This window comes from Cryptomeria japonica, chromosome 6, assembly GCF_030272615.1.
Source record: "Cryptomeria japonica chromosome 6, Sugi_1.0, whole genome shotgun sequence".
Lineage (NCBI taxonomy): Eukaryota > Viridiplantae > Streptophyta > Pinopsida > Cupressales > Cupressaceae > Cryptomeria > Cryptomeria japonica.
Window position 1 is genome coordinate 217,516,757 of NC_081410.1, and position 144,179 is coordinate 217,660,935.

At 36.6% G+C, this 144,179-nt stretch overlaps 1 protein-coding gene across 1 annotated transcript; it reads left to right on the forward strand.

Annotated features, from left to right (window-relative positions):
* Positions 1-18,197: 18,197 nt before the first annotated feature.
* LOC131071424 (WD repeat-containing protein PCN) lies at positions 18,198-82,843 on the forward strand. Its single transcript, XM_058007248.2, has 11 exons — positions 18,198-18,857; positions 21,763-21,906; positions 36,285-36,564; positions 36,682-36,745; positions 50,440-50,553; positions 51,046-51,208; positions 80,105-80,270; positions 80,399-81,102; positions 81,356-81,534; positions 81,806-82,066; positions 82,178-82,843. Exons 1-11 carry the CDS (start codon positions 18,699-18,701, stop codon positions 82,497-82,499), a joined length of 2,556 nt encoding a protein of 851 aa, XP_057863231.2. The 5' UTR covers positions 18,198-18,698; the 3' UTR covers positions 82,500-82,843.
* Positions 82,844-144,179: the final 61,336 nt, after the last annotated feature.

Below are 144,179 nucleotides of genomic sequence, written 5' to 3' on the forward strand. Positions count from 1 at the left end.
GGTAGTCTTAAAAAATCCCAAGTGAGCTTCCCACCCATTCTTCAAGTTATCCAAATTTGTGATAAATGCATTGAATACAGTAGCATGAATTTCTAACTCTCTCAGATATGATGGTACAGGTCGGGCTATTTCCTTCATACAGTCTGCATTATTGCTCATCATAGTGTCTATCTGGATGACAATCAAGTTTCGGAGTTCACCCACTTTCCTCAAAACTTTCTCCTTATCTGCTTGAAGGCCGAAGATCTGATCATTCAAGGCTATAATATGTCCTTCAATGCTTCTTGTTAGAGTTACATTTGGATCAAAAGATTGAGAAATACGTGCAAGCTCGTCTTGGCAGTCATTTATTTGTTTATCAATATCAATAGTTAATTTAGGCAAAATTAAACAAGATTTATACAATTTACCGGCTTCTGACAATGTGTCAGAAATGGTCTGCAGTCTCTTTTTCAATGTTACCCTTTCATCTTCGATCATTTTTAGGAATGTCTGCTTTCTGACTTCCTTAAATTTGTCCAAAACTTTATGGGTAGCCGTTTTCTCCAAAGAATCAAAATTGTTATTTACACTGTTAATCAACTCTAATAATTTACTGGAGGGGTTGTTATTTGAATCTAACTGTACATTGGAAGCCACCTTCTGCAAAACATCTATGGACATCAAAATTAGTTTTTTATCTTCAATCTCTAATTTCACTAGATCTTGGCTAGCTTGAGCTTGGACAATAGCAGTAAGCAGAAGCTTCTCTGCAGGAGACAACTCTCCGAGATCAACTGAGCCATCAAGATTGATCTGAGGTGGAATCCCTGTAGCCAGAGGAGTGGTAATTGTTGGATCAGCTATACCTTTACCTTTTCCCACCTTAGCTTCTCCTAGCTCAACAACCTTCTTCTCACCCTTGTCCCCAATATAAGTCTGTTGAATTATAGGGTTTGCAATGCTATCAGTCACCAGAGGATTGTCACCGGTCTCAACATCAATTGTGATATTCCCTTGGTCTTTCGGTTGATCTTTAGACTGAGTCTCAACCTTCTAACTTCCAGAATCACCTTGTTTGTCTTCCAGCTGGGATGATTTAAATGCATCTTTATACAGAGGATCATTTTGAATGATATTTTTCCATATTTCCTTTGTCTCTTTCCTTACCTCTTCAACATTGCCAATCATTAATCTATTGATTTTGTTCTTACTTCTGAATTCCTTTTTATTAGCTTCTTCAATCAATCTGATTAACTTCATCATGAGTAATACATGTACATCTATTTACAAGCTCTCTCTCCTTCATTTCTTTGTCCATTTTACTTGCATTCATTCTTCTAGCATCTACTATACTATACAAGTCCTTTCGAATGGACTTTTCTAATTTAATTAATGTCTTTCTAAAATTATGTAGGTATAATATTGCTGCTTCCTCAACTTTCCTTTGATCACCATCATCAAAATTCTCAAAATTTGCTTCAAGATTCTTTAAATTTCCATCCACTAATATTTCATCAATCAACTGGTCTAATGATAGTGGAGGAATGATTGTATACTTACCTCGTATATTCCCATATTCAAGGTCTTTGTCGAGTTGACTTTTGACCTGTTTGCTTCTTTGGGGTCTTCAGGAGGGAGCAGGATCTAACTTAGTCTTTTTGCTTTGCTATGCTCCATCTGATTGAGGCTTTCTCACCATTTTGACAAATTCTCCCTTTTTCTTTGCTCTTCCTGCCTCTTCCTCAGATTCAGTTTCTGAGGCCACCAGAGATACTGCAACATAGTTTCTCTTGATTTTTTCTTTCTGCTTCAACACACCTCTTTCGAATGGGCTAGGTTTTGCAATGTGCGACCAGAGTAGGAGCAAACTTAGTTGCCTTAGGTTTTTCCTTGGAGGGAACTAGATCAACCTTGGCCTCCTTTTAAGCATATTTTTCTCTTGCTTTCTATTATCACTGTTTTAAAATTGGGTTCTTCTTTTCCCATAATTGGCTATGGTACCTTGAATTTTTTCCGAATAAGGTGTAATCCCAAGTGCTTCAGCTTTGTTCTAAACCTTGGGGGTTTAAGGGTTTTTGATTTTTTAGATCTTATCTTTCTTTGTTAAACCCTCTGGTTTCTAATCTTCCGTTACTTTATTCACTTAAGTTATGGGTCGCGGGGTCGTAGGAAGTGTCCCCCCTTGTTTTTGGGCCTAGGCGGCTATGTTGATTATTTGAAAATTTTACGCTTTGTATGCGTTCCTTCTAAAGTGTCGAGCCCAGTAAATGCCGATCAATTTAAGAGACGATCCGACGGTCGGCGCTATTTCGCAAGGGTAAGATGTTCACCCTTTAGGCCCGCGAAATAGCGAGAATGAACGAGGGCCGTCCATGTGTCATGACGGAGGAAGTAAAGGGTGTAGCTGTCAGAGGTGGTTGGAGCCCCGTGGCTTTCTTCTGGCATATTAAAAGGTAGCACGTGGCACAAGTCACCATAGTCAGCGGGTCAGGATTAAAGGTTCAAAGTGGGCCCCAGAGATGAGTCGGGACGCAGGTGGAGATGACCTGGCAGGTACAGCTGTTAACAATTTATTGAGACCCCGTGGCTCCTTCTAGCAAATGACAGAGTGACAAGTCAGCTCCGAAAGTGACAAGGCACCAGGTGTCCATGACGGGTCAACGGGCCCACATCTCTTGAGAGCCTTCTCAGAGGATTAAATGCCGATCAACTTAAAAGATGATCCAACGGCCCGCGCTATTTCGCAAGGGTAAAGTGCTCACCCTTTAAGCCCACGAAATAGCGAGAGTTAACGAGAGCCGTCCACGTGTCATGATGATGACGTGGGAGATAGACCTGTTGAGATGAAAGTGGGGCCCCTCGTGGTTTCTTTTGGGCGAATGAGAAAATGACAAGTTAGCGCCGCAGGTGACTGGATGCCAGGTGTTAGTAACGTGTCCGCGGGCCCACCGTTCCTAAATGCTTTTTCAAAGGATTAAATGCTGATTAACTGCAGGGATGATCCGACGGTCCGCGCTATTTCGCAAGGGTAAAATGCTCACCCTTTAAGCCCGTGAAATAGCGAGAGTTAACGAGAGCCGTCCACGTGTCATGATGATGACATGGTCAAAAAGTGAGCCCGTCACAGTATACAAAAAGACACGCGGTCAGTATCAAGTGGAATGCGAAGGGATTTCTAAGGCCAATGGTTGGGCGTCGCGTGGTATTATGTAGCCAATAGAAAAGCGGGACCCAGACTAAAGACAAAGCCGTCAGTAACGAAAGGTAACAGTGAAACACTTGCAGGAATGTTATGACCCGTTGGAGCGAAAAATACGAATTCTCGTATGAATTCGATTTTGAAGGGACGACCGAAGCATGCAGAATCAATGTTATAGTTAAGGCCCTGAGTACAAGTATTTGATTTCCTAACAACCTAGTAAAGATATCTTTTAAAATATTTTGTAGAAGAGTAGCGCAGAGTTATCTTTTTCAAATACAGAGCAGGCGGTTCAGTTGTAGAGCAAAATTCCTTCAAACAAGCATCGGGTTCTTTCATGTTTTGTAGCAATTCTTGTGTGGTGTTTTAAATAAGAATCATTCTCATGTTGCAGGATTGTTTAAGAGTGTATTCATTTTCTTGCATTTTCAAATGCCTCCTAAAAGGGAATTTTCTGACAAGGTTGATTATTTAGAAAGAAGTGTATGTGATGATTTTTTAGAACAGTTGACGTTGTCAACTAACCAGGCATCAAAGGCCAAAGAGTTAGTGCCCAGGGCTCCCCGTCTGAAGATAGGAGAAGGATTGTATGACAAAGGTAATTGGTTGAGAGACCCACAGGTTGGACTGTCCGGGTTGGGGCTGTTTAGAGTCGGATTTGGAATGAGGAATTCTCCTACTCCTCAAAACAGTATCTGGGAACTAGATGTTGGGAAATTAGTAGTCCCAGGGGTATTCATGGATACAGACTTGCTAACCCAAATGGCATTGAACTATGATTCAGTCACAAGATGCATCCGGGATGTAAATGGGAAAACCCTTGTGGAAATCAATGCAGAAGAATTAAGAACAGCATTTGGGCTCAATGAGTTCACAAACTTCTTGGAACCCATAAATTTCACACAATTAGCCCAAGTGTACAGTGCACAGAGGAGTCATCTTAGGAATGGGCCTCTTAAAGAACTTTTTCTGAAAATAGGAGGGTTAGCAGTTGTAGGGCCCAACACACAAGAGCCCTTTTCATTGAGTATGTTTACCTTGAGAGCTAAAGGAATGTATTGGGCACTTTGCCAAGTTCTAGGAGAGGATGCTGAAGCAAATATGCCAAATCATTACTTGCTAATGATTGTTCAGATTTTGAATCCTTCTCTTGCTATCACATTCGATTATGCTTCTTACATTGCCGATGCTATCCATGGAGGGTTGACAGGAATAAAAAATGGAAAGGTGGATAGACCTTTCGGATGGTATTCACTCTTAATGCACCTTTTTCTCTTCAAAGGTGGTGATTATTTCGCCAGTGGACTGGACCTGGTTAAAGAGAAGGAAGGAGAGAAAATGCCAGTACAATTATGGAGTACTGCGTTGTCATGGGACAGAGAGGATGCTAGTTTCCTAAAGTTTGATAAATATTTTGTATCTAAAATAAGGACTCTCCTTTGCTCTGATAACCCAAGAGTCCCCAAGGTTCTTCTGGAATTCCTAAGGCCAAAAGAATTCGCAGAGAACATCAAAATTGTTCATAACTGGGGCGACATGTACTTATATCCAGTCTCCACGGTTTTCAGAGTTTTTGGTTTCAGGGGTACTCCATTTTTGTTACCTTACCAGGTCCCTCTCAAAGTGGGAATAGCTGAGATCCTTAGACAAATTGGTGGCCTACAAGAGGCAGAGTTAACAGGCAAAGGTAAAGGGACCATTTTCCCTGCAGCTACCATAGCCCACAAATTCGTAATTACAAAGGGAGGCTGGAATTGCTTTGAGGATTTCCTCAAACCCTACCATTTATCCACTGCAGTGTCCAGATGTGCTGATCCAAAGGAATTCTTCAATGGTGTGTTCAGGAAGAAGGTAGCATGCAGAGGTAGGCCTCATCAATTCCAATTTCCTGAAGACCTCATCAGAAATGAATTTGATTTAGATGAGCAGGAATTGAGGAAAGAAAAGTGGGTGGCTTACAAGAAAGCCTTGGATTTTGTGCATCAATTTGATGCTAGCTATGACCCATTGTCTAGCTTCTTCCCATTGGAAGAAAAAATAAATTTTTTGATTGTTTGCTTTGAAGTTGTGATGCAAACACTGAAGGAGAAGAGGGAAGCTGTGATTAAAAGTGACCCTGAAAAGGCTAAAGTGATCCTGAGCAGGTCAGCTTCCACCAAAGCAATTCCTCCTGGTGATTACACACTGCGAAAGAAATCAGGTTATAGTGTGCTGGTGCCTACAACAGGGGAGCCCTCTTCATCCAAAGGAAAGAGGAAAGTACAAGATGTCATTGACATCCAAGACAGCCCAAAGAAGCAAAGGGTGGGGAAGGAAGTGCAATCAGATACACCCTTATATTCTCCATCCCAACCCCCTATCCACATAGGAGATGAACAAGCAACAGCTGCACACCTCTTGCAGTTGGGTAGCTTGGGGGAGATTGCATACACTTATGATGAAGTGGAAGAAGGGAAGCCAGAAGAGCCCATTGAAGCTGAAATGGACATTACCTCAATTGAACTTAAAGGCCAGGAGTGGGATCCTGAGATAAAAAAGGCAAGTAGTGCCTTTTTAGCTGATGACAACTTTGTCACATCTGAAGCATTCATGCAATTCATTTGGAAGCAGCATATAGATAGATATAATGCTAGATGTGAGACAAAAAAGGTAGACCAGCCCAACAAAGATCCAGCCTCAGTGGAGGAAGAAATAAAATAGGAGATGATGGAAGAATTCAAAACCATCACTCCTGAACAAGGAAGAGATCTAGTAGCACAAGCTGGAGTGCTCATCTTGCCAGAATGGAATATTGTTGATGCTCTGGTGCTGGATGCGGTAAGAAAAGAAACTAAACCCATGGAAGGGGTTACATTCAGTAAGGACAATGTTGCACTAGTTATGTGGTCCCTTAAGAGAAATGAAGGCAAAAAGGGCAAAGACACTCCAGGGTCAAGTCACCTTGGTGGATTGATGGTAAAAAGAGTGCAGAGTACAGGGGTAGTAGAGGCTACTAGCACTGTGCTAGAAACTGCAAAATTCAGTGTTGCAGTGGCTGAGAAGGAAGCCAAAGAAAAGGAGGCCCTCCAAATTAAGTTGGAAACAGTTTTGAAGGCCTATAACAGTGCCAAGGAGGAGGTAAGAGGTAAAGATAGCATCATTGCCAAATTGCAGAGCCAGCTGATGGGACAACACCAACAAGGTGAGTCTTCAACATTGATGATTTCCTCTTCTCCTGCAAGACCTCCGCCTACTAGCCCCATTATTGAATTTCCACCATCTCCTGCACCTTCCAGCTCCCAAATGATTGAGATTACTCCCCAAGAACTAGAGAACCTGAAGCAAGCTCAGGCCTTTTATGCGGGGAAATATGAGGAGAAAATAAAGGCCACAATCTCCAGTTTTGCAGATACGATAAATGCCTCCTTGCTTTACAACAATGTGGGAAAAGTCATGGAGATATGGAATGAACTGAGGAGAGATAAGGCCATTTTGACACCCATTTTTGACAGATGGAGGCCTAGGGAGCAAGATCTAGAGTTCATGTGTGTATCCTGTGATGAAGCAAGGGCCAATCCCATTATCAAATCTACCTCTGATGTCACTAAAGTTTTAATGCAATTGGCAGCAGATGTAGATAATGCAGATAGGAAGGTCAATCTATGCAAGAAGGAATACACTGATCAGGTTTATGAGTTGCTCCCAGGAAATTTTGCCAATCCAGATCAGCTAAAAGATAAGCAAATATGGCTCAGAGAAATAGAAGTCAAATTGTCAGCAAGGGTTAAGGGAATCATTGATCTTGATGATACCTCTTTCTTTGTTATAACAATACAGGAAATAGAAAAAATTAAATCACATTATAGTTTTCTTAATTCAGAAGTCAACAAACTGAGAAATTCCTGGAAAAGGTTGACTAAAATTAAAAATGATGTGATTAACTTTTCATGGCCGATAGAAGAGACATATAATGAGTGGGGAGTTAAATATTCCACCCATGATCCGGAGCAGTTAGAGAGCGCCCCTGAAAAGCCAGAAGAGGTTGCAACCGAACAACCTGTTGAACAGACTGCAGAGGCTGAAAAGAGTGCATAACTGTTTTTACGTAAAAATTGTAACCTCTTCAATTTTTGAAATAATTGTAACAAACTCTCCTCGAGAAGTCCGAAGCTTTGTGCATCCATGTTGTTATAAATGGATACCAGGACTAGAGAGAAAGAGATCACAAAATTTTGTAAGAAAACTCTGCAGAAATTTATCTGAGCTTTTCCAAAGTTTAAATGGAGAATCAGAACTTCTTGTAACATCTCTTCAAATGAATATTAATATACAGGCCATCGGTTTTGAGTAAAGCTTTGTGTTGTCTTCAAGTTTGTTCACAAATTTATTTACTGTCTTTATTTTGAATAATCCAGGGTTGTTTAGTTTAAATGGAATTGCAAAGCAATCTCAGTATAAGTGTTTGTTAGCTTTTCTCTTTAGGAGGGAAATTAAATACGCGGGATCACTCATACCAGTAAATTCTTTGGAAGGGACTTTGAATTTTGAGGACCATAGCTTAGTCTAGAATGATTGAATTCTTGTATGTGTCAGGCATATATAAGGATTAATGGAAACCAAACCGACGGGAAGCATAAAGATATATTGTTTCAGGAGTTTTATTTGAGTTTAGGTGACTCAGTAACCTTGGATAAAGCACTGGTATTAATCAAAGTTGTTTATTGCATGCTTTGTTGATCAAAATGCTGAAGTTAAGTATCGTTCCATTCTTTGTTTTCAGTTGATTTCAAGGTGAACAAATCGACTGGTTTGTTGTGGGTTTATTGTTTAAAAGTGTGAAGTTAGTTCACAAAGGTATACCCACCTGGGCTCCAAGGAAGCCCGAAGTGTAGAAGGTTTAATTAAACCTCGTCATATGTTGTCTCTGAAATTTCCTTATCTTTGATGTCTCCTTTGCACCCAGTTTGAATCATATTACTCTAAGGACATCGAAGGGAATCAGATTTTGAAGACAACACTTTCTTCACCTCCTCTTTGGTGAAACCCATTTGAGTAGCTACTTCTTCTGCCATCTTTGTTACTTTTCTCTTTCAGGCAGGAGCATTAAACTAAATATGCAAACTAAGATTCTTTTCCTTGAATGTGCCAAATCTCCCTTCCTTGGGATCTACCGGTTGACTCATAAGATGTTGTGCATACACCTCAAGTGTACTAGAGTTAACTTCATACCCCATGGACATGATCCATACTATCCGGGGCTTCACTGCTTCCATCAGACACTGATCTTTATCGACCACAAAGCAAATGGTTTGCTCATACTTCTCGACTACCTCCTTCAGAATCCTTTCCCTATTTTTCATGGTTGCTTGAAAGGTTTTAAAATATTACTAGAGGGAAGATATCCTCATGGTTGCATCACCAACTCTCCATAGAACTTCCTTGATTTTCATGGCCACTGGTCTATCATAGGCCCATTGGACCTTACCATTGATACCAGGTATCTCATGCATGAAGTACAGTGCCAAGCAAATAAGGAGTGTACATGCTTAAAAGTTTTCTTTTTATCTTGCTTTATTTTCTTCAGATTGCTCAATAATTCATTCGTAAATGTAGTGCACAAATCATACCTCTTTTCTTCTTTGAGCATCTGGTAGGAAGAGTAGATAGCGGTATCGGAGATAGAGTTGTACCAACTGGACTGGAAGACCTTGTATCCGACTACCATTGAAGCAAACTTCATGTCATTCTTCAAAATATCATTCACAGTCATGACTCCATTGTCAAACTTGGATCCAGTGGTAGCAATGACGGTGTTATTTGATACCTTTCTCAGACTGGGCACATCATCGGTTTCAACTAAACTAATTACAACATGGATTGCTTGCTTGGTAATTTTGTGGGGCCTATCAAGTCAAATAAATTCATCGTGTACGCGACTAAGGATGTAGCGAATCCATTTTGCCTCATCAAATAGTGGAAAATGCACAAATTGCGAGAAACCCTTATCCTGCAACACCTTATATTCGGGTTTGAGATTTCCCAAACCGTCGGCCAAATGCTTGTTGTATAGGTCCAACATGTTAGCATTCCCAAGCTCCTCAAGGTCGCAGTGAATGTAGGCCCTGATATCTTCATCGTGCAACATGTTGTAGGGCACGAATGATAATGCACCTTTCAGATCATCCTCGACTGACTTAAATGGATGTTTCTTGAAGACTGGATGAGCCCTATCCTTGATTTCAACCACCCGAGGAGTGGCAATACTAGAAACTGAAGCCATCTTAAATCTAGGGTTTGCGAAAAACTAAAAAATCTGAAAAGATAGATACCCTGATTCACAACTGGGCGCTAAAATTCACTTAGAAGTTGTTGTTGAGATCGCCAAGTTGCTTTGCTATTGCCTCTACTCTTACTCGCTTGATTGCATTGTGACAAATGAAGTTTTGAAATGCATTTTTATCCTTTGAAAAACCTATTTTTTCACTATAATAAATGCAACAATCGGTTATCAATGTGATCTTCATGAAATTTCATACCGGAGCACAAGATCCTTCAGAAACTTTTGGATTATCATCAACACATATGATTCAACCCTTTTGCAACCTTCCAGAACCAATTACAGACCACTGAAGAGGGGTTCTTAGAATCTGCATGAAAAGATCCCCCTGAGACATAAAGCCCTAGTTACCGGTTGAAGAACTCGCACCGGATTCGAGTGCATACCCATTGTCAGCTCTGCATTCATCCTTTATCGCCCACATCTTCTCATGCTTCTCTTTTATTTCTTCTAGTTTCACTTTACCTTTCTCATATGATTTGTCCTTGTCTACCGGAGCACTGTTCTTGTTTCTGTAGTACTTTGCAATGTGACTAGTTTTGTCGCATGACCGACAAACAACATTATTCTTCATAGGCCCAAAGTTCATCCGATTATGTCTTGTCCTGCACCGTTTAGAAATATGTTCAAACATTCCACAAGCATAGCATCTTTTGTTCTGAAAGTTAATCATTACTACTCTACACACATTTGACTTGTGTCCAAAGTTATTGCATATAAAACACTGACCGGTAAAGGTAGGAACATTATTCATGTTGTTCATCATATTGTTATTGTTCATCATTCCATTATTCATCCTACTTCTACATTGACTCACCATATGACAAAACTTGTTGCAAGTAAAACACCTACCATTGAATTTATGAGCATTAGGTTGTCTTACCGGAGGATTCTTACTGTTGTTCTGGTTAGGTTTTTCATTGCCTTGTCCAGATCCAGAGGATTCACCTTTCTCAAATCCTAGACCTCTCATATCCTTTCCATGTCTCTAACTTTCTAGCATCTCATCAAGCCTTGCTGAACTAGCTTTGAATTTGTCATTGTATTCATTGGCAGTAGCAAGTTCATCCCTCAAGGTAGCAACCTATCTTTCAACTTCTTGACCATTATTCCTTGATTGTGTCAACTCAAGCTTCAACTGATCATTCTCATAGGTAAGCCTAAAGCATTCATCAACTCTTTCCTTTAGTGTTTGTGCCAGATTCTCTTCATTCTTCTTTCGGTCCTCAATCTCCTTAGTTAATCTCATCACAATGGATTGCATCTCATTTTTCAAAGCAAAATTCTCTCTCTCAAGCTTGTTAACCTCATTAGCTTTATCCTAGTATTCAATGATTTGATCTTCTTTCTCCTTCAAATTGTCCATTAATTCCTTCCTCTTTTCTCTGCAAATACTTGCTTGATCCTTCAGCTCACTAATGAATTCATCACCGACATTCAGATTCTTCTTCAAGGTATAAACCTCACTTCTAGCTGCATCAAGATACTCAAGTGCCACATTGAGTTGTCTCTGAAAACCGGAATCCATTAAATCAATCTCCTAGATGTTCCTCAAGTGGTTAAGCTTCCTCAGAGGAACTAGGCTTTGATACCAATTGTTTGAATCAAAGATCACTGAGAGGGGAGGGGGTGAATTAGTGATCTACCAGAAGTTAAAACCACAAACTTATTCTTTATCCACCAATTAATAATGCATAACAGAAAAGAAGATAAACATGCAACAAAGAATACACAAATCCAGAATAAGATATTTTTTACAAGGAAACCCAGAAAAGGAAAAACCACGGTGGGGTTGGAACCCACAATATTCGTATACTATGGCCACGAGTACATAAATATTACGTAGATGGGGAATGCACTAGCATTAGGCACATTGCTTAGAGCTCACTGCTCAAATATAGTTGTTCGAAAGGCTTCAACCTTCAGGGAAGTCTCATTGACTTACAATATGATTACAATGAGAAAGTACAACAAAATGAAATCTTAATTAACATCTGACTATGCAAAAATAAGTTACAATTAAGTGTTGAATCTCTAACTATCTCTGCTTTGTTGAATACTCTGTTTTTGTCTAGGTCAGCTACCGATTGGTCTGAAAGAAAAATGCACACGTGAAATTGCACTCAATCGAACCAAAACATATCACCATACTCTAACACACCGTAAATGAATCACCAAATCGATCTTATATATCCGGTCTTACCACAAAAGCAATCTCCTTCAAGTCGAATTTAATAAGTGTAACGTGTAGATCAAGTCAGCTTTGATCTCGAACATAACATAGCACCAGATCAAAAGATTATAATCACACGATTACTAAAGGTCTTCCCAATCACCGAGATCACAAAAACAATCACCAAAAACACTGCAATCATCGGAAATCATTCTGGATCAAAGCATTACCGAAATACCCTATTTTACCCGTTAACTGTCTACCGATTACCACCAACTTTCGGATAAGATGAATCACGACTATCAGATCGAATCACCACGAAGAGTTGCCATCAACGACAACCCTAGACCAATATGCAACTACCGGATGTCACCTGAAATCACTTGACAAGTGTCAATTGCCAACAATCATGTTCAACTTATTCATCAAATCTATCATGTAATAAAATAACATCAATGGCTATTATGTTGCACCTCACCATGTGATATTATTAGCTTACTTATTGGGGGCTCGTTGTCATTTGTGGTGGTACAATTTTATGTGCAATCATGCTTTGGGAGCAACATAATAGCCTTATTTTATATCTTCTCTTGTCTCTACATTGGGGGGGAAGAATTCTTTTCTAACATTTATCCTTTCTCAGATAAAACCCTTCGTTGAAGATGTGTTTTCTATAAGGACCTCTTCATGATTGAGGAAGTTTATATTCTTGTTGAGGATCCCCTCCCTCTTATTGGAAAAAATATTCCTAACGAGGATCTTATCCTTACTTTATAAATACGAATCCTAGATCAAGACCTTTTCCTTAGTGTTGAAAGTTTATGATTATTCACTAGATATTCTCGCGCTCTCTCTCTCTCTCTCTCTCTCTATATATATATATATATATATATATATATATATATATATATATACATATACATATACACATATATATGTATACGTATATGTATATGTATATGTATATGTATACATACATATATATATGTATGTATACATATACATATACATATACATATACGTATACATATATATGTGTATATGTATATGTATATATATATACATATGTATATGTATATACATATGTATATATATATGTATGTATATGTATATGTATATGTATATGTATATACATATACATATGTATATACATATACATACATATGTATATACATATGTATATATATATGTATGTATATGTATATACATATGTATATGTATATACATATACATATACATATACATATACATATACATATACATATACATATATACATATATACATATGTATATACATATATGTATATGTATATATGTATATGTATATGTATATGTATATGTATATGTATATACATATACATATACATATACATATACATATACATATACATATATACATATACATATATGTATATACATATGTATATATGTATATATGTATATGTATATGTATATGTATATGTATATGTATATACATATATACATGTATATGTGTATATGTATATATATACATATATATGTATATATATACACATATACATGTATATATAGTATATGTATATATATACATATATATGTATATATATATACATATATATGTATATATATACATATACACATATACATGTATATGTGTATATATATACATATATATGTATATATATACATATACACATATACATGTATATACATGTATATGTATATATACATATATATATATACATGTATATACATATATATACATGTATATACATAAATATATATGTATATATATATATGTGTATGTATATATATACATATATATACATATATACATATATATACATATATACATATATATACATATATACATATATACATATATATATATGTATATATATCTTTTCTTGTGTTGAGATGCATGTTTCACAACTTGAGGGGCTTTCTTACATAAGGGGGTCCTCCATGTGAGTACACATATGTCTCGTGGTTAGGACTTGTTCTTTATTTGAAATTGTATGTCTTTTATGAACAATCTCTCCTTGGTGAATATTCTCAATCCCTCACTAAGAATCTAATTTTTTTAAGCAACGGGGAAGGTGTTGGCAACAACGATGAGAGAAAACTAAGAGGGGGGTGAATCAGTTATCACCAGATCTATAAACTTATCACAAAAATAGATTTGATAAACTGCAGTAATAGAAAAGATAAGCAAATTGATAATATAACACACAACACCAATATTTTGACTTGGAAAACTTGGTTAAGGGAAAACACCACGATGGGAACCTACCCACAATAAGATGATACTCTATAGTAGTATGTGAAAATATTACAATGAGGAATGCAAATGCATTCACGCACACTTCTTAGAGCTTACTGCTCAAAAGATAATGACCAGGAAAGCTACGACCCTCTGGGAAGTCTCAATGACTTGCAACAAGATTTAGACTACAATCCGATAGGAATGAACTGGAATAATAACATCTCCAAATGCTTGATGACAGTTCTGGTTAAGTACAATTGTCTACTCTGCAACACCAATCTCTCCTTAATGCACTACATCAAAAAATGAATCCTTGTTTGTACATACGCCACTCTCTGATAATGCAGACACAACCTTGATACCCAAATTACATGACAATATCACCTATTTATACAATTCGTCAACCTTGACAACAAGGTTGGCTAAACCCGTAACTCATAATTACAAAGTTACATCACACAATACAAAGATCGACCACCAGACCAATATAATGATTTACATGACATAACATGGACCTGATTCAAGTTTCTAATCATGCAACACCACCAAAAATCATGTCGAGATCAACCACAACATGCTACACCAACAAGAAAACCGCATAACACGAAGAACATTATCGGTTCAACAAAATCACCAAAAACTCACACAACAATCAATGCAAATCATCAAGACAAATATGACACGATTAGGAAACACCATCAAGCATGTTAGAATCATTAGTATCAACTGCACCAACACCACTTATCAAATCTTCATTTGTCAATGTCTGGAACTCAAGAACACTCAAACAACAACAATTGTCACGAAGAAAGATAACTTGCAGAGCATAAATCACAAACCATATGAAATGAAGATACAAAAGACTATTCCAAATAATATCCCAAAATCTCAGATCAAGATTTGATCACACTGGAATATATCAGAGGAAATATTGAACTCTGCAAAGCACTGATCAAATAAACAAACTACAAAAGAAGAATATAATGATACTAAAGATACTTCATCCACCAAACCATAATCACAATGAACCAAATTGCAATCACTAGAACAAGAATATGTTGACATAAATGACAACAACATATCCTAGCAACATCAATGTCCAACAGAAGGTGTGTATTCTTAGTGCTCTTATCCTTGCAAATATGTTATCCTTATCAAAGATCTCCTTTACTTTTGCGAGGTAGTTATTTTCATGTAAAGATATCTTTCTTTGTGCATCCATCAAAAGGATCCCTTTACACAAGTTGCAAGATACCTCTTTTACAACTTTCCTTTCCTTACTCAAAAGAGTTACGCCTCTTTAGCTTGGACTTATGTACATTTTTACTTAAAGGATATCTCCTTGGTGATGAAGGTGTGTATCCATATCCCCTTTTTCTCTTTCCTATGGATTACCTAACATAACACAACTTGCTAGCCCATGGAATCCATGCTATTTAAGGTAAGTTCTTTCAAAACCCTAATTTCCTATGTTTTACTTATCATCTTATATCTTGAGCTAGAGAACTCTGATTTTCATGTCGTTTGTTATGTTAGAATCATGATTAAGTTCTCTTCATTTTCAAATGTCCGTCAAGTAGATTTAACTTTGTATCTGACCTCATTGCTTGAGAATTCACCATAACCCATCTTTTATAGTTTAAAGTGGTAAACATAATACCCCATTTCTACCTCTCAATAAGCAAGTAGAAGCAGAGGGGCATATAACTACCCTCAAATTTCATCACTCTTAGTAAGTATTTTAGGAGATTTTTGGATTTTAACTAACAAAGTGGTTTTGCAGAATGCAGTTCCTAATGTTGTATTGTAGGCACTGCTACATCGGGGGCCTTTGTTTGACACTTATGAAAATATCCTTTTTATTTGAATGTTTACTTTTATGTAGTTTAGCTTGCACATGCATGTAGTGTCATGTGATCACTAAAGTGGGGGCTAAATGTAGCATCATAAATTGTACACCTTAAGTAAGCAGGGTGTCTAATTCCATGCTCACTTAACACTTATGTTAGCATCTCGTTATACTATGCACTATAAGGCTTCCACATGTATAAATAATTAATTGATTAAATCTAGGTCCTTATTAATTCAAATTACATCACTCTATAAATTAGGTCCTTGATCCTAGGTGTGCCCCTTTATCATTATATCCTAATTTATCCTTAATCCTAGCCCAATTTCAACTCTCAAAATATATTTCACATATTTATACATCATCGTTTGAGCCACCAAGCTATAACTGGCATTAGAAACTTATTATCTTGCATCCATAGAAATTTAGGATAAAGTTATTGAGACTAGGATGGTCACACCCCCTTGGTCCCACACTTTTTTCTCTAAATTTCAAGAGGATAATTTAACGGTCCTAACCAATTCAAATCATACTTTGTGTGAATAAATAATAAATCTAGGTCAACTTTTCATTAAATTCAAACCTTTGGTTTCATATAAGGCAATTCATTTCCTCATTGGTGATAATTTTTTGGGCATTTTTGGAGAGCAACAATTGTGCAATTGAAGGTATCCTAAGGAAGTGAAGGTGCTATTTTAAGGAAGTCTTAGATCTACAAATAAATCAATTCTTCATCAACATTCATTCAACCATGGAAGCTTCAAAAGACATTGGAAGATGATATGGAATCATTGACTGATGATTGACTTGTATCTCTTCTCAAGGGATTTGGTATTATTTCTTGTTCTTCTTATATTTCTGTCATTGAGCTTCAAATCTACATCATATCTAGTTTCAAACTTACACTATTGCTTTGGATCTACATTCTAATTGTGCGATTTCAAGAATTTTCAATTCAATCATCATCATTTAGGGTTTCACTCCAATACATTTGAGAAGGGCTCTAGTTTGCATATTAAACAGTTTAGCTCAAGGCAATCTTAGACACACTTAAGATTCACGAGCATACAAATTATTCAAATTTTAATATGGACTATTTGTGGAAGTAGAAATCACCAAAACAAGGGGTTGACCAAGGCAAGCCCTTATATAGCCACCACCATATCATTTTTCATCTTGCAGGTGTAGCTATAGGTACTTGTCAGAGGCAGGAAGCCCAAAACAACGTCAAGAAGTTGGTACAGGCCTGTATCCAGAATTTGGACATGATTTTCCGAGACCAAGGCGATCGAGGCACCCCTGTTTGGACCAGGATTGATCAGGGCATCCTTGTCCTCATACTTTTTCACCAGATTTTGCAAATAGGTTACTGGTAGTCTCAGGGCACAAATTTTCAGAAAGTGGCTCATACTCAGAAGACTAGGGTGTTTTGAGCATCTTGAGCTTGTAGATTTAGCCTCAAATTGTAGTTATAGGTCATAGTAAAGTTTCCCATTCATTTATGTGTCTATTAAAACATTTCAGTGTGTTTATTAGTCAGCTACAACAACACAAGTGTTCATTTACTTCATACTTTAGTCATAGTTTTTCATTACCTCAACCTATTTCTAAAGTTCATTCACTTTCTAAAGCAACAAAAGAATAGAAACCCTAGAAGTGTCATTTGACTCTCTTTTACAAGAGCTAGTCAAACACGATCACTCCTTTAGGTGATTTCGTATTTTAATGTTGGTGTGAAAGTGAATCTTGGTCTTAGTCCCTACTCAATTCCCTTTTCATACCATACAGAGATGAACAAGTTATTGACACCTAAATCAATGAAGTTTAGATCTACTTAGTGTGAAGGTCAATTCCATCACTACATAAGTGAACTGGATATCAAATATAAAGTTTAAAATTCTTACAAGTTTATCTAATATCACAAAAGATTTGATCAATTATCAAATTAATCATAATATCTAGTATAACATTATCTTTATTAGAATTATAACTAAATACTATTGTTTAATTTTATTTGATACAATTCTAACTCATTAATTCTAAGATAAATTATTTATTTATTTGAAAAAATATTATTATTATTTTTATACTGTAGTAATCGAGTAGCCCTCCTATAAATTGTAGTATGCTAGATAAACTTTCTAACTTGATTGATGATAGACTAGACCTTGAGACTAGACCTTGAGACCTTATGCCTACCCTAGATAACTCTCACAAATCAAACCAAGCACTCAATCCTATTTGAAAAAAAATAATTATTTTCTTTTTCATTCAAAAAATCACTTCATCATAAATCTTCTCTATTTTGTTCTATATCAAAATAATGCTAAAAAAATAAAAAAGAGATTGATTAAGAGAAATTAGTTAGAATGGCAGTAAGTTCCTTAATTAGACTATCCACCAAAATTCGAACCTTCAAACCAAATTATTAGAAAGAGGAAATCCACTCGGAGCCCTAAAATTTCATTTTACCTGTGGAAACGCGGGCTACTAATAAATCTGCATAAACCCCTCTACCGAATAAAACCGTGGATGCTCTGAAGCCGCTATGGCCGCCATTTCGACAAAATTACTCCTCGCCAAATCTCAAAACTCCAGAGTCCCTGAAATCAAATCTCTTTATCCATTGGTATCCCCATACAATCTCAAGAGTTCTCTTCAAAATACCCTTTCATATTTTACGCTCAAGCTGGAAATCCGTCATTCCAGAACCACTTAGGAATCGTTGGTTGTTAAGGCGCTCAAGTGCCTACTGGTATTCGAGCCATACTGAAGGAGATCAGCAGACCTTAATATTTCAAAAAATTAAAACCTTTGTATTCAGGGTGTTTTCCGCAGCAAGGTTTTGCTTGGCTTTTTGGCAAAGACGGGAGACTTTCTATCCCCTGACTGCAAGTCAGTGTATTTTTTTGCGGAGTGGTTTTGTTCGTTACAATGGAGGTGCACAGGGTGAGGTCTATCGAGTGGAAGCCGTCAGCGGTGGTGGCACTTGCAACGAGTGTTGATGAAACACTGGTCGCAGTAGCACGCGAAGACGCCTCCATTGAAATCTGGAGTGTTGCCCCTGGGTCCGTTGGATGGCACTGCCTGCTGGTATGGATTCGATCTTATTCATTTGCTATATAGGTTTAGTTTATTCTACAAACTAGAAGAAAACAAATTTCAATGGATTTGGACTGAGCTAAAATCCTGCAATAGAACTCATGAGTGCACATAGAGGCTGTTTATTTTTCTGATCTAACAAGAGTAGATGAAAAAAAGGAAAGAGAAAGAGAACACTTTGAAGCCAGTCTAAATGCATGGAATCTCTGACAAAAGACCACTCTCAGAATCACAAAGGGGTCAGTGGTTCGAAGAGGTGGAGCATACGCCAGGATCATGGGAAGTTCCCTGCTACAAGTGTTTAGCCGATCCATTGGAAATTAAGATAGTAGCAGAGATAGAGCTAGATTGGGACCAAAGTCCAGGAATGTGTCTTGAGGTAGGTATTGGCAGGAATTAGGGCACACCTTGCGCTGTAAAGTGGTGAGGATCTCCAGTTCTAAATCATACCAATAATATTAGCACAGGCATCAGAATGACGTAGGTTGGAGTCTTAGCTGGTCCCTGGAAAATAACATCTTTATGTTTTCAATGGTCTAAATTGGTGTTAGGTGATCCATTGGAAATAAATATGGCAGCAGAGAGAAAAATTGGGACCGAAGTCCACGAATGTGTCTTGAGGTAGATGTTGAAAGAAATTAGGCCATAGCTTCGACTGCAAAGGGTTCAGTAGCTTCAGTTCTATATCACACCAGTATGAACAGCATATACACCAGAATGCTGTAGGTTAGAGTCTTAGCTTGTCCATGATAATTAACATCTTTATGTTTTCAATGCCCTAGATTAGATGCCTCAGCTGCAAACCAAGTAAGACCTGTTTTTCTTTTTCCAGACAGAATAATTGGAGGTTTAATATTTCCACCGCCAAAATATTAGGAAGAAATAATTTTTCTGGGAACAATCTGTGTATGAAGATTTTAAATATTGACTTAGAGTTTGATATTCAGCTTCTTTCCACAGTTATATCTTTTGATGATTTTATTCCCAAATTAGCTTTTAATTACAGTGTGCGCATGATGCTGGGGGAAGTTAGTTGGAATCAGGCTTTAGGCATTAATGTATGAACAGCTGCTCTGCCTAGTCTGGTCTTTTGCTAAACGCCTATAAACAAACAGCAAGATGAAGTCGGTCAGAAAGTTATGATTAGGTTTTTATCAGATTGAAGTTTATCATAAGGAAGAAAGCAGACAAGGCTGAAGTATTTTGTTTGTTCCCTATTCATTGTACTTGGAGTAAGTGTTTGCTGCAGTTAGCAGTGCCGGTGGGCAACTGTATATACACTTTGGTTGTGTATATCATTGCATGGTATGTATGTAATTCTCTCCACTTGCTTCTTCGTCGAGTTCTCAAGCTTTGAATATCATTAAGCCTTTAAGATTAGAATACTTTCTGCGTAGAATTATTTTTCAAGACATAACTATTCTGCCAAAGCTCCTCTGGGACATGTGTACATTTGTCCATGATATTTCTTATCTGGGATGTGTACGCTTTGGACCACAATATTTCTTATCTGGGATGTCTGTACTTTGGACTACGTTATTGCTTCTCTGGGATGTGTGTACTTTGGCCCACCATATTGCCTATTCCTAACATAGAGTATCATTGAAATATTTCAGTCATGTTGCTAGACCATGGTTACTAGACAATGTGATGTTGTAATAGGTTGCTTTTGGAAGAGTTTTAATGTGAAACAGGTGATGTGTCTGGAATAATTTGCTGGGAAAGTAATAGTTCTGGTCAATAGGTGTTTCAAAAGCGATTAGGCAACTTATCAATTCTTTCAATGTTGGGGCAAAGACGATTCAGCTCACTTGGAGAGGCTGGACATGTCCAAAATTGTCATCACCAGGGAGATCAGACGAGGGTTAGTTTTACATGAGTGAGTTATATACTGAATGCAAAGTGACACACTAAAGGGCAGTGGAAAATGTGCTTTTGGCACCAAAATTATATCCACCATGTGCAAAGTTTTAATAGACTAAACCCAAATTTTATGCAAAATTATTATAATTTTTTCTGTCTTTGGTTGCGTCTTACTCCTCTAGTTATCAAGTACTGATGGTTTTGTTTGTACGGTTATGTTTTGCATTTTGATGTTTATTCAGAAACACTGGAAATTGGAAAATGACATTTGATATATACTTGAGCATTTTGGCAGATTTAGAAATGGCGTATATGTATTCTTACAAATAAACTGATATTCTTGAAATGTTTTTTTAAATAGGTCAGACTCTTTAGTTAAAGGCTCTAAATATGATGTGTGATAGCAAAGTTGAAGCATATACAGTAAATTTGCAAGCTTATCCTGCTACTTAGTTACAAAGCATTTTACCGTTTCATATTCATGTTAAAAATCATAGTACCTGTTTTTATTAGGTATTACACAAATATTGTGTGCTTGTATGTAGGTAGAAAACTAGATTCGGAAAATATTTCATGCTATCATTCAGATAGCAGACTAGATATGGCACAAATATTATGTACTAGCATGTTGGTAGTAGACTAGATAGGGCAAATATTATGTGCTAGCATGTAGGTACAGAACTGTGTTTGATAACGTATTGTGCAATATTGATTCATTTGATCACAGCTGCATGTAATCATCCATCTACTGACAAAGAGAACTTCATTATATGCTATAATAGATTTTATGATGAAATATGTACATTTGAACTACTGATTTTGGTCTGGAAGATTTTGCCTCGTGATCTTCATGAACATGAAGATCACAGATTTCATCTGTAAGATTCTGGCAGAACATGTTGCATTAGCTACCTTCCTTTTTGAAATGAGCAATATGAAATTAAAATAGCTTGTATAAATGTCAGTGCGAGAGAAATTTTGAAGCAAATTGGGTTTTTATTTTAGAAGCTGAAGTACCTACGTCATTTTGCAGACTCTTCGAGGAAGACAAGACTATGTAATTTCGTCACTTGTTTGGTGTCATTCAAGCTTGGGGACCTGTGCACCTGGTCGTTTATTTTCAGCTTCTTTAGATGGAACCATTTCTGAATGGGACCTTTGTTCCTTGGAGCAAAAGGTAATGTGTGGCATATTTGATCAAAGTTTTTGAGATTATATGTTTGTTCTTGTTGAATAACTTGCAGGCATCATTTGTTGTGCAAGCTACTGAACTTGCTTTTCAAAGTTTTAGGCTGAGACATTTCTGTTGCATCTTGGGACTTTTGGTTTGTAATGTCACCAAATTACAAATACCCAAATTTTTGCCCTAGATCACAATTTTTAATAAGAAACAAAGTAGGGTTAGAGATACCTTTCACATTGATTGAGATCCTACAAACAAGTTATGAATCACTTACAATCATAATTCATAAAATAGATCTTTTAATTAGAAATCATTAAACATATATTAGCATTATAGATCTAATCACAAGATTGCATAAATCAGTTTGAGAAGGCTCAACCATAGAAGGGCTAAGAGAGGATGGCTCGATAGGGTGCCCTAGAGATCCTCTACCCTAGGCCCAAGGTCGGACCTTATCCCTCCCTTGGCCTCATGTGGCCTGTGCCATCCATATGAGGTGGAGTACCTAGTGAGGTGTCCTATAACCGTTCCCCTCAATCTTGCCACTTCTATACTACTTCTATGATCGAACATTCTTAATGCACTCATTTACCATGATAGAGAGCACAAGGAGCATTCACGATAGGGTGCCTTGGAAGTCCATCCTTTCTATAAGCCCAAAGGCAGTAACCTTTGTACCCTTTTGGCCCCATGTTACTCCCTGGTCATATACCATGAGGTGGGCATACCTTGAAGATGACCCCAACAACGTTCCCCTACTTTTAATTTTCTCTGCTCTTATGATTGGCTCATGCCAACAATTGATCAATTTGGAGATAGTAGGGGGTGCACTTGACCCTCAACCCTAGGCCCAAGGTCAGTACCTTATCCTCCTTGGCCCCATGTGGTCCTTAACCAATGGTCTTCAACCATCTTTACGAGGTGCCATACCTAGTGAGGAATCTTTCACCGTTTCCCCTCCTTGCACTCCCTTTATATCTCCTAATGTGAGGGAGAGGTCACACCTCTTCATTATGTATGCCTTTTTGCAATTAAACACAACCTTTCACAATTAGCACCCTTTCTAAAGAGTGCAGCCACTTCCTTATCCACTTCCCATTCCTTTTTTTCTTCCATAAATCTTTCCTTGATTTAAATGCTCCCTTCCTCCTTACTTTCTTTCCCCTCCCCCTATTAAATGAGGTTCTCTTGTCCCTTGTATATCTCATGCTTGAGGGAGTCACAACTTTTCATTTCATGTCTTTTAATCATTCGTTAACTTAATTAAATTTTAATTATATTCTTTTATATTTTAAATTAATTTTTTTCTATTCTTTTGTATTTTAATTTTATTATTAAATTATATTTCAAAGTGGGGAAATTACATGGTTCTAGATTGACTTTCTATCTGTGTAAGAATTTTCATCAGTAGGAACCAAGACTGATGCAATGGTACTTTTTCTTTGTTGGAGTCATGGCAAAGAAACATTAACTTACCATTTGAAAATTTTAAGATTGCCAAAATTCTGGATATCCTTAATTCTCTAGAATTACCTTGTAGGCATGGTTCTAGATAATAAATAGCTATGTTACCCGGAAATGGTTACGAAGAGGTGCAGAAATGTCAACACAAATATGAATAATGTGTATGTAGACAAAATTGCGCCTATTTTGTTTTTTGCACATAAAAACATATGCAAAAAATAATTCCAATTAAAAGCATATCATAAAATGGCTTTTAATTTTCATATTGATAATAGTTAGAAATGCAGTAGAAAAAGGATGGAAATGCTTGGAAGTATGTTCTGTGGACTTTCTATTCCATCTATATGTTTCCTTTTTCAGGCCAGCAAAGCTGGGACCCCCAATGGCATTTCAGATCATTAAGATATAGAGTAATTTTTTTTTTTTGAACTAAAGTAGGTAAGTTATATCATAAATTGTAATAATTACTTTTCTCAGAATTGAGAAAACAATTGAAAAAATATTGTTTTTGTTTATTTTTAATCATATGGTTATAGTGCCATTTTTAAGAGTGTGTGGGGTAATCGTTTTTTGGGAAACTTTACCCTTTTGGAGGAGTTGGTCATACACAGTCAGATGATCTGGCTCATTGGATTAAAATTCAAGTTTAAACAAACAGTTAGAAAAGAGACTTATATGATAATACTATTTGTATCTGAATTATTTCTTTTCAGAGACAACATATGCATGGTCTTCTAAATTTGGACAAAATTCAGCTGATTTGTTGTTATATTATTCAATTGTACCTTGAGATTTAAAAGTCATTAATATGATGTTTCTATACAAATGATTGTGAATGTATTATAAATATTGGATCAACACAAGTGTAACGCAGAATATTATGCTACTTCTGGAAAGTTGACTTCGTAGTGCAAATACTTCATAAAAATGTATCAATGAAATCTTTTGCATGTATGGTTGTGAAGCAAAACTACCTAGAGGCTGTTGGGTCTTCAAAACACCAAATAAAATTATGCCCTGTCATGATGCTAGACAACATAAACTATTTAGGGTCCACTATGAAGCCACAGTCATAATATCATGTGTAGTCTTAAGTATGAAACCTTTTATTGTGGTAATAGAATTCAAAATGACTGATTACTTACAACATGAAACTTAATATAAATTTTGTACTTTGGTAATTTTGTGGATTAACTTAAATTGTTAAATAGTATCAACTTGGATATCATTTTGAGTAAAAGATAAGTGAATTATAAATTGAAATCACCTTGCAACTAGATCTTTGGTTTTGAAAAATATTAACTCAAAATGCTTGTCACTTTCTCACTTTCAAAGTCCAACTTGGCCATTATAATTGGTATGGGCTAATGCTTAAAGTAATCAGCCTTTTTTCTAATTATTTTTTGTAGTTTCTGTTTGTCAACAACTTCTTTATAAGCTCCTGAGTGGTTCTTTGGAACAGTTTGTTTCAGGAATGTTTTCAGTACAGGTTCGCTGATATGTGGGTCACATTAAAAGAATGAGTAAAAAATGTAGCACTCTCATTTCAGTCCAACAGGCTATCTGCTTACTGCTGATGCAACTATGTTTTGGGGACATTAAAGGTGCTGGCAAAAGCGAGCAGGATTTGTTTTAGTAGTTCTTGATTACGATATTATGATTATTTTGAATATATAAATAATAATTTATACAACTATGCATGTTATTATCATCTGCTTTTTGTTTGTGTGATTTTTTGGATCTTTATTTACAGGACATGGATAATATCTTTTTTTTTGATTCTATCTATAGAAATGGATGACATTTTTTTTGGTCTGGATGTTTTCAGTCCAGTATACATCTAGGGTTCCTAGAAAATCATACTGTAAAATCTAGCATTAAGGATCATTGCAAAGCACAAACTTGTTTTGCATTTTGGATTTTGTTTGGAAGATGACTTCAATCTGTCACCATCTTGAATGATGTCTTCTTGCGTTGATATATACCTTCCAATGTCTAGTTTTGTTCATTTAAAGAAGAAAGTGCTAATATTTTTTTTGGAACTAATGTACTCTAATAATATTTTGTTAAAATAATCATAGATGGAACACTCGCAGAGTACTCGGCGAGTTTCAAAAACTTGCCGAGTTTTTGAGCTCTGAGAGTTTTTACGACTTTAACTCGGAGCAAAAACTCGCCGAGTTTTTGTGCTCTACGAGTTTTTACGACTTTAACTCGCAGCAAAAACTCGGCTACACTTAAAAAAGAGGCCCAAACTTGTCAAAAAATTATCAATTTTTGTTTTTTCAGGTCAGTTTCATTCTCTTCATCAGAATATACACATGAAATATAACATTTAAGTATAAGTGGCATTTCAATATGTCTTTTTCCTTTCTTATACTTTATAACACCCGACACCTTTATAAAATAATAAAAGTATTTTTGACCCCAACTTGGGGGCGCTGCCCCCAAACCCCCGTAAAAAAGTATAGGGGGGAACTGCGCTGATGGAAGTAGGGAAAATTTAACCTCCGAGTCTGATTAGGCTCCATATAACAACATAATTAGCATTGAAGAAATCCTGGTATTATACATTTTAGAGTTGAAAGTTTGAAACTATGAGTATGAATGATGAAATTTCAAATATTGCGCGTTTGTAGATCTCCACCAAGATCTAGACCTATCTCTCTACCCCTCTTTTTGTCACCCGCAGACCCTGGTGAGGGGTGCTACTTTCAACCTAATTTTAATTTGTAGATGCTTGGTGGCAAAGTTGGGGTGGAAATACCCCAAATCTAAAAAAATTCACCCTCAGAATCTTATGTCAACCTTGTAGTTCATTGAGTTGTGAGCACAATTAGAACTTGTTTGAAGCCATCAACACGAAGAAGAGGAGCAAGCTAGCTCAAAAACACCTCAATGACCTTGTCTTTGTGCAATATAATCTTCGATTGCTCGTAAGCAAGGTAGAGGAAGTAGCAGGTGGTCCACTTGACTTGGATGAGATAGATCCTCACAGTGATTGGACATCATAGGAGCAACCTCCATTGTTTTTTGAGGATGACAACACTGATTTGGAGAGGCAAGCTATGGAGGAGGATGGGGGTGGGTTTGGTTTCACGCTAGATGACATTGAGGAGGAAGAGGATGAGGATGAGGAGTCATTGCCAGTGCCACAAGCAGGTGGAGACATAGCTTCATCCAGGATGGAGGATGAGCTAGCCATACCGAGCGAGGAGGCACAATCACGCCCACTGCAGACTTTTAGGACTAGACCGTCTAGTTTTACCTCTCCCCTAGTTTTAGCTAGAGCTGGGAAGAGGAAGTTGTAATTGTAATTTGTAATGACGTATTTACTTTTGGTTTTACAAAAACTATTTACTATTTTGCTTCCAGCCATCAACATTCCTCATGAGGATGCGATTTTGTAGACACTTTGCATTTAAATATATCTAGAGTCAGCTTGTTTCTTTTGTGTTATCATTTATTGATTCATTGGATGCATCTTCTCATTAAATTTTGCAAAAAAATTGCTTTTTTTACAGAGTTACCCAGGGACGCGTCCCCGAACTGAAAACCCCCGTCCCTGTCCTGGGGACGTTTCGAGGACTTGGGGACGGCCAGGGGACGTTTCCCCCCGTCCCCAAATTGCCCTGTTTTTTGAGGGGACATCCCCGAAATGGGGGACACCTGCCCTAGCTCTGGGGGACGTTCGTACATCCCGGGGACGGCTAGACGTCCCCCATTCTAAGGCCCTTAAAAAATATTAAAAAAATTTAAAAAGTTGTATTTTTAATTTTTTAATTAAATTTTCTAATAGAGGGCCCTTATTAATTCAAATTGTTATTAAAAATAAAAAAAATTAAAAGATAACATTAATTAAATTTTAATTTTATTAATTTAATTCATAATTTTCAATTTTGACAATGAAACTATATGGCAGCAGTGTAGCCTTTGGGAATTTTGACACAGAGATTAGAAAATCTCCAAACTCGGCGACTCAATAGAAAAATAACACCCAACGCCTTTATTAAAGAATAAGTTTATTTGGCCTCGTGGGGCGGTGCCCCTCGACCCCGCCTTGTATCGTGACAGGGAGTGCGCAAGGGGCGCTGCCCCTTGACCCCGCAAGGAGCGATGCCCCTTGACCCCACCTTGGGGGCGCTGCCCCCAAACCCCCGCTGAAAAATATGGGGGGAAACTGCGTCAATAGAAGTAGGGAAAATTTAACCTCCAAGTCTATTGATATGCATATTGACAATGTGAATGAATTGAAATTCTGATTTATGAATGCATAATTGCATATTGTCTATTGAGTATTAACAATGTTGTATGTTCAGAATTTACATTCTAAAATGTTTTCAACTTTTCATAGTATCATACACATGCTATATCCATTTTTTATTGTTTTCATATGAATATAATGTATGCATGCATGCTTTATCCATGTTTTAATATAAACATTTAGAATTTTGAAATTTTCCTATATTTTATATAGCCGTCCCCTGCCATCCCCAAATTTGGCAAAAAAATTTGCCGTCCTTGAAACGCGTCCCGTCGTCCCCTGCTGTCCTCGTCCTGGAAACTCGGGGTAACTTTGATTTTTTATTAAAATTAAGCGTGTTTTTACGTGGCTGAGTTTTTGCTGAGTTTTTTTCTTAGGGGCTTGGTGAGTCGAGCTGAGTCGCGAGTAGTCCAACTATGCTCTAATTGAGATTTGTTATGTTGGGAAATGCTTATTGGGTGGACAATGGCAGTCATAGGACATCACTGGATGAGTTTGTGATACATCTCACAATTTTAGAAAATTTAAGAGGTATATCTACAATAGGTAGTGAAGGAGAAATGGATGGTTTTGGCTATTGATGCAAGATTTTATAGTGTTGCTTGCTCAGAATGGCAGTTGATGTCATGTTCTGAGGTCAAGTGAAGATGAATATGAATTCTTAAAATTTCAATTCACTTAATCCAAATCACTTACTTAAGGCTGCACACTTTCAATTTGAGGATAAAAGGAAATGCTTTTACATTGAAACAAAGATAAGTTTGTTACTAATGATATAAGGAAAAGCAACAATTGGAGACACAGAGACTCTTTGGCAGGGGAGGTGTTTGGATTGACACGCTTCCACATGATGCATGTAGTCCAAATCATCTCCCAAATTATAGCTCTGAAGTTCTGTTCCTTCTTGATGCCTGGAAACAAGTGGATGCATTTTAGTGTGGAGAATCTAGATTTTCTTTTTTTGCTATAAGAAAACCTGGTTATAGGCTCCAGGAACCGAAAAAGAAAACACGGCCATCAGCCTCCTGTATATAAGAACCAAAGCACAATCAACATGAGCACAACCATCAAATACTGAGTAAAACAACATAAAGGGGACCAAGTATCTGTTCAGGGGGTGTGACTTAATGTCTTCCTACACCAGCTGACCACAAATGGGAAATCAGACCACTAAACCTTAATACTCTCCCGTGTGAGCAAACAATCCCACTCCAAAATTAGCTGCCGAATCAGCAACCCTGTTACCTGAACGCTTAATGTGGGAACATCTATAGCATTCAAATGATTTCAAAGAAGAGCAAACCTTCCTCAAGATAGCTTCAAGACACCAACATTTAATATTCCTGCCATTTGTGGCGTCAATAACCACCTTTGAATCACCTTCCACCCATAATTTATTCCATCCCTTACTCAAAGCTAGTTCCAGACTTATAAGCAAAGTTCTAGCTTCCGCCCCATTGTTAGTCTCCATTCCATAAAGACCCACCATTTAACTGTGCCCATTTCTAAACACCCCACCACTTCCAGCCTCCCTTGGGTTCCCTTTTGAGACCCAACTCACCCTAGGCTTCTTCTTCACAATCTTACTAGTACTACCCAACCATCTAAACATTTGTCAAGCGCTTGCCCAGTGTTTCTCATCCTGCACAATACCTTTGATTTTGTCCTTCCAAACCTCCCCCAGCTCAGCCAAAGAACTTTCAATTCTGTCCCAAACTCTATCCATAACGTGCTCTTGCTCTTGAAACACCTGTCTATTATGTTCCAGCCAAATATTCCACAAAATCATAGCCAGAGCAGCCTCCAGACAAACTTTAGCCCAGAATTCTTTATCTTCAAATACCAACCATCAATAAATGCAGGGATGTTCGCAGGAAAAACCCAAGCTAGGCCCCAATGCTGGAGAAAAAGAGCCCAAAGATGCCTAGCAAATGAACAATGTAAGAGTAGGTGTTCATTATTCTCTTCCCTTTCCTTGCACATGATGCATCTGGAAGGACCAACTTTCCCAACCTTCTGCAGCTGATCCCAAGTTAAGGTTCCGCGTCTCCAAGCAATCCACATGATCGCATTGGCTTTCGGTAAACCAAACTTATGCCAGATGTTGCTGGTAGATTTCTTAGCAGACCCATGACCAAAATAATGGTTATAAGCTTCATTGACAGTGATACCACCACTGCCATTGAAGCCCTATACATACTTGTCATCCTCTCTTACCATCGGGATTGGCCAGTGCTCCAACATCCTTTGAATATGGATGCAAACCGCCTTGAGTTCATCCACCGGGGCATTAAGATTCCTCCACTTATAAGAGCCTTGCTGATCCACCATGTAATCGCAATCTTTTTCCCTTGTCACTGCTTCAAAATGACCATCCAAAGGCCAAAGGTTGATCTTGTCCTTCAAAGCCCTGTCTTCCAACCATGGATCGTGCCAGATTCTAATGTTAAATCCATTTCCCAACTTCCATTTAACATCAGGCTTAAATGAGGCAAGCGCATGATCGTAGAAAATCACAAACACTGGAACCAGTGGGGAGCTCATCACCAAACATTCTATCTCTATTGTTACCGAGATACTTAGCCTGCAAAATTTTACTCCAGGTGCGATGGCACTCATCATAAATGTGCCACGTGAGCCTGGCACCTAAGGCCTGATTCATACTGATGCAATCTCTTATGCCCAACCCTCCCAGGCGAACAGGTTTGCAAACTTCAGACCAGTTGACCAAGCTGTATTTGGATGAGTCATCACTGCCACCCCACAGAAAGGACTGTTGAGCTGTCTCCAAAATATTTGCAATTTTATTGGGAATTTGAAACACTGCCATAGTATAAATCATAGTTGAAAAACTCAGACTCGCCACGGACTCGGCAAACCAAAAATTTGGACTCGGACTCGGACTCGTGAAAGACTCGGCAAAAAAAAAACCGTAGTTTTACAAAAAAACATAAAGAAATTAATGCATTTAGAGAACATAAGAGCCATAATTGAAACATTACACATGTCACATACTCATAGTTTCAAACTTTCAACTCTAAAATGTATAATACCAAGATTTCTTCAATGCTAATTATGCTTTTATATGGAGCCTAATCAGACTCGGAGGTTAAATTTTCCCTACTTCCATCGGCGCAATTTCCCCCTATATTTTTCGACGGGGGTTTGGGGGCAACGCCCCCAAGTTGGGGTCAAGGGGCATCGCCGAAGGATCTTGAAATTTGACTAAGTCTGGAAAATTGAAGAATCCTCCAAAAACTAGATTTTGCATTATAACTCCTGGAGGTCCGAAACCACTCTCAAACATCTTGACAGTATATATGGAATATAACTTAAAGTCTGGAATGTCATCCTGATCTTCAAATGCCCTGAAATTTGGCTAAGTCTGGAATGTCTTCCTGATCCTGAAATCTGACTAAGTCTGGAAAATTGAAGAATCCTCCAAAAACTAGATTTTGCATTATAACTCCTGGAGGTCCGAAACCACTCTCAAACATCCTGACAGTATATATGGAATATAACTTAAAGTAATCTTTCTTCTTTCTTATACTTAAATGTTATATTCCATATATGAATCTTGACGGAGAGACCAAATTTTTTCACACAGTAAACTCAATTTTAAAGCTTGCATGACATTTTTTTTGGGTTGCGCGAGTCCATCTGAAAGACTCGCGAGTCCATGCAAAAGACTCGCGCGAGTCCTTGCAAAAGACTCGCCAGGACTCGCTAGGACTCGCCCCGCGAGTCCTTGGCGAGTCGACTCGTGGCTCCCATGGACTCGCGAGTCCGTGGCGAGTCCACGAGTTTTAAAACTATGGTATAAATCGGGATAGCAGCCAAAGATGACTTAATAAGAAGGCGAGTCCTAGCGAGTCGACTCGTGGCTCCCATGGACTCGCGAGTCCGTGGCGAGTCCACGAGTTTTAAAACTATGGTATAAATCGGGATAGCAGCCAAAGATGACTTAATAAGAAGGATCCTACTGTCAAACCTGCACTCTGTCCGCAGCAATGCTCCAGTCAGCAAAAGTCAACCATTGAACCACAAGAGGCATCCCCAAGTACTTACTTGGTAACTTGTCCACTTCAAAACCCAGAACCCGCTGAACATCTAATTTCTCCAAGCAATTATCTTTCAGAAAGAAAATTCTAGATTTATCACTGTTCACCAACTAACCAGCAGGCCTTTTCATAAAGATCCAAGATTTTTTTGTTACACCTAGCTTCCTGAGCCATATCTTCACCAAAAAGGAGGGTATCGTCCACGAATTGAAGGTGAGTAACATTACCAATGCCCCTAGAGACCAACAGCCTGTTCAAATGCCCTAGAGCAGCCTTACATTTTAAAGCTCTGCCCAAGGACTCAGCAAGAATAAGAAACAAAAAAGGGGACAAGGGGTCGCCCTGCCGCAATCCTCTGCCAGCACTGAACATCTTCGAAGCCACACCATTCACAAGAACAACAAAAGATGCTGAGATGTAGCTAAACACCAATTCACACCAATCTTTGTGGAATCCAAACTTATACATAACCTGCATTAAAAATTCCCATGAAACTCTGTCATAAGCCTTGTTAATATCCAGCTTAATCAGCATACCCTCATTTTTCCTTGTCTTCACCGATTGAATCGTTTTGTGAGTCGTGACAATCCCACCTATAATCTGTCTTCCCTTAAGAAAGCCACTCTGTTCATCACAAACTATCATGTCCAAACAGCTTTTCAAACGACTGGCCATGGCCTTCGTAACAATTTTGTAGATGGAATTGTAGAGCGCTATAGGTCTAATATTATCAAAATACTTAGTTTCCAACTTCTTAGGGATGAGCACAATAAAAGTAGAGTTCCAAGACTTCATCATTAACCTCCTCTTCCTACATTCCTCAGCAGCCGCCCACACATCCTCCCCCACGATCTCCCAAAATCTTTGAAAAAACTCAGCTTGAAAGCTATGAGGATCGGGGCCTTTCCTAGGCCGCAAAGAGAAGGTCGCCTGCTGATTTCCTCAAAAGAAAACAGAGCAATCATCATGTCGTTTTGTTCTGTTGTGATAAGAGTGGGGATGTGATGTGGGGGAGTGACTTGATCCTCCATATTTGCCTGGTGTGAAACACCCAAAAGTGAGCCAAAATAGGTCTTAGTTTCTTCTCGAATAACAGCAATATTTTCCACAATAACCCTTGTTGGCGTTTGTAACAATATAATCTTGTTACGCTCTCTTCTGATATTCGTGGCAATGTGAAAAAACCGTGTATTCCGATCTCCTTCCGTCGCTTGACCCTGGATTTCTGCTATCAAAATTCTCCTCCATTCTTAAAATTCTTTCGTGCTTCTGAAGAAGCTCTCTCTCCTGCTCCCTAATATTCTGACAAAGACTAGAATCAGCAATTGTCTTCTCCAGGGCCTTTAACTCTTCTTCAATTTTGAATTTCTCTTCAAGCAAGTTCCCCATAACTTCCTTGTTCCACTTTCTCACCTATTCCCTTACTTCAGCAGGCTTCTGCCAAAGAATGAAGCGTTTGTTACCCTTAAAACCTTTACTCCACCAATATTAAAGAACTTTACCAGAAGGATCCCATCTTGAAGGGAATCCCTTTAGGTTTCCAGTTCAAGTTGATCTTAGGCAATTGGCTAATGATCTGATCCACCAAATTGCAGCACCGAGGAGGAAAAACCATCATTCTCCAATAGCCATTTAGAAAAAATAAAAAATCTGTCTAAGCGACTTCGAATATTCTCATCCCCAATTCTTCTATTGTTCCAAGTGTGCCAACCCACCTTAGGAAGAATGTCAGCTAAAGCAAGGTCCTCACAAAAATTCCTGAATTCCAAAGATCTAGAGTCGGATAAGGCTCTGATACCAGTCTTCTGCGTGGGTGGAAGCAGAGCATTGAAATCACCACCTATAACCAACTCCTTGTCTCCGAGTCCTTTTGAAATCCCGAGTATGATCCCAGGTTCCCTTTCTGCCATGAACAGAGCTAGGACCAAACACATTTGTGGCCAGAAAACAGATGCCATTCTTGATGTTTTTAAACTTAATAGAGAGACACGAAGGGTGCTCATCAATAACTTGCCCAATCAAACTTAAGCCGGTCCAAATAATTGCCAGGCCCCCAGCAGAAGCATCGACATCCACAGCAGCACAGTCACCAGACTTCCACACACGAGGCAACAAGTCTTTAAATCTGCCAGCATCCACTTTTGTTTCTTGGATAAAAATGATATCAGGAGTTTCTAAAGAGATCAGTCGCTTAAGCAAACGACACTTATCTGGGGAATTAAGACCCAGGGCATTCCAACTGATAATCTTCATAATAACTTTCATTAGAGAGGTGCTCGCCTCCTGTATTGACAACTTTTCAGTGATCGTTGTGATCCATTTTCCAGATCCTCCAAAGCCTGTAATTTTGGCTTTGTGGTCTTCGATTTCCTACCTTTAGAGTTTGCAGCCCCCGTATCTATCGCCAACATATTCTTGCTACCCATTTTCTTCGCTCTCCTGGTCAGGATACTCCATGCATTGTCCTTTTTTTTGACTCGGGATCGCTACCTTCCTTGTCAAGATCATCCTTGTTGCCTTTATTTGGTGATTCATCAAGGGGCCCAATTTTATCAGTGCCCAATTCTAAAATCCCAAAAGCTGATTGGGATCCCGAACCCTCTTGGCCCAAACTAATATCTTTTTTAGATTTCCCTGACCCAGATGTCTGATTAACCCCTTGCACATTAACTTGCTTTTCCACCTATGCTCGCATAGGAAGCTCCTGGACAGCAACGGGATCCACGTAAAGGCTAGGAGGGCTTTGCTGACTTGCCTCACTCTTACTCTGATCAGCACATTGTCTGGTGAGGTGCCTGATAGCGCCACATCTGAAACATCTAAGCGGTAAGCCCTCATAGTCAACTTCAACCATCGTGTCTCCCAATGTCGAACAAAGCTGCACAAAATGAACTAATGGCTTTCTTAGGTCAGCCCTGACACAAATGCGAGCATGAGCCGCTGGACGCCCACCTCTGGGAACAAAATCGCTTCAAACAAATTTTCCAATTGAATTACCAACAAGGCGTAGGATGTCTTCTGTCCACAACTGCAACATCAATTTGCTCAGCTTGATCCAAAGAGGTACATCACAAATTGGTTCGTTTTGAGGATCAAATCCGGGAGACCAGGGACGCATAAACGACCCCGTGTTGCCCATAAACCACGGACCTCCATTGAGAATGTTGTCTCTCTCCACTTCCGAAGCAAATACTATCTTAAAAAACCCTAGCGCGAAAAAACTGACATCCGGATTAGATCCTCTCCACTTATGCCCTATCCAAGTGCGAATCCTCTCCAGAGATGGCCAAATACCCACGAACTTAGCAATGTCTGCTTGTTTTCTGAGCTTTTGAACCTCCAGGTTAAGCAAATTGTCTGAAATGGTAATGCAAGGGACAATGCTTGAAACCTGAACATTCACATTGCCAATAGCAACCTTGAAGACCTCTTCACCTGAGCCTGTCCAAATTTTCCCATCTTGGTGCTCAACCGAACCCTTTCCTTTGGCCACTGATTTCACAGTTTTTCTAAAAGCATCCATTGGAGCATTGCCTGAATTTTTCCTAACCCTAGCCTCAGTGTTGCCACTCTGCTTACCTTTGCTGCTCATTGCCACATAAATTAGATGTATAGGACCTAGGTTGTTGTTAGGTGCATGTTTTTACTTATTCTCCAATTTATGATCGTTATTTTTGTATGTTTGGGGGGTCTTTGCCATCTGCCCCCCTTTCAATAGAGGGTTCTACAGCCACACTTGAGATTGAGTACGTACCAACCCATCTCAATGTGTTGAGGATGGCAACATAGGGCAACTGTACTGTCTTACATTGGATTTTTAACTTTCCATATGGCAAATACAATATACTTAATGTCCTTTTACAAGTAAAATGAAGTTAATCAAAGAGAAGGTTGTAAGTATTAATCTTTCAAGCAAAATAAAAGCAATGTATTGCGTTTTGGAAATATGTATGTGACTTGCTTAGAAAACAATTTCTTTCATGGAACAGCAGTAAAATGTCAGCTTTCCAATTTAATTACTCTCAAGTTTGGCTAATTATTTTTAATTAGAAGTATCTTTCATAAACAACTGTCTGTCAACTTCATTGATGCTGATGGTGCTTCTAGGATGTGCTTTAAAGGGATTTATTTCTTTGTTTTGCTGCTCGTGTTCTTGGAGCAGAACAATTTGAATGCAGTATTTAAAGATAATGTTTAGAAGATGATATCTTCATTATCATCCATTTTGCAACTTTATAGCTTTCTAGTTCTTGATATTTTGATTTGACAGTCTTCACTGTGGCTCATGCTATTGGGTTTATGATATTGATGTAACCAATCAGAAATTGCTCCAATGACGTTTTTTTTCTACTTTACACAGTTTTCAGATCACACTTTTGATATCAATGTGATTTATTTCTGTGAGGCTTTTTGCTTTGACTATATCCGTGGTGCTTTCATTATACAGCATTTTATCATATTTTGTATCACAAGAATGAGGAAATCTATTCATATTAGAGAAGATTTTGTGAATGAGATTTTTATATTAGCTTGCTTTGAGCTGGACTACGGAGATGTTTTCTTAAATATTGGTTCTTATGCAGACAGTTTCAGATTCCTTTGGAGGATCAATCTGGCAGATGGCAGCTGAGCCTTTGTTGGCACGAGGAACTTTTTGTATCAAGCACAATAAAGATGATGATGATGATGATAAAAATGGAATAAATAGTAATTCCACTGATGAATCAGACAGTGAAAAAGAGAGGGATGATTTTGTGGAGCAGCAAGTAGCTCTTGCATGTGATGATGGTTGTGTTCGCATTTATGTTGTCCGCAACACAGAGGAAAACATAACATATCACAAATCATTTCCAAGAGTTAAAGGTGTTAAATTTTATACTATTGCTTGAACAAATTTTCATTCTCTGTTTTGTTTTCAGTTTTTTAATTTTGACGGCTGTAATTTGATGATAAGATTCTCTACTTTGTATTAATTGACAGGTCGTATTTTGTGTGTTGCATGGAGTTTGGATTCAAAACGAATATTTGCTGGAGGCTCTGATGGGTATAATGATTAACTTGTCTTTCTCTTCTCTTTGATTCTACTTCTAGTCAATTGGTGATGATTTAAAAAGCATTCTTGGAATTGACACTATTAGGAAAATAAGGACTGTTCTGTGAGGATGCCCCCCTTCACCCTCCCTAAAACTAGGTGTTTTCTAGGATGAGGACTTGGAGGAAATGTCCCTTCGATGTCCCACCTTCTTCATCAATACATGGAGACATTTCTGGGATATCCCCTTGTGTTAAAGACACCATTGAGACATTGGGATATCTCCAAGTCACTCAGGGGATGCCCTTGCATTTCCTGACCACACCTGATACGTCTTAGCACTCCTGAAAGCAATTTATTTAAGAAGTCCATTTTGAAAAAATCAAAATTGTTTTTGGATGCTGGTGCCACTTACCCTAACCCTAATGGTTCATTTGGTCCACCTACATTCTAAGTAGTCACAAAAAAACTTATAAGTAGGCATCTAAGCCTCTTTCCAAATCACTTCCAAGTTTCAGGAATACTAAGGACATGGTGTTGCAGAAAATACAGTGATAAAATTGTGAAAGTGGCCCACAACATTAACATTTGTATGGCTTTGAAGGCCTTAATTTGCCTGCAGACCCCCACAAGGTGCTGTGCCCCTCAACCTTGCTGGGGGTTTTGCCCCCAAATCCCACCTCTACCACCCCATGACAATCCCCAAATTTAGGCCCATAGTCCTTCTATCCTCGAGACCCATGCCTTGCATTTTAAACCTTTATTTATGTTTTTAATTCACCATGTGGTTTGCTGAATTTATAAAGGAACTAATTGTTGTCATTTAATATAATTCGTTTCATGATATTTAAAAAACAAGAAACTAAATGAATTCTATAATGGTGGTGAGAATTGTTTTTAATAAATTTATTCCTTGCTGCTTTCCATTTGCAAGAAGGCTTGTGTGTCTGTGATGTAATGAAATTCCATGAAATAATATTGCATTTTGGGGACCATTAAATTAATTTTTGATGGTCATCTTACCTAAACATGCTATTGGTTACATGGAAACCCTGTAGGAAAATCTGGGATTCTGTTTTCTTACATGTTTTGGGGACTATGTATGAAAGTTTGCTGTATGTTGCAGCCCCCCTTTGTAAGGGGGAAGCCACATTGCCAAATTACCATAAAAACCTTTTGTAGCAGGTTATGATTTGTTTCGGAGTTGGATTCAGGTACAAAATGCTTGTGGCATTGTCCTAGGTTCATTTTTTGTAGGTGGATATATTAAGAGTTGTCATCCAGCACACTTGGGTGATTCCAATTTGGTTGATAGGTTTCTAGAAGGTTTCCATTGTGTTTTTAATGGTGGGCAACAATTGTGATGCATAAATCATGCACCTGAAAGTATAAATGAAAGTTATTCAATGTTTTTGATGTGTTTGACATCCAGTTGCTGTTCATGTGCTTCATATGGAATGACCAGTTGCTGCTCATGCACTTCATCTGTGATGACTAGTTGCTGCTTATGTGCTTTGTTTGGAACGATCAGCTGCTACTCTTCTACGACATTCCTAACACAAGAATAATAGTGGGAGGTAGAGCTGTAAATATTGTTGATGTGATATTTAATATGAAGGCAAATGGAAGAGGTGGCATGATTATGTACAGTGGAACTTTGATTAGATAGCTTGGCTAGGCAATTTACATTCCTTTGGTGGATGGCATGATGTTTTCCATAAATGTCAAGCCCATCAATGACTCTCTTGTTGGCCTTGATCTCTGCTACACAGTCAAGATAAACTTTGACTTGGTTGTTTCACCCAAAGAAGCAAACACCTGCAAAAATTCGCGATTATACGCGATTAATCGGCAGTCGGAGAGTTTGCCGATTTTTTCCCCAAAATAATTGGATTTAATCGGTCAAAGATGGTCAACAATGTTTTCCCCCCAAAATTGCCAAAAACGTCGGATTAATCGGCATTAGCCAGGAAAAAATGAAAAAAATGCAAACCCTAAATGATGCGAACCCTAAATGGCACAAAGTGAAAAAAAATTCAGCTGTGTTTGTTGAAGATGGATTTTTTTGTTGCTGGCGGGTAGGGCACAACAAATCTCAATAAACGTATGTATTCGAAAAGTATTTTTGATTGAGATTTTCCCCCTTTCGGCAGTTCCATGCACGAACATAGAAATCCCTCATTTCAACTCGAGTATATTAAAATCTTATTATAGTCTTCCCGTGATATGTAAATCAAAGTCATATTAAAGTCATGTAAATTTATGTATATGTTAAATTGTAATAGGCATATTTAATATTTCAAATATATATATTAAAGTTATATTTTAATACATTTATGATTTATATAGTAATAATATTTATGTTTAAAATTTTTATCTTATTTTATGATAATATTTTAAAATATATTATAAAATATTTAAATTTAATAAAATATTATTTTGTTAGATTAATTAAAAAATTAATTTATATAAGACGAATTTAATGATTGTTTTTTCAAATTGTTTTCCTTATCTAATTTCATGAATTTTATTGTTGCCCAGCTCAAACTCGAACAAACCTCGTGACATAGTCTTCGACTAGTTGACATTTAGCTTTTTTACTAAAGTTTTTTATATTTTATTAAATTTCAAGCAATGATTGTAGATTTTATCGTCTTATTTATATAAAATTTATATTTAAAATATTTAAATTTACTATTATTCTAACATACTTATTAATCACATGTTTTTCAAATACATTAAAATTTGGTGTTGCTATTTTGTTTTTAAAATTGAAATACAAAATTAATATAGTTTGATTTTATACTTTCAAAACTAAGTTGTTTTTTATTGTTTTCAATGTTATAAATATAAATATTTTTTAAAATAGAATTTAGTATTTTTATTTTGTTTTTAGAGGTAAAAATAAAATAATTATATAGATGTTTTAATATTTTGTTAAATAAAATTTAATGATTGTTTTATTTTTATTTTTGAAACAAATGTTTTTAATGGTAAGAATAAAAATTTATTATTTAAAAAAATATATTTGAATTGTATTGAATCTCAACTTAAATATTAAATACTGTTTTTATTATAATAACACAAAGACAGGTATTTTAAAATGATCTATAAAGGATATTAATAAAAGATATCAAATAAATTAAAAAATATAGAAATTCTTAATTAATATCAATAAATTTGTTTATATTTTGCAAATTTGTACTTCGTTTATAGGTTGACTTTGTACAAAGTCATAAACTATATTGTAATTGACATTTTATTATTTTAACTACTGTTACCGTCTAGTTATTTATGTTGTGGTATGTTTTGTGCAATGTAATCAACAATATGAATATAAACCACGAAAATCTATTTCTACAATTCATGTCTTGAAGTCTATTTTAGTTTCTACAATATCTGTATGCTATAGAAATGGGCCTTAAATATTAAAAAAAAGTAGTTTATTGATTGTTTTTTTATTTTGATCGATAAAAGGCCGAGGCCAAAGAATTTTATTAATTTAAAAATAGATAGAATTACATATATACCTGCATTCGGTGTGGGCATTAGTAGGAAAGAATGGAGGGAAGAAAACCTCCGGTCTAGCCCAGATCCCTCAAGGATTAGAAAAAATTAAGAATGCGATACATAATGGAGATACAAGATCACAACGGGAACATGTCCAAAATAATGAAGATAATATGTAAAAATCCTCTGGGAAAAGCTGAGCAGCAGATTGCCCATCTCTTGAGGTGATGCTGCCATTTGTGGGCAATAGTTCTTTTGCTATTCCTTAAACACATGGTTAAGCCCACTCTACTGCTTATGCTGCACAAAATCTTGAGAAAATCTCTCACCAGGATGTTAGAAAAACCGAACAGGTCAACTTATACAAAATATCATACCTACTTGGATGGTCACCTGATAGGATACATAGCTCAAAATATTAGTCTCAAAAATTCTCCAGAAACATAATGCTAGAGTGATTACCCATCGAAGAGCATAAACTTAATATATATTAACGAGGCAAATTCCATAAATAGAGATGAGATAGCTAGGTAAGTGTAAGTCCTAAAAGAAGGCAATATCTACATAAATAATAATACCTATATATCCATGTTCACATATATCCGGGAACGAGATGTGCCAACACGTTTATATACCTATGCTCATTAATGTAAGGTATTGCCTCCTTCTAGTCTTAAAGCTTATCCTAGCAGAGCGGCAATACTAAAAAAGCTAAATTTAGGAGTGATCAAATATAAGGAGGAAATACTTAAACATCTGAGAATGAGATGGTTGCCCTTAAGAATTATGAAGATTTCGATGAAAATGAGGAGATCGGTGAAACCACAAGGCTCATGGACGATGGCGATGGTTTCATCGAAACAAAGGTAACGATGAAACATGAGATTTTAAAGGAAGATAAGTGATGCCGCCTGTTGAGCATCCATTTTGAATAATTATCTGTGGAGTAGCCACTAATTGTTAAAAGAAATCATCATTTTCATTAATATCATTGTGGCCCACAAGTCAAGCGGGTACAATAGCAACCTATAAGATAATCGGGTTCAAATAAAATCGATGAGACCAACGATGTCTCATCGAAAAAGAGGGGCCATCGAAGAAAGGAAGCGTCGCCGAACTTCAGAAAAGACTCATTGAAGACAGTGATTTCATCGACAAAGATATCGAGGAAAGCGGATAAAGTTTTCATCAACGGGAAAGGGACTTCGAGGAGACAATACCATCGGTGCAACATAGAAGGGACTCACCGAAAGAAATGTTCCATTGAAAGAATAATGTCGATCAGACAAAAGGCAGCTCCATCGATAAAAGATGTTGATGAGGAAATAGGTTTCGAGGAAGCTAAAAGGGGAGCCTCTGATACGCCTGGTTTCACCGATGCGACTTTATCGATGGAGAAAGGCTTCAGTGAGACAAGAGGTTTGCTCACCGACAGGGAATGTTGATTTCGATGGAAGAAGAGATTCGATGGAACAAATATAGAAGGTCATCGAAGCCCGAGGCTTCTTCGACATAAAACCCTAAGGAGTGCAAATAATATCGATGAGACCCAACGATATCTCATCGATGTGGAAGGGCCATCGAGGAAAGGAAGCGCCGGTGAACTTCAGAAAGATTCATCGAAGACAAAAATTCCATCGACATAAAATGCCGAGGAAAGCGGAGATGGTTTTCATCGATGGGAAAGGTCATCGAGGAGATAATACCATCGATGCAATATAAAAAGGTCTCACCGAAAGGAAAGTTCTCATCGAACGAATAATGTCGATTAGGCAGAAGGCAACTGCATCGATAAAGATATCGATGAGGAGATAGGTTTCGAGGGAACTAAGAGGCATGCCTCCGATACGCCAGGTTTAACCGATGCTACTTTATCGAAAGAAGAAGATAAGGGAGGCTAAAGAAAGGCTACAGTGAGACAATAGATCCAATCACCGACAGGGCACGGTGATTTCGATGGGAGAAGGGTTTCGGTGGAGCAAATAAAGGAGGTCACCGAAGCCCGAGGATGCTTTGACATGAAAACCTAATGGAATTCAAATAATATTGATGAGACCCAACGATGTCTCATCGATATAGAAGGGCCATTGAAGAAAGAGAGTGCCAATGAACTTCAGAAAAGACTCATCGAAGTCAGAATTCCATCGACAAAAGATATCGAGGAAAGCGAAGATGGGTATCATCGACGGGGCAAGGTATTCGAGGAGATAATGGCATCGGTGCACATAAAGGGACTCACCGAAAGGGATGTTCTCATCGAAAGATTTATGTCGATCAGACAAAAGGCAGCTACATCGATAAAAGATATTGATGAGGAAATAGGTTTCGAGGGAGCTAAAAAGGCCTGCCTCCGATACGCCTGGTAGCACCGTGCGACTATATCAGTGAAAGATGGTAAGGGAGGAAAAAGAAAGGCTTCAGTAAGACAATAGATCCATTCGCTGACAGGGCATGATGATTTCGATGGGAGAAGAGTAACGGTGGAACAAAAAAATTTAAACTGAATGTTTGTCTGAGTATCTATACGTAAGTATAGGGGGCAGGAAGAGGAGTAAATAAGGGGGTTAAAAGAGAGTCTGGGCAAGAGAAACATAAGGGGTAGAAAGGAGAAACATGCTACCGACACTTTAGGACACAAAGACAAAAGAGGGGGGTGCCTTAAGGTGGCACATACAGGAGATTGATGCCATCGGCTCCCAAGTTGGCCAACTCATCCACTCTTTTATTGCCCTCCCTATAAATATGATTGACTATGAACCTATCAAAATTTTTGCATAAGTCAAGAGCTTTTGACAACAAAGTATTTAGTCTCCAATTAGGCATACTACCTTTCCTCAGAGCATTGACAATTATAGCAGAGTCTCCTTCAATTTCCAGGTTCTTAACTCCTAGTTTCCTGCACAAATGCAGACCCTCCACCAGGGCCATAAGCTCCACCCAGTTGTTGGTGTTGATGCCAGCCGGAGAGGCAAGGGTTGCTAGTTCCTTGCCTTCCCAATTATGAACAACACATTCTAACCCTGCTTGCCCTGGGTTGCCCTGTCAAAGTTTAGCTTCATCCAACCTTCGCTTGGGGGCTGCCATCTGCAAGCATCCCTTGATCGAAGCCTTGCAATAGGACCATCTCCTACAAAGGGAGGCAAGGATAAGCCTTCCCAATGTTTAATCATCTTTTCATCCCAATAAGTGATAGATGCATTCTTCAATGTGCCTGAAGACAGTCGGTTGTTCATGAGCTTAGTGATAGCTGACTCTATCCTGTTAATGATTCTGGGAACCTCTAGATTTTCATTCTTAAAGAGACGTCTATTTCTCTCCTTCCATAGTTCCCACATAATGGAAGAGGGAAGAGCTATCCATAAACCTTCAAAGAGACATCCACGCCTGAGGAGAGGCCATGCCTTGAGCATTCCGAAGATGGTGTGGGGAAAGCCCGCTGACCATTCAAGTTTGTTGGTGAACCAGATCCAGCAATTGTGAGCAAAGGGGTAGTTAAGGAGGATATGATTGGTGTCTTCCTCATCTGCCTCTCAAAGAGGACATCTACTAGGGCCCTCATACCCCAATCTTTCGAATTTGTCCACAGTAAGGAGCTTGTTCTGAGCCGCAAGCCAGGAGAAGAAACCTGTCTTAGGCAAACAATATTTATCCCAACAAAGTTTCAAGGGAAACTCAGTCATAGGTCTTATAAACGATTTGGAGATGAGAGAGTACCCATCCTTGGAGTTGTATTCTCCACTTAGGGAGCCATCCCAGACGAGCTTGTCCTCATTGTGACCTAAGGCAATGTTCCTTGATTTAAGAATTGCCATAAGTTTTTGTTTATCCTTTACCTGGATATCCTCATTTTCCTTCTCGATCCATTGCCAACCAGCCCCATCCTCTGAAGGGGAGATATAGTTGTTTAACAGGGGTCCCCTATGAGATTCAAGAAGGATACGAGAAGCACCAAAGTCATGGATATTATCAATAGCCTTATATCCACCCCACGAATCCGACCAGAAGAGAGCTTTATCCCCGGACCCCAGGTTCCACGTGAGTCTTTCAGAGATAATCCTCCTGCAGTCTAACATAAAATTCCATAGGCAGGATCCTCTGGGAGGGTTGGTTTCTCTGAAGATTTGGATAGGGTTCCCTCCATTAAGGTATTTGTGATGCAGCAAGCGAGCCCATTTGAGGTGGGGGGATCTGAGCATCCTCCAGACCAACTTGGCACCCAAGGCTTTGCCCTGATTGCGAAGGTTTTTATTGCCGACTCCTCCTCCTTTAGGTTTGCATATCTTGTCCCAGGATATGAGTGATATTTTACGATTGTCATTAGCACCTTGCCAGAAGGTCCTAAGATGCTTGTTGAGCTCTGCAAGTTTAGAAGAAGATAAGTGTTGACAAGAGAGCTGGTAAATGGGCATAGCTGACAAGACCGATCTAACCAAGGTTGCTCTGCCTGCAGATGAGAGCCATTTTCCTTTCCAAGTGTTAATCCTAGACTTGATTTTATCCTCCAAGTTGTCCCATAATTTTGAGGGTCTTCTCCCCTTGTCAACGGGAATGCCTAGGTATTTGCAAGGAAGAGTTCCTTCACTAATCTCCAGGACATTGCTGATCACTTTTCCTAAGGAGGGGTCTATGTTGAACATAAATACTACAGACTTGTCAAGATTCACCTCTTGACCCAAGGCTAGCATATAGGAATTAAGGATGCCTTTGAAGGCGCTTGCTTCCCTTACACTTCCCTGCCCAAAAAGCATCGTATCGTCGACAAATTGCTGGTGGGTAAAGGAAGGGAGGCCGCTGGTTATGGGGATTCCTTGGATCCCACCTTCCTCTTTGGCCTTAGAGATGGACCTACCTAGGGCTTCAACCATGATGATGAAGAGGAAGGGGGACATAGGATCTCCCTGCCTGAGCCCTCTTTAGCTGCTGAAGAAACCTTTCGGGGAACCATTAACCAACACCGAGAATTTGGGGGTGGATATACATTCAAAGATTAGGTTGATCCAGGATTTGGAAAATCCAAAGGCCTCCAAGCATTTGCATAGGAAGCGCCAATCAACTTTGTCGTAAGCTTTGCTTATGTCTAATTTGACTAGCATACTTGGGGCCCCGGTTGAGCTGGACCAAATGAATGGCCTCTTGGGCTATAATAACCCCATCATAGATTGATCTATCTGCTACGAAGCCGGTCTGTTCTTCACTAATAATAATGGGGCGAATATTCTGGAGTCTGGCTGCTAGGGTTTTAGTTAAGAGTTTGTACAGAGTGTTGCAAAGGGCTATTGGTCTGAAGTTATTAAAGCTTTCAGGGTTCTCTTTTTTGGGGATGAGAGCTAAGAAGGCATTGTTGATTTCTTTGAGAATCTTACCAGAGTTCCTAATACCTTCTAAGGCGTCCGTGATCTCTGTCCCCATAAAACCCTAACATTTATGGAAAAAGCTAGTGGGGAAGCCATCCGGACTCGGGGCCTTGTCGGGATTCATCTTCATAAGGACAGACTCAGAGAATTTCTTTGACGGGATTTTGTTGTGATCATCGTTAATGAGTTTTGGAAGATTCTTGATAATATTGAGTTGGCCTCTGAGGTTGGAGCCTTCAATATTGTTTAAGATTTTCTCAAAAAACCTTGCTGCCTCGGAGGCAACATCATCTGGTTCAGACAGGATGGAACCTTGACAATTCTTAATTTTAGAAATTCGATTGACCCATCCCCTCTGCTTAGTACTATTGTGGAAAAACTTAGTATTTCGGTCCCCATCACTCAACCAAGTCTCCCTCGATTTTTGTTTCCAAAATATCTCTTCATTTGAGAGTGTCTTTTCATATTCAGAGAGGAGAGCCTTTTCTTTGAGGAAGAGATGTTCATCCATCCCCTTCTCAAGAACCTCAATGTTAACATTCTTAAGATCATTTTCTATTAGGAGTTTTTTATCGAAAATATTTCCAAAATTAGTCCCGTTCCCTTCTAAGAGCTTCCTTTTGATAAGCTTTAACTTGCTTGCGATAATAAACATCTTTGAACCAGAGAAGACAGAGCTTCTCCACCAGTTCTCAATAAGGTTTAAAGAGTTATCATCTCTAAACGACATGCTCTCAAATTTGAAGGGGCATTTTTTAAGGGGGTGGTCAGATATTAAGTTTAATTGGAGTGGGAAATGGTCAGATCCTGATAAAGGGAGAGGCTTTGCCTTCAAGGAGTAATTAAGCTCCGAGAGCCCCCCATGGATAAAGAACCTATCGAGTTTCTCAGCGATGTTACGGAAACTAGTCCTTCTGTTGTTTCAGGTGAAGGCATTCTTTGTCGTCTGGATTTCCAACAGGGAATTCCTATTGATCCAATGATTGAAATCTACAGCTGTTGGAGGGAGTTTGCTGCTACCTCCTCTTTTGTCAACTACCTTGGTGATAGCGTTGAAATCTTCACCAATGATGCATTCATCATTTGGGAAACTTCTAAGGAAAGACTCAAGTTCCATCCAAACCCTAGCCTTATCCCTATTCTGGGTAGGGCCATAAACGTTAATCAATTTGAATCTTAGGTTATTTTTATAGCTTACTACTTCTCCTCCTATCCAATTTTGCTTAATCTCTAAAGGTGTAAACGAGATGAATCTGGAGTCCCAAATGATAGCTAAGCCCCCCTGAGGCCCCTATGGCAGGGGAATGTTTTAGCTGTCTAACGCCTAGTTTTTTTTCAAAAAGGACAATCTCAGAGGTGTTCATTTTAGTTTCTTGGATTAAAATTATGTTAGGTTTAGAGTCAGAGATGCAGCGCTTTAAGATGTGCTGTTTGTTAGGGGCATTCAGACCCCTAACATTCCATGTTATGATTTTCATGGCTCTGTGGGGAGGAACTTCCCGTCCCCTGCATTAAAAAGAGTAGATATTTTAGACTGACCCCTTGCTTCTCCATCCTTGGTTCTTAGTTCAGCAAGGGATCTCCTGCCTCTTCTCTTACTGAGTTTAGCACAGTCAGGAGAGCCTTTGCTTTTATCAGAGTTGAGAATGCCTAGCGTGTTTGGATTATCATTTTCTAAGTTATCTGAAGCTATAAAGAGTTCATTTGATTCTAAGTCGACTCTGGCAATATCTACTAGATTTTTGACAAGGAGATCCCTTTGTCTTTGCAATTCCTCATCATCATAGATTTCATCAACCAGTTGATCCATAAGGTCGTATACTACTTCTTCCCCTACAAAATTGGCAATGATGTTAACTTCCTTGGCCACACGGTCACTTTCAGATCCCTCAATTATATCAGAAACAACCATCAGAGATGGAGGGCGAACATCTGCCTCCTTAGCGGCCTCCATACATGAGACTTGAGAGAATGGTTGACCTTGCAAGGATGCCATTCCCGGATCCGGGGGAAGATTATCCTTCTCCGCTAACTGTACAAAGGAGGTTAGTTCCATTAAAGGGGGAGACCTCAAGGGACTCACCCTCTCTGGTGGGATGAGAGAGCTAGATGATGTTGTCAGTCCGAGCTGCTCTATCGGAGGGGGCCACTCATTGATTTCACCCTCTTCCAGGTCTCGATCCCTAAGAAAAGAGTCAACTATAGGTGGATTAATAGTTGGCAATGGAGGTAGAGGGGAGCGAGAGGTCTGGACAGGGGAGCTATGGGGACATAGGTCCGCGGTGAGATGATTAGTGTTAATATTATTCTTAAAGCCCTCAAAGGTAAAACCCCCTCCTTCCACAAATCTGAAAGGGGTGCCATTAGACTTGAGAAATGATTCAAGGGAAGGTTTCTTAGAGGGGATCTTCCTTGGCATAATATCTTCAAAAGAACCATTATAAAAGGGTAATTCTAGGGTTAAACAGGAATTATCGCAAATCATTGTTATGGGCTCTAAAGATTTAATGTTAATATTCATGTTAACGATCAAAAGCTGGTTAAAGAAGCTTAGGGCTGATTTCCTAACTTCTACAAATTTACCTATTTTGTTGCCTATAATTCTTAAAAAATCATTATTTCGCAATTCTATAGGAAATTTTTCAAGTGAAATTGCTCTATTAACCATGCAGGAGTTGAATTGAGATGGAAGAAAGATGCGTTGCCATTCCTAGCAATCAAACCCTAGACCCTTGAATGTTAATATGTCCCCGTTTAGCAAAGAATTTCTCAAATTCTGACTACCACATTCAATAGCTAACAAATTATTAGGAAGGATGTCAATTTTTACTTGGTTATTGAGAGAAGCTGACTCCGAATTAGCAATTTGATCAGATGGGATCTCCCAACCTTTCCACCGAGCAAAGAGCATTCGGTCGTTGCAGTGCATTTGATACTTGATCTTAGTATGGTTATCAATTACAATGACCAACCCATTCGGATTAGCTGGAGCATTTGAAGGTGAATTCGGCTTAGGATGCTTAGCCTCCTTTAAATTGTGATACTTGGTTAGGGTTTGATTGTTGATTTCTAACACAAAACTATCCTCTGTGGCTGATGGACGCTTCGATTGGACACCCTTAAAATGTTTGTCCACCGCTGAATTCTGATGATGTTGGAGTGAATGACTCGCATGGGTATCCAAGCCGCTCGAAATCTTTGCTGTGAATTTCCGCCGGCGAGTGCTTCCCCGGTTAAAGGTTCTGTCTTTATGGGTAGGTTTTAAAAAACCCTCCTTTGAATAATATAGAGGACGGCGGTCGTGGCATATTGGCTGATGATTCGGCCCACTAGTTGGGCATTTGGGTTGCTTGCGTCCAGCCTTCTGCCACTTTCGGTCGTCAATGCATGGAGGAGGAGGGGGAGCCCTTCCCATCTCTATCAGTGAGTATTTGGTTTTCACGAAGAAGGTCTGTTGTTCCTGAGTTTTCGTTGCTGCCCAGATAAGGCCATCTTCCCGGTGGCTGCTAGCAAGAACAGAAAATCTATTCCTGAAGCCCAAAAAGTTGCCATACGGAGACCTCGATAGCAGATTAGATGTCGCATAGACATTGCGACAGTTTTTCGCTTGCAGAGCCATATTTCCAATTTCGAAAAAAGAAATTCGGTTTATTGATTGTTTTTCTGCATTTTTTTTTACGTTTTTTTGTAAATCCGATTTTTTCAAAAACTCTTATACTTTTGGTTTGTCGATTAATTTCCCAACGATTAATGCTACTTTGGTTTCACCTAAAGTTCCCCCTCGCATCTTCATTTTTGAAGGTGGCCTCAGATATGAGTTTCACTGATCCATGACATTGGAACTTTGCTTACCCAGATTGTCCAGGCTGTCTACACTTCTTTGGTGGATGCCATGATGTCAGCCATAAATCTTAGGCCCACTGATGACTTCTCTGTTGGCCTCAATCTTAACATTTAATATTGAAGAAAAAGAAGCAGGATTCAATTCATAATGAAAAGGGTTTTGGTCACATACTTTTTATAGGCTGTAGCCCAGCCAAACATCTAATTTATAGATAGCCTTCTCATCAAATCCGTTTTCACATAAATTTGGGCACAAGTGGTATGAGAACGGGTCGTGGTTTCTAGAGGCATATCCAGAAATGTCCCTAAAGAAATCTTGATAGCCTTACAGCAAGATAACCACCAATTTTGAAGGGGCAGATAAAGAAGGCACAACAATACTTTAATTTTGGATATAGCTTTTTTTTTTTTTTTTCCATCAATGTTTCGAATCACACTCCATGATCCATCATCAGAGTGAGGAAAGAATGGTGAGTAGGATTGCAAACTCTGATCTCCTTGAGAACCTTGTTCTCATGCTCTGTTTCTTCTCCTCTATCCTTGCCCTCCAATTCTATTTAAGTAACTAAGTTTGCAATCCTACTCACTAGTCTTTATTCATCTTAATGATGGATTGTAATTGTGATCAGAGTCCAAAAAGAAGGCACAACCAAATAAACATCACTATATCCAAAAAGTAGAATATTGTTCTCTTCATGGATTGTTGAAAATTCATGTGTACTAAAGAAGGCACAACCAAATAGGTATGGAGAAGATATCCTTGAGAGTATTAAAAGGGGCAAATTCTGATCAAACAGTTACAGATTTGCTTTATACTAACAATATACTCTTAGGCTGCTTTCTATTTAGCTTGTTAGATGGTTATTAACTGTACTAGCTATGCATGTATGGTGCAACTTTACTTGCTTTGATTAAGGGAACCACACAGTTATCTAGCAGTTAGCAAGTTACGTTATTATGAGAAGTAGGTTAATTCTAATTATGCATACTGTTGTGCAGTTGTATCAGATGTTGGGATACCAATACATCACGTGAGTTGTATAGAATGACTGCAGGAATTGGAGGTTTGCAGAGCGGGTCAGACCTTTGTATCTGGTCCCTTTTTTCACTGCGGTATGCAATGGCTTTCTTTCATTCTTTGCAAATGGTTTGCAGTTGTATTTGTGACATTTTGTCTTGATTTAAATCTCAAATAATATAATTGTGTATATTACAACTTACCTCTGCAGCAGTTTGTATTACATTTGAAATCTGTCTAAATTTGGTCTGATTTAAAGCATTTTATCTTTCTTTTTTAACAATGGAATTACATAATATCTCTTATTATTATTTACTTTTGCTTGGTGTTGACTTCTGTGCAGCAAGATCATTATTTTTCTTAGTGGCAATATATGATTTTATTATCTTTCACTTTCAGTTGATTCTTTCATTGGAATGATTTTTAATTTTGACCCAGCAATATGATAAAACTTAGACTTGTATGCATCTGAAGAAAATGTTTTTATAACCATAGCCAATGCAATGAAGTTTACAATGGATTAAAACAGAATCTTCTAGATTTCAGACATTAGTAATTCATGCTCAATAATGTGTTTTTTTTTGTAGAGATGGAACTCTTGTGAGTGGGGATGGCACAGGGACAACTCAGTTTTGGGATTCTCAGCAGGGAGCACTACTGCAAGCACATACATATCATAATGGGGATGTTTTGTCTTTGGCAGCAACTCCAAATCATCAGGGTGTATTTTCTGCTGGTTCTGATGGTCAAGTATGAATCCACCTTTAAATTCACATTGTGATCTAGATTGTAGCCCATTCACGTCTTTATTTTATGAGAGATTCTTGCAACTTCATTTTTTTAATACATAAGTGAGGAAACGTATTGTAGTCCTCTCCCATGAAAAAGAAAGAAACACAACTGGGAACTGAGAAACAACATTCTGGGAAAAGTACTTGAAAGAAAAAACAGAGGACCATGCAAGCTCCAAGTTTCCTGTCAAAACCATTACTTTGAAGAACAAGCTGGAATCCAAGCAAATTTTCAAAGACTGCCTCAAAATCCTATCCAAAGCCAAGTTCAATACTGTGTAAAATGCACACATATATTAACCTCGCTTGTCTCCTTCCTAATGAGAAGGGCTTTCACATTCCATTAAGAACCTTCCCCAATGAAGCCTTATGCTTCACACAGCCTTTCTGCTTCCAACTTTGTCTCTGTATGTTTTACCAAAGACCCATAATTTTTTTTGGTTGTTTTACTTTCTGTTTGGGCTATGTTAAGAATAGCAGAGAAGGCCAAACAGTCATAATATTCTACCAGTTAATTTAAAAAACTGTTAACCAAAGTATTATTGCCATCAACCTCATTTGGGTGATCCAAATCTGTAACTGGATGAGTCTGATTCTCCATCGGGTTCAAAGCCTCTAAATGGGACAAAACTTCGACCAGTTGACTAGAGTTATTGTTGCTGGATGCTTGAAAGGAGGGATGCTCATTGAAAAACTACCTGTGATTTCTCCAAAAAAATCTGCATCAGGGGAATGAGATTTTCTCACCCACTTATGCAATTGGGGACTGAAAGAACCAGAACAAACCTTTGAAGTGCACTCCACAACCTCGTGTCCCATTTTTTTGCATTGAAAACAACTTAAGGGATACCTTAATGATTAATAGATTGTGTCCAGATACGTTAGGAAGGCAGGATTTTGATAGAGTGGAGAATTGGGTTTGAGACATCCACCATGGAATAAAAGTTTACAAATCTTTTCTGAAGATCAACCTGGTCCGTGTTAATGTTTGAAGCAGTTGATCCTTTAAGCTGTTGTGGACTTCTAAAACCAACCTTTTATCCACTATAGCTATTGCAGAGAATTATTTCTCAGAAAGTGTAATGTCCCCTACTAGGTTTAGGCCTGTTTTAACCATAATTAATCTATTTCAATATACTTATGACTTAAACTAAACCGATTAGGAGACAACTCTATTCTTAGCTCTTTCCTTAACATAAATCAGATCTGTGATATTCCATAGTTTTAAATAATCTATCGTTTACTAATGAATAAATTGTCAATCCACCATACTAGACAATTAATTCTATCATATTGTATAATTAATTTTATCATCTATAATTCTGAATGCAAAATTCAATCCTTGTTACTCCAGTTTTAAGGAAGAAGGAGATGACTGTTGCCAAGCGCTTCGATACCAAACTCAATGGGCTCCCTCAAAGTTTTATAGATCCAAGCCCTTACCCTATCTTGGGACTATGCCCTCAAAGTTTACGGGATGCTGATCGCTACCCTATCTTGGGAATCATCCTATTGGTTGGATTTAGACTGCCCCTCTTGGAAACAACTCAATCCCATCTTCTTCAATACTGACAGTAATAACATGATTTAGACTGTAAGTATACTAACTTCCTATGTATTATGTGAATATATATAAAATTAAATTTATTATTTTTATTTATTATTAAATTCTATTTCAAAGTGGGGACATTACAGAAAAATTTGCTAATTTTTCCAAAGATTGCACGCTTTTTACTTTGTTGGCATCTCCTTTGATTGCATCCTCCTTGCTTTTGTACTAACTCCTGTTGTGACCACATCACACATTGCCCCATCAAGATGGGGACCCCCTTTTTTTTAGGATTTGCTCTTCTCTAGGAGGAGTTTCTCTATGCTCTTTTCTAGTGAATCTAGTGGAGTAGGTCATCACGTGTTGTAAGAATGATTCGTAGATGAAGGACTTGAGGATTGAACAAACCAAGCAAAGTTAGTTGAAAAAGCTAAGTGAGGAGTTATTCATAAGGTTGCGTACCTTGCCCCAACTTGAGAGCAAAATTAAGACCATGTACTTGCTCCCTCATTGGAGTGAAACTTGCCTAAGTACCTTGACCTCGTACCTTGCTTAAGGTCTTAGAACGAATTTTTTCATGTACCTTGCTAAGGTCTTAGAGCAATTTTTTTCATGTACCTTGCTAAGGTCTTAGAACAATTCTTTTGATGAACCTTCCAGAGGTCGTAGATCGAAAATTTTACCAAGGGCATGTACCTTCCAAAGGATCAAGAGAGAAATTATTTTCACCTAGTGATGTACCTTGCTGAGGTCATAGAGCGAATTTTTCATGGGTGCTCTTAAGGGTCAAATTGATGAGGCTAAAATGTAGAAAGATTGGAAAACTTAAGGTCAAAATCAACCAAGTGGAAGAAAACATTGAAGTCATGTACCTTTCATAGGATCCAGAGCGAAATTTTGATGTACCTTGCTGAGGTCCTAGAGTGAATTTCATCTCCAAGTCATGTACCTTGCAAAGGACATAGAGCGAATTTCTTCACAAGGACATGTACCTTCATAAGGGTCCAAAGCTAATTTTTGCCAAGATGTGTACCTTGCCAGGGATCAAGAGGGAATTTATCCAAGTGAAGATTGAGAGTGAATTTTGAAGTCTTGGAGAGGTTTTAGAGTGAATTTGTTCAAGCATGTACCTTGTTAAGATGTGAGATCAAACATTCCTAGCAAGTCATGTACCTTCCGAAGGACATAGAGTGAATGTCTTATCAAGGTCGTGTACCTACCAAAGGACAGAGCAAATTTTTTATCAAGGTCGTGTACCTCCCAAAGGACATAGTGCGATTTTTTTTATCAAGGTCGTGTACCTCCCAGAGATCCTATAGCGAATTTTTTCTGACCAAGGTTGTGTACCTCCCAAAGGTCCTAAGGCGAATTTTGAATTGATGTACCTTAGAGAGGTCATGGAGTGAATTTTGAATTGATGTACCTTAGAGAGGACATAGAGCGATTTTTTTGATCAAGGTGACGTACCTTGCAAAGTTACAAGAGCGAATTCTTATCATTTCTTGTACCTTGCCAAGGTCCCAAAGTGAATTACCCAAAGGCAAGCTTTTTGGCGCCAAAATTCTATTTAAGATTCAAATTGCTAAAAGGGAGAGTTTCAATGTATTAAGTCGGCCAGCATTAAGGAAACAATTTGTTATTTTGTCAAAACAAGTCAGCGTTATACCCAAAAGACACATCCTTTGCCCTAAGTGCATATATAAGGAAGGTAAATTAATCACTTTAATCATCAATTCAAAACATTTTCTTTTCTCCATCAGCAGCAGGTCAGCGAATTCCATCAGAATATTGGCGAACTTCATCATGCATCAAAGAATTTCATCAGCATAAAGGGCAAACTTGATCATTAGAGATGTAGATCTGATCTTTTGTAGCAGGCGAATTCATCATTTAAGCATCAAGAAGCAGCGAATTTGCTCAGCAAAGAAGCCTATCAGATAGCAAATTCATCTTGAAACAGCCCGGATTTGCCTTTAGATGTTAGAATTGCATTCCAAACAGTGAATTCATTAATTAGTATCAGTCTGTTGATTGAAAGGAAATCATCAAAATCAGAGGTAAGGACTGCATTTAAGATAAAAAATCAGGTCTGATTAGAAGCAGAAAATCATAATTCATTCAAGTTAGGATGCACGTGTAGAGTTAGATCAGTATTATTAAGCGTTCGATTTGAATCGTTAGATTGTAGGATTGGTTTAAATCAGTATTTCATCTTCATTCCTAAGATTTTGCAAGCCTGAAGTCAATAATCTTCATAACCTTGTCAAGACCCTAACTTGAACATCTTTAATAGGTGAATGATGGCAGCGCCCGAGGCAAGTGGATCTACCTCCCGACAGGTTCTCATCAAAGAAGATCAAAAAACGATGACTTGGAGACTAAAATCACATTCCGGTGGAGCAACATTTGAGATACAAACCTTGGGAACTTCAATGTGAAGAAGTTTCATGAGGCACCATATATTGACAAACCATCACCTATAGCCAAGAGGATAATAGAAAGCGGCATCACCAAGGCAGCCGACTTCCCTCTTGCAATTAGATGTCATGAACTAATGATTCAATGTGCCAAACACTATGATTAACACTCAAGGACAATTGTGGCGGAGGATGGAACCATTCTTGCTTACCTATCAGAAGCAGCTATCAGTGAAGCTTTCCACCTACCTGAACGAAGGGACGTGATTTACAGAAGCTTGGAAGGAGCCAAATCAATTTATGAAGATGATCTGGATGCATTTCTAGCATAGGGATTGGTTGCAAAAGAGTAGACCTCGCCTGAATATGATACCTAATGGGCCACACCGAATTGACTTCCAAGAAGAATTCAGGGATTTGATCACCATGCTTAGCCGAGTTATAGGTGCTTCTCAGGCCTTTTGTTTTGATAAATGGATGTTCTTTTTCATACAGGTGATCATCCAAGGGAAAGGAATTATCAATTGGGCAAGAATAATTAGTAATAGCCTAGATGTACAACTGAGAAGGTTAGTTCCCACCAAGTCATTCCACATGAGCTCATATGTCATATAATCTCTTGCAAGGAATTATGAATATGCGGGACTACCACATAGAGGCATAGCTGGAAAAAGGCCCGAAGTGATAAGGGTTTGTGATTCCTATGAACTATTACATCATCCACCTAAACAACACTATAGAACAACCAAAGATACTTTCACTATGCATATCACTAGGACTCTACGAGGTGGAATTTATCAGAGATTGTCTCCGGAGGCACAAGCACTTGTCAAACAATATGGTGCATGGTTCATTCAATTTCCCAAATTCACATACATTAGGATCCAAGGATGTCCTTCTCCTTATATGTTGCCACGTTATCCAACATACAAGATAGTACTACTTGAGGTGGCAAGACAATTGTTATCATCTACCAAGGCATTAAGGTACAAACATGGAGGTGTCATCACTAATTTCATTTCACTTGGAAATTCAATAAAAGTTTGTGTTTCTCTTCAAGTAGCTGAAAGTGCCGAGCAAGAGTTATCTCTCTATTTGTTTACATCATTTGCTTCTAGAGATAATTTTGATCCCTATGGTAATGTAGAAGAAATGGCTGGAAGAAAACATAAACATGTGCTTCAAGTAGAAGACTTTTGGATGAACGCTCAAGATGACTTGGAGATAAAGAAGAACTGCACTCCCGGCTGCCTCTTGATCTCATTAGGAAATGCAAAGTCTATAGAGTGGCCAATCAAGCACAAGATAGTGGTAGATATATCCAACCTACCTATGAGCTGGAAGATAAAGGAATAAAGATTGATTGGAATGAAAAGGAAGTGACGGATTTGAGAGAATTGATGAATCAAGTCTTAACTTGCACACACAGACAGGTAGATATTCAACATCAGAAATTGAAGGAGCAAGATGTAACAATGACATTCAATTTGGAGACAAGGACAAAAGAGGAAGAAAGGGCAAGTGTAAGTGAGAGCACTTCTCATTCTGAAGGATCAAAGAGGAAGAATGAACAGGGAAAGAAAGAGATATCCAAGAAGAAGCAAAAGACAAATTCTGATCAGCCTCCTAGTGCTTCTTCTAGGCATGAGAGAAATAAATCTAGTTAAGGATCAAAGGATAGATGAAGGCATGGTCCATGAGGTGGATGAATCAATGGAGTCTACAATACAAAATGACAGGAATGATAGACATGATAAAGGAAAGATGCCACAAGAATCATCAAATCCAGCCCTTCATATCTAGATTTGTGATGATGAGGAACAAGGAGATGATAATGAAGCAACTTCCCCTCCCCGAAATGAGCCATTGCTCGAAGAAGTGCTCAAGGAAAGACTTTCCAAGGAGGTAATAGAGGAAGAAGAAGAACAAGCATTTGATTTGGAGAATCTTTTAAATGGACCTCAAGAAGTCATTGAAAAGAAGAAAGCTTCAAAGATGTCTAAAGTAATAAGAGACGATACAGGCTATAGGAAGATACAAATTGCCACTCTAGCAGTAGATAATTATGAGGATGAGATTACGACAGATGAAGATGATTTGGAGACATTTGACGTAGGTCCACTTACTTCTGAGCAAGCCATGGATGAAGCAACCGATTCAGTAAAGGCAGTCAATGAGAAGCTAAAGGCTGAAATAGAGAAGAACAAAAGGTTAGAAAAGGAGATAAATGCATGGAGGAGCTATTTCCATCAGTTCAAGGAACCACTAAGGTAGCATGACCCAACAATCACACCTCCACTAATGCTTCCTCATGAATCGGTAAACCATATGGAGAAGATAGCAAACTCAACACAACTGCTAGATGCATGGATCAATAAATCCTTCATCGTGGCTAAAGGATTTGTAAGAGATAATGAAAACACTCAGTAGAGCCATTCGTGTTCTTGAGATAGTTCGTAACCTCGTGTTGACAGTTGATGCCTTAACTCATACTAAAGATGTCACCATCCCATTATTGCAAGCAATAAGGAAGGCACCTAGACAGATACTGGCACAAGAGGGGGTAATTAGAAAGGAATCAACTCCTAATTTGTTACAGTGGTCGACTTTGCTTCAAATGAAGAAACTCCTTTTTGAAGACATTAGTAACAGATGTAATCAAGTTGAAGATACTGTCCATCCTATTCATGACAAGGTAATTGAGGTGATGTGCATCATTCTTGACAAAAAGGCAGAAATTGAAACAGATGTGGACATTCAAGAATTGGAGGACAAGATAAAAGTTTTCAAAGAGAAGGTGGAGTGATCACAGAAGAACAGTTGGATCATATGTATACCACTATGTTCCTTATTGATAAGACAAAAGAACTTGAGCATGGATGGGATATAACTCTTCTTGCAGCGTTTGATGAAGTAATTCACCTTGAAGAACGAATGAAGAATCTACCTGAGGTTCCAATAGCTGAAGTTGAAATTATGATGTCCAGATTCATTGAATATCCCAGAAAAGAAAAGGAGAAAGGGAACAAAGTTCTAGAAGATAGTTTGTTATGATCCCACTTGGCATTTTGTTTTCCCATTGGAGGATGCTTCCTCAATTTCAGTGTCAACACATGCTATTTTCTCATTGGTTGATTTTGTGATAATATTTATCTAGATAGGGTTTTCATTTGTATCAAACCCTGATTAGGGTTTAGGTGGCATGGTCTTGGCCTTTGATCTACATTTGATCTCGACCCTTCATTGTATTTGGGAGTCTTATATAAACTCCGCTCATTTCATATGTAATGGTTAATAGCAATAGCAATAGAATAAAAGAGAATAGAAGAGAGTAGAATAATAGGGCTAGAATAGTGGCAAGAGAAAGACTTGAAGAATTGTCGTTGTTTGGCTATTGGATCGATAAAACATTGAAGTTATGGTGTTTTTGCTCAATCCTTGAGGCCTATTGCATGGTTCTTTTATCTTCTTAAGTCAATCTTTGATGTTAGTTTTAGTGTTTGGATTGAATGATGGCATGTTGCTCTTGATGTATTGTGAAACTCTTTATCTATACCACTAGCCTCTTGCTGATTGCAAGTGAGCCTTGTGTGGTCAACTGGAACTCTTAAAATTGCTTAAGTTCGATTATTGCTCAATCATTGATATGCATTCAACTTATGGTGTCTATGATTAGTAGTGATTTGAAAATTGCCAAACACCCTCAGAAGATTGTACTAGTTCTAGTGGAGTTGTTCATGCACGATGATACTATAACTAGCTGAGTTTCACTTGTGTCATTCTTCGTCCATTCATTTTTAGGATAGCTTAGAACTTCTCTACAACCCCCCTATCTTTTGCCATTTTTGATAATCATTCAATAGTGTTAGGAAGGAACTTCATTGCATACCATTTGCAAATCATTTAATGAAATCTTTTCGAATCATAAATGCCCCTAGATGAAACAGCAATCACAACGACCAACAAAGCTTATCCACACGTAGTGATCCTACATTTATGAACCTTGGATTCTTCTCGAATGGTCTGTAAGCTAATCTTCAACATCCGAGATATTTTGTTCAAGAGAGGATAAGACACTTTTTGGGTATTTTATTTTGTGTTCGCATGTGCATAAAAAACACATCAACATAATTGGCGCTAGGAGGGCCCGCCTCGCTAAAGTGAAAAGATTTCTTGTAAATCATGATGCAAAATGGTATTGCTTGAATAATATCTCATTTTATGTGAACAAGAAGATACCATCTCACAGTTGAACACTCTTGCTTGGAGAAACCAAAGAAGTCATGCTGAATTCCGACAATTGAGAGCCGTAATTGATAAAGAAGAACAACTAGGAAATTTGCCTACAGTCATCGTCATTCCTAGAGCAAGAAACATTGAGAATCCATCGAATACCAATCAACAAAGAAGAAATTGAAATCAGATCAAAAGTTGATGTATTGAATATGAATCATAATGGTGCTACCTGCTCCTGCTAGAAGAGGTGAACCAACTAGACAAGATGAATTCAGACAACCAGGCTTAGGAGACGAAAGAGATATCATAGCTAGTTTAAACAACCTAGCTTGGGAAGCGAAAACAAGTGCACCACAATACATTGGAGTCACTTTTGTGTTGGGCGAAGAAGAGGAAATAACAAACATAATTGAAGCTCAAATTGAAAGAGATTTGGTTGCCCAAAGATTGCAAGGTCAAGTGGCTCCCAGATAAGTCATTCAAGAACAAGCTAAATTGAAGGAGGCATAATTATCAATGGTATTACCACATAGAGGGCTGGACGAAGTAGTACGACCAGACTTGGAATTAGGCAACGTGCAAGAAAACATCCTTTTAGGATTGAATGACCTAGCTTGGAGAGTCAGGAGAAGTGAAGAAGAGTACACAAGAATCCGAATTTTGTTAGACCGAGAAGCAAAGGCTGAAAGAGTTGGAAGAGCTGCCGCAAGAGCCTTTTCAATCAACAAAACCCATAGTGAGTTCGAAGCGACAATCACTTCACGCTGGAGCGCATAGGATCTTTCTCACCCGAGAAGCATCAAAGGATATTGAGATCAACCCCAGCAGAGGAGGAGTTAACTGAATCACAGTTCACTTCAAGATCAAAACGCGCGAAGAAAGGAGAAGCATCAAGGGAACTTGTATTGAGAATACAAGATCAAATTAGTTCATCTGATTAGACCAATTCATCTCAAACTTCGTCACTCCAGGAGCAAGTTCAAGTTGCAATTCAAACGAGTATTCAAGTAGTCACACAATCAGTAAGTCAAGCAAGTTCTACTTTGACAAGTTCCCATTGTACTTCATTAGGCTCCCAATCGACATCACAAGCAAGCTCTTAGTTAACCACCCAATCGAGTTCACAAGGAGTAGGAAGTAAGATGTCTCAACAAGCACTTCCCCCTCCTCCTCCCCTTCATGTGCTCAATGGAGCTACGTGGCTGGTCAACAATCCATCTCCCGTGGAATTTGCAGTATATCATGAAATGCCGAAAAATTCGGAAAATTTCTGTCCTAAGTTTATGCAAATGGTTTCAACCGGACAACAGAAGATCACATCAAGATATTTGAAGACCTCCTACGCAATAGGCAAATTGAATATGGAGATGTAGCTTGTAGACTCTTTCCATACTCTCTAGGAGAGGAGGCATACTTTTGGTTAATTCACCTACCTACAAGATCAATTAGAACATGGGATGCGATGAAGGACGCATTTATTTCCAAGTTTGGCATTCCAACAACTCTTGTTGAGCTGTATAGACAATTTGTGGAGATTAAAAGGAGAGAACATGAGCCTATCACTTCTTTTAACAGTCGGTTCCATAGAGCTTACACTGCGAACTCCATATCTCATCGTGGATGCAAGAGAAATTTACTATGGGGCTTTGGATCATTTGACTTCTATGTTTGTAAGAGCTTTCCCCGTACCAAATGATTTGAATGCAGCATGTACAAAAGCTATTGAAGTAAGCAAGAACATGGGGCAAAACATCACTGGACCATTACTTCACATAGGACCTACTGCGGCACCAAACCAAATTCAAGCTATAATTCAGGCCTTGATGCATCAAACTCCAGTCCTGAATGCAATTCCGCAAGCAACATATCCTAGCATGCAAACATCCAACCAATTGGTACTTCACCCTGGAGTTGCACTTTCTCAAGCTCCACCAGCGCATCCAATCTACTTGCAAAGTGCATCAACATCCACATGAACACAGGAAGAAAATTTTGAGATGAAAGAATTAATTGAACAAGTCAAGAAGTTTTCAACCGAGGTAACATACTTGAGAAATCAAAATAATCAATTGCAGAGCATGCAAAGGAGTAATCAAAGCTTTCAAGGAAGTAATCAGAACTACCAAGGAAATAATCAGAATCATCAAGGAAGTAACAATCAAGGATCCAAGAGTAACAATCAAGGATATCAAAGAAGAACATGGAATATAACCCCTAGTAATGGAAATGTAGTTTCACAGCTGGATAACCCACTTAGCTCACAAAACGAAGAAAATCGTCCGGCAAAATAGAGTATTCTTGGCAGAAGCAGCATTGTCTAGTTGGTGCAAATTACATAATACAAATCAGCATTCAGAACTCCAATGTCCTGAATTCAAGATAGCTGCTGACATATTTCAACAAGAAATGCGCAACACACAGGCACCTGAAAATCCTCCAACAACAGGCTATGAAATAGTTCCTACAACGCGATATGGTCAAGCATTAGTTGTTGAAAGCTACAAGCCTACTTCAACATACTCAGAGGATGAATACCCAAAGGCTCCAATGGTGCTACCAGGCTCTCCATTTCCACTTGCTTCTACAAACGGACGTGTTGAAGAATTAGAATGTCTTTCCACCTTTGAACAACAATGTCCTAGTTGAAGGCATAAAAGAAGTGCGTACATTACAACAATCATCAAGAAACCAAGGAACAAAAGTATATTAGAGGAATTATAGAAATCAAGATCCATTGACAATGTCCATTCCTTCGAACAATTTGTCTACCTCGCCAGATTCAAATGCCAACAATGTTCCAAGCTATCCGCAAGATGCATCAAAATACAAACAAACGAACATCCCCTCTCCTCCCAGGGATGAATTAAAGAAACTAAGTTTGTATGTGCTAGAGGAGGTCAAGAAGGTCAAAATCAGCTTGTCACTATTTGAGTTGATGAAGGTACCTGAAATTAGGGAAACATTGATCAACAACTTGAGTGATTCCACAACAGCTAGACCGAATAGTCAGAATACTTCCAATACTTCAAGAGGAACAACCAATGGTCCTCAAGCCAACATAAATGTGATTCAAGAAGAAGTAAATAAAGAGCAACAACTAGATAGCGACGAATGTACGGTCTAGAATTCATCCTTACCAAAGAAAGAAGATATGTTAGAAGGAAAGACGTTGCTCGAAAGAGATAACAAGAGGACCTCGGGGACCCTGAAAGTAGAAGAAAAGCCTACTTCGAATGAGATTGTTCAAAGAAAAGAGACTACCACCAAAAGAGATCCAACCAAAAGAAAAGTATTAAAGCAACAAAACATTGTTGAAGGCGAGAGTTCAAAAGGAAGCAACAATGTTGACACAAGTTAAACAAGTCAACAAGAGCAGAAAGATAAATCCTCAGTTTTATGTCAAGGAAAGGATGAGCCAGCTCCATTCCTACTCTCAATAAGAATTTTTGGAAAACTTCTACATAATTGTTTATATGATTCACGAGCCTCAAGCAATGTTATGCCCTTAGCCATATGCCAAAAGCTAGGTATAACTCCTACACCTACTACGGAGAAAGTGACACAATTAGACACGACAAAAGTTCCAGTAGTAGGAGAACTCAATAATAGCCACATGCAGTTGTTAGTAGACCCAAGAGTTCAAAACTTCATTTATATATCATTAGTAGAGATTCTTGATACCTACGACATGCTCTTAAGTAGAGATTGGTCACGCAAATTGAATGGTTATGTTTCAACAAATTTTTATCACATGTGGCTACCATGGAGAGGAGTTCCCAACCAGATTAAGTTTGACAGTACTCCCAAACTATAGTTGATGTTAACAAAATATGGCGAGAACAATGAAATTTAATTCCTTGAGATAGCCCTGGGAACATGCAAGCCCAAAGTTGAAGAAGTCCTAATGCTACAAGGACCTGGTGAAGGAGGTAATGCACAAGAGATCACAGAGTCAACTGAGGCTATTATTGAAAGTGACCATGACTCAGATAGTGATGGAATGTTTGAAAATTACAGGAAAATTGTCCACAAGAACATTTAACAAGGAATTGAGTTTGGATGTTCGGCTTGTATCCAAGATCTACTATTACCAAATTGGTGCAGGATACATAATGCCTTCCATTCCGAACTTTCATGCGCCATGTGCAAGATTGCCTTGGAATAGGTTTACAAGAAAATTCTTGAAGCTGTAGCAATTCCAGAGATTGAAATTCCAGAGATTGACAGTTCATCTGAAGAAGACATTGCATCCAACTCCTCAAAGGAGAGCAACAATGAAAACCTAACTTCACCAAAAGAAGAAGAAAAAAAAGATGAAGATCAAGCATGGACTCTCAGAGTTGATGGATCAAAATCAAAACAAGGATCAGGAGCTGGCTTTGAGTTAATCAGTTGCTCAAGAGAAGCATATTTGGCTTCCCACAGATTGCAATTTCCCTATACAAATAATGTTGTTGAATATTGAGTCATTGATTCATGGGTTGCTGCTCGCTATCAAGAAGAAAGCAAAGATCTTTACATGTGTTTTGAGATTCAGAAATTGTCATAAGGCAAATAAAGAAACAATGTGTGTCATGACAAGAGGCTAACAAGATACCACAATCGAGTGTGGGATCTCATTGAGAGCTTTGATGCTCTCAATATCAAATTAGTATACAAACATTAGAATCAAGTAGCTAATTCCCTTGCTCAAGCTACCAGCTCATTGGCTCCACTTGCCATGGAAGGATTAAAGAAGTTCACAGTAGAGCTAACCCCAGTGCCTTCAGTTCCAGATAATGTCATAAATTTTCAAGTATTTGAAGACAATAAACATATATTGGACTTTTTGACCAATATAGATGTCTTCTTGACTCAAATCATTGATGAGGAAGATATAGAAGGTACCGAGTTTGATCTAGAAGGTATCCTAAATTTGAAAACAAACACTATTGCAAAGGGTATGATAGAATTGGAAAGAATTTTTGACCCAAATAAGTTGCAAGCAATCAAGAGTGATAATGTGGAAGGAAATGCATGTGAGATCGTCAACTTAGGCAATGAAGAACAAATCAAGAATGTATTCATAGGCAAAGCGTGCACTCCACAAGAAAAGGAGGGTATTTTGAAGAACATGAGAGACTTCCCTGGTGTTATTGCATGGAGCTATGAAGATCTCAAGACATATGATACTTTCATCATCACACACACAATACCTTTGAAGCAGGGGAGCAAACCATTTAGTCAACAACAAAGGCCAGTCAATCCACTTTTGGAACCACTAATATATCAAGAAGTGAAGAAGGTTCTCTCAGCAAAGATCATCTTTCGAGTAAGACATTTGACGTGGGTCGCCAACTTGGTTCCGGTACGAAAGAAGAACGGTGAAATTAGATAATGTGTAGACTTCAGGAATCGTATTAGAGCATCAGAGAAGGATAATTATCCACTACCATCACTGGATGAGGTATTACAAATTGTCAATGGATCTCAGATGATGTCATTCCTAGATGGATATCCAAGATACAATCAAGTGATGGTTGAGCCAGAGGTTGTAATTAAATTTGTGGAAGAAAATATCATAAGCAGGTTTGGATGTCCTCATGCTTTGGTTTGTGCCAATGGTCCAACTTTCACATCCTTGAGATTTTCCAATTGCGCCTTTGAATATGGAATAACACTCAATTTTTCATCGAACTACTACCCACAAGGCAATGGTTTAGTGGAATCTACAAACAAGAACCTGCTGAGCGTAATCAAGAAACTGTTAGAAAGGAACCTGAAGGATTGGCACACCCAGCTAAGATTCACTCTTTGGACAGTTCGAACCTAAACCAAGAATTCATTAAGGACTTGTTGTGATGTTTTCACACATCGCCCCATTGCAAATGGAGACCCCCTACTTTTTAGGCCCTTTCGGTCTTTTTGCTTTGTTTTGGGGTCTTTTTGCAGCTGTCTCATTAGTCTCTCTGCTTTGTAGGTGTTCGAGGGTCATATTGATTAAATCTGCTTTTTCGTTTGAGTGAGTTTGGTGAAGTCTAGGGCCCGTTTTGTCCTTTTTTAGGGTTTTTGCCTTTTGTCCTAGATTTTAGGGGTTTCTGTTAGGGCTTTGGAAAAAGTGAACATACGATTGGAATCAGGACCCCTCAAGGAACCTCCCAGTGAAATTTGAGCCAGAACAGAGCAACTTTCTATTTTTAGAAAGTTCCTATTTTTAGGGATTTTACTGAGTCCCAGAATGTCATCATTTGGCCAAAAATCAAACTTACTATTTTTAGTAAGTTCTTTTTTAGTAAGTTTCTATTTTTAGTAAGTGCTTTTCTAACCTATTTTGCCCAAACCTTGACATTTTGAAACACTTACTATTTGGGAAAATCTATTTTTGGCAGGATCTTCACAGGAAAACACTGAAAGCTGAATATCTCTGAAGACGCTGAAGACTGAACGTTCCTAAAGACCATTTCTAAATCCGGAAGAGTAAGAAGGCAGACAAGTTGGATCAAAAAATGGTTGTTTGGAACTCCTATTCCAGAAGAGGAAAGCATGCAAAATCATCCAAGTCCAGAAATTCACATCAATCCACCAATGTCATCCTGATCTGAAAATGGCTTGAAATTTGACCAAGTCCGGAAACATGAAAAATCTTCCAAAATCCAGAATTTGCATTATGATTCCTATGGACTTGAAACCACTCTCAAACATCCTGACAATATATATGAAATATAACTTAAAGTATAAGACATTGAAGATGCCACTTATACTTAAATGTTATATTTCATATATATATCCTGACGAAGAGCCTGGAACTTGTGAAAAGCATCAAAATCCTCCAAGCATGAAGAATTCCGCCCAAGGAAGTGGTTGGGCGCCAAAATGGAGGAGGCAAGGATAAGTGGAAAATTCCATGAATCCATGGCAGAGTGAAAATTCCGCCCATGGATGCAGGTGGGCGCCAAAATGGAAGAGGCAAGGATAAGTGGAAATTCCATGAATCCATGGCAGAGTGAAAATTCCGCCCAAGGATGCAGTTGGGCGCGAAAATGGAAGAGGCAAGGATAAGTGGAAAATTCCATGAATCCATGGCAGAGTGAAAATTCCGCCCAAGGATGTAGTTGGGTGCCAAAATGGAAGAGGCAAGGATAAGTGGAAAATTTCATGAATCCATGGCAGAGTGAAAATTCCGCCCAAGGATGCAGTTGGGCGCCAAAATGGGTCAGGCAAGGATGGATGGACAAATTTCATGAATCCTCCACAGAGTGAAAATTCCGCCCAAGGATGCAGTTGGGCGCCAAAATGGGTCAAGCAAGGATAGATGGATAAATTTCATGAATCCTCCACAGAGAGAAAATTCCGCCCAAGCTAAAAGTTGAAATTTTGCCCAAGGCACGAAATCCAAGGGGGTCAAGGAGGAATAGAGTCCTTGACCAAGGCATTTTAGCGCCCAAGAAAACTCCACCCAAGAATGAAGAGTGCATGGTGAAACATGCAAATTGCAAGAGTCCTTGACCAAGGCATTTTGGCGCCCAAGTGAGAGAAGGAGCGCTAGATAGAGGGATGCAAGGAATCCATGGAATTGAAAGAATTCCCCACCAAGTGCAAAATGCCGCCTAGGAACACAGGAGTGCGCTAAAATGATCTTCTCATGGACAGTGCACAAAGAGATGAATTCCTTCATCGAGGAAGAATTGCACCCAAGAAGAAGAAATTCCAGGAAAGGTGAAAAATTGACTAAGTGTTTGAAATTTCTTCCTTTAGGACATAGTTCTTGGAAATCATGAAAATTGGCTAAGGTATGAAGAATTTCCTTCCTCAAGGTAAAGAACAAATTTCTTTCCAAAGGAGAATTCCTCCACAACAAGAAATCACATCCAAGGATGAATTGAAGATAAAATTTCTAAGGCAAGGAAGGAATCAGGGATGAACTAAACGAGAAATTTCCCCTAGGAAAAGTGTTTAAAAATCCATTCTCGGGCATCAAATCACATCCAAATTTCAAAACTTTTTACAGATTTGGATTTGTAGGAGAATTTTCTCTCTCCTGGACCGTGGAACCCTAATTTGGAAATTTTCCTAAAAAAATAGGAAATGTGTAGAATTGATGAAAAACCTTCTCTGAGCAAGGAAAGTTGAAGAGACTTAAAGAAAATTCTTCCTGAATCGAATTTTCCCTCTCCAACAATTCCAGATGTGAAGGAGCGGATATAGGATGGCGGGGTCCACTTGCATGGCGAGGATCTATTGAACACGTGGCAGTAGAGTGGCGCATTCATTACCGGAATATTTGACTAAATGGCGACTCGGTCATTGCATGTTGAATTTATGGCAGATTCCTTTTGCATGCAGTCGCCGCATGTGGAAATGATGGATCATTTATGACATAATGGGGTGATTTTTGCATGGATGAATGTTCAATGCATTGTGGGCGAATTTGAAGGAGGTGGTGCATTTAATGCGCAATGGATGCTATTTTGGGTACTTTTGAATTAATTGTATATGGGCATGATGGGTTATTGATTTGAGATTCCCACCTTGTTGCATCTTGAGTGGAGAATCTTTTAGGGAAAACCCTAATTAGGGTTTGCATGTAATCATGGCCTGAGGCTTATATAAAGAGGTGACCCCCTCATTTGTAAAGGAGGAGAGACTATCGTCAGAGATTGTTGCTAAGAGTTTTTTGAAGCAAACACTTAATACATTGTTCAATTGGTGGTGTGTTCTTGTGTTGTTTCGGAGCTCGCATGGTCTCATTCTTTTCATAGATTAGATTTGTTTTCATGTTGTTAGACGAATTGGATCTGATAGGATCGCTTGTTGCAAAATTCATGCTCATACTTTTGGTGTGCAGTTGATTGTTGCATACTGTGCAAAGTTAGCCTGAGCCTCCGTTATATGTGTATGTTTAACTTCGATTATCAAAAGAGATTGTTCGATTTGATGGTTTCTCTTGATGATTTGAAAATCTTTAACACACCCTCTGAAGATTGCACCGCCTTCGTGTAGTTGTGCATTGCTAGCAAAGCGAAGCGTGGTTGGATTTTGTGCAAGTTATCCCGTCTCCTTGTTCATAAAATTAGATCACTTTTAGTCTAGTTTTTTCTCTGCCCTGTTCCTATTTATTTTCCGCATAATTCAAAATCCAAAAGATCCGAAACTAGAGCTTTCATCGCAAATCATCCGTACAAAAAATCATTGAGCTTGCATAAGTTTCTTCAACATACGTAAGGCCCCCTTGGGTTATCAGCAAACCCATCAAACAACTGAGTCACGTCCACGCACCGAAGGAACCTTGGAATTAGCCGTTTGAACTTTAAGCAATCCTAGCATACGGATTAATCTTGATCAAGAGGGAATAAGGTGACTGTTGGTGACTTTATTCTGTGTCAGACGTGGTCATTAAAAACACGTCAACATGACTTCCCCTTACTTTCTAGTTTATGGACAAGAACCTGTCTTTCCAGTGCAATGAAAAATCCCAACTTTGTCATTCATGCAAGAATACATGGAAGGGGAAAACAGAGTACAAGCCTGTTTGACACAACTTATGAATTTGGAAGAAAAGAGAGACACAACGTTGGAGAACTTCGCTAAGCACCAAGGAGTGTGAAAAGGTGGTTTGATAGACAAGCAAGGATCAAAGCCTTTAGGGTGTCCAATCTTGTGCTGTACTGGAATAAAGCCCATGAGAAGAAAGGAGAACATGATAAGTTTGATAAACTTTGGAAAGGTCTTTATCAGATTTCAGAGATTTTGGGGGAGAATGCCTTCAAGCTTAAGGTATTAATGGGAGAGGATGTCCCATTGCCTGTCAATGGACAATTCCTTAAACACTATTTTCAATCATGAATCCCTAGAAGTCTACCTTTGTAAATAGTAAGTTTAGGTTCCCGGTTTGGTTTGCCTTAGTTTAGATGTTGCGTGCTTTCCTGCGTCTTGGTGTGTGTTTAGTTTTAGGTTGGCTTTAGCTTTAGTTTGCTTTGGTTTTCGGTTTTGGGGGGTATCCATTAAGAGAAGTGTGAATGTGTCATTTTACACCCTGGTGCTCTCCCACCTCCACTCCAGTCCATTTCTTGAGTCATAGTATGGTGCCCTGAATTAGTTCAAGCAATAATGTTTCTGGTGTCATAGTATGGTGCCCTGAATTAGTTTGACTTTTTAATAACAGATTTGACAGCTTTATTATTCTCCCATTATCAGCCGAGTGGTAATGTCCTTGGTAATGCAAGGTTGAGACAACATGATGGAAAAAAATGTCGAATTTGATGGTCTTAAAGCAATTGACATTTGTATCTTACAGAAGATGCTGAGCAACATCACTGTGACATAACTACATACAATTAAAATTTTGAAGCTATGTTTGCACTGTGACATAACTGTGAAATTTGTAGACATTTTCAGCATTACTTGTAGATGCTGTTGGATTATTGCAGCTATTCCTAGACATTTTTTAATAGTACTTGTAAATGCAGTTGGAATTTGTACAATGACCTGTATAAGGTCTGGTGAGAATCCAATCACACAAGCCTGGATATAGTTAAATAAAGAAAATTACAATATCAAAATAAAACAATGTTAACGAGGGTTTTGGTATGCAAATAAAAATGCTGTTGCAAAATAGAGGAAATGGATAAACAAAATCAACCAGAGTAACCATCAAATGAATGGATGAAGTACATATAGATAGGTCTTTTGGATGCATGAGTCAAGCAGATGACATGTCTAGAGGTCATGAATTTAACTGGCAATTAGTGGATCAGTTAATCTAGTCCAAATAAGAGTTCAATAATTGAACCGCCAATTAGTGGATCAATTAACTGAATTTTACTAAGACAGAGGTGGCATTGATTGAACAGAGATGGCACATAACTAGCATCAATTAAGGACTGAGGAGGCAGTGGTGGCACTTGTGTTCAAGTCAAGGTGTATGCATGTTATTATTAGCTACCAAGGTGGGGATAATTAAATATTCTTAATATTCAAATTAAATTTATTAATTAGATGCAAAATCATACTTGGATATAAACATATTGAAGATGAAATATGAGTATTACATTAACACCTGTACATTTTTAGCTAACAAGGTGAGGATAATTAAATATTCTTAATGTTGAAAGTAAATTTATTGATTAGATTTAAAATCACACTTAGGATAGAAACATATTGAAGGTAAAGTATGAATATTACACCAACACCCGTCCTTTAAATATCATACCAACAACCCTCCATAAGTGCTTGTTAGGAGAAATGAACAATGATCGCAACAAATGTAGACCCACGTTATGCATTCACATACAATGTGCTTTGTCTCAAAAGAACAGAAGAAAAAAACTCAGGAAAAAACTACTTTAAAAGGGAAGGAAAGATGGAATAAATCCTAAAGTCCTTGCAAGATAAGGTCCATGTATTCGTCCATATTGAAGAGAGAATTGTGATGCAAAATGTCACATGGTGAGTGCTATAGCATGTGCCTCTGCAATAAAAGACAACTTTGAGCTATCAGGTTCTTGAATTCCCTCTCAAGTGGTGGAGTATAGGAAGGAATTAGGATATATGGCTATGGAAGTTGCTCATGTGTCTCAAAGTCAATATTGAATAGTGTCTGAAACAGATTGATGAGATTAAGCACTATGTAAGTTGTGGGTACAATAACCATGTATAAGAATTGAAAAAATGTGAATTATGATGACTCAAAATGGTAGCATCTTGAGGCACAGGAAAACTTGAGGGTCAGAATGCATTCTCATAATATTTATGACAAGATTTAACTCCATAGGAGTTGTAATCAAAGAGAGGAGATATACCTGCAATGGTGTTGTAAGGATATTGCTCTTGCTTACAAGATTTAACAAACAATAGATGTATGTTGGATGAGTAGACATACCAGTGATAAAGATGACATGTGATCTTGTTGAACAGAATTCAATGAATATTATGCAGAATAATTTGGCAGACTAAAGTGATGTTTGCTGAAGAAGCTGTTTTATTTCATCAATTTGCTTTTGAAAGCAATTTTGTTCATCATCATTTTTCTTTTGACAATAAGCAAATTGTATACTGCATGATTTGGAAAGCTTTTGAGAATAATCTTGTTGAAGATGGACAATCCCACATGAGATCATTCATATGGGACAACAGAAGATTTTTAAGATGCCATGATCTTTTAGAGACAACAGGAGAAGTCTTTTTTAGGATGCAGAAATGTGAAGGAGAGGGAGTTAGTGATATGATAACCCCACCATTTTTTTTAACTTCATATACCCACTTGTAAGCCCTTTCAAGACAAGTACATGAGATCACTCTTTATAATTGATTGCTCTTGCATTGACACCGCTTTAAAATAGCTCAATGTTTGACACTATGAATAGTGCGATTACATTATTGAAGCTGATTTTTCAGTCTTACAAAACACCAATGAGAACCAGAAAGCTGAAAGTACAATAAAATGGTTGAATTAAATAAATAGTTAACACTAATGCATATTGCTTGGAAATAAAAAACTTAAATCAGAGTCCATTTATGAAAGATATGAAGTTTAGAAGTTTAAAAAATTGGCATTGCTCTTCAAGGTCTCTAAGAAAACTGATTGTTGAAAAAATATAGGATTCATGAGCAGAAATTTGTTATACCATTTTGAAGTAGAAGTAAAATTGATGTATTTCAAAAACATTTGCTTGAAATAAACTATGTATGGTAAAGATACATCAGCTACGTTACTTGGGGACTCATTCCCAGGCTAAAATCCCCCATCCTTGTACCGGGGACGTTTTGGGGGCTAGGGGACGGCTAGGGGACGTCCCCCATCCCCCAAATTTCAATATCTGAGAGAAACGTCCCGGAAACTCGGGGACGACTATGATTCTCAAAGGGGAAGTCCCCCTGTCCCCAATATGGTTGGTGACGTTTGTAACGCCCCTTAACCGTCCTGGGGATGGCTAGCCATCCTCCTTTTCCCAGCACATTAAAAAAAAAACAAAGACTCAAATGCTCAAAAAAAACATTTTTTAATTTTATTATAGGTCTGTAAAACTGAATTTTCACTAATATGACAGGTAAACATGTTTGAATCACTTCCAAAAGCACTTAGAAATAATGAGCAGCAGACTGGTTATAAATTTCACAAACACTAAGAACGTGGTAGTGCATAAAAAAGTGGTTGTAAGTCTGCAATATTGGACTTTTCACTGATATGAAAGGTCAGCAGGTCTGAATCATAGCCAAAAGCACTCGGAAATATGAATAACAACCTGGTAATGAATTTCACAAACACACAAAACTTTGTAGTGCATAAAGAAGCGGTTGTAGGTCATAATAGTAATGGAAGACTATCAATACAAATATCCGTCGAAAAATGAAATCGCGGAAGAAAAAAAGCATCACCCCCCACCGATAAAGGACGCAAAAATAACACGAAAATACTTAGAAAACGCGAAAATCATGTAAATTGCGACGGCCAAACCCTGAATTGTGAAACAAAAAACCCTGAAACGATTTTTCAAAAAAAAACTTTGCCCACGAACACTGCACGAAAAAAATCACAATCTGAAAAAAACAATTTTTTTTCTTCAGCAAACCCTAAAAATTTCGCCCAAGAAAAAAACTTTGGAAAAATTTCACTAAAAATAATCACTGTAAATTTTTTTCTAGAATTATAAATTCTCCAAAAAATTTATCCATGTTTTGAGACCATGAAAAATTGATTGCTCAAAATAATCAGATTAATTATTCAACGATATACAACCGTATATAAGGAGTTTACAAGACGATGTTTTAAATTAAGAACTAGTCGTTTAAGTGAAAAATAAAGAAGCCAAAAGCTAAATAAAGCTCAAAAAGTTAAAACTAAAAAGCAAACTATGCTTTCTTATAAAAGAAGCAATAGTTGACTAATGACTAACTAAATGACTATTAATAGAACCACAAAAGAAGGTAACTGACTAATAAAAGAATTAATTATTCTAATAAAAATATCCTCCAACCAAAAAGAAACAATGAACTACATGCAAACAAGTGTGTTGGCATATTGACAATGAATTCTGAATTATGATTGCATATTGAGTATTGACAATGAATTCTGAACACAAATGTGGTATGTTAAGGTTCTACAATGTACATATACCTGCTTTATCCATCTTTTCATATGAATATGATGTATATATACACGCTTTATCTATTTTTCATATGAACATTTAAAATTTCCCTATATATTTTAAATTTTTCTTATATTTTATATAGCCATCCTGTTGAAATATGTAGCTACGATCGGATTTTAGTTTAAGCTATTCATGTAATTGGGCTGGGCCCCATTGTAGCTTATAATAATAGGGCAGGCCCTATTTGGGCGTTCAACTTTTGTATTATGTAATTGTTAAGGGGCAAGACCTATCAAATATGTAGCTTGTAATTAGACCTTGACCTATATAATTGTAATGTGTAAAACTCTTGGCATAATATTCTTGCAAGCCGACTTGGGAAAGTTAAAGGGCTAAGTTGCCTATAAATACAAGGCATCAATCATTATTCTTATACACATTTTTCAGGAAATACAATCCCTATCTTCTCTGTGATCAGCGAATTATACTCAGAGGTTAGCGAAGTACATTTAGAGGACAGCGAACCTTATCAAGGCACAACAAACTCCCTTGAAGGACTGCGAACTGGTCTAAAGGGGGCAGCGAACATCATCTGAGGATCAAGGAAACATCATTCTTGTGATAGTAGATCAATCTTGTAGACAACAACCTCAATCTGCCATCCTCCTTGCCACAGCAACAGTTGTATTGCAGATAAGTTTATGATTGCTATCTGCCCTAGGGTTCTGTGCATATTTGCTGACAGCGTCATGTGTTGAAGCTCATTGTAAACTCAATTGGTTATTGGCTAATCTAGATCTTTGGTTGTGGGGTTTTTTGTAAGAACCTCAAAAGGCCCTCAACTCTGACAATTGAAGTTTAGTTGAACCTGTTGCGTTTTTAAGTTTGTTCTATGCAAATTTTTGAACATCAAGTATACTTTAACCATTACAAGCTCAAAAAAGCAACTATAGGGAAACGCTAGAAATCAATTCTAATTCAGTAATAAACTGATCAAACCCTTATTACATTTATTAACCCTCAATACATAAACAGACAATAAAAGATTGGAATCGAAAAAATACCAAGAATTTTTGGAAACCCTTATTTCTTCCTTGCTGGTCATACACAGTCCATTATGACAGCATGCTATAACTCACTCCAGACTGACCCAAACAGCTTGCATGGTAGCTCAATGGATGACTCCAGGCTAGGCACACCTTCTCCTTATTTTATTTATTTTTTTGGATCCCTCCAACATGCAAATCGCAGCCCCTTAGGTGATTGGCGCTACTCCCCAGGCAGCCGTACAGCCATCAATAAATATCTCCTTTGGGTATCTCTGTTTCCCTGTTTGCTGCTGCAACAAAATACTGGTAAACAATGGTGCGTCTCTGACTAATAAGCACAAACTTTGTCCCTGAATGAAACCAACTGTAAGAGCAAGATCAACTGATATTTCACAGCCTCTAATGCTGTTGTACAAGAATCCCACGTTTTCCTGTATTGATACCTCTGATCACTGCAGAAGAATCTTCTGTTGAAACCCTTGGCCAAAACTCCTCTCAGAGCTCCAAACAAAATATCAAAACTTAGCATAATAAAAAGAAGACCTAAAATCATCTTTAATCCTCTCCACTTAGGGTTTGGCGTGATTCCCAAGAAGGGTGCGATTTTGGCATTAAATGATGTTTAACTTTTAATATTTAATTTTTGACTATTGAAGTGTCAAAAATAAATCACTTTCCCATTTAATATAAAACTGGCCCCATTTGACGAGAGATAGATCCTCAATTAAGTTATGACTTAAAGTGACTTTTAAAACAATTAAACATTAAAGTTCGCCCATTTAATATTTAATAAAAATAATTAAATATTAATATCTCTCCAAGTACTTATCAGAATTGCCTGCAATCTAAACTGGAGACTGCCAAAACATAGTCCGTCCCATGTCCAACCCACTGGCACTGGTAAAAATAGAAAGTATCTCAACTACGAACTGGTCTAAAGGGGGCAGCGAACATCATCTGAGGGTCAAGGAAACATCATTCTTGTGACAGCAGATCAATCTTGTAGACAGCAACCTCAATCTGCCATCCTCCTTGCCACAACAACAGTTGTATTGTTTTAAAGTTTATGATTGCTATCTGCCCTAGGGTTCTGTGCATATTTGCTGACAGCTTCATGTGTTGAAGCTCATTGTTTTCCTCCAAGAGGGAGGTTTTCCCAGGGTACATGTGTGTTATGTGTATGATTTACTTTGCATTCTGATTTTCCATTCTATATTGCTAATCTGATTACTTAAAATCAACATGGTATCAGAGCTTGGTTCGAATTAGGTGTAATCAGATTGACTGTAATTATTTATCTTCTTTCTGCTCTTATCACTCCTTCAAGATGATGCACAGTCTCAAGGTTGAAGATAGGTTGGATGGAGCATGCAAGTTCACATCAAGATGGTGAAAGGAGAGTCTGTCTTAGAGCACGTATGAGTATGTTGCCCATGACAACTTCAGAGGTCACATTGTAGCTGCAGTAATTGATTGTCTTTTGCTTGGCTAAAGATGTTGGCTTCAAGGTGGTTGCACATATGCCCGACCTGCCAAAAGTTGATATGGAGCGAAATATGACGAGCCTCATAGAGTTCCTTGAGAGTCCTTCCTCTAGGGCTGATGGCCTTCAGGTTTACCCTTCTTAGTGATTCGTGGAACTGAACTCTATGATCTCTGGAAAGCTTCTCAGGTCTGAGCGATCCCTGAGTTTAAATATGATTGTCGCTGAAGATAGGCTATGTGTGATGGCGAAGGCCGAAGGCCACGCAACCATCATCACTAGATGCTTCAGTATGGTTGGAAATTCCAATACTGAGCGAGTAGGAAGAACGTTGGTGGACCAACCTATAAAGAGATAAGTATTTTCCATGGTTGAATAATGTTCATGAATTTCTTCATATAGTTATTAATTCATGCTATAGCGAACCATGTATGATTCCAGCATTAATATTTCCCTTCGAATGCTTTTAGGACGGAGATTGCATTCTAGGGTGGATGAGCTTGATACATCCTGTGCGAAAGTCACGCAGGCTGAAGAATGGAGATGCAGCTTGCTGCCATGAGACTAAGTTGGTGGCTGAAGATGTTTTCTTGGAAAAAGAAGGCTATAACATTCATAAGGAGCGTGATGTTTCAGCTTTAGAGGGAGCTTGACATTTTAGCTTCAGAGGGAGCTTGTTAGGCTCAGAGGGAGCCTGTTTCTTTCAGCTTCAGAGGAAGCCACATTCTTTGGTTAATGCATTCTTCTATGGGAGAAGTTTGAGGTGAAAGCCCTCATTCCACCCTCTGCGAGTAGGTATGGTGGAGCCACCCTCTGCAATTAGGCATGATGGTGTTGCATTCTTCTCTGGGAGAAGTTTGAGGTTAGAGCCCTCGTTCCACCCTCTGTGAGTAGGCATGGTGGACCCACCCTTTGCGAGTAGGTATGGTGGGTATCATTGAAGAAATTCCACCCTCTGCGAGTAGGCATGGTGGTCCCACCCTCTGCGAGTAGGTATGGTGGGTATCATGGAAGAAAGTCCATGATGGGTTCGTTCACCCTCTGGGAGTAGCTATGGTGAATGTATCATGTGTTTAATCCATGGGAGTAGCCATGGTGGTAGCCTCTATGTGACTTGATTATTCATAGAATCCTCTCTAGCTAAGAGGGAGTGTTGAAATACGTAGCTAAGATCGGATTCTAGTTTAAGTTATTCATATATTCGGGCTGGGCCCCATTGTAACTTATAATAATAGGGCAGGCCCTATTAGGGCGTTCAACTTATGTATTATGTAATTGTTATGGGGCAAGACCTATCAAATATGTAGCTTGTAATTAGACCTTGACCTATATAATTGTAACGTGTAAAACTCTTGGCATAATATTCTTGCAAGCCGACTTGGGAAAGTTAAAGGGCTAAGTCGCCTATAAATACAAGGCATCAATCATTATTCATATACACATTTTTCAGGAAATAAAATTCCCATCTTCTCTGTGATCAGCAAATTATACTCAGAGGTTAGTGAATTACATTTAGAGGACAGCGAACCTTATCAAGGCACAGCGAATTCCCTTGAAGAACTGCGAACTGGTCTAAAGGGGGCAACGAACATCATCTGAGGTCAGCGAAACATCATCCTTGTGACAGCAGATCAATCTTGTAGACAGCAACCTCAATTTGCCATCCTCCTTGCCACAGCAATAGTTGTATTGCAGATAAGTTTATGATTGCTATCTGCCCTAGGGTTCTGTGCATATTTGCTGACAGCTTCATGTGTTGAAGCTCATTGTAAACTCAACTGGTTATTGCCTAATCTGGATATTTGGTTGCTGGGTTTTTCCTCCAAGAGGGAGGTTTTCCTAGGGTACATGTGTGTTATGTGTATGATTTACTTTGCATTCTGTTTTTCCATTCTATATTGCTAATTTGATTACTTAAAATCAACACATCCCCTTTGCTGTCCCCACACCGTCCCCGAAATTGGCAAAAAAATTGCTGTCCTGGAAACTTGTCCCGTCGTCTCCTTCCCTTCCCGACCCGGAAACTCAGGGTAACATAGGATACATGCCTTTGAAGCTGGGCATCCAAACACAAAAGCCTGACAGAAAGGGGTCTGTCTGTGCAGGGGGCTGGGCACAGGACTTGGGGCTAATAATGCTTATATATGCATGTGACCATGGGCTTAGAAAAAGTGGGGTTCACTTTGAGAAAAAAGAGCTTTATGTGAACCTTACAAGAAAAAAAATTAAAAAATATAAAGTTTTAATAAAATTTATCAATATGAGGGTTTGGGTAATATTTAGAGGCATGGCAGGGTATGGGAGGGGGTACCTTACCTCCCCCCATACTATGTACAATGCTAAGCTGAGAGTGTTAAAAGTTTTTTGTTTGATTTCTTTTTTTCAAATTAAAAAAACAATTGAAATTATTTGACATGACTCTACATACAGGCAAGAGTCTCGCATGCAAGATTTTTTTTTATTTATAAAATTGCTGAGCTTTAGGAAAGGTGGGGATCACTTAAGGAGGCCTTATAAAGGCTTATAAAGACCTTCATATGGACCTTTAAAGAATAAAATTTGAAGCTTTAATAGAACTTTAGTAATATGAGGGGGAACAGGGGTCTCATTAAGTCGTGGATATGGTTGGGTACGGGAGGTACCCCTTGTCTTCCCTTGATCACTATAATCTTTTTTTGTTTGATTCTTTTAAAAATTAAAAAACAATTTTGAAAGTGTGGCATGATTGGATACGCAGGTACAGTTCTTGTACATGATTCTTTTTGATGTATAAAATGTGCTAGGCTGCACAATACAAATGCCCAAATGATTTTCTTTGATCTTTCTTTTGAATACAATGACATAAAGAAATAACAGGATTATTAAAAATATAGAAGAAATTAGAGTACTGTAATAGGATTCGTACAGTTTTGGGCTTTATGTGTCTAGGGCCAATTTTTTGTCATTTCATATGACTGCTTTGATTTGGACAATTTTACAGTCGATCTATTGTTTTTAATGCCTTCTGGACTCAAAGCCACTGGTCATTTTGCTCAATATTGTCTTGGAAAGTATACTGTTTCCTAAAGTTAAGAGGGATGGATGCAAACCAAATTGTACAAACTAAAGGTCAAATCTTAATTTCTCAAGAACTCTGGATGTGATTGTGGGCTCTGATCTGTCCTGAGAATCACCAAAATGAAGCTTGCGACATAAAGCTTGAGACAAAACTCTTATTGTTTTAGTTCAATGTATCATTTTGTCAGATAAGCTATACCAGTGTATATTACTCGGTTACGAGAATGAATATTGGCAACGAGGCAATTATTCGCTTTGCTGTATGCATCCAAATTCTTTCATACTAAGTCATTTTCAAAAGGTGGTATTGCTCTTTTCTCTTATTGAACAAGGCATTTTGAGATACTTGTACCCTCATTCATTTCTGTTTTTTTTGAAGTCAAATCAATTTTTTTTTCTAGCTAAGGGTGAGCTCTCCTATGCTTCAAATGGGGTAAAAACTGGATTTCCAGTTAAAAAATAATGGTTATTATAATGTTCTCTTTTTAAACTAAATAGAATCAGAAGACTCAAAGCCTGTTTTTATTCCTTGTAGGCTGAAGTGAGTTTGGGGGACTTGCAGGGGAATAATAAAATAATAATTTATTAGGTCATCCAAAAGATACCTTAAGCTATAATTTTGGAATTGGACATAAAGTGAAAAATGATGAACATTCAATTAAAGGGAATATTAACGTTGAATATCTGAAATTAAATTAAATAAGTAATTATAAGAAAAACTTTGCCATCTACAAAACCTGTTCCCACATTGTCGAGACTTCATTGAACACTAGATACTTTGCAGGTTTTGTTGTAGTTTCAGTCTTACTTAGCTTTGACCTGGAAGATTTTTGTGCCTATCCTTTGAATGCAAATGTTCTTTGCCTTATATATGTCTTCTGTGTTTTATGTTGAGTTAATATTTTCTACAACCCAAGCTTGTTATGGTGCTTCTGAATTTTCAAGAAGATAATAATGTTCTTCATTTTGTTTGGGCATTGATTTGATTTGTTTTGCAGGTAATACATTATAAATTTGTGCCTGGAAATATCAAATCTCACAATAACAGAGTTGAGAATTTAGCTGCTGTTACTCGTGATAGTTGGGTTTTTGCTGGTAGCAAACGGGTTCACACACATGATGTAAGGGCATTGACTGTAGCGTCACCTTTGATATTTGAAAAGGGTATGTACATTTTAATTTTGTCTTCAATAAGTTCTTGATCCTCGGCATCTTGTTTTTTGAATGGTGATATTTTACTTGGAGAGTTGTCAAGGTGAGATTCATGTAACCTTTTGTGTAATGTTTTATAGGTGAGTTTCGTGGTGAGCCAAGTAATAAGGAAAGGGATGATCGCAGGCCATCAGGGTTGGATTATCATAAATGGGCTGTTCCAGGAGTTCCAATGTTGATTTCAGGGGGTGATGATGCAAAGCTTTTTGCATATCCTGCCAATTTGTTCCTTGATTTTAATCCACATGATATATGTCCAGCTCCTCAGCGAGTATTTGTGCAGATGGTCTATAAACCAAAGATTGGCAAAGGACCTATCATGATGACGCAATACTTGAGCTGGTTGGATGTATCACAGACCAACATAGATACAGATTTTGAGCTTGGCAAGAGAAAAAGGGGTTCTGATTCTGAAGATGATTCCAGTTATCATAACCATAGTTCACATAAAGATGCAAGGAATCAAAATGGAAATAATGCTCGGGTAAACTCTCTTGTGAAGGGTAGGCCCCCAAAGTTAATGGCCAGATTAAAATGCAAACATTCTCAGCATATTGTTTGTAGTGCAATGTCTGAATCGGGGCATTTGATTGCCTTTTCTGATCGTATTAAACCCAGTCTGTATAAATTAAAGTCTGATTCATTGGAGGGCTCTGAAGGTAGTGGAGATGGTTGGAGATTAAAGAAGAAGCGCCTACCACAGTGTTTGTCACCTGCCCAGAGTATGGTGTTTAGTACTGATTCCACACGGTTTATAATTGCAAGCAATGATAGAAAGATACATGTGAGTTGTACACTCCTTTTGAAATAACATTGAATGACTTCACCATGATTTCCCTGTAGAAGGGAAATAATATTGAAATGTAGAACCTTGAGTTATCTAATATGGGAAAAATGGTCTAGAGCAAGTTTTGAGTATGAGCAAGAAAGGCATAATTTAATTCTTTATAAATATTGGGTCTTCTGTTGCAAATAAAAGAAAAAGTAATGATGTTATGTATATTAACATTTATATTTTCATTCATGGCTTGTCACAGGTTGTGGATGTTGATAGCTTGGAATTATTGCACACATTTGATCCCTTCACAAATTATAACATGGAGCAGGAAATGTCAAGGTCACCTATAACAAAGTTGTATACTAGTGGTGATGGGCAATGGTTGGCTGCTGTAAATTGTTACGGGGATATATATATTTTCAACTTGGAGATTCTTAGGTATGTGAACTTCCGATTTAACATCTTATGCAGAACTTGTGTTGCATCTAACTTTTCTTCTTTGCTGTTATTGTTCTGCCCCTCTTATCTAATTGGTTGTCATTAATGTTGCCATCCATTCTGTGTCTAAAGGGCATAGAGGGCCATGTGCATTAGATGTTTAGTAGGAGTCAAACTTTAAATATGTTTAGTTGACAGCTATTTTCTAGCAATGCTTCAACAAGAAATCAAGTTTGGTATAAGGGCTTTTTGTGCATACGTTGTTTTGCAGGCAACATTGGTATATTTCGAGATTGGATGGATGTGCTGTGACGGCAGCAGGGTTTCATCCAAGCAGTAGAAATGTTTTTGTAGTCACAACATCTTCAAATCATGTGTACGTGTTGGATGTTGATGCAAAACAATTAGGGGAGTGGTCAAAACATTATACTTCTGGCCTACCAAAGCGTTTTTTAGAGTTTCCAGGGGAAGTAATTGGTCTGTCGTTTCCACCCTCTTCGAAGGCAACTTCGGTGATTGTCCACAGCTCAAAGTATGATGTTTTCCCCTTGAAGTTGATCCTTAGATTTATTTAAAATCATTCTGACATGTCCAGTTATGTTGTTTAATTTTTTGGCATTTGTCTGGAAATTGAAATGTGCAGGGCAATGTGTTTGATAGATTTTGGTAAGCCTGTAAGGCAGGATGACAATGATTCAAAGAATGGTCTGGCATTTCAGACATTTCAGAAATTGGACAAATTAGAAAATGAGTTTGCCAATGGAAATGGAAAGCCAAAGAGCGGCAAGCTAAAACACAAATCAGCAATATTTGCGGACAGAAACTTTGTAATTATACCCTTTAGGTATCCTGTACACTTTTTGGGACATTTGTCTGATCATTCTATTGTTATTGTAGAGAAGCCTTGGGGTAATGTGTTGCAGAAGTTGAAGGCACCAGTATACAGACATGTTTTTGGAACTTAAGAAAAACAGTGAGTACTGTGCAATTCTGTTCTTTTAAGCCCAAGACATTCGTGTGTCCTGGGATGCGACGATGTTTCTGACTTCACGGTCATGATTCAATTATGATAGCCCGATAGCAGATGAGTCTTACTTCAAAAGCTTAATATTAATTGGAGATTGCCACGGATTGTAGCAAATACATCTTGTAATAAATGGGGAATGTGCAATAGCAATTTTGATGGATCATTGTGTTCACTCAGAATACATCTAGTAGTCACCTAATGAAATTCTGTTTCATGAAATGCCTTTTCCCATTTTGTTGGGGGCTGAATAATCGATTGATCAAATTTAAGGGTTTTGTTTTATTTGTTTATGTTGACTGCAAATTTGCATTACTTTACCCATACTCAGAAATATTATTTCTTAAAAGAAAACAAATACCAAATAATGGAAAAGACTCGCATTAATCTCAAGAATGTTTGTAGCTGGCAAAACCATATAATTCTCGACATCAGTTCTAGAAAATGCTCAAATTAATCTTGCAATAAATCATCATATTGTGAAATATAACCATTTAGTAGGGTGAAGTCTGATTGGTACGGAATGCTGGTTCACAAAGTGAGCACCAATAATTGATTTCAAACAAGGGACGAGGCCGAGCAATGGCCACATTTAAAATTGACGAAAAATAAAGGTCAATAAAGGATGAGCCATGCAATGACCACATTTAAAATTATCGAAAATAAAGGTAGGTTTGGAACTAATTTCAAGTGAATAACCTGTTTATTTGAAATTTGGACATTGCAGCCCTGTCTCCTATTATGTAGTAGGAAATTGTGGCCCAGCTACACACCTGCATTTATTACTGCCTGTCACAACTTTAAAGTATGTAGCAGTAAATTGTGGCCCAGCTACTCACCTGCATTTATTAATCCTAATTATCACAACTTCAAAGGATTGTTATGTTATTCTAGTAATCAATATGGTGATCTCAAAAACCTGATTGATAGTTAGTTAGAAAATAACACTCCATTTTGGATCTCTCACAGCATAAACACAATATTTAAAGCCAAAATGGAGGCTAAGCATGATGGAAAAATGTTCTTTTAAAGTCTCAAGGTATTGAACAATTATGATGGCCTTCACTTATTTAGAAAAGGGGCATCCATTAAAGTGATGGATAATATTTAACTCTTCATAACAGAACTTCTAATATATCTCAATCTATAATGACTAAGGGGTCCTGTGAGTTGTCACTGTTTTACATTAGTCTTTATAAATTGAGGGGTCAGAAAATATGCACTATCCGTGCAAATGCCCCAGCCTCACATTGCATCCTTTCACCTGATGACAAGTGCATCCACAGTTATTACAGCAATGGGATCATGAACCGCACAGTTCCTACTATGTCCACTATGGTGATAGATTGGTTATGTGCCATATCATACACGTTCTTCCTTCCCATCAAGTTTTAGGATCTTATAACACCATCACATATTTATTCACAATGATGTCATAGTGATCGAGTACCATTTCAGCCATGCTTTAATGGTCGTGGTTTTTATGATGCCATTTATATAATGTTGTTGACATTTTGATTTGTCTTGTGGGACAAAACAAACATCTGCTTAACTTTTGCCAAACACGTTTAGACCATGGCCAACACTTTTGCGATAATCTATTCTGTGCATTGGCATACGAGTGTTCACAGGAAGTACGCTAGGTTAGGTCATTTGTGAAAACTATGAACATAACAGCACAACAGAATGCGCGATATTACATGAGACTTGAGCATTAAAAATGGCAGAACTTTATTGTATTATATTCATTCTCAAACTAGACCTTGTATGTCAGGATTGCTTGCTGCACCCCAGATAATTTGGCTGCACACAATCACCATATTTGCTAGCTTTATCCTTTCAAAATATCTTTCAATCTTCTTGTGCTAACATTTAGCTTAGTTGCCCCCGACTTTTGAGACCTCAATGATCTCCTTCAAGTGATTCCTAAGGTGTTGAATGTTCAGGAAATTGAAGAATTAGGGAACCCTGTTTCTTTGGAAGAGGCCAAGAGGTCTGTTTTCTCTTTTGGTCCTTTTAAAGCTCCAGGACCAGATGGGTTTCCCCTTGTTTTTTTCCAAGACTTTTGTGATATCATTTGCTGGGATCTTTATAATGCTGCTAGAGACTTTTTTAGATCAGCAAGATTGCTTAATCAACTGAATTCCACATTCATTGTTATTGTCCCCAAGAAGCAAGATGCTGTTTCTCTTCAGGATTATAGACTGACCAGCTTATGCAATACTGTCTACAAGATATTCTCCAAAATTATTGTTAATAGTTTAAAACCCATCTACAACAGGCTAATTTCTCAGAACCAAAAGGGGTTTGTTTAGGGTAGACAAATTCTTGATGCAACAATGGCCACTCATGAAATTATCCACTCTATGGAGCATAGTAAGAAACTAGGAATGATCTTTAAATTGGATGTATCCAAGGCCTACAACAAAGTTAATTGGTTCTTTCTATTTTCCATCCTAGAAAAGTTTGGTTTCAATGGGAAGATCCTTAACTTGATCAAAACATGTGTTTCTACCTCAAATTTATTCTCTCATGGTGAATGGTATTCCTAGAATTTTTTTCTTTTCTGGGAGAGGCTTAAGACAAGGGGACCCTCTATCCCCCTATTTGTTCATTTTGGTTGCTGAAGTTCTTGGTAGAATCATTCAGAAGATGCTTGATATGAAGATTCTTAAAGGCTTTAAAGTAGCCTCTATCCTCCCTCCTTCCTCTCATCAACAGTTTGTAGATGATATTGTCCTCTTTGGGGAAGCTTCAATTGTAGAAGTTGGCCATTGGAAGTCAATTTTGTGTAAGTATGCTAATGTCTTTGGGCAACATATCAACTATAACAAAAGTGTGTTATTTTTTCTCAACACTGAGTAGCAGGTGAAAGAAAGAGTTGTAAGGATACTAGGTTGTCAGTTAGCTGCTCTTCTTGCTTCTTATCTGCGCCTCCCTCTTATATCCAAAAGCCCCAATGTTGGCTATTGGAATTTTATTGTGGAAAGAGTGCAAAACAAGTTAGTAGGTTGGAAAGGAAAGCTCCTCAACCAAGCAGGTAAAATAGTGCTCTTCTCTTCAAAATATTCTTATTTATTTTCTCTCTTTTCAAGATCTTTGTCTCAATTGCTGATAAAATAGAATAAATCCAAAGAAAATTCCTTTGGACATGGACTGAAGAACGTTCTAGAATAGCCCTTGTAAGTTGGGATAAGGTTTGCCTTCCTAAAAAGGTGGGGGGCTTGGGCATCGGGCACTTAAAAATCTCAACAAAGCCCTTCTAGCCAAGATTGGATGGTTTTTTTTGGAAGGGTCGAAAGATTGGGTGACCATCCTCAAAGCTAAATACCTGAATAACTTAGACTAGGGCAACTTCCTCTATTCTCTTGATCTTTCTTCAGGATTTGTTATTTGGAATAACCTCACCAAAATTAGGAATGTCTTGAAACAAGGTTTTTATAGAAGCATAGGAAATGGGAGAGACACTGATTTTTGGGAGGATCAGTGGACTGGAGGTCATCCTCTTAATACTATGATTCAACTCAACCGTGTAAAGGACATGCTTACTAGAATCACTGGAGAAAGAGTCTATAACAATATAGATTGGAATGGTGTTAGCCACAAATGGAAGGACTTTAAAGTACAACTTTTAAGCACCAGAATGAACAACAACCAAAAAGTGCGGGAGGGAAGCTTGCAACTCTTATTTAAACAAATTGGGGATTGTTCCCTCTTCTCTGAGCAAAGGATGGATGAGTGGATTTGTATTGAGGTTCCTTTTGGTCTTTTTTCTGTCAAATTTGCTTACTCTATGCTGGAAAGCCCTCTTTTGCAACCTTCCCCTTTTGCTTGGGGCCAGGTTTGGATTCTTAAACTTATTCCCAAAATTAAATGTTTTTGGTGGGCTACTAATAATTATAAAATCCTAACTATTGATAATCTTGTTAGAAGAGGGTTCCATTTTATCAACATATGTTCATTATGTTACAATACTGATGAATCTATTGACCACTTACTTCTTCATTGCGTCTTTGCTAGAGAAGTTTGGGAGAAGGTTCTTTCCCTCTTGTCCATTTCTTGGGTCTTCCCATCCTCTCTCAATGAATTTACTATGCACTGGTCTCTGAACTTCCCCTCCTCAAATAAGATAATTGCTGACCTCTAAAACCAAATCCCTCCCTTTGTCTGCTAGGGGTTGCCAGAAAGAGAGAAATAATAGAAGTTCCAGAGACAAAACGAAGAGCAACAAAGAGGCATTTCAACTTGAAACAATAGATCAAAGAAAATATCAATGGAGCCACTTACGACTTCTTCAAGATCATGCCTACCTATTGGGATCTAAGGCTGAAACAAAACTGGGGATTAAATAAAGATCTGACAAATCTCAACTGGCATGAAATCTCATCCAAAAAGGAAACTAAATGGGAGCCTCTAGATGAAGGATGGATCAAACTAAATTTTGACGTCTATTCCAAAGGTAATCCGGGCAATGCGGTTGCTGGGGGTATTTTGAGAGATAGTAAAGGTCTACTGATTGAAGGATACACTAAATGTATTGGCTCCTTTTCTAACAACATGGCTGAAGATACTGCTGGTTGAAAAGGTATAATAAGAGCTAAGGAGGTAGGGGTGAATAAAATTCTTATAGAAGGAGATTCTAAGTTGGTTTTCCAAATTCTCAAAGGTGAAATTAGGGGTCCATGGCCTATCAGAAACCTTATGGATGATGCCAAGAGAATGTTATTGAGCTTCCTTCAATCCAAAGTTAGATATATATATAGAGAAGGGAATGCAACTGTGGATGTTGCAGCTAATGTTGGCCTCAACTATGATGAATGGACCCATTGGGATTTTGACAATCTCCCTTTAAATATTAAAGCAAAACTCTCTAATGACCAAAATAAAATCTGCAATATTAATCATGTTACTACTTTTGATCATAATATTTAGCCTGCTTATGAGGTGTCATCGTTGCCATGAGTTGGCCATGGAATATCCTCATTTCATAGAATCCTTAAAAGATAGAGGCCTTGGAAAGTTTTCAACTATTTGCAACAATTCCTCTACTTGTTGGTTGAGGCAGAAGACATGTAGATATTAGTGTCCATGAGAGCGAATGGAGTGACATTATAATCTCAGACCCTTTGTGAACTCAGTTAATTGTTTAAGAACTACATTCTCCTTGGATGCTTCTATGCTGGAGATGATGGCCAGTTAGTGATTTGGTGCCTTCTTTTGTTTTTTGTTCTCCTGGTGTTTCTTCTTGGGGCTTTTTTGTTCCAGACTTTCGTTTGGTAGGGTTGATCTTATCTTTTGTCTGGGTATTGATTAAGCTTTGTTGTGCTGTTGGGTTGCTGTAATGGCTTCTTAAGCTGATTTGTATGGGTTAGGGCCCTCTCCTTGCTCACTCAATAAAAAACATTTAGATTAATATATTTGCGTGGATCGTGGAGAAGCACATAATGGTGCCAAGCTCATAGTTATCATGATTACTTGTATCATCCTTTAAAAACATCTTTTAATCTTCTTGCACTAACTTTTAGCTAACAAGATTTGTGCGTACCATGGGAGGCTCATTATGGTGCCAATATCCTCTCAAGCCAAAACATTGTGTAGTCCTCTAAACAATTACAATTTTTTTTTGATAAAAAAACATCACCTCCAAAAAGATTCTACAAAGAGAAGAAGAATAAGACAAAGAGTGTCAATTTGAGAAGATTGATTCTAATTTAAAAGGAAAAAATAACATTTCATTCTTCAAGGTTCACATTTTTTTGCTTTCCTTGTTGCATGTTCATCATTGTAGTTTGTATGCCTTAGTAAGAAAGGTAATGAAGAAGCAGAGATTTCCCTTATATTCCAAACGTTTTTTGAGTAAGGGGTAGTTTCAATAACACTTTCCTCCATGATTTATCACAATTTCAAATCATTAGGCCTTCTACTCTTATTTATATAAAAGAAGTGGAGATTACTGACAAATGAACTAATGAAGAAATTCTCTAAGAAAAATAAAAGATAAAAGATGAGATTCTTTGCAAAAGCTTACATATGCAATTCTTAAATGGGATGAACCAAAAAGTGATGAACTTTATGAAATAGTTGATGTCAAATGTAGTATCCAATATACTATCATTTTGAAATTTGAAAAGAAAAAGTAGCCTAGGAAAAAAGAGCCAAAATTTGTTTAGATAAAAGGAGGAGATAATTTTCTTAAGGTATAGATATTTTTGACAAGTGTAATTGATCATGATGTAGTGCTTAAATTTGATGAATTTGATAGGTACATTTTGATTCAAAGTTTATTAATGAGGGAGTGTTTGGGGATTGCGCCCCTCCTATGAGGTTCAAGGGGCTCAGGGGTGGAGTCCACCGTGGATGACTAGGGGTAACGCCTCCTGTGGGTGCTACTAGGGGTAGCACCCAGTTAGGGGTTATGGGACAACAACTATAAAAAAAAAATTGCCCATCATTTAATAAAGGAATTGGTTGATAATTTTTATTATAAATTGACATTGTAAATCACCTAAAAATATTTGTTATATAAGTGGTTGTGGAATGTGAAAAGCGAAGAGACATTAGGCAGCATGAGTGCATTGATATAGGACACAACAACGAATTATGTTGTAAGATTGTAACTCATTGTTTTGTTGGATATTAATACAAAGGTGGACGACTATTTCTATGTGGATGTAGCCCACATTGGTGGACAATATTAAATCTTCACGTTGTTACATTTTTATTTTTTAATTTTTCTACATTATAATTGATATTATTTGATTGCTCTAGTTTGCCTGATCCTAATAAATATTCCATACTCTAGACCAAAGAAATTATGAACTGGTAATGTTTAGTTTACCACCTCTTCAGCCACTACTAAAACCATAATATATCGTAGCTTCAATCCATTGGAGGTACACAATTAGTTTTAGTTGATTAATGGACAATTATATGATGCTAGATAAGTATTAGAGCCTCTTTATATTTTTGCAAATTCCCTATTCTTATAAATTGAGAATACTAGAAATAAAATTCAAAATATAAGAGTATGGATGTTCACGGACAAGTTTTCACTTGTGATGATTATAAACAACAATAATCTTTCTTGGTGGTTTGTAGCCAAGATGCGGATTTCTACCAATGCTGGTAACATCGAGCTTTTCCCTTATGCTAAGGGTTTTTTTGTTGCTTTTTTTGTTTCTTCTGCTGATCGTGATTTGGTGTCGAGCAAGCTATGGGCTTGGGGTGTTCATTCTCTCTCAGTCAACCATGGACAACCTCCTTCAACCCTCTCACTGAACCAATCAGTGTGCGTCCAATGTGGGTTAGTCTTCCCAACCTCCCGCTTCATTTTTTGGAGAATTCTTGTTTTGAGGGCATTGGCAATTGTATTGACCAATTCTTGAAGGTTGACGATACCAATTCCTCCATGGGTCTTTCTACATTCACACACATTCTGATCAATATTGACATCTCCATACCTCTTCATGGGGATGTGGTCCTTATGGTTGGGGATAGGCCATGGACTCAATCGTTTGATTATGAGGGCCTCCCCTTCCATTGTCATTGTTGCTTCTCTACTGAGCACTTGGCCACAAATTGTTTTCTCTCATGCCATGAAGGCATTGCCACTTGGTGGAAGGACGCTCATGGTGATCACTTGATTGTCCAGGCCTCTAATTATTCCTTTGATGACTCTTTATAGGATTGTGATGATTCCTCACAAAATGATGTTTTGCCTACTCCTTCTAGTGTGGCATCCTTAGGCCCCGTGGATCCTCCTTCACCTCGTGCTACTAGCGTGTTCCCATTTGGACCTATGGACCCTTTTCTACTTGTTGCTCTTGTTCTGCTTGAACCTTCAGTTTTGGATTTGTCACCTGGTTAGCATCCTACTCTTGGTGCTACCAGTCCCACTAATAGGACTCCTTTTGGTCCCCCTTGTGTTGGTGTTCCAAATGATAGTATTGCATGGACTATTGTTCGTTGACGAAGGAAAGTTCATTCTTCCTCTTCTTAGCAAACTCTTCCTTGAGTCGTGGGTGAAACTTATACCCACCCTTGATGTGGGTTACTAGCTACTTTGCTAGTGTGCTGTAAGTGGGTTGTTTTGGCCTTTGTTGTCAAAGGTTTGTTCTTGACTAGTTGTATGTAGCCTTTTTGGCTTGTCTTTGTATAGGGTCAATACCCTTGTTTTGCTTCTTTTTTAATAAAATACAATAAGCTCTCTTGATTGAAGGAAATAAATTTCAATGTGACTTCCTTTGAATTGAATAAGATGCTAGTAGATTTACTTTTAAGAGGCTATTGTATAGATACTCACACTCCATCGAAACCACGAAAAACCATGCTTTTTTCACTCTTGGTGGAGAAAGAATAAAATCACTAAGGTTGGTATATGCCTTAGAAAGGTATCCAGTTACTAGGATTTTTCTATTGGCGTGAACAAGATATTTTATTTAACAAGTTCATCTAGTAGGTACCATCCACTTTAATTTTACATATTAAGTTTACTTAGGGGTATAGGAGGCTTTCTAGAAGTCCTTAGTTATCATATGATCTTATCTTATTTTATGTTGTCTCGTGTCATAGGATTTAGACACTTGTCATAATCTTGTTTAGTCCCATCTCTCAACTTTGTCTATATAAGAAAGGCCTCGTGCAAATTATGTAATGTAGGGAGAGTACTATCATTGATCCATTATTGATCATTGTACATTATTGCACCCATAACCAAAAAGTCTATTATTTTTCTCTACTATCTTGTGGAAGAATATTCTTGGTGTTGGAAGTGATCTTGGGGTATTAGAGCTCATAAATAAACTTTTATATATTTAGTTTAACAACCACTTGCAATTTCCTGAGGTGAAAAAGAACATAGAGGTAGATATTTTTTTTTGAAGATCTTAAGACTTTTTGGTCTAAACCATGCCTACAATGGACATAAATATCCAAAAGGACAAGCAAATTAAAGTTGGACAACAAATTTACCCCTCTATTGAAGACTATGCTAACATGGAACAAACTATCCAGGAACTTAAAGAGAAAGGATTAATAAAGAATTCAAAATTTCTATTTTATTGTTATTCTTTCATCGCAAACAAATTTTTTGAGTAGAAATGAGTTAATAAAAGAATGGTTATAAATTATAGACCTTTGAATGCAACTACATAACCTTTTCCTTACACCAATTTCAGATAAGATCTATTTTTCCAATTCAAAGTACTTCTCATAGTTTGATTGCAAGTCTAGATGTTATTAGATATAGGCTCAACATGACTACTTTAGTTGTCCTTTTGACCACTAGGAATGAAAAATTATGTCTCTTAAATTGACGGATTCTCAATTTATTTCTAGGAGCACATGGATAAATTATTTTAAGGGAACTTCTAAATGTTTATGTATTTATATTAATGACATTTTAATATTTATTTAAACTCTTGATGAGCATTATAGTCATCTAAAAACATATTATGACATTAAATATTGAATTGTATTGTCTACCAATAAGATACAATTGTGTAAGCATACTTGTAGGTTCTTAGAAATAATTGTAAACAATGGTATTCTTGAGGTTAAACCTTATATTCAAGATAAAGTGTTAAGTTTTGAATTCTCATTTGATAATAAACATATTTAATCTTTTTTGGACATAGTAAACTATATGTAATTTTTACCCTAGTTCAAGATATGGTAGAAAGTCTCTCCAACAATTGTTAAAGAAAAACAAGTTCAAATGGGAAGTTGAGCACACAATGTGTTAATAGTCACCAATGGACTCAATCTTCTAGGATCACTTGCAAAACTAAAATATTCCTTCCATAAGAGAGCAACAAGAGAAAAATAATGCCTGGTTATGGACAAAATGAATTAGATTGAATTGGATACTCATCACAAAATGTACAAATGATGCCTTGCTTATAAAGGCAAGATTGATAGGAAGGATTAGACAAGATATTGACATGTGTCTTAATCCTATGGTTTGAGACAACTAAATTTATAATCTTAAATGACCTAGGATTCAAGAATCAAATGTCAAAAGGTAAGATAAGATCTATTTGACAACTAAGATCTTTTGGAAAGATTCCCAACACCCGAGAAACATAAGATGTGAATAGTACCCACTAGTAAACTAGTTGGGTATAATACCTTATTCATACAAACACCCCACTTAAGTCCAACTTAGGGAGTAATAAATTATGATGCAAATAATGTAAAACCTAAATATTATTACGGGTCATGAATAGTAGGCTATGTTATGTATCCATTTATAAATTTAATCTTTCACAAATAGAGAAAAAGAGAATACCCAATGAGTCAAAACTCCTCTTCAAAAGAGAGAAAATATATAAACAACATATGAACAAGTGATGAAAGAGTGATGAATGGAGGAATCAACGATACCCCTAAAATCTACTTCCATCACAAATATACAATAAGTTATCCCTCCACTGGAAGTAAAGAAAGAGACTATGTAGCCTACCATAATGTATAATTTCTTGTAGAAATGGTGAATGCTTGAAGATAAAACAAGATCCAATTTATGAAAACTTGTCTCCCTTTTGTTAGTATAAGACCAAGTAAAATTTAGGTATGCTTCCCATTTTGAATAGGAACAAGTAGGAAGAAGAATCCAAATGTATGATGGTTGGGTCTCTAAAATCTGCTCATGTGTTGCCAAGTCATTAGTAGATGATGATGCCACAATCCAAGTAGGTACATGCCCAATCAAAATAGAAAGTAACAAGCTAGGTTCAAGTGCTATTTGATGTTGAACTAGATTCAAAGAGAAAGATGACATGATAAAAAAATGTTGCATGACTACGATCAAATAGGAGAGGTAACCTCTCAAATTGGACTCAATCCTCCAAGATCATCTACAAAACCAAAAGATGTCTTTAGTAAGAGAGATATAAGAGAAAAATAATGCTTGATTATTAACACAATGGATCATATTGAGTTGGATACTACATCACAAAATGTGGATATGATTCCTTGCTTATAAATGCAAGGTTGATACGAAGAAATGGACAATGAATTGACTTGTGTCTTAAACCTGTGATTTGAGATAAACTAACTTGATAATTAATACATGACATAGAACTTAATAATTAAATTCTGAAAGATAAGATAAGATCAACTAATGGCTCTATACCATTTTAGAGGTATCAATTGACTCAATCCTTTAGGATAACCTACAAAACCAAAAGATTATTAGTTGATTATGAACTCTGCACATCCTAGGATAACCTGCAAAATAAAACTATCCTTCCACACTTAGAACATATGTTTTATCGAAAGGGGTTCCATCAAACATAATAGAGTTCGATCGACCCCATGTTCTATCGAACATGGTGGACACAATTTTTTAAAAATTTTTTTGGCACTTATACATTAAAAAAAACCCTATTTAAAGGGGTTCAATCGAATCCCTTTAAATATTAAAAAAAATAAAACCAAAAACACTTTTGATCGAACATAATATTTGATTAAAAGTATTAAAAAAATATGTTTGATCAAAAGCTTTTTTTTGTTGGATCGAACATTATATTTGATCGAAAGTGGTAGAATTTTGGTTTTGGACAAAAAGTAGAATTTTTTGGTCCAAAAAAGTGTAACCCACTATTGTGGGTTCACCCCAGGAGAGAATGTCAATAATCATATTCTTGATTATGAACATACTATTAGATTGATTGAATTATCAATGCACATACAATGCCTTGCTTATAAAGTCAAGTTTAATAGGAAGGATTAGACAAGATATCGACATGTGCCTTAACTACATAATTGGTATTTGCAGACACCTAAAAATTTCTCATTAATCTGCACTAATTATTCATCTTATTAATTAAATTCCTTCAAATTGATTGTAATCATTGCACCTCAACATTACTAATTATTCTATTTCTATCTCCTTAATCAATTAATCATTTAACCCTTTCCATACAATTAATTAAATATTATTATTTAATCAATTGTGATTTAATATTTTAATTAAATAATCTTTATTATTTAATTAAATTCAATTTCAAATGATTAAATAATTTAATTAACTAATTCATTCTTCTAATTCAAATTTCAAGTTTGAATTTCCTGAAAAATTCTAATTCCATCAAATTTCAATTAATTACATGTGCATTTCACTTTTCGAAAATCCAATATAAAAAATATAATGAGAATCAAATACAATTTCATGTAAAAATCCTACAACACATGTTGAAATTCGATTTCCCATTGAGCTTCAGTCTGACTGAGCGATCTATTCAGTCATCTCCTCAGTTAACTCAATCAACTCATCTATCACCTTTTTCAATTCTCAATCAGCTTTTTGGAACAGAGTAATCAGTTCAGTTAACAGACCAGTCAACTCAGTTCACTGATCAATCAAATGAGTTTAAATTCCAATCGGTTTTGTCTCAAGCAATCTCCATTGTCGATCACTTCTATTCCCGAGTGAATCTCAACCGTCCATTCTCATCTTCTAGAATCTATAAATCCAACCCATTTCTCCTCAATTTTCCTCAACCCTTATCTTCAGAATTATTGTGTCTAACTTATGCAGGTACTCCAACGCGACATTGAGAGCGATGCAATGTGATAATGCAGAAGAGAAATGGAAGCCATGGATGAAATCATTTGAGGGAGTTTTAGATTAGAATATTATTTGGGAACGAGATTGCATTAGCATCATTAGTATCATTTCATTATCATTATCATCTTAATCTTGCATTAGGTTGCATATCATTTTAATATTGTATTAATATCATTTCATTATCATTATCATCTTAATCTTGCATTAGGTTGCATATCATTTTAATGTTGCATTAGTATCATTTCATTATCTTTGTCATCTTAAAATCGCATTAGGTTGCACATCATTATCATATTAATCATGCATGTAGGTGCATTCTCACTATCATTATCATTATCAATATCATTACCATATCATATTAAGATCACATTAGGTTGCACATCAATATCATTATCATAGTCATATCATTTAAAAAAATCTTACATCATACATCTCATTTTCAAGATACATCTCATATCATACATGTCATTTTTAAGATACATCTCACATCATACATCTCATTTTCAAGATACATCTCATCATCATCATCATCATCTAGTCACATTCATGATTGCATGCCTCACATGCATATCTATCGCATCATCATGGAATCTTTCTTCACTTTCATATCTTCATCATTCATCCAACTCTCATCTATCATGTCTTATACAAGATGTATCTTTCCTGAAACCATACGTTTTGATCAGGTCTTATATAGGATATATCGTTCCTGAAACCAAACGTTTTGATCATATTTGTCTTATACAGGAGGTGTCATTCCTGAAACTAGAATTGATCTCAATCTTATCAATTCTATCAATCCATTTCATCTGATCCATTCTATCATGTCTTACACATGATGTATCTTTCCTGAAACCAGACATTTTGATCAAGTCTTATATAGGATATATCATTCCTGAAACCAGACGTTTTGATCATCTTTGTCTTATACTGGAGGTGCTATTCTAGAAACCAGACTTGATCTCAATTCGATCAATTTGATCAATCTTAACAATCCAATCAATCTGATCAATCTTATCAAACCCATGCATGCCATCAACTATTCACTCTTATATCTTTCACATAACATTCTTCTTCTTTCGAGAGATCATTCATGCCTTTAGTGCACAAACGATCTCCTGAGGGGACATTATCATATCGAATCTCCATATCAGTTTCATATCAGCTCCAAATCGACCAATCAATTCCATATCAACGTATCATATCAAAATGCTATCAGTCTCATATCAGCTCCATATCGACCAATCAATTCCATATCAGCGTATCATATTGAAATGCTATCAGTCTCATATCAACTCCATATTGACCAATCAATTCCATATGAGCTTATCATATCAAATCTTCATATCAGTCTCATATTCAAATCTCCATATCAGTTTCACATTAGCGTATCATATCGAAATCAATTTTTCATATCCAGAGAATCATATTAAAATATTTTGGTGACAAATTGAGCATTTTCTTTGAATCAACATGTGGTCACATGTTAACTTAAAGATGAGCAAAATGTAGACACCTAAAAGTTGCACAATGAAAGAAGTGGATTTTATTCATTTTATTATTCTTAATTCTTCCAATTAATTAAATTAAGATCTAATTAATATCCCTATTTTTCTAATTAGCCTATTAATCAAATTAAAGATTTGATTAAATCCATTTCCTCTAGCCTAACCTATTAATTAAACTAAGGTTTGATTAAGTACCCTTAGCCATTTAATTGAATAAATCTTATTTATTTAATTAAAATCCCCTTTTTCCCTTTTTGATTAAATTCACATTTAATTAAATTCCCTTTTGCATTTAAATAAATCAAAATTTATTTAAAAATCCCCCCACTTGCAAAATCCTACAAATGCAAGTTGCATCCCCTTTTTGGCTAAATTAAATCATTTTAATTTACCAAAATTACCTATTTTCCCTCTCCCACTTGCAAAATCCTACATTTCCCTAATCATTCTTCTAGAAGCCTTCTAATCCTATCCTAATCATGTCCTATTCTTCTAATCATGTCCCATCCCTAAAATTGGGGGAGTCACTTCTCCAAATTTGGGGAAAGTCTTCAAAACGTGTTAAAGACTCCACCTTATTCAACAATCGAACTTGTTGAGTTCCCCAAATTTGTAAGAGCCTTACAAATTAGCCCCAAAAGTATTCAAAAGGTATTTAATGTCTCTTACAAACCCACACCCCTTGACCATGATGGTTGTCCCTTAACCATTTACCCATGTTGCACAAGACTTTACCTCTTGGGTAATAGCATGCCTCCCTGGTTAATGATATTATCCATGATGTCACTCCTTAAGGTTATCCCTGATTGCTTGATTAGCATCTAATAATTGTTTAACACTCCCTCAAGCCTTCTCAAGGTGACATTTGTCAACTTGGGATTGGTTTGAATCTATCCCATGGATTGATAAATTTCAATCCTAGCCCTTGTTGAGATTATTCAATCTCAACCATCCATTTCTCTATTTTCCCTATAAATAGATCCCTTTCCTTCTTCAATTGATCAAGTCTTTTGTGCATCAAAATTATAGTCACATTGCAGGTTAAGGAGGTCTCTTTGTCATCACCAAGCATCAACATCATACTCAAGCATCCATAGCACATAGTTTAGCTTCATTTAGTTGCATTTTAATCTTCCATCCTAGCTTAATTTAACTTCTTTTATAAGTTTTGCATTCTCATCTTAGTTTAATTAACTCACATAACATACTTAGCTTTCAGTTTGGAATATAATTTGCCTCCTAATCACCTAGCTTGCATCCTTCATCTTCATCTACATCTCTTAGCACTCACTAGAATCCTAGTTGCATCCATTTTGATTCTAGTAGCATTTTTCATATAACTTGTTCTCTAGGTTGTCATCTTGAGGATCAAGTGCTCTTCCAAGTGAGGGCCACCTTGAATCTTAGAGATCTTTAGAGATAGAGGACAATGAGGTGATTTTAGAGTTTTTCATCTATTCATGTGTTTTGATTTCTAACATCTAATGCAATGCTTCATTGGTGTGTTTGAAGTGTTTTCCCTCTTGCAGGTGGAAGATCACATCTCCAACATACAATTTGCTTTCAATATTTCATTGTCATTTATGGACTAGATAATTAGGATTGAGTATTAGTGGTTTGTTCATCTATTCTAATTAATTATGACCAATTTTTGCGTAAATCAGTATTTATTTTATTTATGGGTGGGAGATTTAATATTCACTTTTTTGATAATAGAAATCTTTTTTTTGTCTATTCCCTCTGAGTTTGTAATTAAATGCCAAAAATAAAGATAAGATCTATTTGATAACTAATACCTTCTAGAAAGATTTCTAGGACCTAAGTAAATTTAACATGTGAATAGGAACCACTAGTAAACTAGTTCACACCGACACAATGATAATCAAGAACAAAAAAAGAAAGATAACTAATCTTTTAGTTTTTCATATTCCAACCACCTTTTTTTTTTCTCATCCACTAATGCTTCTAATTATTCATTGGGTGGTGTTCTTTGTTTTTTGAAAAACAACAAAGAATTTGATACAAAATAAGCTAGTGTAGTCTTTCCAAGAGATATTAGAAAATGAAGCTCTTGTGACAAAAAAGTATGGTTTTTAAAATGTCTTGAAAAGTTTTCTTTTAAGATTAATGTACTTATAAATATTTCGGGATTAGAATAGATTCAGTTTTTCAAATTTGAAAAAAGGGACATAGAAGAAAATATGGACATGGAAAACCTATTTGATGGCAAGAATGCTTTAACAAGTTCAATTATGCACAATGTTTTTGATAAATAAAGCAACATTAACTAGGGTGCTAACCTTTTACAAAGCCAATATGATATCTAATTTAAACATACCAAGCAGGGGTGCAAACCCCAAACAAACAAAGTTAGACAAGCCAAACAAACCAACTTGTCAAACCATGAACAACCCAACCCAGCTCAAGAGTGGGGAGAATCCAAAAATTGACAAAGGGGGGGCTAGGGAAGGGGGATATATTTTCCCTTCCACCCGCGACAAACAACTGTCTAGGCAACACTATCATTAGGAATATTCAAAGAAAAATTAGGCGGGGAAGACCCTGCAAAGTCACTGCTAGACTGCTGTTGTAGAACACCAGTAGACTGCTGCTGTAGAACAACAACAAACTGCTGCAAAAGAAGAACATAATCACCAGGAGAAGAGCGAAGTTGAGGAGCAAGAGCAACCAATGTAGGAGCCAAGGGGATGGAAGAGTCTACGACAGTAGTAACATCAACAAAGGCATCATCAGTAGTAAGGGGCACCTGATCTCGAGAGGATTCAACCGAGACAATGTCAGAAGCATTAATTGTTAAGTGATCTTCAATAGCATCCTTCCACCAAGTAGCAGCACCTCTGCGACAAGAGAGAGAGCAGTTTGAAGCTAAGTGGCCTGTTGAGAAGCACCTTCGACAGCGAAAGGGGAGGCCCTCATAATCCAGTGGTTGAGCCCATGGTCTATCCCCAACCATAAGAACCACATCCTTGGGGAGGGCCAAAGACATGTCAACATCAGTTAATAGGCGAGCAAAGGTAGAATGACCCATGGAGATCGTGACATCATCAACCTTCAAGAAGCTGCCAATGGAGTTACTGATGGCCTCAAAGCATAAGGCTCCCCAATTATGCACAATGTTGTAACAAATTGTTTTAGAGATTTTTCACATACAAATATACAAAAATTCGATTCGTCTAATGTATCTCCTCTTGGTTTTAATTATTTTAGAATGGTCAATGCAAACTTTAGGTCTACACAAAATCTAGTCAAATCTCAAATCCTTAGAATGATGAATCATATTCTAATAAACCTTTTTTGAATAGGAAACTAGAGTCTTGAAATCTATTTCTGCAAATTTCTTCCAATATTTCAAAGGGGAAACAAATTATAATTCGAAATCCTAAGGATGATGATATAATTATCCTATTTAAGGTTCTTTAATATGATCATGAGACCTCATCTTGAATAGAAAAACTCTATTGTAACTAACCACACAACTCATCTTTATATATTTGGCAAAAATATTGCTCCTATATTGATAAATCTGGAAATCATATTTTAGAACAAGTGTTAGTCTTGACCATTATTATAACAAGGGTTAGTTCTGAATAATTCTTTATTATAACATTAACAAAGGAATCATATTGACATTGATTGGAATTTACAATGCCATTTATACTTAAGAGCTTTTTGGCGACCAATTATAGAAGTTTATCTTGTTGATGAAGTTGAGTGGGAAATGTTGTAAGGCACATTATAGGATATACATCTAGAACTATCCTCATCTAAGAAAAATGACATAATATCTCCTTAAATTCAAAAACCATTTAATAAATCAAAATACTGACAATGTTTTTGATTAATGAAAAAGCAGGTTTTGAAGAGGCCCCAAAACCCTTTACAAGCAAGACTTAAACAACAAAGCCACGAGAAACAGAACCAAAAAGAAAATACTGACAATGTTGACCATTTGACATGATAATCCTTGTTTTTACTTTGCTACTTTACCCAATAGTCTAGGTAAGATTTAATGTTACTAGGTCCTTAGGTCATTTTACTCCTATAAATAAGGCATTCTTAGATTATTTAGGATACCAAGTCTTAGAGAGTCTAAGCATATTTGTGAATAATTGCATGCTTTTTTTCTATGCTTTCAAAAATCTAAAGAATAAAAAAATTGCTCCACTTATAAGAAAGTCCTGTAAGCTTCTTGCTATTACTTTTATATTAAAATGTTGTGGCCATTTGGATTCAACCTTGGTCACCATTTTTATATTTTTGTATCTGTTGTTATTGTCTAAATCATATTGTCATATTTTGTGGTATCAAAATCTCTTTGATCAATATATATTGATTTTTGAATTATAGTAGAACTTTTGATTTTTTGAGGAGTCTATTTTGAAATTTAGTTGATATTATCATCACTATTTATTTATTTATTCTTATCTATTTCCATATTAGTTAATCTTCTTAAGGATTTCCTTCACAATCTTATATCTCAATCTCTTATATTTATTCATATTTTCTCATGTCTTTGAACCTCTCTTTTATCTATTGTATTTTTACCCACTATATGTGACACTTGTGCATACTTTTATATTATGGGGGCATAATTTTATTGCAATCATATTCCATCTTTTGTATCAAAACAACTATCTCCATCTCTAATCTCACTATCTTCATCCTAAGGGGCATGGACAAGTTATCATTTGGGAACACATCCTGCTTAAGGATCCCTTTATTTTTTCTTTCTCTTATGTAATAGCTTAAAATATTCATAATTATATGTGCAAAAATTTCAAGGAGGAATATGTTCCAATCACATGTACAAACACATATATATACATTAACACCTGCAAACACACATCGTCAATGTGATTTCAAAATTAAAGGGAAAGCATGGTGACTAATCAACCAGGAGTGTTTAATTCATCAATATATATCTCAGATGACCTAATAATAGATCATGCTATTCCAAATGGTCTCATATTTTACCAAACATTTAAATTAGTTGGCAATAGAGCACAACAATACAAGTGATTAATTAGTTTTCATGATTCCTAGCAACAAAGTAAGTTAAACCTTGGATCATGATTCCTTGCTGTAAAAGAAAGCTATACCTTGAATCATGCATTCTATTCTAATGATTCCTATTGATAGAGCAAGATAGAACTTGAATCATGCATTTTCTTCTATATCAACTACTCTATTTATTCTCTATATGCTTGTTTAAGTTGGTTCCTTTTAGAGGGCTCATGTCATTGTTGTACAATAGGAACATAATGTTGTGCAATTCATGTATTTATATCTACCTTCCTTCTATATGTCGTTTCTTCAATTTTTATTGTGGTATATCAAGACAATTTTCACATCATGTGTCTCTTTTATTTTGATCTAATTTTATTTATTTGTTTGTGTACTACATGCCTTCTTCCTTTATGAATATAATTGTCATGTATTATGTATTTATTATATATTTGGAAAAAATATATATATTTAATGAATATTTCCTATTTAAATTTGCATTCATAAAAATAAACTACTACAATATTCACCAAAAAAGAGGGTGGTAAAAAGGCACACCAACAAGTCCAACTAGAAATACAAAAGGGCTTAGCCCTGAAACATAATTTTGCTACTATGGCTATGCGAGGTGCACGAGGAATGTCTTAATCATTGAGCTCCCCCCAAAGCATTATTAGGGATGTTTCTAAAATATTTTATTTTGCAAGTCTTATATTTTTTTGACATATTTGTGTTGAAGGTTTTATATTGTCTAATATGTGGTTTTGTAAACTTTTAGTAGTAGGCATGGATTTCTTATTGAAATACCATTTATTATTCATTTTAGTATCCTTTTATGATTTTTACTTTCATCATCTTCGTTTCATAAATTTAGTGTAACGATATCACTTAGTGACATCAACTTGCTTAAGTGTTGGAAAAGTGTAACATTGAAAATTACATTCACTACAACTTCAAGTTATGCCTTGAGTTCACTATGGAGTCTACCTCATGCAACACGTTGTAGGTGTCATTTAATCCTAGCCTTGGTCTCTTCCTTTACTAATTTGCTAACTTATATATCACACTAATATTTCTTGTTGACCTAGAGTTATTTTATAAATTTTAATTATTTTATCTAAGACACCAACATGACAAGTGGATGTTTGTATAACACACTAGCATTGTATGTGTTTTTGAAATCTATTGGATTCTTGTAGTAATTATGACAAGTTATCCAATTATTTAATTAATTATGTCCTTTAATTAATCTATTCACTTAAGCTAATCTTCGGTGTTTTTTCCTTTGATTAAATTAGCTTAATAATAGTTTAAGTTGTTTCTTTCATTATGATTGTGATAGTTGGCACTAGCTAATTTAATCTAGCTTTAGGGTTTGCATCTAGGCTTTCATTCATCCTTTCATAAGAATTCATTCATTCATTGTGACATAATCTTTGTGTGCAATCAATATACAATTCTTAGGTTGTGTTGAGAAAATTAATTTTGCTTGATTTCTCTATTACAGGTGGTGTGCTTGTAGACGATTCTTGGCTTGTGAGGTTGAATCACCAACTTCTACATGATATCAAAGAAGATTTGCTAAGTTTTTATCCATACTCTTGAAGGTTCTAACCTTGAGAAAATTTCCTATGCACATTGGCCTCAAACTAAGGTTGCCATTGCTTTCACAACATCCCAAAACCTACAGGCCGGTTGCCCTTTCATAAAAACATGAGCAATTGCAATTTTTGAAATTTTACTTAGGGCATAAAAATCAAGGCAACATATGACGGCCATTGACAAATCTAGGCACTTGGGAGCAAATTTGACCTCATCATCATGCTTAGAGCAACTTAAAACCCCAAGATCACTTGTCCAAATGCAAAAATCTGAATGAATTTTCTTTGGTTGCTACATAATTTGTACGGATTGTATGGATATGAATGTACAACTGTACAAATCCGTACCTCCAATAATATGAACACTCACCAAATTTTTTTTAATGTAATTGTTCACAAATGATTTTTGGCAAAAAAAAATCATGAATTTGGAGGCCTTATTTTACTAATGCGTACCTTATTTGCATACACATACGAGTACAATTGTCACCCTCTTTCTAGTGGTGATAGGTAATCTTCTAGATTTCCAAAAATATTGCAGTAGCCAAGTTTTCCTTTTTTGGTGACAAATTTTTTCGGGCATCCTTTGTCTAGCGAATAAAATCTTTGATGATTTAGATTTTATCTTGGAGATTTCAGCGATTGTTTCTGTGGTGATTGGATTATTTTTCCAGCAGGGGGTGAATTTTTTTGGTCAAAGGAAACATTCAATTGACGTTAGCATCATATAGAAACCACATAATCCCTTCAAAACCTCTTCTTGCCTTCGGTTTTTTGGTCATAACTTGGACATACGAGGTCGAAATCACACAAATGATATCTCACTTAAAAGATGGTTTTGGTGCTAATTTTGTACTATTGATTTGATTTCCTGATTCTACTCAAATTGTCTTTACCAAACTTGTGAATTAAGATCTCCAGTTTTGCGCTTCTGAGGCCATAACTTGGACATCCAAACTTTGTTTTTCATAAATAAGTATGCATAGGAAAGCTGGTGGAATTCTCTATGTAGATATCAGGTATATTTTTATAGAATATTCACTAGGTATCTAATATTTGATTAGATCCACGATCTTGTCCTTTTGGGTTCCTTTCTTGGAAACATTCAAATCAATTTTTTTTGAGATTCAAGTGATTTTTTTTTGGCATTGAGAGGATCTATATTATTGTATCAATTGATTTGTATAATTTTTCTTTCATTTATAATTTATCCAAATCATATTACTCCCCTTACTCCATTCAACTATTATAGTTAAAAAATTAAATGAGGATTAATCTAAAGAAACAAGGGTTATAAAAAGTGACCATGGGTACAAAACTTGAGCCTACAATTGCTACTGAGAAGAGAAAGTGGCTAAATAGGTGTGACGAAGCTTTTGGGGCATTATGCATGTCTATGCCTCTAGATCTTCTCATTCATTTTGAGTCTTTCACTGAAATACATTGTAGTCTTTGTTTGAAAAACAAGACGCATGAGGGGATTTTAGCTAGAAAATGAACTTATTGGCTTGAATCATTCAAATTTTGATAGCATCTAGGACTTCTTAGCTAAATTCAAGTCTCTCAAATTACAATTGTAACAATGTGGTATTTAGAAGGAAGACTTTCAGTTGATTCTCTCTATGCTTGCTAAAGTTGGTCTAATTATTTAGTTTTTGTTTCTGTTGTTTATGTCACCAAACATGCATTTGTTTCCAACTACACCATGCCTTCACTTGATGAGTTTTTTTATCAACTCACTCAAAAGAAAACCAAGTTGATTAAGATGGGTCAATTGAAGCCTACCAAATCGTAGGCTATTCTTGCATACTAGGGCACCACAAGTCAGAAGGCTTCAAATGGAAAAGGAGAGAAATAGAAACACAAGGATTCCAAATCACATGAGCAGCCCGAGGACACACAATCCCATGATACTTCAAATTCTTCTTCCTCTTCTAAGAGGTAATCATATAAGAAGGATAAATTGAAGTGTGCATATTGCACTAAGACAGGATTTGATGAGCATTGGTGTTATGCAAAGAAGATTGATGAGCTTCAAAACCTTCTTCTGAAGCATAATATTGAGCCACCTTCATCTAGCTCATATTCTTCTACCACTTCACGATATGCACATTTTGGGTCCACTTCTATGGCATGTGACGATGACATAATGTAGGGCCATTCTCTCTTTGCATTCACACATCTTTAGTCTAGTAGGTGGTGACGACATGATGTAGGGCCATGCTCTCTTTGCATCCACACATATTCAATCTAGTAGGTGGATTCTTGATTCAAGAGCCTCTCATCATATGGATTCATTCTCTTCATACAAACCATGCACTTTACCACATATCTTGATGGGTATTAATATTTATATGAGTGTTACTGGGAGGGGTTCTATTGAGGCTGATGATGGCACATTTAATAATGTAGGTGTTCCTTCTTTATCATCCAATCTCCTTTCCATATATTAGATTACTCACAATGGGCATGGTAAGAAAAAAGAGTTCACATAAGATTCAATGCTTATCATAGACTTGCCTAGTAGTGAGATTATTGTAGTTTTTATTGTTGCTTATGCATCTCGATTCTACGAGTTCTCTCATTTTGGTCCCACCAAGCATGCAGTTCCATTGATTGGTCCTCACTCTCATGTATCTAGAGAGGATTAAAATTTTGAGAAGATGTTTGGTCACTTGAACCTATGTGTGCTTCAGTCATCTACCATGGTTCTTGAGTCTTTTGTTGACCCTCCTCCTCCACCTCCTACTTCTTCAAAGATTACTTTAGTTCAACAAGTTGATAGTTCCTTTCCAGTTCTTGTTTTGTAGGATGAGTACTTGCTAGATATTGCAGGGTTGTTTGATACATCACACACTCTAGACATTTGGGACATGATTGAGGATTATTCATTCCTCTTTGATGACAACTTCAACATTCCTATCATCTCCTCTTCAGTGTCTCCAAATATTGTTCATCGGGTATCTTTAGAGTTGTTTGATCTTGCTTTAGTTGATTTGGCATATCCTTCCATAATGAGATTAGTTCCTTCCATGTCCTTTCATGGAGTTGCTTCTACCTTGGCCATTGGGTTTGTTTCTTCTAAAGGGGAGGAACATTGTTTTTCACTCTTGGATCTTCATCAACATTCGTGCTTGAGCCTTCATCTTGAATATGAGAGCTTCTCACTTATGGGAGGGGATACATCATCTCTTCTTTTCTCTCCTATGGAGGGATCTTGATTGTGCCTATTTGATCGATTTAGTACTTGGGGGGACATTTGGAGTCCTTCATTAGTCTCATGTAGTATCTTTTTCATTTCTTTTTATCTCTTTTGGACAAAAGATTTCTCCCACTAGGTTTTTCTCCATTTGTGAGAGTTGCATTGTTTTGTACATGGGTGCCTACTTTGGAATTTCTATTTTTAAATTCCTACATAGGGTTTAACAAAACAAATTCCCTAACTTTTCTTTTCTATTTTGAAAACCCATGGAAGCTAAATGGCTAAATAGGGGCTTGATCATTCTTGGGGATCTCCCAAGTAGTTTCAAACTCTTTGCTCGTCCTAGCTACAAGTTTCTCAATGATCATCACTCATAAAGGTTTATTATTTTGTTATTTTCCTCTTATTTATTTTAATATTTTTCTAATTTAGGTACTTCAAGTTAATTTTTAGCACTTTTGTATAGTTTGGTATTTCCTCTACTTGATACTATTGTTATATCTGACTTGTGTGCTTATAATTTGGAGTATAGAAGAATAATTTTTTTTTTTCAACCTTCTTAGATGATATGCAAATAGGATTCGAAAATGTATTTGGGATGACAACATGACTGGTGTTATAAGGCATCACACTAGCATCTAGGATAGTTCCTACTCAACTTGTTTACTAGGCATGTTTTGAATTTTTCTTCCTTTCTACGAATTTGGTCTTTTAGTTCTATTTACTAGATTCTAATAAATTACATTTTTATAACCTAGTTCACATAATGTAATTGAGAATTAAATTATAATTAAATTTATTTTATGCTAGGTTCAAATTCCACGATCTAATAATCTTTGTCCTATGTCATGCTAGTAGCCACTTTGACAAACTATACAATTAGTCTTTTGAGTTTGGAATTTTGTATTTGAATGTGTTTTAGTTATGAACTAAATGTCACTTTCCAACCTTGGATGACTTATTCTAGTTATTTAGAGGATGTTTCTTCCTCTATGGATGGTATTGGGTGCTATTTCTTGGTTTGGAATTCTACTTGAATGCTTATACTATAGCTTATTATGAGACTTAGAATTTTGTGTCTTCATTTTGACTTTGGCCTTTGCTTAAAATTTACAAGCAAATTTGTAAGCTTCTCCAATGTAAGAAAATTGTAGGAAATCTATGTTTGATAGGATATGTGGTCTTAAGCTTCACTTGTACTTAAAAAAAAGATTTTAATCTAAATATTGAAAACATAGTTTGAACATCAACGTATGTGTAGTCACCTAATCAATTATGTTTGGTCAATTTATCCCTAATTTGACTAATTTAGATCACTTTATTAATTAAATGATATTTTATTACTTGACTCATATTTCCTATTTTTGTCTATTTTTTTGAATCATATTCTAAGGTAATTAATTTAATTATCCTAGATGTGTTTTCTTCATCTATTAAATAAAATAAATACCTTTATTTATTTAATTTGATTCACAAACCCCCTTTAGCCCTGTTTCCTCCGAAATAGAAATCAAATTTGATTATATAATTCTTATTTTTTCTCTTACCTCATGTACCATCCTCTAACTTTTCCCACTTGCTCCTAAGCCTAATCCTAATCCCTCACCCAACCCTCCCCTTGATGATTAATCATTTGCACATTCCTAATCCTAAACGAGGAAAGCGCCAACCCCCTTTCCATTTATTGCTACCCATCTTGTCCCCTAAGCCTAAGGCTTTCCCCTTTAAGGAAGGAACCCCACATGGGTCCTCTCCAAAAGTACATCCAAGGAAAGTTGTTCCCCAATCTACTCAAGTTGTGTCTAGCGAAGCTCTGATACTTGGGTGATGCCAAGCTAAGAGTGTGGGGTTGGTATGAACAACTTAATTGACATTTTCGACCCATACTTGTGACGAGTTAGTGTTCACAAATATGTCTCATATACCCTCTTAGTATTTTGAGGACTCACTAAATCGTCTATTTTAGCCTAACTTAAGACCTTTCAATCGTTAGTTAGTGTGGTGTACGAGATGCGTGTCGTTACCCGAAATTACTCATGATTTATTATTAATAACTATTGAGACATGATCCACTAGGGATATGGTTGGAAACATTCCTTGGTAAGAGACTTCACATACACACAACTATCCCCACCTATCTAACATCTAGTAGACGATATTAGCACTTGTGTTATGGACCTAAAATGATTGTCACACCTACTTGACTAATAGGCTTGTTCAATTCACTTATTTCTCTTGATCTTCATCTACCTTGTGGATTTTGATTACATTCTTTAGTCCTTTCTCCATATTTGTCCAACTATTGTTGGGTGAATATGCTCTATCTTTGGGTGAATTTATCCTTAGTTATATGAATCTGCTTTGTACTCGAGCGAATTTGTTTAGGTAGTCAAATACCCAGTTTAATCATAATCATAATCATTCTTGAGTGAATCTGATCTGTCTTTGGGCGAATCCATCCTTAGGAAGATCTGCTCTATCTACAGGTGAATCCTCTTGTGGGTTATCCATTGTCCAGTCATAGTTGTCTTTAGGCAAATATGAGCTATATTTAGGCAAAATCGCCATCAGGTGAATTTTCATTGTGTCAGTTTATTCGATCCTCTATATTCCCAAGATATATCAAGGCAAATGTGCTCTATTCTGGGGTGAATCTAAATCTACTGTGGTGAATCCATCTCAGGTGTCAACGTCATCAAATCTAAATCTAGTGTCGTGAATCCATCTATGTCAACATCGTCAAATCTAAATCTAGTGTGGTGAATCCATCTCAGGTGTCCACATCATCAAATCTAAGTCGAATCATAACAAGGTGAATTTGAGTCCATTCAGACGAATTCACTATGCTTGAGGGTGAATCTGTTTGAAAATGTTTAAGGTGAATCCGTGACCTGCGTGGGCAGATCCACTTTGGATTGGGCGAATCTGTTGCCCACTCAAATTCCTTAGAGAAAACCCTTTTAATTTTAATTAGCCAGTGTCTTTTCAAGTCCAACACAGCAAACAATTCTTTTCGCTCCATATCCAGTTTGTACCGATCATTTTCGTTACCTTAGCCATCTGAAGCATGATCAAAACCTTATCATCCTAGAACAAGGACATACCTAAACACATCCTAGAACATATAAATCATCCACAAACACATCCTATCAACATATAAATCATCCACAAATTGAAAACCTATCCTCTAACAATATGGTTGAGAGTTCAAATCTTAAAATCAAACCTCTAATTGCAACACTTTCTTAGAAACCATTCCTATCCTAAGTTAGTTAGATCCTTTGTTCAAGTTATTTCACCTCAAGGAAGAGGTATAGTTTGCTTTAAAATTACTCTTTCTTGGTAAATTAGCCCATCTCAAGTAGAAATCCAATTATTGAACCTCAACAAGTGTATAATCAACCATCCAATCAACTATTAATAAATGCTTGTTTAGTCCTATCTTTGGACTTACAGTCATCACATTCAATCCACTTATCACACCACTTTTCCATGTCAGTAACCATACATTCAAAACTTAGAAGACTCATACATCAACTAAAACAACAATTGCCATAATACACTACTAGTTTACCTAGATATTGAGAACCTCACCATCCTACCATGCAAGTAGGACCATTGAACCCCACTGACCATCAAGATTTTGTCTCCATTAAGGAAGAGATGATCTCCTAACCCGAGTATTTCCTTAGGATCCAAGAGTTTTTGGGCAACCATGCTAACGTGGATATAGTGGACCACTTCAAAGATATGTGAAAGGATACCATCCTAGCCAACATTCTCATGTGTGGTATTGAAAATTCCACTGATTTTTAGACACAACCAAATTATTAGAAATGGATAGACCTACTACCCCACAAGCTCCTCCAAAAAATCCTTGGGGCCACTATTTGAGCTTAATAATGATGTAGTGATTTTGACACTCCCTTCTCCTATTCAAATTCCTCTATTGGGATTTGGATGGGGACTCATGACACATCCCCAACCTTGAGCACCATCTCGTGTCCTCTTCTAAAATCCCTCTTTCATTACCACAATACATCCAACCATGCACCCCCCAAAACCTTGATTTATACTACCCCTCATGGTAATGTATCCATTTTTTTTAATCACACAACTCATCTTTCATAACTCATCATATCCCCCTCCTATTGATTCAACCACACTTCTCCCAACAAGTCTTTCATACTTCTCACACCACCTTACCATATTGCACTTACATACTATAATCCACTTATATCCCATAATCCATTTACACGGTGCAATCTCTAACATTCCATGCTCAAGTAGCTCCACAAAATCCATCTGCATTGTAAGGATACTACCTCACTCAACCACAAGCCTTGTCATATATTGGCCATCATACTTATATCCCTCAAAATAATTCATACTCTAATACAAAGGGAAAGGTGACCCTCACGATCATGTTAATGAGTTCTTCATGTCTTGCGAAGAGGTGGCTTACAATGACAACTACCTCCTCTGCTTGTTCCTTTGTAGCTTGGGTGGTCAAGCCTTGCAATGGTTCTTACACCTTCCTTAGGGGTCTATCACCACCTTTGTAGAGCTATTAAATTTTTTTGTAGCATACTTCTCCTATAATCTATAACATGAAGAACTACCATGTTAGATATTTGCAATAACAAACTAGGTAATAAAGAAATCTTTGTTAGCTACTTGCAAAGATGGAGAGATCTTGTTAGTCACCTTTCATGGCCTCTACTTGAAAAATAACTTGTTAACATCTTTGTTCAAAATTTGAACCAAGAAATGTCCTTCCACTTACAAATCCATTATTCATCCTCATTTGACGAGATTATAGAGAAGGATGTCACCATTGAGAAGACACTTTATAGCTAAAGGTTTGGTCAAAATTTACAAGGAAAACAATGACAAACGATCTAATGAAAAACCTTGATTATGGAACAAAAACAAGTATGATGTTAATGACGGTGTCACTGATACTAAACATGTCGAAGTTGCCAACACATCAAATGTCAATCAAATTGCAACCACATATCGTGATATAAATACCATATTGATCCCTCAAGGTGTATCTCGATCAAACAATCAAAACAACTCCAAAAATAACTTCACTCCTCTTGGAGAACCTTTAGATGTTATTTTTCATAAATTGGTGCAATTATACATTGTCTTAAGTAAACCTTATTGACTCAAGATATTATTTGATAAATGAGATTCATGTAGGAATTGGATCTTGTGCTCCACCTCGCCTTCTTCCTAAGTATATGAAATTAATTTATCAAAACCTTCCAATTTTGAGTTACTCATGGTAGAAATCTTGGTCCCACCTTCATTCTTTTCTATATGAAAACGTAAGCAAAACTATTTAGTAGCTTAAATTAGTTTTATTGCTTGATTAACACTAACCATAACTACTTTAATCCTACTTTGGTGTCCTTTGATTATATACAACATCTTTGACATAAAGGTATGGACTACCAAGAACGATATGAAAATAATTAAGTAGGGCGACATCAACCTCTATCTCATCTATATATTATGTATTTATTCTATATTTCACCTTTTATATTTTATTCACTTGTATCTATAAATCTCTTTTAACCCACCCCAATGGGTATGGATGTAGTTGTTCTTCTATTTTAGCTCAATCCTTTTAACCAAAAAAATTAATATAAGATTACATACAATCTTAGATCTACCAAAGTATTAATTATTTTAATTTCAACATGCAACTTCAAAATAAAGAGTGTGTTTATCTCTTCAGTTTAATTTTCCTTAATGACCATTCATTCAATTTTTATCATTAATAATTAAATTATCTTTTATTTCAATTTCACCTTCATGATTTTTTTCCTTACTATGGCCTTTTTCTTTATTACATTCCTTTGCACTATTTTATTAGCTTGCTTTGTTTTCTATTTGTCCTTATATTTACTTTGAATTTGGAAGACATCCTCATATCTCTTCTCCACCTCCTTTGCATAGTATGCTCAAACACATGCCTCATATGATTCCTTTGGATTATTTATGAGCACCCTCCTTCAAATGTGAGTATACATTCCACTGAGATATTTTGTCATTATTTTTCATCCTCTTCAAAATTTATGCCATTCTTTGAAGCTTGTTGATATAATTTTGTGTATAATTCTACACACTTTGACCACCTTATTGTTTGCAACAATTCATTTTATTTATTGATAAGCCTTATGTCCCATTGATTATAAATTCATTCTATTCTTATTAACTCTATGAATCCTTTCTATTTATCAACTATTAAATTTATCATTATATTACAATTTGCAACATATGCTTCCCACCATAGAAGAGCATGCTCACTCTTTTTGAGGCTCCTAAAATTAATTATTTAAGACTCATTTATTTTATGTGCATTAAAAAGACTTTCAATTGCTTAATCTATGTATTTAATATCCCCAAAATAATTTGTCTAATTTCTACCTTTATTTCAACAACAAATGAACTCGCTCTTTGTTTCTATTAGGCTCATTTAGAAAATGTTTTTCTATATCATCTTCAATAATACTATTTTTTTATCGTATCTTTAAACAAGTCACCAATAGAAGTTTGCTTTGCTTTCATTTACCTTGTTGCCTACTTATGTGCTCTTATTATTGGTTCAACCATTATTGACTTTTTTATGATGTCTCTATATGGATTTCTAGTGTTGTCTCATGTGCATACAACTCCTCTATGACTTCACATCGATCTTTTGTTAGTATTGTAGATGTATAAATCTGACCACTTTCTTAAATAAATATTTTATAGTTTTTTAACCCCATCCCTCCTATTAATTAAATCCTATTTAATTAATTTCTTCATTTTCATTTATTTGATTAAATAAATTATTCAATTTATTTAATTAAATTCACCTAAACCTTTTCTAGCCTTTAATTAAATAAATCACTTTATTTAATTAATTCTCCTTTCTTCCTTTTAATTAAATTTACATTTAATTAAATTGACCTTTTCACATAAATAAATCTAATTTATTTATAAAATCCCCCACTTGCATGTATGCAAGTTGCATCTATTTTGGTTGAAATAAAGCAATTTTATTTTAATTAAAATCCTAAATCCCCCCACTTGCATTTTCCTACATCTCCCACTTGCCTCCTAAACCTCTTCTAGAGCTTTCTAGATTCTTCTAAACTATCTTAATTGGCCTAATAAACTCCTCATCATGTCCTTTCCCTAGATTTGAGGAAGTCACTTCTCAAATTTGGAGGAAAGTCTTCTAAATGCATTTAAGGCTATATTTCTTGAACAAGCTAACTTGTTGAGTTCCCCCAAATTTGGAAGGACTCTTACAAATTTGTCCCCAAAGTCTTCCAAACCATTAATGGTTAACTCTCCTAAAATCGAGATTAAATGACAAGTATGGATTAGGTTTAGGTGAATTTAATTAAATAAATTGAATAATTTATTTTATCAAATAGATGAAAATGAAGAAATTAATTAAATATGATTTAATTAATAGGAGGGATGTGGTTAAAATAAATATTAAATATTTATTTAAGAAAGTGGTTAGATTTATACGTCTACATTTTGTCCCTCTTTGAAGTGACGTGTGCGCACATATTGATTCAAAGAAAATCGCTTGATTTGCTGCCAAAATGTTATCGATATGACAAACAAGTGACTAACATGAATGACAACGACATGATTAAATGATCATTTAGTGGCATTTCATACAATTAGTTGCATTCATAGATTTAGTTGCATTTATACATCTCATATCATTATCAATATCATTTACATCTCATTTTCAAGATACATCACATTTAATTATCATTATCATTATCATTTACATCTCATTGGTATGTAGGTCATTTGATCTCGATTTATTCGTTTTGATCACCACATTTTCCTGCATACATCTTTGGTGCCCACCCCAAAAAATAACATCATTTTGTGTGTAGGTAAAAGACAACAATCATGCCACAATATCAGAATTGCACATCTGGGACTTCTTGTAGCGCATATGTGGTGAACTTTAGCGCATACATTGCACTCTTTAGCACTTAGGAATCATTCATTAGCGCATTTGACTCCCTTTTTGGTGCATATCCCTCTCTACTTTTTCAATGCATAGGAGCACTGGATTAGCGCATTCAAGCCTCAAAATAGCACTCTGGTACTGTCTTTTAGCGCTTATGTACCACTTTTTAGCGCATTTGTGCCAAATTTTAGCGCGTAGCTCTGACATAAGCAAAATTTTTGTAACTGAGTCAGAAATTTAGGCTTGTGAAGCCCACCATCAGGATTTAATTTTTGACTAACTGTGTGCATGTGCTAACATTTTTTCAGTGTAGGAAAAGGAGGAGTTAGTTTATTTTCTTTACTTTCTTTATAAGTTGGTAAAAAGAACTCACTTTTGCTTTTATTGAAAAAGTTAAAATGAATCTCACCTTTTCTTTTGGATGCCTAAAATGAACTTCATGATCTCTTTTTGGTGCCTAAAATAAACCTCACTTTTATTTCTTGCATGGATAAAAATATTAACAAATTCAAATCTTTCCTTTTATGCAAGATAGGATCATCTTTCTTTGGGTTCTAAAAAGAACAAAACAAAATTTCCCATTTCTGCAAAATGTTAAAATTGAACATCATTTTCCTTTGGCGTTGATTAAAACGAACTTCATATTTCATTTGGGAGATTTAAAAAGAACTTTCACTTCATTTCAAAAAGATTTCAAGATTGCAAAACTGTTGTTATTCATTTGACGAATTTACTTTGGTGACCAAGAGCTCTTTGGTTCAAAATTTTTGCTATCTTCACACATTTCTATATTGTGTTAAAAAGAACCACGTCTTTGAATATATCTTTAGAAAACAACTGCGATATTGGATAAAAAGAAAGTGTGTATTCCATGTCTTGAAAGTGGTAGGCATATGCTCTCCCCTTAACTGGGTGATCAAATAGCCAAACCCACTCTTTAATGCTTTCTTTACTTCAAGTATCTTACATCCTTTAGAGGGCCTGCCTTCCTGAAGCCTCGAAAGGGCTAGTGTGAAGGGTACGACCCAAGTGGGAAACAACTTTATCGCCAAGTATTCCAACCCACTATAATCAAATGTGGCGGCTGATGAAAAACCTCTCCAATGGATTTGCTCAATGATTAGTCTTCCCCCAATATCTTTAAGATACGTAAAGCCTTTGTTCTAAAGGTTGGGAAGCCTCCCAAGGGAGTTTATCACTGAAGATCGAACGAAAGCTTGATTAGAAACTTAGCATTATAAACTTTGAGCCGAGTCAGTTACCAAACATTGGCAATATCTTAGTGCAAGGGTGGGGAAGAATCTTCCCCCAAGATTACTCACGATATATCTCCCAAGATAACTACCCAATTGTGAAGCAATTCACTTTGGGTTAATTTCAAGCCAAAGGCAAAAAAATGGGCACCCCCTAGGGGGTGACAAGGCTGTTTGAGCTGACAGAGTATCAAGGCTAGTGGGCTATGATATTGTCAATGATCTTTGAATAAAGAGTCTGCTTGATATGTCTTCTTTGTAATCCAAACCAGTGAAAACATTGGGGATTTGAAAACATCCTCACAAGAACATATACTATTTGTTAGCATAGGCAAATTGTTATTGCTTTGTCTACTGTGTTTTCAAGTCATTTTTTAGAAAATCATCCGTAAAACATAGAAATATTTTCTCAACATCTCAGTAAAGTCATCAAATTAAAGTTATCAGGACAGTTAGCACGTGGGAGCAACACCCTAGCGCATATCGACCATTAGATAACACATTTCAACCAACAATTAGCACTTCCATCACTCACATTAGCACATCATCAATATAATATTGGTGAAAACTTAGACTGTTAGACACAATGCACCACTGAGAGGGGGAGGGGGTGAATCAGTGGTTCTCAAAACTTTTCTTTTTGGTTTTCCTTTGTGAGCAACATCGGTTTGTGAATCAAGCACAAAGAAGACTCACCAGTTAGTAATGAGACTAACTTAAATACACACACACACACAAGGAGACATCACATAACACCAGTATATATGAGGAAAACCCAAGATGGGAAAAACCTCAGTGAGCAATGTTGCTGGAGACTACTGCTCCAATCCAACCTTACAGTAAAACACAGTTACAAAGTTTAGGGCACCAACCCAAGGAGCACCAACCCCTAACTTTAGGGCACCAACCCAAGGAGCACCAACCCCCGACTTTAGGGCACCAACCCAAGGAGCTACAACCCCTATCAGTTTTATGGGCTACAACCCAAAGGAGCATCGACCTCTGCACCGAGCTACAACTCAGTGTTCACAATGCAAACTTCAAATACATAAGTTGTTATCATGTTACAAGTGAATCTTGCAACCTTATCAAATGCCTTAATCTGTCCGCAGAGTACCCTTTCCTTTATTGACTCACTCTTCTTCCTTCTCTGCACCTGCTTCTTCTCTGCTAGATCTACAACTTACTCTCTGCACATCACCGGTATCACACTCTGTCGGTGTAAGAATTATTGGTTCTTCTCTCCAACCGGTTGAAGGCTTCAACCAGGTTTTCTCTCACTCTCTTCTTAGATGCTCATTAAACACTCGACTGATATTGTTCTTACTTGTAGAAGTCTTCCACTTTGCATCAACACAATATTCATCTCTTCAGCAGCACAAACAATCTCTTTGGCCTTTTTACTTATAGCCCAGATTTCCTGCCAAAAGCTAATTCAAAGTTCAGGTGGTTAGGGTTTTCTCATCATCCTCGAGGAAAACCAAAACCAATCGGACCTTGCACAATCTAATCTTTCTGACATCTAAATGCACATCTCCACCATAGTCGCATCTCATCGATCATGCCCTTCATTCCTGGCGATTTTCTTTTTACCTTCACAACAAATCCTTCGGTTAGTCATGAAAGATCTGTCGGGTTGTTTCCTTCATCGCCTCGATCCTCTCAATATCTCTTAGTTGGCTCGTAGTTGTCTTTCAGACCTCGAGCCTCAAATCCCTGCAATCGCTCTGTAGAAAGTCCATGATTTGTGGGATCTTTCATTAAAGCTGACCAACCCTGCAACAACCCTATCGTTGTACATTCTATCTTTATCCAACCGTGGGTTTGCCATGTTTACTCCATGTCGACTATCTACCGGCTTGGCACTTCAAGTAGGTCCAAATAGGATTACCGACCAACCACCCTACCGGTTCCTTACTTCGACCGATTTGCTAACCCTTCCAGTCTCAACCATTCTACCGATTACCTTGTCATATCTGCTCTTGACTTGAACTGTCGATGAACACACTCAAACTGGTCTCCAGACTGATAAGAAGTAAGTATGCTCATTCCCACAATGGGAAGATATTCTACAATTTCACCTTGCTTATATAACCAGTTGATTTACATAATGATTACCACTCTTGATGGCACCATGTCATCATTCTTTCTCAAGACTCCATCTTCTTTCAGTCAGGCCAGATTCCTCTATTTGCATCTACTCAGCCTTGCCTTTTCCCTGATTAGCTTAGGCCATATCACAACCGGTTTTTCAAGATGACAAACACTTCATACTTCCTCTATACTGGCATCTCCACATACCTCTTCATTCTTATCTCTCCAAAATAAGATGCACTCAAAGCATAATAGGAGATAAGCTCCACTTCCTTGATGGAGTAACACCTTGTCTTCTGCATGCTGTAATGCTCTTCATGTGGTCTGATGTGAGCACATTCATAGTCAATCATAGCTTCTCATGATAACTACTTCTTCATCCGGTGGGTCCTGTTGTTCTGCAGCCTTACAACGTACCGGTTCATTTTGCTCTTTTCAACATTTTGCCTCTTCATCACAAGCAACCGCTCAAAACACTTCTCCATCTCATCACACAAGTCAGGCGCTAACTTGTGTACTAATGACCTCTGTGATCATCTTCTTTACCTTTACCGATGTTCAACAACACAAGGTGATATCCAAGCTATCACATACTATACTCCTTCATATCAGTGTTGCACATACATCTCATCTACCGATGGTCATCTCATACCAGTTGACATCAATGACAACACAATGCCAACGTAGACATTGTTTGCCGACATTATTGTACCACATTAGAGCATCATCCTAGCTCATCTGAACCATAATATAGAGTATTCAGACCAAACATTAGCGCTTCAGAGGGACATATTAGTGCATAACCTTTTCAACCTTTGTGATAGCAAAAGTAAGAAATGGTGCATTTAAGGACATCATAAGCGCATCTAGAATGTTTTGTAGCGCTTTGGGGTCATCCTTTAGCACATCAAGGCTCTGTTTTAGCGCATAATAGAAAGTGGCAAAAAACAGAGAGCAATCCAACAAAATTTTGATTTTTTCATCAACAGTTTTGGATACCCTTTTAGGTCCTTTGATAAATCCAACACAAAAAAGGAAAACATGCAAAGAGGGATCAAAAGTAAAGAAATTTCGAAAACTAACTAGTATCTTTAGGAAGAAGTATCAAATTTTCAACTACCTTGAGATAAGATTTCATCCATCAAAATTAAGGAGTATCAAATGGAGTGATCAAAGGCTCCACCATCCAACAAATCTTATCAACACAATACCCAATTAGGTTCTCAAGTTGCCAAATTAAAATTCTATATCCTGAAACTTGACTCATCATTTGGCACACATTGTCATGGGGGCGAATCAAACTAAACCTCTACTTAACAAGTAAGCTTGAGTATCCAAAACAAAGTATCCATATCAACTATCAACATCAACATTGATAATTTGTATGACCACTCCCCATATTTTGAGAAGAAGAAGTATTCATCAAAAGACTAAGTTGAAGAAGAGACAACCTAGTTCTAAGGCACTTATCAAGAGGAGTAAATTTCTCTATATCAACTGTCAAATTTTTAAATCACATCGCGAATTCTTGTGTCATATGCAGTTATATCTCCAAGGAAAAACCAATGAATTTGACAAAGAACCTTTGAGAAGTAGGGCTTACATTCCAAAGGAAACCTTCAATCAACGTCTTAACAGTGGAGGAAAGATCAATCTAGCCTTGTTTCCAAAATTTCTTATCACCTACAACGAAGCTCAACCTGAACCACCAACCCTGCCAAGAACCCCAATAGAAGAAGAGGAATTCACTACTATAGATATATATTGATGCCCATTGTCACTAGATCTCAGAGAAACAAAGGAAAGGATCCACAACCAGAATCAAGTACACGACAAATGGAGTCCAATACTTTTGATGAATATGCGAATGTAGGGGAAACATAGATCACCGAATAACTTCTCCAACAATGTCATGAGAGTGCCTCTTTCCAAAAACTCATGGAAAGGCTTATAGAATCAGATAAGCAAAAGTATTTCCTCATGTTAACTAGTAAAGGAGTCAGGATTCCTGTGGATTTTGACATAGACAATTTAAGGAATACTGATGAGAGAAACTCATGAACAAGGGCAAGGACGATACCCAAAATCAAGAGCATTTGAGAGAGGAAGACACACATGATCAAGACAATACACACAACCAAGACAATACCCGTGATCCTGACAACCTTAGTGAACAAGGGGATGTTCCTCACCGAAGGTTTGGAGAAGGAAATATGGCCCTAGCTCTTCTTACACAACAACTCCAAACCCTCCAATGACAAATGCAAGATATGTAACGAGGGTCTACAACAAGGTATTCTTTGGAGGATATTTGTCCTTACCCTTTTGACAAGAGGCTAAACATGATACCTTTCCCACCAAATTTAAATATACCAAAGTATGGTAAATACAATGGTAAAAGTGATCCCTGTAATCACGTCAGATAATTCTATACTATGAGTTTGGAGTTTGCTCACAATGATACGTACATGATGAGGCTATTCCCAAGAAGTTTGGGAGGGAAAACAATGGAGTGGTTGTAAAAACTCACACCTCCCATCAGATCATTTGATGAGTTGGTAAACAAATTCATTACACAATACTCCTACAACATCCAACATGAAATCACCATGCTTGACATTTGCAACATAAAGAAAAAGAAGAATAAAACATTCATGGTATTCTTGCAATGATGGAGATGTGTGGTCTCAAGGTACCCACGCGACGTACCTAAAAAATAAAATATGGAGATCTTCATAGACAACTTAAATAGTGAAATGAGTTATCAACTCAAATTGCAATGTCTTCCTACTTTTGCAAAGTTGATCGAAAATGGCATCCAAGTAGAGGAATCCTTTATCAAGAAAGGGACCTTGAAGTATTTTCAAGGAAGATGTTATTTCATCAGATAATAACAACTACAACAACCAAAATAACAACAAGAACTCAAACAATTCCAAGTTTTGGACAAGGAATAAAAGCATTGTTAATGATGGTGTGGTAGACAATGTTAAAACAAAACTACCATTGTTAAACCTATCTAGCATTACTCCACCAACAAATACTCGAAACAACAAACAAAGAACCAACAATCCAAGAACAAACAATCAAGGAAATATCAACCAAGGGAATAACAATAACACTAATATGAAACCATTACCATATCGATGAAAGTTCGCACCTTTGGGACAAACCCTTGAATTTGCATTTTGAGAGCTATTGGAAAATAAGGTCATTACATTACCAAATGCAAGAGATTCTGACCCACAAATCAAACCACCATGGTGGAATGATACATACTATTGTGACTATCATAGAAACAAAGGGCATCACACAAATGATTGCCTAAGATTGAAGAACTTCAGGACATGTATAGAAAAGAGCATAAAATAAAGAGGTGCACTTATGATTGAAATTTTGAGCTAAATTCATTGGATCAGGTCGCCCAAAGTGCCTTGATCTTCCAACTATTGTACACTAATCAAGATCTGGCTTCCTGAGACCCTACACCATGGTCCTATCAAATCTAGTGTTATTTTGAGTACTAGGACACCCAAGGCACCCTAGTCCTAGACAGGGGTGCCGAGAGTGCCTTGGTTTTGTCGATCGCGTTCTTGGTACTGATTTGCATTTATTTATTGTTTCTTCATCTTCATATCTTTGCTGAAAATGTGCAACTGCATACAAGAAGAGAAAAATGGTTTTTGGGTTGTTTATAGGGGTTTGCCTAGGTCAAACATTGGTTTCAAAATTGAACCTTGAATTGAATTGAAATTAAATTGGAAATTCTTGAATTGAAATGATTGACTTAATTGATTATACCTTCAATTGATGAAACAATGTCCTTAGGATAGGTCCCCCATGTGTTGATGCAATAACATTATAAATCACATAAAATGCATCATGAAATCATAATTGAAACATATTTGAAGATGCCTTGATGTAGTATGTTTCTCCTTGAATTAGATTTTCTCTTGAAGCGTTGCTCTTGATGGAAACTTGTAGATGCAAGAATGTGATAATAATAGATTGCTGAAATGAATTGAGAGGGATGCCTTATATAGGGATTTCATAATAAAATCACCTTTAGGCCGACCTAGAATTATCATATTTTCACATGGAGCTATATTTGGATAGGATAGTACCATCTTATTATTGTCCCAAAGTAGAATGTGCAGGACCTATGGCATTTAGCAACTTGGTCTCGACACTTTCAATCCGACTTTTTAGGAATGTGAGATAATAGGGTTCTAGTGCCAAAATTAAGTTTTTGCAATGATATATAATGTTTAGGTAAGGGAAACATGTCTTGATATTTAAAATAGGTCAAAATATATGGTGAATTAGGATAATAAATGATAAAGGACACAACTAGAATTAAGGGCCCAAATAAGAGTGCGATGATGTATTAAAGTGCGACAAGACTTGTAATATTGAATTAAATATTAATTAATTACAATAAAGGTCCTATAATTCATAGGAAAATGAGAAATACTAAAATGGGTGCTAGGAGAGTGTGGAATTGGATACCCCAATCAAAATTGTACAATTTATGATGCTACATTTAGCCCCCTCTTTAGCGAAGTATGATATTATGGTCATGCTCACTGTTAAGTAGAAATGAAGAGATAGACTATCTAAGAACAAGACTAACTATGGATAGGTGGACACTAAATTTGAGGAGTGTTCAATCCCCCAAACATAAAATCCTATCGATCCATGCAAGTAACCTTCAAATATACACAAAAGCAAACAACATTAGTACTAAAACAAAAGTTCCAATTCAACTATTTGAAGAGACATCAACATAAAAAAGGTTAAAACTACTAATATCATTCTCAGTATATTATTGAAAGAGCACAAGTTGACTTATAGAAAGAGCAAGGACATACACCACTTGAAGGGAGAAGAAACCATGATCCAATGCTAGCAACCTATGTTATGCTATGGGTTCATGGGAGAGAAAGAAAGGAGCACTGATTCCATGGGATAGAAAATTATGTTATACTAGGTGATCCATGAAAATAAAAGGATAGTTAAAAGATCTAGCAACTTATGTTATGCTAGTCAACTCATCCTACAAAGGTAAAAGGAAGAGTTAAAAGTTCTAACAAATTGTGTTATGCTAGTCAACTCATCCTGCAAAAGGAAAAAGGAAGAGTCAAAAGGTCTAGGAAATCATGTTATGCTAGTTAACTCATCCTTCTATGACATTGTTTGGTTTCAGGAATGAAGCACCCAGTCTAAGACTTTTGGTCTGGTTTCAAGCATGCAACAACCTATATAAGATTCAAAATTGAAATTTTTTGGTTTCGAGAATGAAAAATCTCATCTCAGACTTTTGTCTAGTTTCAAGCATCTACATCTCGTCTAAGACATATAATATGTAATTAGGAGGCCACATATATTCCCCCCTTAATATGTCAACATAGTCATATGCTGATATCTTAAGGTTGAAAGAATAAGCAACAAGGATACTTTCCTTTATCACCAAGGAGATATCCTTTAAGCAACATTGTTCATGTAATCCAAGCTAAAGAAGCATAACTCTTATGGGCAAGTCAGAGATAGTTGGAAAAGAGATATCTTGCAACAAATGTAAAGGGATCCTTTTGAGGGAATTTTGATAAGGGAGGAAGAGATATTTTCATATTGATATCTATCTCCAAAAAGAAAGATCTAAAGATAACATCTTTGAAAAAGGATAAGGAGAATAATAATTATGCACACCTTCTACATTGCTAGAAAAAAGTGGATTCTTAGTGAGGGATTTCACGCATTCACTAAGGAGATATTATTTATGAAAGACATACCATTTCAAACAAAGAATAAGTCCTAACCAAGGCACATACATGTACTCATCTAAAGGATAATTATATGCAAGAAAGGACATCTAATTATAAAAGATGCAACTCAACAAAGGAAAAGTAAATCCTTAGATAGAGAAAGTGATTGAAAACTATTCTTGGGCCCAAGTGTGTAGACACGAATAAATAGGCTACTATGTTTCTAATTGAGTATGACTGCACCTTAAATTGTACTACCATGAATGATAATGAGCCCCCAATAAGTAACATAGCAATATCACATAGTGAGGAGCAATATAATAGAAACTTAAATGTTATTTAGAATGACGATAACAAAGATGCGACTCATTGTAACCTTTTACTTGAATGATACCAAAATCTATGAATTGTTTAATTTTAATATACAAAGCTTGAAATTAATTAGTGGAATGGCCAAGGAGTTGATGATACAAACAAAAAGTAGGACTGTCAAGGTCTTGTCTATGCTTTCTCCTTTGTTTGGGCCAAAGAAGGGTAATCAAATTGGCTTGAAGAAGACTAGACAAAACATTATATTGCTGTATTGAAACATAAGAAGACATGGATGCACTAGACAATGGGGGAGAGGATGTCGACAAAGGAAGAGGTTGAAAACCTAAGTGTTATTTCTCAAGACCTTCAAAATTTTGTTGCACATATCGTAAAACATATCCATTGTACCAATATGTAGAATCAAATATAGGTGTTGAAATGTCTAGAGGGGAGGGTTTTCTCTTAGTTTCAAGGTCTAAAGAGCCCATAATTGTCAAGACATGTGTTGGAAGAAGAGGTTGGAATAGAAGAAGCTTGGATAAATCAAACACAAGGGTCCTTCAAGGCTTCATACGTAGATTGGAGGATCTTATATTCACTAAAGGAAGGTGACAAGTCTAATGAACCTCAATTCCTTTCGAAAGCATTACTGATAGGAGCCTGTGTATAGAAGAATCATAGTGTGAAAGGGTGATATGGATCCTACTTCATCATGAAAAACATCATAAGGATTATGATCATCATTGATTGTGTGGAGTCCATTTTTATGTATGAATTTGATTGTGCGATGAACAGTAGAAGGGATTGGTGTCATATCATGAATTCATGGTCTACCTAGAAGAAAGTTATAACCAAGATAATTGAACATGACATGAATAGGAGTGGGTAAATTCACAATTCCTATTTTGATAGGTAATATGACTATACAAAGTGACTCTCTAGGAACATTATCAAATCTACGAACATAAAGAGGACCAGGTTGAATTAAAGAATAATCCCAATTTATCTTATCTAATAAGTCAACATGACAAATGTTAAGTGTTGACCCATTATCAATTAAGGTATCTCTTATTATTTTCTCATAAATGCAAGGAGTGATCATAAGGAGATCATCTATATTTTTAACCTCTATAGAAGGAAATTCACCTTATGAGAATGCAATATCATTTGACTTAAAAGAAAGATGAGGAACTATCTTTTGTAAGGCTTCTTGGATCAACCCATGTTATGAAGGTGAAGTTTGAATCAAGTCCCAAAAAGAAATATAAGATAAGATATCATGGAGTTCCTCAACAAGATTAGGTTCCTTATCAACTTTTTTCTTAAGACGACGGGGGAGCGGGGGTGGGGAGGAAGGGAAGTGAAAAGAACATTGAGATCTTGCTTGTTGTTTCTAGTTTTATATGTGTGAGGTACTTAGAGACCATATTTTTGTGCTAGTTAGATTTCCATATTACTTGTTTCACATATGAATTTTGCATATCTTAAGAAATAGCCAAGAGGTCTCCTTGGTTTGTTAACATTAATCATAGGTTGGTTTTGAGTTTGAGTGGCATGTTGAAAAAATATAGGTTTCTCAAAGTATAAACAAGAATAGTATTGACTTGATTAAGTTTTTTGTTCTCCAAGGACATCTTTAGAAGGGAGATAATCAATGAAAGTGCTAATTATTTCATCCTCTTTCTCCAAGGCATCCTTATGTGTGGGACAAACTTTGCAAAAATGATTAGAAATATCCATCAATGCTTCATATCTAAGAGAGGTACCATGAATGGAAGGTAACGTGAAATTAAGAAAGGTGTTTATGATATCGTCCTCTTGCTCTAAGATATTCTCATGGGAGAGGAATATTTCAGGAGAAATATCAACATCATTCATAAAAAAATCATCCTTACAAGGGAGAGTTTTCAAGGAAGTGTTAATAGTCTCTTCTTGCACCAAATTTTCCTCATGGGTAAGAGGATCCTTAGGAGAGGGATAGAGGGACACAAGGGAGGATAAGCCACTATCACATCTATAAAATATAGACATCATGAAACTAACTAAACTAACACACAATGAAAACACTTTTCTTTTTTAAATGGGAACATATGAAAAATGCATGATAAAAAGGGATAACAATATGCAATTTTTATGATTTTTACTAATTTAAGTACATAAACCATAAATGAATGCATCTAAATCAGATCTAAAAATTAAAATTAAAAATATGTAAGTGTAAGAGGAGTCAAGTTCACAAGTTTAGCTAGGTAAACTAGGAATTATACCTATTTCACACACATTAGTTTATAAGGAGAATGAACTCAACCCCAATTCTATTAGGAAGAGGGGTGATTGAAGATTTAACTCTCTTTCCTTTTGATTGAGTTGAAAATGCAATTGAAAGGGTATGATTTGAGTGCAATATCTAGGGCGTAGAGTCATAAATTGTACTCCCTTACAATTTTATCTTCATTTCGGCCCTCACCTTGGTATTTATGTCTCGAGGCCTGATCAGAGCCTTGATTATGTGACACCTTGCAAATATCTCATTTTTTCTAGCTTTCACTTCATCTCCGCCCTATCTATTGGTCCCTAATTGGTTAGGACTAGGGAGCTAGCGCTATAGTCCTCCCAATCAGGGCCCATTTTGGGGCCCCTTAACAGTAACATCATTTTGGTGGGGACCTAGATCTCGTGTTGGCTCATGTTGGAAAATTAAGTTATTTTTAAATCGACAAGTATAAAAGGAGGTCTACCCCTCGTGTTTTAATGATTAATTCCAATTCATATCCACTCAAGAGAGAAAAATTGAGATCTACATTCAAGTGAGCAAGCAATCAATCTTCTTGCGAGAATTGGAGCAAAAGCAAGGTCAAGATTCAAGAATTGGAGTTGACATCCATGTTCTATGTTTATGAAGACTTCATGAAACCTTAATTCCTTGTGGAGACAAACAAAACTCTATTAAAAGGTTTATCATTAGTGTTTCAGAATTTATTCAACATCTCCCTCAAAAGGAGATCATTTCCATTACTCCAATTCAATTACATTTAATTTCTATTTCATGGTTAATCCCAAAACTAGGGTTTGACCTAAGGCAAACCCCTACTACCAACCTATTTCCCTTCTCTACTATGTGCATGAATAAGTACAAAGTTGTGATCTTTAGAATTGGCTTTATTTACAGAGATGAACAATTTCCCCTTTGGATGGTGAAAAGTATGGAGGACTAGAGTGACAGGCATTCTGATCCTAAAATTTTCAGAGCTCCTTATGGGAATAGATTCAAATATTCTTACATTTCTCAGATCTAGGTTCATGGCCCAATCTGACGACCACAACTCACTGTTCATGTGTTTTTTCTTCAATTCCAACAAATTTACCCTAATTTCAACATGTTTACAATTCAACTTAAAAGAGGATAATCAAACCCCACAAAGGTGAATCTAGTAAGATCTCTCAGCCCTATCCTTTCTGATTTAAGGCTAGACCTATTAGGTTCACCCCTCTTTTAATGTAATGGTCTCTAAGCGAAACGATTAAGGGCTTTACTTCATCATTGGTTGAAACCCTAATTTTCCACCACTACATTTTGGTGAACCTGACATCTTGCACTTTAATTTTCTGATTTATTTTCTCTGGTATGAGTTTTTATGAATTTCAAATTCAAATTTATGTTTACAAGTTAAATTTTCAATTGAATTTAAAAAATTTAGAGGTTAATTTAAAAAAAATCCCTAGTTTTTAAATTCTAAAATTGAGCTTGTGGGTTGTCTAATTTGGATTAATTATTTCAGATTTGATCATTCATGCAATTTAAAATTCAAATTTGCACTCATAGATCCAATTTTCAATTGAATTACATAAATTTAGTGGTGGAATTTACAAAACCCCTAATTTATAATTCTAAAAATTACGTGTGGGTTGCATAATTTTTCCAATCAATTTTCAAATTTATATGCTATGTTATGATCTAGATGCATTTATCTTTCAAATTTATAAATAAAATTATTCAATTAATTGGTTAATAAATCATTTTTGTAAAATTTTGTATTGTTTAATCACAATTTTCAAATTTCAAATTCAAATTTCCCTCCTTTATGCATGAGTTTTACTACCATTAGTCCCGCCTATAATATTTCATGAGAAGAAGTTGTAGAATTAAGGCTTCCCAAGGTTTAATTAATAAGGATATGGAGCCTAAGTTGGATAACTTGTTTTATGAGAATGTTGGTGGTTCTTCTATTCCAACAATTGATGTCATTTATCCCCATTCTTTACATAATTCTCACGATGAGGGTGAATCATTGACTAGGGTTTTCATTGATCAATTGGAGAAGATTGACAATGAATTTGAAAATCTTCAATAATGGATGAGTCAACAATACCCCAAAAGTGAGGAAATCCCATTGATTGAAGGATTAAAAAGGATGGTTAAAAGTGATAAAATGGGCATTGATTTGTTGTGTGGCCTTGCTCATATTGTTCACACTAATATCATGCGTATGAAAAGTTTTGTTGAAGTCCTTGGTTACACTCAATCTCCTAACCAAGATAATCATTCTATTCCTATGATTCAATCTATGCCTAGTGTGCCTACTTTCAGATCTACTGTCATGGATACTTCCACACAAAATTTTAATGCTACACATGTTATTCAACGAGGCAATATTTCTTATCAAAACTCTTTCATACCTCCTTTCGCGAGTCTTCCATTTTCAACCCAATCATCTTCGATACCTACATATCATAGTGTTCCACCTCCTTATTCTCAACCTTCACCTACATACAAAAATGTTATTCTTCCATCCCAATCCAATATGTCCAATTTCAATCCATCCACCGAAGCTACCATCAACAACCTAGCCCAAACTGTTTCATCCTTAAAACAACAAATAGCTTCTATGAACCAATCAAAATATAATGTACCCACATTTGATGTAGCGAGCCCATTATCTGATGTTATTATTCGTGTCGTCCCTCCTAAGCATGTGAAAATCCCTCAATTAGAACTTTATAATGGAAAAGGTTATCCCTTGACTCATGTGAAAACATTTGAAACTTTGTATAGTGATTTTGCTCATATTAAAAACATTTGGCTAAATTGTTTACTAGAACATTTAGGGATAAAGCTTTGCAATGGTATTGTTCTTTGTCTCCTTATTTTATTACATCCTTTCAACAATTGGCTAATGATTTCATTCAACAATTTCACAATAATATTGGTCCTAAGATTACTTTTATTGATTTGATTAATTGTAAACAGGGTGTTAAAGAAAAAGTGACCGATTTTATTGGTAGATATAAACATTTGTATTCCCAAAATTCTTATCCTATGTATGATCAAAATGTTCAAATAATTTTTATTTCTAATTTACAAAAATACATTAGGGATAAGATTCTCTTTTATGAGTTTACTTCCTTTACGCAGTTGTGCACAATGCTTCATAATTATCAGTTTCAAGTGATTCGATTTGAATCATCCTCTTCAATGGCTCTAGTTGATAAGAATGAAAGTGTTCACAAACTTTTGTGAAGTTTAAACCAAACATGAGATTCATCAAGTTTAATGATAACATCAATACCCAAGTAAAAACTGTAACAACAGGTGTGCCTTCTTTATCCAAATACTTTAGAAAATAATTTACTCTTTCTGAATCTTTGCATAATATTATGACACAATTATTGTAGAAAAATGTGTTGACACTTCCTCCCATCAAGCCAATTGATACATCCAAACCTTTTCCACCCTATCATGATCCCAATTTTTTTTGCCAATATCATCGTCAACCCAGTCATGACACTGAAAAGTGGTATTCTTTAAGGAGTAGGATTCCAGACCTTATTGATAAAAATACCATCTCTATAGCTGGTGTGAATGACAAAATAAATAAATCCATATCTCTTACCAATCAAAATATCCAAATATTTACTAATCATTTTCCTTCCCATTCTACTAATGTGGTTGAGTCTAAGCCTCTTGCATTTTTCCCCAATGACCTTGGCCTTGAGTCTAACAATGTGGTGAATCTTGTGGATAAACCTATACCTCCTAAGAGCCTATGCATTACCTTTAATCCTAGTGAGACTATTGATGCACCTGATGGTCCACTTTATATCACTATGAAGATCAAAGAGATACTCTCATGAGGGGTGCTCATTGATCCAATGTGTATGGTGAATGTCATAACTAAAGAATATCTTTGTACTTTACAATTGCATAAAGTAACATGATAAATTTGATGTAGTGGTCAATATCTTTTATGGTTTCTCTTTCCCTGCTATTGGTTTTATTACTCTTCCCATTAAGTTTGGTAGTAAGTGCTCAGATGTCATTTTTGCTATCATTCCTACATCAGATCAATTTCATGTGAAGTTGGGACATCCTTGGCTCTCTTCCATGAAAGAGATTCCTTTTATCATTAATAAATGTCTCAAATTCCCTCATAATGAAAAAATCATAACAATTAATCATAGCATGTAGCAACTCATGGTGAGGCATGGAGACATCAATCTTGATTACTTTTGGTCTAGACAATTTGAACCTCTTAAACTTCAAAGTGGTGCTCTTTTTCAATCTTATAAAAAATGGAAGAATGAGATGATATTATCTTTGAGTAAGCCTAGGGATCCTAGACCTATTCCTCTTCCTCATGATGGACCTAGCCTCCTTCCTACACCCTCCATTCCTCCTTTATATGTTGTGGGTCCACCTCCTACATCTTACAAAGGGAAGCACCCAACATCCCTTATCTTTCAACCTAGTAGACCTTCACCTATTAATCCTTCTTTAAAGGAAGACAATAATCCTATGCCTATTGATCCTAAACCTACACAAACCTTGACTAAAAATAAATGAAACCATTGTGTGAGATAATGCCAATGGAGATGTCATGCTAAGGCTCATTAACTTGCTTCTGAACCCATTTCCTCCCCGAAGACACCAAATGTTGACATGATCCCATATGTCCAACCTTTGGCTAATCCTAGGGAGGAAGTTCAACCTAAATCTCTAAGATGTAAAATGCTTAATAAAAATGATGGTTCTTGTTATATTCCTATTAGAGACCCTATTTTTATTAATCTTGATGAAGAGATGGATGAAAAAAATGTTCATGCTAGCAATGTTGATGAAAATGATTCCAATAATGAATATGAACTTGTTGATGTTGACAATGATTTATCTAAACAATTCTCAAAAGCATTAATGCTAGATCCTAGTAACAGACAAAGTGAATCATCATTGGAACATGGTCGTTGTTTGGAACTTATGGTTTCTCCATCTATCATGCTCAAATTTTCTGCTCTTACATCTATTCTACCTTCCCAAAACAATGTTGAACAATATTGGGAGGTAGATGACTTGCTTGATTAACTTCATTCGTGTCGTAGATTATCTCTCTCTCTCCACTCTTTCTTGTTCGTAACCTTCTTATATTTTTTCCTCAATTCATCTATTTTTTATCCCTAGTGCTATCTACTTGAGGATGATGCAAAGCTTTGAGATCTCTTTTGGTCTCTTCCATGTTGACTCAAAAGACACATGTGCCCTTCTTCCATTGTGGTTCTAATTTCTTTGGGGGACAAGGAAAATTCAATGCAAATATACTTCATGATATACATTACTTATCATAAGAGCATACCGACCCCAGAGTTAAGTGGAACCCTTATGTGTTTTGTTACTTGTAGCGTCATAAAATTGCAACCTTTACAATTTTAACCACGTTTTAGGTCCTCACCCTAGCGATGACATTCCCCTACTCAATTGGGACCCCTCTCTGCACCTTCATTCCAAACTTCCTCCTGTCTCAACCCTAATATCACCTTGTGACCTTGTCCAGGCCCCAAAATAGGGCAGGATAGGGGTGCCATGCCCCTGTCCCCCCTTGGACAGGGGTGTGGCGCCCCTGTCCTCCCTCTTAGGGTGGCCCTAAGATGGGTCCATTTGACCATTGGAACTAATTTTCTCTTATTTCGGCCTTTAGTGAGATAAAAAATGATTCTCCTAGGCAAGTATAAAAGTGGATCTAGTTCTCTCATTTGCATAAGAAAAAATTGGGTAAACATGGTAGATAAGAGAAATTCAAGAAGATGTCATTTGCAAACATGTGTGTGTGTTAGGGTTTTGTCATGTTACATGCCATTTCATGCAATACTTGTGATTACATTCAAGAAGAAAAGCAACCATCATCAACAAATTGCAGATCTACAAGGTATACATTTCCATTATTTACATTTAAGCATTTGCAATTACTTTCTTTCAAGTTTGATTCCTCAACCGGGGTTTGACTAAGGCAAATCACTATCCACAACCATTCTTCCCTTCTTTTTTTTGTGTAGGTTGCAGGTGTGCAGCTGTAATTGCAAATTTAGGCTTCATTTGCAGAGACGGAAAAACCCTTTTCGATTCACAGATTTTTCAGAGGACCAAGTACACTGTCAACCCGGTCTCGACAAATGTTCTCCAAATTTGTAGGGCAGATCTGTATTAGTCTAAATATCTCAGATCTGAAGTTACAGCGTGATCCTGAATCGGTAGCTCCTTATTTCATCCATTTTATCTTCATTTTCTACATAGTCAACAAGTCAACATATCTCTTTACAAAAGAGGAAAAATTGCATTCTAATCCTTGCAATTCACTTGGTATTCACATCCTTATTTCCCTTGGATTTGGATCTAGTGGATTCAAGCCCCTCTTTTGAATGTAAAGTTTCTCCCAAGTGAAAATCATTCTAGTGATTTCCTTTCTCTCTCCTAGGTGAGGAATCAATAGGGTTCAATTTTCCACTTTACATTTTGGTGAACCCGACGTCTTACATCTTAATTCCGATTTCTTATTTATTAGATCTGAATAATTACAATTTGAACTTTAAAATTTCATTTCCAAGTTTGATCTTTTTGCAAAATTTAGAGGTTAATTGCATAAAAACCCTAACTTTCATTTTGAAGAAATTAAGCTTTGAAGTATAACATTTTGGTTGCTTGTTTCAGATCTGATTTATATTTCAAAATTGTAATTCAAATATGTCTTTTCATTCTGAAAATTAAGTGGTTAAACAGTAAAACCCTAATTTTTAAGAATCTTCTATTTTGACTTTTGACTACTAATTTTACCTATCCAGACATCTCCAAATCAACTATTTTTTTGGATTATGCAATAAAATCATAATTTCTATAATACCTGAAAATTTCAAAAAAAGTTGGTTGGACCAAGTACACTTTGCACATGGTCCCTAGCTTTTTCCCCAAAATTTCGAGAGTCAGAATTGACTGTATTTTTCTTCTTAAATCCAGGAAATTAGCTGATTTTATCAATTTTTAAACATCCTAAGGTCGAAAGCAAATTCAAAATTATAAGTTTGATTTTCTTGCAATTTACAAAAAATCTAGGTTTGAAATTGAATTTGTGCAAAACTTGGATCTTACTTCAAATTTTAGATTTATCATTGTTGTTAGACTTGTCTTCTTGCCTAAAATTCAAATTTTCAATTCAAAATTTCAAAATTCAGTGGTTAGGTCCTAAAACCCTAATTTTCCAATTTAATTGGATTTTATGCAAATTTCAATCAATCTCAACCAATTTCAATCTTCTAAATATTATTTAAGGTGGCCTTATTCATTAGGTTTGACCTTTTTCAAAATTGTAATTCAATTTCTTATTTTTTTCAAAACCCTAATAGGGCCCTATTTCAACATTCAAACCTTAATTTTGCCTATCTAGAGATCGTAAAATCAATGAATTTTTTGGGGTTAGCTCTCAAATCATCGTAGTTTTCACCCTGAAAAATTTCCGAAAAAGTTGGGAGGACCGGGTGCACTTTCAACCTGGTCACTGGCTTTTTTCCCAAAATTTCGGGAGACTGTTATGATTGTATTTAATTGCTTAAATCCATAAAATTGTCCGATTTTGTTGAATTTGGATCCCTCTAAAATCGATTACATTTCCCAATTTCAACATTGCAACTTTCAAGGAAACATTTAAAATTAAGTGGTTAACTATAATCTACCCCAATTTTAAGATCTTAATTGTGTCCATTTCAAATTTTAAATTAAGTGGTATCCCATAGGCCCTAATTTTGAAAATTCAATCTCTTTTGGATAATTTTAAATTAAGAGATTTTTTTTTTAGATAATCCTAATTTTAAATTTCAATTTCCTAGGAGGTTTCATTATTATTCTTTCAATCAATTTGTTCATTTAATTAAATAATCATTTTTCCTAGAATTTTGAATTATTCAATTATTTCTCAAGTTTCAATTTCAAATTTCAAATTTATAATTTTCTATGCATGTATGGGGTGAACATGATTATGGTTAAATGACATATGAGTTTGTTGCTTGATCATAAGTGCATATGGAGTTCTTATCTTATTTTGCTAATTCAATTTCAAGTTACATTAAAGATGTTCATGATGTTCCCTTTCATGCATATGATGATAATTTAGTGCTCCCTTTCATTCATACCTATGATTTACCCTCTCCCTAAATTGATCTCATTAATGAGGGCACATTGGTGCAAAAAGGGAATATGAACACTTCTTTCAAAGCTCTCCCTCCTAAAGACGAATCTTTGGCGAATTGTGTTCCTTCTTCTCCTAAAAAGTACCTCACTCATTAGGATTAGTTGGTGCAAGAGGATGATATTATGGCTACTTATCCTAGGGATACCATACATTGTTTCCACGATCTTCCCTCTAAAGATGAAGCATTAATTATAGTTAATTTTAAGCAATTAGATTATAATCAGACTGTGGATAAATAATAACATCAATAAAGCACAAGATAAAAGATACCAATACCCTGGGAAAACCTCCCTCTTGGAGGTGAAAAACCCAAACTTAAATATAATATGGATTATCTCAAATGTAGGCAATTACAATATGGCGAACTTATCTCAGATTGTTGTTCAAACAACAAGTTAGCAGAGAAATGAAGGATGCAGCTCTAATCAACAACAGACTGTGACTAAAGGAGATGAACATCAGATTTCTGAGATAGACTGGAGCAGAATCGCACAAAGAGAGCCTTCAAGTTCACACAAGGAGAGACTTCAACTTTGCCTAACAATATCCTCAAATAACTTCGCACAGGTAAGGAGAGTTCGTTGATATAGAAGAGTAAATTATATCTGTAATATATGATTATAGAATGACTTCATTTGTTGATAGTTTTATATCAACCTTTTGGTGCTAATTATCCTCAAGTCGGCTTGCATGTTTATTGAATTATGTTATATTGTCATTGTAATTTCCTTCCACATTACATTTGGGTCTAGCCCAATAACATATTTAATTGCCTTCCACGTTACATTTGGGTCCAGCCCAATAACACATTTAATTGCCTTCCACGTTACATTTGGGTCTAGCCTAATAGCACATTTAATTGAGAGATAATACACATCAATTTTAATTGTCATTGACAACATTAAAATTCAATGATTGGGTTTTTGAGCTAGCTATTATTTTCAACACTCCCTCTAAGGAGGATATCTGCCACTTGTCATGATCCATTCATGACTTTCATCTTGCATTGCCCGCAAGGATGAATGCATAAGCTCTATAGAGTATACTTGCAATAAAACACATAAATATCATGAACTCATTTAATGATGTTCATCTTGCATTGTCCGCAAAGGATGGATCCACCTTGCATTGCTCACAGAGGGTGGAAGATGTCTTAAACCTCAGCCTTCTCCCAGAGAAGGATACAGTGTCACCTTGCATTGCCCGCAGAGGGTGACTCCACCTTGCATTGTCGGTAGAGGGCAGAGGATGCAAACTAAATTGCATCACTAAGATTGAGACTCCCTCTCAATCAATGTTGTGTTCTCCACAATTCCAAGCTTCTCTCTGAAGTAGTCAAACTTCACTCGAGCTAGAGGCTTGGTGAGAACATCTTAAACCTATTCATCAATGTTGATATATTTCAACTAGATGACACCTCTTTGTGCCATATCACGAACATAGTGATAGTGAGTTTCCACATATTTTGACCTGTCATGAAACACAAGATTATTAGACATTTTAATACAACTCTGATTATCACAATAAATGATAGTGGATTCCCAAGATTGTCCAAACAACCCAACAAGTAGCTTGCAAAGCCAAACCGCTTCTCTAGTTGCCACACTTGAAGTAATGTATTCAGATTATGTAGTACTTAATGCAACCGAGGATTGTTTCCTACTGACCCAAGAGATCATAGCAGAACCCAAGCTGAAATAGATTCCTGAAGTTCTTTTCCTGTCAGTAACACTTCCGGCCCAATTAGAATCAAAGTAGCCTTCCAAATTGATTACTGTGTTGATTAGATACTTCAGTCCATAGCCAACTGTTCCACACAAGTATCTCAGGATGTGCTTGGCTGCCACTAAGTGAACATGCTTTGGCTGGTTCATGAATTGGCTAAGTGCATTCACTGCATAGCAAATATCTGGTCTAGTGTTGACTAGATACATCAAGGATCCAATCAATTGCCTATACTCTAAAGGATCTGTAAAATCAGAGTTAGTTGCAAAAGTACTCAACTTCTTCAAGTTAGTTTCCATAGGAGTAGACATAGGTTTACAATCCATCATACCAAATCTTTTTAATATATCAATAGTATAATTACCTTGACTTAGAATAATTTCATTAGGTCTTTCCCACACTTCTAACCCTAGAAAGTAATGCATTAGACCTAGATCCTTCATTTCAAATTCAGTAGCTAATTATTTCTTACACCTAATGACAAGACTATCTTCACTAGTTAGAAATAAATCATCTACATATAGAACCAAAATTAACATTTCACCATTAAATATTTTAAAGTAAATGATAGGATCAACATCATTCTTATAAAATATTAAACTAACTAAGTACTTATCAATTCTTTCATACCAAGCTCTAGGAGCTTGCTTGAGGCCGTAGAGAGATTTATTCAATCTGCACACATGGGTTTCTCTATTATGAATCTCATAACCTTCAGGTTGTTCAATATAGACTTCTTCCTCAAGAACAACATTAAGGAAGGAAGTCTTTACATCCATCTGATGTAATTTACAACCTTTGGCTGCAACAATAGCTATAATAGTTCTAATGGAAGTATATCTAGCAATAGGAGAAAATGTTTCTTCATAATCTATGCATTCCTTTTGAGAAAAACCACGAGCTACAAATTTAGCTTTATATTTCTCTATATTACCATCAACAACATGTTTAATTTTAAACAACCATTTGGAAGAAATAACAGACTTACCTTTAGGTCTAGGCACAACATCCCAAACATCATTATTGATGATGGATTGATACTCTTCGTCCATAGCTAACTTCCATGCTTGCTAGTTCATAGCTTCTTCTATACTGGATGGTTCAGCCTCAATGATGTTGCACATCATTGTAACATAGTTGGATAGATTCTGAGGTCTCTTACTTTCTCTGAAAGTGCCACTATGAGATGCAACATTTTTTGCATCTTGAATTGTGCTTCTAACCCAGAGTGGTCTTTTCTTGCTAACTGCAATATCTCTAGGTCCATCAGTTGGAACTAGAGGCTCAGGAGGATCATCATGCTCAATAGGTTCGGGAGGCTCAATAGGCTCCCTCTAAATCTCAGGGTTAGTATCAATATCCATTTCCTGATTATCATTAACTTATTTATCATTATCAATAAGAGAACCTTTAGATTTATTGAAAGCAATATTTTCTTCAAAGGTGATATCCCTACTTACCTCAATATACCTTTGACTAGGAATGTAGATGTGAAATGCCTTGGAAGATTCACTATATCCAACAAGGATACCCTTCTTCCCGAAAGGCTCTAACTTAGTCCTCTTTTCCTTTGGCACATGAACATAGACAGGACTTCCAAAGATCCTTAGGTGGCTAATATATGGTTTGACTCTAGTGAAAGATTCCTCGGGAGTTATGTTCTTCAAAACATAGTGAGGGAATCTATTTTGAATGTATACTGTGGTCTTGGATGCTTCAGCCCATAAGGAGGTCTGTAGGTCTTGATCGTGAATCATAGCTTTGGCAACTTCAACAATGACTCTTTTCTTTCATTCAACTACACCATTTTGCTGAGGATTGTAGGGAACACATAACTCCCTCTTAATTCTTGTTTCTACACAAAAGTCATGGAAGCCACTTGAGGTGTATTCACCTCCATTGTCAGATCTTAACACTTTAATCCTTTTACCAGACATATTTTCAGCTGGAGCTTTAAATTCTTTGAACCTACTTAACACTTCATCAGATTCTTTAGATTTTAGAAAGTAAATCCAAGTCTTTCAAGAGAAATAATCTATAAATGTAACATAGTATAGAAATCCACTAGGTGAAGGAACAAACATGGGTCCACATAGATCAAAATGAACAAGTGCTAATTTTTCCTTAGCTCTACTTTCACTTTTATGAAATGGACTTTTAGTGTCCTTACCTAATACAAAACCTTTGCAAGCATCATCATGAGATTTATTAAGTTTAGGCATGCCTTTAACCATCTTTTCAAGTGAAGGAAGTGCCTAATAGTGAAGATGGCCGAGCCTTCTATGCCATAGTTCACAAGATTCAGGGGCTTCATGAATGAGTGTTCGAATGGGGTTAGTTGAAAGCTTATACAAACTATCATATCTATTTCCAATAACATGAGCAGCTTTAATACTATATTTCTTAGGCCATGCAAGTACTTTACCCTCCGAAAATGCTATTTGATAACCTTTATCTTCTAGAGCAGAAATAGAAATAAAATTCCTCTTAATTCCAGGGACAAATAAAATATCACTAAGATGTAAGGACATGTCAGATTTTAAATTTAAAGAAGTGCTACCAAAACCTCTTACCGAATAATGAGCATCATCACCAATTACCACATGAAGGTTGGACTCTTTCTCCATCAAGTCTGAGAGATGCTCTTGATATCCCGTGATGTGTCTAGATGCACCACTATCTATCAACCAAGTGTTACTATCGGTTGGCACATTGATGGACAAGGCATAAATGAAGAGATAGTCTTCATTATCCTTTGAGTTTGCAACTTCATTCAGGTTGGCCTCTCCTTGCATGGGCGGATTCTGACTTTCTTTGGCATTATGTCCAAACTTGTCGCATCTGAAGCAACTGACATGTGAAAGATCCCTTGGCTTCTTCCTTGGATCGAAAGCAGGAGGTCTAAAGTCTCTATCTCTTTTAAAGTTTTTCTTCTTCCAATGGCCTCCCTTTCTTCTAACATGTTGAGATGCAAGCACATGTTGATCTCCTCCATGAGAGCCTTTATGCATTTCTCTGGCAGCAAGGCGTGACTCCTCTTGAATGTAATCTGATCGGAGGTGATTGAAGGAAGGGAATTAAACTCTTCCACTTATGCTTTTAATGAAAGGATCCCAAGAGTCAGGAAGACCATTCAAAGCAATCATGAAAATATCCTTGTTCACAACCTCGCTTCCAATGGCATTGAGTTGGTCCTTCAATTCTGAAATCTTCATGAAGAAGCACATGATTGAATCTCCTTTGCACATTTTGACTTGAAGAAGTTGTTCCCTCAATGTAAGTGTCTGACTGATGTTGTTAATCTCATATATCCCTTCGAGATGTTTAAATATCTCTTGAGCTGCCTTGAATTTGGAGATGAGTGGGACAAGATGATCCTTCATGGAATCAATAAGGAACTTGTTTGCTTTGAGAGAATTCTTATTGAATTTCTTTATCTCTTCCGGATCTGAAGGTTCAGTCAGATCCATGTCTTCCACAAACTGTAACAGCTCTAATTCTTCAAGAGCAAGGAGGACATGAACCTTCCATGATATAAAATTGGGGGCACCTTCAAGTCTATCGTCTACTTTCAGACCTGTAACCATCATGCAAAAACTAAACCAACAAATTGAAAGTGAATGGATAACTAATAATTTGATTATTTTGAATGAACCTAAAGCTCTGATACCATGTTATTTTTAAGAAATCAGATGTTAATTTAAGAAATTAGATTATAATCAGACTGTGAATAAATAGTAGCAACAATAAAGCACAAGACAAAAGACACCAATACCCTAGGAAAACCTCCCTCTTGGAGGTGAAAAACCTAGCCTTAAATATAATATGTATTATCTCAAATGTATGCAATTACAATATGATGAACTTATCTCAGATTGTTGTTCAAACAACAAGTTAGCGGAGTAATGAAGGATGCAACTCTAATCAACAACAAGCTGTGACTAAAGGAGACCAGTAGCGAATGTCTAAGATAGACTAGAGAAGAATCGCACAAAGAGAGCCTTCAACTTTGCCTAACAATATCCTCGAATACCTTCGCACAAGTAAGGAGAGTTCGCTGATATAGAAGAGAAGATTATATCTGTAGTATATGATTGTAGAATGACTTCATTTGTTGATAGTTTTATATCAACCTTTTGGCGCTAATTATCCTCAAGTCGGCTTGCATTTTTATTGAATTATGTTATATTTTCATTGTAATTACCTTCCACGTTACATTTGGGTCCAACCTAATAACATATTTAATTGCTTTCCACATTACATTTGGGTCCAGCCCAATAACACATTTAATTGCCTTCCATGTTACATTTGGATCCAACCCAATAACACATTTTATTATTTTCAACAATTACATATGATAGTGTAGCATCATAAAATTGCAATCCTTGCAATTTTGACTGTATTTTAGGCGCTCACCTTTGCGACTACATTCCCCTACTTAATTGGGACCCCTCTTTGCATCATCCCTCCAAATCTCCTTTTGTTTTAGCTCTTGTGTCACCTTGAGACCTTGTCCAGGCCCCAAAATAGGACACGAAAGGGGTGTGGCGCCCTTGTCCTCCCTCTTAGGGTGGCCCTAAGATGGGTCCATTTGACCCTTGGACCTAATTTACTCCTCGAGGACATAAATCATTTGATGTCAGCCTTCCATAAGATGAAAATTAATCCTTTAAGGCAAGTATAAACAGTGATTTAGTCCTCTCATTTGCATAAGCAAAATTAAGGAGGAGGCCTTCATTATCATCATCAAGCGTTCAAGTCATTAAAAATCTCCTTCTTCATGTGTCTTCTTCATTCATCCATTGGAGCAACATTACAACATTTATTTTCAAGCATGTGTGTGTGTTAGGGTTTTGTCATGTTACATGCCATTTCATGCAACACTTGTGATTACATTCAAGAAGCAAAGCAATCATCATCAACAAATTGTAGATCTACAAGGTATACATTTCCATCATTTACATTTAAGCATTTGCAATTACTTTCTTTCAAGGTTCCCTTCTTTTCTCTGTGTAGGCTGCAGGTGCACAACTGTAATTGTAGGTTTCGACTTCATTTTCAAAGACGAAGAAACCCTTTTATTTCATGGATTTTTCGGAGGACCGTGTGCACTTTCAACACGGTCCCAACGACTTTTCTCCAAATTTGCACGACAGATCTGTATCAGTCTAAATATCTCATATCAAAAGTTATAGCGCGATCCTAAACTGGTAGCTCCTCATTTCACCCGTTTTATCTCTCTTTTCTGCATAGTAAACAAGTCAACTCTTCTACTTACAAAAGAGGGCAAATTACATTCCAATCCTTGCAATCCACTTGGTATTCACATCCTTATTTCCTTTAGATTTGGATCTAGTGGATTCAACCCCTCTTTTGAAAGTAAAGTATTTCCCAAGTGAAAATCATCTTAGTGATTTCCTTTCTCTCTCCTAGGTGGGGAATCACTAGAGTTCAATTTTCCACTTTACATTTTGGTGAACGCGACGTCCTACATCTCAATTCTGATTTCTTATTTGTTAGATCTAAATAATTCCAATTTGAATTTCAAATTTCATTTCCAAGTTTTGATCTTTTTTCAAAATTTAGAGGTTAATTGCATAAAACCCTAATTTTTCATTTTGAGGAAATTAAGCTTGTGAAGTATAGCATTTTGGTTGCTTGTTTCAGATGTAATTTCAATTTTAAAATTTTAATTCAAATCTATCTTTTCATTCTGAAAATTAAGTGGCTAAACAATAAAACCCTAATTTTTAAGAATCTCCTATTTCGACCTTTGACTGCTAATTTAACCTATCTAGACATCTCCAATTCAGCTATTTTTTTGGATTCTGCAATAAAAACATAATTTCTATCATCCCTAAAAATTTCAAAAAATGTTGGTTGGACCGTGTTGAACTTGCACACGGTCCCAGCTTTTTCCCAAAATTTTGAGACCTGGAATTGACTGTATTTTTTTGCTTAAATCCAATAAATTGGCTAATTTTATCAATTTTTAAACCTCCTAAGGTCGAAAACAAATTCAAAATTGCATGTTTGATTTTCTTGAAATTTACAAAAAATCTAGATTTGAAATTGAATTTGTGCAAAATTTGGATCTTAATTGAATTTTTCAGATTTATCATTATTTTCAGACCTGTCTTCTTACGAAAAAAATTCAAAATTTCAATTCCCTCCTATTGCCAAAATTTCAAAATCAATTGGTTATGACCTAAAACCCTAATTTTAAAATTAAATTGGATTTTGTGCAAATTTCAATCAAACTCATTAATTTTTAGTCCTCTAAACATTTTTGTTGGTGTAAATAATTATTCATCATGGATATTATTACACTTAAGTTTACTTAGGTACATGCATTTAATAGTAGTTTGGGTATGAGACACTTGGGTATTTGTGCCACATTGGGATAGTGTGTGTAGGAGAATTTCCACCTTTTATGGTGTTGATCTTGTTGTTACACTCCACCTTCGATGGGTGATCCACCTCATGTGGAATATTATATTGTTTCTCCTACCTACACACACATATTTCCTACCTACCCTTGTTTCTTATTGAGCCACATGCCATGTTTGTGTGCTCACATATCTCTAGCCTTGCCTATATAAGCAGGCTCATCTACATTGTTTGTACGAATAATCATTGAACATCTTGTAATGATCCAGTTGATCATATTTTGCATCTTGATAGAATACAGTTTATTCTTGTCATCTATTTTGTCTCTCTTATTTGTGCTTTCCATTGCCTCTAGATCTTGGAAAAATCTCACAAGGTATCAGAGTTGGTCCATGTCTCACATGGTATCAAAGCCATTAGAGTGCCATTGGTTTGCCAGTTGAGAGAAATTTGGGGTTTGCATTTTGGAGCTTTCTATTGTAGGTTTTATTAGAGCTTGTTGGGTCAAATCTGAGGTCACCACTAGATTGAGGAGGTCCAAGAAAGTTAGTTTTTCCTTTTGTTTCATCCAAATCGGACTTCAGAGGCCAAATCTAGAGGCATTTGAAGTTTGAAGGTGTGGCATAAATTTTCCAGAAATTATAATATTGTAGGCAATTTTCAAACAGTGATATCTCACTCATCTGGACTCCTTTTTTCGAGCAATTTTTTTTTGTTTTGGGGAAGAGTTACGTGATCTGTACAGTGGTGCAGGATTTTTTTGTGTTTCGGATACAAGTTTTTTGGAAAGCATGAAATCCCAATTTTTAAAACTTTGGAGGCTTCGTTTGGGCTCATATGGACTCCTTTCCAGGTGTCGTTTTTTTTAAACTGCATAATTTTTTATCTACTTTCATAATCAACTATTAGTTTGTAGTGATTTTGAGTAGAAATTGCACTTTCATTATTTGGTCATTTTTGACCTATCTGGTACTTGTATTTTGCTTGGATCTCAATTTAGAGCACTAGCAGTATTTGTTGAAGTCTCTTATATCTCATTTTGAGAAGTTGTAATCATTGAAATTAGAAGTCCACTTTGGTATTATTTGCAAGTGCCAACATGGTCTTTTTATGGGGGATCAGTTGTTCATTTATATCTCTTGGTGAAATTCCATTCGGAGGCATCTTCATCTGCAGTATTCTACAAGGCTTCTTTGTTGGTGGCATCATTTTCATGTTTCTACATTTGAATATTTTATCATGATGCATGCTCTTGCATGAACAATGTTGTACTTGCACTATCATAAAGTGCCACACCTCTTTGTATCTTGTCATTGTTGACTATTTGATGTAATCCTCTTGTACACGTAGATTAGGAATATCTTGTGAGACTTGGTGCATGGCTCCAGTTGAGACTTAGATTGTACACATTTGTGCATGGCTCCCGTGAGACTTGGATTGTACCAGTATTTTTGTCATTTATGAGTATCCAGATGATGCTCAAAGTGGGTTGTCTCCATGTCTGATCTTCATTTTTGTTGCAGCGAGTGATTCATTGTCATCAACTTGGTACCTAGTTTTGTCACACTTTGACATTATTGGTGCAACATTGGCTCTCTTTCTTCCTTATGGGGAGGTATTTTGGTCATCATCATTGGACCATCCTTGCAAGAGATTCAACATTGAGGG

What these genes read in the sequence shown, in the direction of transcription:
- LOC131071424 (XM_058007248.2), top strand. Translation starts at nt 18,699, where the DNA reads ATGGAGGTGCACAGGGTGAGGTCTATCGAGTGGAAGCCGTCAGCGGTG. An exon ending in TTTGTTCCTTGGAGCAAAAG is followed by an intron (nt 21,907 to 36,284) that starts GTAATGTGTGGC and finishes GTTCTTATGCAG; the next exon opens with ACAGTTTCAGATTCCTTTGG. An exon ending in CTGCTGGTTCTGATGGTCAA is followed by an intron (nt 51,209 to 80,104) that starts GTATGAATCCAC and finishes TTTGTTTTGCAG; the next exon opens with GTAATACATTATAAATTTGT.